This window comes from Parasteatoda tepidariorum, chromosome 7 (assembly GCF_982258835.1).
Source record: "Parasteatoda tepidariorum strain Cologne lab strain chromosome 7, Ptep-v5.0, whole genome shotgun sequence".
In the NCBI taxonomy this organism is placed as follows: Eukaryota; Metazoa; Arthropoda; class Arachnida; order Araneae; family Theridiidae; genus Parasteatoda; species Parasteatoda tepidariorum.
The window spans coordinates 71856349-71959804 of NC_141761.1; the positions used below are offsets into that span (position 1 = coordinate 71856349).

The 103456-nt window shown below is 27.6% G+C and overlaps 4 protein-coding genes and 1 long non-coding RNA gene across 8 annotated transcripts; 3 read left to right on the forward strand and 2 right to left on the reverse strand.

The window, feature by feature from the left end:
* Nucleotides 1-4199: 4199 nt before the first annotated feature.
* LOC139426009 (uncharacterized) lies at nucleotides 4200-30412 on the reverse strand. Its single transcript, XR_015435578.1, has 3 exons — nucleotides 19543-30412; nucleotides 18683-18830; nucleotides 4200-12844 (listed from the first exon to the last, which is right to left on the reverse strand). It is a non-coding gene; the product is annotated as an uncharacterized LOC139426009 (long non-coding RNA).
* Nucleotides 30413-31051: 639 nt separating this feature from the next.
* Nucleotides 31052-35991, reverse strand: Rok (Rho associated coiled-coil containing protein kinase). Its single transcript, XM_016059129.4, has one exon. It carries the CDS (start codon nucleotides 35626-35628, stop codon nucleotides 31513-31515), a length of 4116 nt encoding a protein of 1371 aa, XP_015914615.2. The 5' UTR covers nucleotides 35629-35991; the 3' UTR covers nucleotides 31052-31512.
* Nucleotides 35992-36042: 51 nt separating this feature from the next.
* Nucleotides 36043-63846, forward strand: LOC122272432 (zinc finger protein ZIPIC). Of its 3 annotated transcripts, none has more exons than XR_015435577.1 (5): nucleotides 36043-36478; nucleotides 41244-42813; nucleotides 44643-44939; nucleotides 48182-54667; nucleotides 56960-63846. XR_015435577.1 is itself a non-coding variant. In XM_087168054.1 (5 exons), exons 2-4 carry the CDS (start codon nucleotides 42795-42797, stop codon nucleotides 48385-48387), a joined length of 522 nt encoding a protein of 173 aa, XP_087024180.1. In that variant the 5' UTR covers nucleotides 36043-36478; nucleotides 41244-42794; the 3' UTR covers nucleotides 48388-48390; nucleotides 51432-63846. The 3 variants fall into 3 exon arrangements, 2 of the variants coding, with proteins under 2 accessions (XP_087024180.1, XP_042912087.2); XM_087168054.1 differs by having other exon boundaries at nucleotides 48182-48390; nucleotides 51432-63846; XM_043056153.3 differs by having other exon boundaries at nucleotides 48182-63846.
* Nucleotides 56968-61309, forward strand: LOC147807246 (zinc finger X-chromosomal protein-like). Its single transcript, XM_087168841.1, has 3 exons — nucleotides 56968-57130; nucleotides 59482-59655; nucleotides 61092-61309. The coding sequence occupies exons 1-3, from the start codon at nucleotides 56968-56970 to the stop codon at nucleotides 61307-61309; spliced, it is 555 nt and encodes a 184-aa protein (XP_087024967.1).
* Nucleotides 63847-76750: 12904 nt separating the features above from the next.
* Nucleotides 76751-99643, forward strand: LOC107444879 (uncharacterized). Of its 2 annotated transcripts, none has more exons than XR_015435579.1 (7): nucleotides 76751-77046; nucleotides 89901-89998; nucleotides 91457-91825; nucleotides 92903-93093; nucleotides 94951-95072; nucleotides 96942-97664; nucleotides 99171-99643. XR_015435579.1 is itself a non-coding variant. In XM_043055976.3 (7 exons), exons 1-7 carry the CDS (start codon nucleotides 77012-77014, stop codon nucleotides 99503-99505), a joined length of 1341 nt encoding a protein of 446 aa, XP_042911910.2. In that variant the 5' UTR covers nucleotides 76756-77011; the 3' UTR covers nucleotides 99506-99643. The 2 variants fall into 2 exon arrangements, 1 of the variants encoding a protein (XP_042911910.2); XM_043055976.3 differs by having other exon boundaries at nucleotides 76756-77046; nucleotides 96942-97132.
* Nucleotides 99644-103456: the final 3813 nt, after the last annotated feature.

The window sequence follows — 103456 nt, forward strand, 5'->3', positions numbered from 1 at the left end:
TGTGCTTTATTTAGTAGATTAAGCTTTACGATATTAGGTTGTAAAAAGCACGTATTTAGTAGTTCATCTCATCAAAATAAAGATTAACTGTATTCAGTATCATTTGGCGTAATGCTGTTACTGGAGGCAACTCACGAAATTTAAAATTCACCTCAATTAAGCTACTTTCACGTGTACTTATATGCAAGGGCCGTATAAATTCTATCATAAAAATTTACAGTGTTAGTGCAGCTGAAATCGGCATCAAATTTACTCACAAAATACTGTGTACCTATACATTAGGTACCTATTAAAACTGCAAGAATTAACAAGATGGCCGTAGTACCTACTCCCAAAATTAAGTAACATTGGCGTCAATATGACTTATAGTTTAGAAGTTATAGGCGTTTTATATACAAAGAATACAAGTTAATACTTGTACTATTTATACGTTACTGCTTGCTATATAAACATGTGAACTATTGTTTTCTAAGTATTTTTTTAGGCTGAATCTAATGAGACTGTGTCTGTCAATCGAACAAATAGTTTAAAAGTATCAAAAATTTATATGCATAAAAAACAACTTCAACACGCTCTAATCCAATTCTTGAAACCAGTGCGACGGCGACTGCTATCTGTTGCAACAACGGGAGAAAGGAAGAAGTGCGCATGCGTTAAACCTCTGCAACATGCGATTTGTTGTTATTGCAGTCGGTATGAAGAAACCTTTATACTGTACTGTAAATATAGGGGTAGCCGCATCTGGGAAATTTGGTCCCAATAGTTTGGTCAGGAGAGCACTCCAAATTTTGGACCCCAAAATGTTAATTTTACTTTTTGGGTATTTCTATATATCTCAAGAGTTTTTTAAGAGAATTAAAAAATTTTAACAGGCAATTATAAAATTTGTTTATCCAAAGATAATTCCATGCAAACTTTTAGTAAATATTTATTATTTTATTTAATAATCGTCAAAAAAATTGAATTGTAAGGTATAAAATTTTTTGCATCATTTTAAAAAGTATAATTTTACATGGTGAAATACAAAATTTGAGAAAAATTGGTCGAACAGTTTCTGAGAAATCGAATTTTAAATATCTGACTTTTTTGAAATTTAATTTCTCAAGAACTAATCAACCGATTTCTCTCAAATTTTGTATTTTGCCATTTAAAATTACATTCTTTAAATAATGTAAAAAAAATTATACCTTTTTACTTCAAAATTTTTCAAACATTATTACATAAAATAATAAAAAATAATAAATATTTACTAAAAGTTATTTTTTTGCATTGAATTCTCTTTGGACAAATGAATTCTATAATTGGGTTCAAAAGTTTTTCAATTTACTTAAAAAATTGATGAGATATCGCGAAATACGCGAAAAAGTAAAATTAACATTAAAAGGTCCAAACTTTGGAGCGCTCTGCTGACCAAACTATTGGTACCATATTTCCCAAATTGCGGCTACCTCCTACATTTTGGGGGTAAGAAATCCGAATCCGTCGAAAAAAAGATATGTTTACCTTTTTTTCGAAGGGAATTTAGCTTGTTTATACATACTCAAGAAAATACCTTTGGTTGTCATGCTGAATAATGATACAAAACAGGAATCAATAAGATAAATAGTTAAGTTATAAAGGATTATGTATAAAAAGTACAATTTCGTACTTGCACTTAAGTACGCCTTATACTTAGCACACCTTTCATAGTTACACAAACAAGTGAGGTATTGTTTCCTATGTATATTTTGCTTAATCTAATGGGACCAAACATGAAACAGAAAGATTTATATTTTAAAACTTGAAATAGGGTTTTGAATAAAAAATGATGATTTGCACTTATTAAGAAGAAAACTCTTTAAACTATAAATCGTACCTAATCTAATTTTTTCTCATCAAATTCAGACTAAAAAATTTCATCGGAAAATGTACCTTGCATATTCAAATAGCTTTTAGATAGTCAAATAAAAAGTGTACGTATGTAGTAATACATTTATACATAAAAACGCTTGCAACATGGTGTATAGTCTAACGCTGGTGTATAGTCTAATCGATTTAACCTAAAAGAACACATAGGAAACAATGCCTCACTTGTTTAGATAGCAATATCAGATGCGTAAATAGGTAAAGTAGAAATTTTTAATTTTTGTACATAAAACCATTACAACTTCAAAACGATTTGTCCGATCTTCTCGGAATTGGTTTCATTCAATAAAATGTGAAAAAATACCAAGGAAACAATGCCTCACTTGCTTGTCTAAAAGAAATTCCATTTTCCTCAAATCCCCCTCATCTCCCTCAAAAAACTGAGTGTAAGCGTCCAAAGGAGAGGAATTTTCAGATAACATTTATAATATCATAACAAAGCTCTTCGTCAAAAATACCTTGGATATTTATTTCTTAGAAGAAATAGCCCCTTTTTAGCTATAATTACCTAATAATTGTATTTACATTGAAATTTCGCTAAGGATATTTGCCTTTTTTTTTTCTTCAACATGTTAAGACCTAATGACAACAGGAGACACCTTATTGATCTTTCATCTTATTTTCCCTTCTCTATTTTCCATAGGAGACATGATTTATGACATTGTTTGATTTCATTACCTTGAACAAGTACCATCGTCATTGTTTAGCACATCATAGCTGTTTCTGATTCTTGAACCATTAAACTCTACATTGAATTCTTTTTTCTGCATTAAAATTTTGTAATAAATGTGTTATATGACATGATTTATTACACTTCTAAAAAATCTTTGAAGTCACTGAACTGTATACCTTCTATGGATACACAAAAAAATATAAATCATCTGAATAAATTTTCTTAGTCAATCGCAAGACAATGAAGAATAAATAGAAGTTATGCTGTTCCTATTCATCTCATGCAAAATTAACAACCTATAATGTTTTTTATAGATACTATCACTTTATTCTCAGAGAATATCTTTTCTTTTTTTTTTTTTTTTGTCCAAACCTCTTTTTTTTTTCAAAAATATTTTAAATCGATGGTTCTTTGAAATTTGGAAAAACTTCAATTGCAAAATACTTTAAGCAAAAAATTAAGTATTCGTCTATGATTTAAATAGCAGTTTTATCTCATAATTTCAGTATGAGTAAAAGAATTTCATGACAGCTTTTTCCCTCCAAATTTGCATCCAGGAACTTATACAGGGTGTTACGTAATCACTGCCTTTAATATATATTTTTGCAAATCTCGTCACAAATGAAAGGCAAAAAAATATATAAATTAAAACCCATATATATCTAAGCCATAAAAAAATTTAACAAATCAATATTGAGAAAGGTAGTATTAAAAACATTATAACAATTTGGTTATCAGATAAAAGGGATCTAAGATAACAAGATAGATAAAAAAAAATATCTATCTTTCCAGATAAAAGCATTCTGCAAATAATCTAAGATTCTACTTTCACTTCCTCTCAATTTCCTCCAGTATTCGATCAGTTTTTTTTTTTTTTTACTTCCTCAGTTGTGATTAATCTGATTCATCAAAAATCGACACCATCATGTGTATAAAAAATGTCTGCGTGTGTGTGTGTCTGTGCTTATGAAAAGTTTATAAAGAAAAAGAGTGTGTCTGTGATTATAAATAGTCTTTGTTAACTGCTAATTCTTCAGATAATAAAAATTACGAGCAAGGAAAAACCCTACAATTATATTACAAAATTACTGATAAAAAAAATTGGAAGATTCTGTACGTTCTGCTTGATTTCTTTTAAAAGTTTAAGAGTTAGTTACTAATTTTGTCAAAAGAAGAAGCTAACTGAAAAAAAAAAAAAAAAGACAGGTGATGCTTACTGAAAGAAAAAAAAATATTTTCAAAATTGCCACCATTTGCATTAACAACGTGGTGCAGTCTGAGTACAAAATTAACAGACGTTTATGCAAATGATTTATTTGGAATGTTCTTATATTCAGCAGTAAACCTTGTTTAATAGTTTTTCCAGTCAGCAGCGCCACTTGTTGACAAACTTATTCACTAATTCAGATATTCAACTAAGAGGGAAAAACTGATTTCCTAAGCAGAAAACATCAAACAGTACATTTCTATCTCCTTCGAATTATTTTTCAAAACATCGATCATTTTATTTATTTAGGATTCAAAAGAATTTTTTTTTTTAATTTTATTTCCAAGTTCCAAAAGAAAAATTGTAATAAAAACAAAAAGCAAAACTGAAGCAGAATAATAAATACTACACATAAAACTTCTCAATCAAATTTTATTTGATTTCTCTACTTCACATCCAGGACAATCACAGTACAGACAACATGTATTCTCAAATTACATACAACACAACTAGTCTAATACTAAAAATATAAGTGTATTATATGACAAACTGACACCTGCACATTTCATTTTCTACTTCCAATAAGATACTATTGAAAAATGGCACTTCTAAGAAATATACACGCACAGATATAAGCTAACTGAATGTATACAAGTCAGGTACATTGCTTACGGAAATGTTCTTTTGCATAGATGAGTCGATAAGTTGACTAGATTTAAGCAATCTATTCTAATACAAAATTTCTACAAAAATCTACACACTCGAATGTTATGTTCAATGAAATGATCTTAAATAAATATGACATTCTAAAATAATGAATGATAGTGATATGCTGATGTTATTTAGATAATAATAATCCTTACTTTGTGTGGTATTTAAATGCATTAAAAAACTACGAAAAGATAAGTAGATTGTCCAATCCCTCCTCCATTGTGATCTTTATGTTTTTTCCCCTGAGAAATCTCAAAAAAAAAAAAAAAAAAAAAAAAAAAAAATCAATTATGTTCGAAAAATAAATAATGAATATAAAAATTGGAAATATTTAAAATTTCATAGTTCTTCTTGGTCCTAGGTTCACATTTGCATTAAAAATTGCTGATAAAGTACCTTTCTCATTATTGCAGCATTTAAAAATAGTAATACAAAGGTATAACTAACACCGATAGGTTAAAAATAATTCTCAATGAAAATTAAATCTAGATATTGAGTAACATTTTTCAGGTACAGTAGGTGTGTATTACAGAAATAGTAATGCTATTTCAGCTTATTAAAATAGTATTTCAAAGATATGATTGATACCAATATGGGAAAACGATCCGTTATGAAAACTAAATCTAGATTAACATTTTTCTTCACTTTTTCAGGTACTGTGGGTAAAGTTATCATGCGGACTGCATTCCTGAATTTCATCATTTTAAAATAGTATTTGAAAGATACAATCAGTAGCATCAAAAACATTCATCAAAATTAAATCTACAGATATTATGTAACATTTTTACCCCAAATCTTCCAGGTATTGTGGGTCTTCCAGGTAAGGTTAAGTGCATTTTTCTAAAATGGAAGGATGATTTTTAACCTAAATGACTAGGCATTGCTAAATTATGTTCGATTTCCATAGATATAACTAGGTAGACAGAAATGGGATTGAAAATATTCTAAAAAGGAATTCTAGAATAATTTAGTATATTAAAGAGAGAGAAAATTAGTATTAAAATAACTATTTTTTTTTATGTAAATAATAAATAACGCTTCTGACTTTATCTAAGATTCAAATATATTTATTGTTTAGGTATTTAAAGAAAAAAAAAGAGGGCATAAAATCGATTACTAAAAACACAAAAGCTTCATCTCTATTACTATTATTTTTAATATCTAAGTTAATATTTTTAAAATGAATATTTGGCACAAGGAAAATTTTCATGTTAAAAATATAATGCGATTTTTAAAAACTATTTAAGAGTGAAGTTTTTATTATTCTTTACTTAAGATTATACTCCCCCCCCCCTTTTTTCCCCTCTCTTTTGAGCCTTGGTGGCTTAGGCGAGAGAGCGCTCGCCTCCCAATGAGATGAATCGGAGTCAAATGCCAACAATGCTGGTCGATTCGAATTCCGTACCCGGCTTGCACTGACCACAGTACCGACATAAAATATCTTCAATGGTAGACGGATCATGGGTTAGAGTCCCCTTGCCGTCAGGCTAACAGTGGGAGTTTTTGGTCGTTCTCCTCTCCATGTAAAGCAAATGCGGGATAGTTCCATCAAAAAGGCCTTCACGAAGGTAAATTTCTTCCAATACTTGGATCCAGGAATTAACTTGTCTTCTGGATGGGGTTCAAAATTACAAGGCTATGGAGTTAAACATTGGTAGTTGGAAAGCCTAAATTGGGTCGGCTGTTCCACGCCGGTTATAAAATAAAAAAGTGTCATCTAACCCATCATCCAACTATCTAACCCAAGACCCTTTTTAGTGTCATCTAACCCAAGTGTTAGCACACATCTCTGTGCGACACTATGTTATGTCTCAGACCTGAAAATTTAAATTTTCAGTTAGTAGCCAATGGCCGGTACTCTAATAACTTAGTCGCCACTTTTTCCTTAAATCTAATGAGTCTGTGATCGATATTAATAGGTCTTTTTCATTTAATAGCCCCTTTTTGCAAACTTTTTCTTTTTGGCTTGGTTAAATTATATTTTATTAAAAATTATATTAGAAATAATCTATGGCTATAAAAAGTTAATTCATCAATAAAAATAATATAAATATGTTAGAAAACATACTGATTTTAAAGAACTAAATTTAAAAATATTTTGAGGACAAAATACATTTAATGTAAGCATTACAAATTTGAAATATGTGAATTGTTGAATAACTCTCTTTCTACAGGAATCTTTCAATCACAAATTGATGGATCAAAATTTTGAATGGAAATTGGACAATTTAATGAAAATTCTGTTTTCTAATTTTTCTGCCTTAATATACTTTCATCATGAAATAATTCTCAAAAAAAAAGTGCGGGGAAAAAAGTGACTGGCTGCTTATATAGTTTAAGTCCCCACTATATTTGTTGACTCGCCACGTCACGATTGCTTATTTTCAAGTTCTGTACATATCAGTTGAATCTCTCTTTTTTGCCTAATCCCTCTACAATAGCTATGGAAACTGAACTTAATTTAGTCACGTTTGTCTAAGTTGAAAAGGCCAATTTGTTTCATTTATAAAGAAAACTATTTTATTTATTGAGTTATATTCATAAACTGATTTTGGCAATAATTGGTGAGATGATTTTAAATATCACTGCACACAAAAAATCTATCAAAAAATCACTTTTTTCTGTAGGTAGATCTACTTTTGAATGACTTGCATAATAAAGTATATTTTTAAGTTAGCTATGTTGAGCTACTAAAACGAGATAAGAGAAAAACTATTTTAACATTAAATTTTTTTTTCCATTTCATTTGTTACCAGCACACCAAATATAATCAATATCAGTTTTAATGAACAACTGAACAGTTCTAAAAAAAAAGATATCAATATTTGATAATCAGTAATAAAATAAGTTTATATTAGCTTAAGATTTCTAAAATTGCTAACCATTATATGTCTGATGCTTGTTTTATTATGTAAGGCAAATTCTACATATAAATACTTTTTATCAACTAGCCTTAAAAATATGCTTTGGTGATAAAAATAAAAAAAAATATCACTAAAATTTTTAAAAAAAATTTACAATATCACAAATTTTTTCACAAAATAATGATGCATAATAATTATATAATAACAATAAATGCAATTTAATGCAAGAGTGGGACGCACGAAACATATTTTTAAAAGTAATTAGCCACACAAATCGGTGGACTATTAACAAGCCACAATTATGAAAATCTTTTCTCAAAGAAAAGAGCACAATCTGCAATTTTTTTTTTCACTCTAAAAATAAGTGATAATAATAACAAACTAGAAAAATCTAATAAGAGCCAAAAATCAGTCATTATTTTTACTTACCTCACTATTTCATAAATTAATGAGATTTAGACTCTAGACTTTAAATATCCCCTAAGTAAAAAGATAGCACTTTTTTTAAAAAAATAATCTAATAATTCAAACCAGTCTATAATTTCACTTTACTGATACAAATTTCTTTGTTTGATATTAAAATTTTTCACATAAAAATATGGGAAGGGACAGTCAAACTACATGTTTAGACAAAGCAACTGTATTGCAAGTGTTGATCAGACTACCAATATTGAATTTGCTATGGTTTAGAATCCCCTTGCCACCGAGCTAACAATGGGAGGTTTTCCTCTAAATATAATGCAAATGCGAGCTAGTCTCATCAAAAGTCCTCTACGAAGGCTAGTTTGTTCCCAGTTCCTGATCCAGGAATTCCCTTGTCTTCTGGATAGGGTTAAGAATTACCAGACTATGGAATTAAACATTGATAGTCAAAAACTCAAAAATGGAGATCAGCTGCTCAACGACGGTTATAAAATAAAATAGCTTTAGTAATTTGACGGCTCCACCCAGCACAGAAGATTGCTATACTAATTTTAATAAATTAATAATGTCTATTCAAATATAGCTTTTTTGGCTCTACAGAAATAATGTAAAAAGTTCCACAGCCATAAGTAGTTATAACTTTAAAGCTGACTTCACATATTTATTTTAGTCTAGTAGTGTCTTGCCAGACACTTCATGACTTAAGATGTCATCACCATGTCTAGCTCTTTCGAGAATATTTGTACTGTTTATAGTTATTGAATGTATGAACTATGGTATTTTAAATGAATTTTTTTACAGGTTAAGGTTTTATTTTATATTCTTTTGGGTTGGCTTGGTATGCTTTTAAAAAATTTTAACTTTTTAACTGCTGTTGTAAAAAGAACTGTTCTTAGTCGACATAGTCATCACAAAGCTTTGAACTACCAGGTGTTTAGTAGTTCAAAAAATTTGTATTTAAAATGCTTTAAAAAATTTAACTAATTTAAAGTTAGTTAAATAATTTATATTATTGTACTTTAAAAGGCAGGCGTGGTATGTTAAGGCTCAATTAAAAGTATTAAATAAGTTAGCAATGATTATTAAAACAATAACCTTAATACTAATTTTTAAAAATCACACTTTTCCTATTAATGTTTCAAATTAGAGTACCTAAATATGGGATCTACATTTTTTTTTCTACGAAAAGAAGAAAAAATGAGAATAAGTTGATAAAGTATTGCTTAAACTGTAAGGGTTACATAAAAATAATAAAATATAGTAACTAAAATATAAAAAACAAGAATATATAAACTTTTCATAAATATCTTACAAACTAACAAAATGTATCGATTAAGTCAGAACATAGGCTAACAGACAGAGATAGACAACAAAAACAGACCAAAAAAATTGTTGTCTCCTATTTCATTTCTTTTATGAAATTCTCTGATAAAATAACTTAATTATGAAATTAAACAACTAATAATCATAATTTCTCAGAAATCAAAATAGTATTAGTACGAATTAATTGAACATTCAATTCTCCCAACAATAAATTCCTCCTAATACCATTACTATTGTCTTCTACTTGAAAATATGATATGACATACAGAAAAGAATAAATAAAATTGTACAAGTCATTACAAAGAGAAAACTTGGAGAATATAATTGCTATAAGTATAACTTTAAACAACAAATCATGATTCTTAACAAATCAAATTAGTATACTTTAAATTGAACATTTAATTCTTTCAACTATAAATTCCTCATCAAATAATACCATTATTATTGTCTTCTATGTGAAAATGTGATGTGATATACAGAGAAGAATCACATGATAAATAAAAGCGCACAAGTCAATACAAACAGAAACATAGAAAATATAATTGCTAAAAGTATAACTTTAAACATGGGCTTTTCAAAAAATGACTTTGTACTATTTGATCTAAACTCTCTCAAAATACAATAAACCAAATAAATCAATTCTTTAAATATCAGGAACTACAAAAAATGCATAAATATAAATAAAGTATTTATCACAAAAAAAAAACAATTTATAAAAAAACTAATTAAATGACTGAAAATAACAATAATCACAGTTGTAATAAATAGAAAATATCAATGCAACAAAAAAATACAAGCAGAATTCATTCAGAATTCAAGAGGAATATTCTTAAAGATTCTTAACTCTAAGTCAATCTTTTGCTTTATTCATGTTTTCGGAAGTTTTTCTTTTTTACATAACCATCATTAGTAAAAGCAATAAATTATCAATATCTGTTTTTCACTAAAATAAAAATATTTTAAATTATATTTAGATTTTGTTTTCTCATATTCCGAATCAATCTTGGATTCATTTCAAGTGTAAAGATTTTTACTGCTGTGTAAAGTATGCTTGCCGTTCAAGACATATTTTTCGTATCAAAAAATAATCTATTCTCATCAAAATAATTATCATTTAAATTTCAAATGAGTAAACACAAAATTTACAAACATTTATAGCATTATTACAATCCTTTCCGCAATTTAAAGATTTCATATAATTTATGCAAATATTTTATTCTTTCAATCCAGAATTTGGCACTTATTTTTTGCATAATTATAACAAAATATTCTATTGCATGCATAAAATTTACAGTTATTGCACATATTATTGCATTTTAATAAGCTTTATCATTAATTCTAAATTTATTTTTAAATGTTTAAAACCTATGAATATCATTCTATTTTACTTTGTTCACTAGCTTTTAAAGTTTTCCTTTTATTTTACTAAGTAATCAAAAGTGATAATTATATTGAAAGATTTATGGAGTTTAGTAATACTATTCACAAAAAAATATATTTGGCAATTATTTTGCGTAAAATCATTGATTAATTTTAGTATAGTTTCCTAAACAACATTGGCTAAATAATACAACTCTTTTCGAAAAAAAAACTCATTAAGTTAGAATTTCCTATAGCTATTAATTTAGAATTACTATATTAATAAACTTTCAGAGTTTAGCTATTCTGTTCACAATACATTTGGGATATATTTTAAACAAGAATTATTTTAAAAGTTTTTTAGCTTCCTAAATAGCTTAAATTAACAAAGAATACTTCGGAAAATTATTAAGAAAGAATTTTCGATAGTTTTGTTTAGAATTACATAAATAAACTTTTCAGAATAATTAATTAACAAGCTTTATAGAGTAAAAAATAGCAGCTCTAACTAAGATTTAAATTAAATGTTTAGTCGCATAACAAAAAGTATCAACGTTTAAATAAAATATTTAAAATTTTGTTAAGTGAGTACCTGAAAAGATGCATGTGTAAAAAAAAAAAAGGTTGGGAAGACTACAGATTAGCTTAGCAAAAATGAAAAACTAATTAATAATGAAATAATGAACTATTAATTATCATATCAACAATTGGGAAGACTTTCACACATGTACTTGCTCATCTGCCTACAATAGAGCACACCTTTGAAATGATGTTTGCTGTACAAATTTCTTATTAGTGAGGTAGAAACGTTATGAAAATGTACATCTTTAAACTTTTAAAAGTTATATTAATAAATAGCAAGTGAAATTTAAAAGTTTTTTCAATAAATTATTGACTAGGAATGCACTATCCTTTATGCAGAGTCCCACAAAAATTAGAGGGCCAACATGAACATTGTAAAAATGTAGGGTGTTTTTAAATATTATTTAAAAGCTATATGAATTACTTATACGTGTGTAACTGATTTTTTTATCCGAGTGAAAATGAAGAAAATTAAAATGATTTAATGAAATTAAATGTAAATACATCTTATAAAATACTGCTACAAGATTGCAAAATATATTATCACAACAAATTGATAGGTATAAAAACAAATAGCATCACTTTATTTAACTCAAACTATTTACTGTTATTATTAACTAGTGATATTTACTATTGTTAATAACTTTTGCGTCTATTAAAAAAATCTATAATTAAAACAATATTACCGCAATTAGAATTTTGAAACTATAGTTTCTTTTCTTCATGTTCTTTTGTTTTAAATTTTGAAAATTTGTAAGTGACTGGTAAGACATTCTTTCATTCCAAACACTGAACCCATTGTAATAAACAAAACTTACAAACGAAATTAAACAGTCATTCTGAAAAAGGCTAAACTAGATCAGTAACTTACTATTACAAAGCATGGCTGGAAAAAAATTTTTTACTTTTTCCTTTTTTATTAATATTTTTATTAATTTTTAAGCCAGTTCAGAGGACAAGTCAACAAGACTTCATGGCCCACTGTTGTCCTGAGGGCCATAGGTTGTGCATTCCTGCCATTTAGCATATTTTTCTTAACAACAATTTCAACATGCTTATTCAATAAACCAGATAATAAATGATTATCAGAAATTTTTCTTATTGAAATCATCAATCAATTACATAAAAAGTAACCCTTCAAAAAAAAAGACCAACAGTTTCAGAAAAATATAAATTCACAACCTTGATAATTTTTACCTATGTACAAACTATAGTAAAATATGGGCAATTTCGATATGAATTATTTCATAACAATGATGGATACCTTTACTTTGATGAACATTGCTAAATATTTGCATAGTTAGGTTAAATATATCCCTATAAATGAATTACATAGTCAGAAATAAATTACATTGCTAACTATTCATTTCATAAATTCATGCATTCAATGATTAAATTCACAACAACTTAACTCATGCTCTCTAAGGGCGGTTCGATCATCAAAAGTTTTATTGCAGAACTTACATGAGTGAGTTCTTAAATGCACATTGAGAGTATGCTTATGACGAAAACTTTTACCGCAGATTTTGCAGACGAAAGGCTTTTCCCCTGTGTGCACTCGCATGTGCACTATTGCTTCATTTTTTGTAACAAAACCTTTCTTACAAAAATCACAACTGAATTTATGATGGCGTAAATGACGAGCACAGTGTATATCGAATTGCTGTTTTCCCTGTGTTGAATAATTACACATTGAGCACTTATGCAGTTCTCCTTGCTCTTTGTTAACTCCAAATGATTTTGCAAAATTTCTAAATGTTAGCATCATAGAAGACTCAGGAAAAAATATCTTATCACCTAAAATTAAGAAATAAATATAACTCAGTTGCTTTAGTCCAGTAAAAAAAAAAAAAAACACTGTTATGTTAAGTTATTTGCTATGAAATGATCAGCAATATTTTGCCAAAAAGCTCTGAAGGAATAAAATGTGGTCAGCATGAGGTCTAACATTTAAATCAAGTGTTTTTAATCCTCTTCAAAAACAAAAATACTTATAAAGCCTAACTCTGATATATAAAGCCAAATAAATTAACAGTATATAAACTAAGTCAATTATATTAACTCATTTTAAGTTAACTGAAAAATAACAAGCAAGACATTTGACTACTGGAGCTGAATAAACTATTTATCAGAGCAAAACTTAAAAAAGAGACTCTTGCATGCTGAGTCAAGATATTGGGTTTAATAGGCAATAAAATATAAAGTATTAATAAAAATTCTAACCTAAAATGTGTTGAATTATCAAAATTCTATCTATTAATAAAAATTTGAAACTAAAATATGTTTTAAAAAAAAGGAATACTAAAATCATGGCATTTTTGAAGTGAAGGAGAGTGGTAAATCATTTCAAAACTAATTTTATTTTTTAAAAAATTGCATAAGAAGTTGTGATTATTGAACAATAAATTTTATGAAAAAAGGCAACAAAAAATACTATGTTACAATATTGCAGTTTCATAACATTTTCTAAATAATATTTTCAGTATATAATATAAGAAGGTGCCTACTTTGGTAAAATTGTTACCAGCTATTGAACTATGTATTTTAAATATGTAATAATAATACAAAGTAGAAATATATAAAGTATATATTACATTAAAAAAGACCTATTTACTTTCTTAAGTTTTACAAACTTACAGATATTGGCTATAAACTGATTAGTCTATGGAATTTTAAATATAGTTATTAATAATTACTATGTTAAGATGCAACACAATAATGCTAAAATACAATCTTTTAAATAGTTAAATTATAAATAAAGTATTAAAGATATTCATCAAATTAAGGTATGAGAAAAAGAAGTAAGTAAATTTGCAATTACTCATTTCACTGTTGCAAAAAAATTTGTAAGTAACAACAGCAAAAAAAAATAATAATTTGTTAGTTTCAACAGCAAAAAAAAAATAATAAAATCGTAATTTTCTTTAAATTAAAAAAAAAAAACGTTTACTAAAAAACATATTTTTAAAAAAAATATTTCATAATTAAGTATTTTTTTCATTTATTTTTCAGTATTTTAGCTTATATAATCAAAAAATACTTATTTAATCAATACTTCCAGAAAAAAATTTTTATAGACATAGAAGTTTAATTTCATTTTATCATAAGTTTGATAGTTTTTATTGTAATTAAAAACATAACACATATAAAAATACAACAAAATAAATATCAAATTTTAATATCATATAGCATTTATGTTTTATAGTTTTATATTATAACCAGTGCTTGGAGTTTAATAATCTCAAAATAGAGACTCAATTTTTCAAAAATACCCTAAAAAAGAAAAAAAAGTTTAGTCAAGGTAACTGTCACCAAGCTAAGACCTTCCCTTTACCATATTACAATATTTTAGAAACAAACAACTAAATGAATTTGAAAATTAAATCTATGTAGATATAAACTACAATTAGATTATAAGACAGCTCATTATAAAAAAAAAAGTCCCTTTTAAAAAAAGTCAACAGTAAAGCTACAGTTTTTAGAATGGGTTTTAAATTACTCAAATATCAATCAAGCTTAAATCAAATTTAATTTGCAGAGTTATATTGGTAAGTTACCAACAGGAAAGTAAAATATGAAAATGACCTTCTGGTCAGAAATATAGATACCCCTATAAAGAAATAAAAATAGAATATTTTATCAGATATAAAGTTTTTTAAGTAATATTTTATTCTTTACGAGATTTGCAGAGGATTTCAAACCAAATTCAATTGAACTTCCTTAAAGTATCCCTGTACTTCACAGGAGTATTTCATTTGATAATTTGAAAATTAAAAAAAAAAAAGTTTAGTCATTACGATTTTGTCTCTAAGTCAATCTCTAATTAACCCACTGACGATTCTGCACATAAAAGTCATAAATAACCTGCAGTCTTCTCTGCATAACAAAGCCTGTTTTTCCATGTACTTCAATAGAGAAATAATGCATAGGGGAAAAACATTCACCCTTTTTTGCCATTTCGCATAACCGCCAGTAGGTTAATGTCATTACAGTTAGTTTAAAAAGAAAAAAAATTGTTTTTTTTTTTTTTTTACATTTATAATGCAGTAAGTCCATTTAAATTTTTATAAAAACAAAGCATTTTTATGCATATTGCACACTTCAAAAATAAAATATTGAAGAAAATCATGAGATAAAATTTCTTTCCAGAATAAATAAATATTTAAAAATTAAAAAAATGATAATTAAGACTGAAATCAGCACAAATGGAAACTACATATTTCATTTGAAAATTGAAAACTAAAACAACGTGTATCTTAAAACTGTGGTATTATTGGGCATGTTATAACAAAGCTTAACCATGAACATATTAAAAAAAAATACTTAATGATTTACATAGGTAAATTTTATGATACACTGGTTAAACTTTATAATTAAGGCTTGATAAACATTAGATTTAAATCACCAAAGATTTCATAAACACAATTTATAAGAACGACAATAATTTCATTAAACTTATATGTGAATTTAGAACTACAATGTGCACTTCATATTTAAAAGTGCAAGTAAAATAAAGTGGTTCTTACAATGTCTGTGTACTATGCACTCTGAGTAAAATCACAGAATTTTAAAAATATATAACTATGCACAATAAAATGAAAATTATATTAAAATTTATGATGCCATTAAATTGAATAAAGATAATGTCATTAATAGTATTACTTTTTCTTGTTCATGCGTAAAGTTTTTAAACCCTCACCCAGTTGTTGTGGAAAATTTGAGGAACTCCTCAGAAATATAATCCCTGCAATAACACTGATTCAAAGTAATTATTGCTAAAATAATTAGGAATCTAATTACTTAAAATGTATTGTTTTACACCTAATACTTTGAATTAAGATAACTGCTGCCCATTTCCTTCACTTTATTTGTTAAACAATTTAAAAATTACTACTTTTCAATATCCTTAATTTTTCATTTCTAGTCTAAATACATAACTGCTCATTTTTCAGTATTAATGATAAACAACAGATTTATTCATGCAGAATTTATGCAGCTTAATAAATAAATAAAAGCTATATTTTTCTTTTAAAAAAGTGTTACCACAATTTCAAAGATGAAATTCTGACAAATCATGATTAAATAATATGAATACGACTTTGAAATTAGAAATTTTTTACAGATTTCAGACCAATACCAAAATAAATCAATTCAATTAAAAAAAGGTAATAAAATCATATATTTTGGCATGATTATCTAAAAAAAATTCACTTATCTCATAAAATGTGCTTTGATTATTGCAATTGAAAATTAATTTCATTTTACCATACTATACCATATTTTAGTAAAAAAATATAGTTAGAACAAATTAAGAACTATACCAAGAATTATAAACATTATGATGTACAATATAAATATATTTTACTAAACACAATTTGCAAAACAAATTGAGATAACTATCTATTTTACTTGAATCTTCATTTTTAAACACAGTTGTTTTGCTTCTAACTCTGTGATAATTTGCTTCAAAATGAAAATTAAGGTAAAGCATAAAAATTTTCACAAACTCCATATTATAGAAATAAATTGATGAAACTTAAACGACTAGAGACTGCCTTTCTCAATGTTTAGAATAATTTTCAAACTAGTATCTTATTGGCTCACACTTCAAAATAGAGTCATAACTTCAATCTCAATTAACTATGGTGTAGTCATAACTTTGATTTCAATTAACTATGATTTAGTCATAGTCTAGTTTCAGTTGAGTATAATTGATCATAGTTTTCTTAACAACTAGTGCTTTCTTTTAGCAATGAATTTTTTAAAAAAAGCAAACAAAAACAAGATTTAAAAATAACATTACAACTAAGGTAACCTTAATATAAAATAAATATGTAAATCATAAGTAGTTAACAGAAATTTTCCTAAAAAGTGAAACATGAGAAAAACTTAAAGTAGAAAGAGTCATAATTTATAAAATAATTTGAAGCAAATAAAAGAGACATTTTGCCCTTCTCAATTTTTAGAAAAATTTTAAAACTAGTCGTATTTTGGTTCACACTTTAAAACAGAGTCATAACACCAGTCTCGATTAACTATGATGTAGTAATAACTCCAGTTTCAATTAACTATGATTTAGTCATAACACCAATTTCAATTAAATATAGTTGATCATAGTTTTTTTTAACAACTAGTGCTTTATTTTAGCAATGATTTTTTTTAAATAAAAATGCTTTAAAAAAAAGAATCATTACAAGCAAAGTTACCTTAATATAAAATAAATATGCAAATCCCAGAAAATAGTGTACAGAAATTTTCACAAAAAGTGAAACACGAGGAACTTAAAATCTCAAGTAGAAAAAGTTATAAATTATAATAGAATTTAAAATAAATAACGCAGCTTAAAACTAAATTATTAATTAAAACAAAACTCAAAACATTATTTTGCAATTCTATATTTCCAATTTTTTAAACTATAATAAACATGAACTCATTAAATACACCAATGAGTAAGATATTTTAATAAAAATACATATGTTGAGTTGAAACAATGAATTAATAATATAAATCAGTAACACTGAACATCACTAAGTTTAAACCAAGTTAAAAATATTTTCTGAGACCAAAAACAATTTTAAAAATGCATAGAATATTTAAGCAAATGTGAGTTTCATTTAAAAGGAAGTTACAAATCGGTCACAAACATAGTTAAGTATTGACAATAAAATAACAATTCTATCAATTACTTTACCTTTTAACTTTCTTATAATGAAATTTTAAAATAAAAACAATTCATCAAAAAGTAACTGCAAGCATTGAAAACAAACATGACTACAATTATTCCAGCAATAATTTCATAAGAAACAATTCATCAAAAAGTAACTACAAGCACTGAAAACAAACATGACTACAATTATTCCAGCAATAATTTCATAAGAAATAGTTATAAGGTGGAAAGTTCAGCACACATAATCATCGGGACTTCAGCAAATCCAGAAAATCTTTTTTTCCAAAAAATAACTCTTTAAGGTAAACAAAGATTAAAATGTGTTATACAATAGAAAATAATAAATTAATAATAATCTATTTTCATGTAATAACGTTTTGTTACTGATTAAATGGCATTTATTTAACTGAAAAATGGTTAGTATAAAAAAATAAATGACACTGATGAAATTAAAAAATAAATAATAAGCAGATGATAATTTGAACTTTCATAAATAAGAATTTGTTTTTATCTTCTTTTATTTTTCAGTTGATGTGAAGAATTAGCAGATAAAAATAACATTAAAAAACGTGCTTTGAATTTTTAAAGTAAATTAATCTTATTTAATAAAAATAATACTCTTAAATATGAAACAGAATTGAGTAAATTGTTTGAGGCATTTTTAAAGATTTCAAAATGGTCCCAGTCTATACGGCACCATTTTCAGATAATATTCTAATGGATTAAAAGAAACTTCTAACCAACATATGTTAAATTAATATCAATACATTAAAGGCTCAGAAAATCTAGTACAGAGATAAAAATACTAAATTCTCATCATTTGCCTATTTTTCTAACTATAAAAAAGTATCTTTATTGTCAAAAAAAAAAAAAAAAAAAAAAAAAAAAAAAAAAACAATGTGACCAAATTAAAGATATGAAAAAAATGACAATGTTTGATGCTAAGAAATAATATAAAATACTTTTACCTTGCCATTAGACATTTTACCTTAAGTTCCAACAAAATAACGCTTTTATCTACCTTTGTGCTTAATAAAATACCATAACATTCCTTTTATGCTCCTAATTCAAAGTAGTAGTCATGAGATGCTAAATCTCTTCCAATCAATGCTTTACCTAAAAAATGCCCAAAAAAATTACTTAAAATAATAATAATAATAAATCAAAAATATTTTTAAAGTTTAACTTTGAATATTATAATGCTTTTAAAATTTAGTTTTATTTATTTTCTAATTTAGATAAATTAAAGATGCATTGTACATAATACTTAGAAAAAGATTTTTAATGGAAATCAAACATAAAATATTCAAAAATTACCAAAAAAATAAATACATTTCATAAAATTCAAATTCAGAACAGTCAAGAAAAATTCAGAATTTACTGATAAAAAATTTATACAAATTATTAAGATAATAAGTGCAAAAAGGTCACAATCTAATTTAAAATAATTATTGCAACCAAAATTATTCACAAATTTTTCGAATAACACCATTTTCCTATTAAATCACATAAAAGTTTTTTTTAAATCCACTTAATAAAAGTGGATTTAAAGAAGGATCAGATTTAGTTCTGATCAACTATGATAAAAACTATTATTTCAAATAAAGAGAAGAAAATCAAATTAAAATTATAACATTGTGATCTTACTAGTAAAAATATTAGTATAATTTAAATTATATAAATTAATATTTCTTATTGACTATAAAATGTAAAGTTATTTCACAGGTTAATAAATATGTTAGCTTTAAAACAAAACAATATACAGACATAAACTTGTAGATAAACTAATAACACACATTAAAAAATAGTTATTTAAATAAAAGCTTACATTACAGTTAAGAGTATGAGACCTGGGAAAGAATGATGATGAACATACTTATTCCTAAATCATTTCTTTTGAATGTTATAATTAAAGATGGCAGAAGATAGTGAGGATGATTTTTTTCACAGAATTCATTAATATTTCTTTCTGCCTTATGTTTCTCTAGAAGTTGAAAAAAGGATGATAAAAAATTAATTAAGCACATAATGCACTGTAAGTTTAATTCATATAAAAAATACCACAATCAAACTTTTAAATAAACATGACCCAATCATGGCCAAGCAACTAGCTACATTTTCAGGACTCTATCTATTAACAGCCAGGTAGGAATTCCGTGTAATTTCGAACCAGTTCAGCATCTGAGCTTGTACCACTCTTTCCCAACTTCTACACCACAACCAAAAAGAGAACTTTCAGTCAAGATAGATTTATCATACACCTTGCCGCTTATACACACCAGTTGCTTGGTTCGCTGTCAGGAACAAACCCACTACCCCTAACTCTCTAACTAGCTGTGTGAGTGACGTTAACTGACTGCACACCAGAGCACTAAGCATACAGACATAGCTATCTGAAACATACTTCTTTTAAAAGTGGCCATTTTCGTACTTAATGCAAAGCTGAGAGCTAATCACAAAACGTTTTGTTATGAGGTGGAGCTCTCTTATCAAAGCTTTATCCTACATGTCTTGCACAAGAACTTTTTCAGGTTTTGGTGTACCAAAGTCTCATTAGATTTAGCCCAAACCCTTGTTTCCAAGATAAATAAAAAAAAATACCTATTGAATTTAATTTAGATGAATATCATTGGAACAAGAAAGTCGGGGAAATATGTGTCACACATTCTTCAGTGTCTTTAACTCAGTGTGCTCAAGTAAATCCTGTTGACCAAGGATTTCCCCAAGGAAGAAACATTATAAAATAATTAAGAAACATTATAAAATAACGAAACACAAAAATAAACAAAATACAAACGCAAAATCTTCGCAATTAAAAAAATAATTGCAAATGTTTTCAGAATTTAATGGCTCAATCTTAGTGTATCATATGGCTGCAGCAAATCACCAATTAGGAACTGCATGACGAGGGATTTAAAAAACTTACTATTTTTTAATTATCTGAAAAATACAAAGACATTTGATGAGAAACATACAAATATATGAGAATATAAAAAAAATCCAAAAATTAAAAGAGTTGAGTTAGCTATATATAAAAAAAATTTTAAATACAAGATGTCTTCAAAATGATGCTTAATACATTTTTTTAACAAATTTATAAATATTATTCACACAAGCCCTTCCACTACACACCCATTTACAGTTGTTATACAATAATTATAGTTAAAAAAAGGTTCATTGGATTTTAATTTAAATTAGCATAGATTGAAAATAAATTCTTTGATAAGTTATGGACAAAAAAATTATTAATTTTGCAACCCCACCCAATGATTTCTCCTAGTTGCGCCACTGAGCTAAGCCGAAAATGAAGGTAATAAGGAGACTTTTGATGCGCAGGACATTCAAAATTATAAACATGCTCAATGTTGTTACAATTAAAAATTGCTTTAAAGTGGTAACAAAATTGAGAAATATATAAATGTCTTAAGCTATCGGTATTGATTTTTAAAAAAATTTCGATCTAAGAAAATATGTACAAATGATAAAACCCTTCAGAGTACTTTAGTAATGCTTAAATGGAAAACAAATTTAAATATTTTTAAGAAATCTTGAACAAACTTAGCTACAACTTTTTGATTTCTTTGAGGTCATGGCAACTCCGACGTGAAATTCACCCATACATGTAAGGGTTTAGGTTTCATTAATGCAAGTCACATGTTCTTTGTTTTCTAAAAGTTAAAAGCAAAAAGATACTGTAATGTGTTTATTTTGAGTAATAATAAATAACATCCAGTTCCTGACACTTAAATTTGACAAAAATGGTATAATTAAAATATTTAACATAATTTGAAAAAGTAAGTTAGCTTTGAAAATATTCTTTTCAAATTTTATTTAAGTTATATCTTATGTAACTAACTTAAATGTCATTTAAATCTATCCTATATTAATAAGCTTTAAATATTTTTTTAAGCAGCAAATTAAACTATGTGCACACACAAGTTTTCTGCAATATATGACAATAAGGTAAGTGTAAGCTCATTGTGGCAAACAAATTTTTATGTGTTAATATTAAAATTTAAAATAAAGTATATTTTTTATTTAAATCCTTAAAGTCAAATATTTTTAAGAGAACGTAAAATAAAAACTATGTGTTTCATTGATTAGTAAACATAAACAAAACATACATTTATTCTAAAAATCATGTTTGGAAATTACTATAATTATGTTAAAAAAGAATAGGTGCAGAAATGGACTTTTCCATTTCCGTATTTTTATTTGTTCTTCATTAACATTGTTTGTTTTTTTAGCTTTAGTCTACTATAATTATGATTAAAGAATCCAAATAACCTATGTTATTTGCTTACTGACAGGAATTCGGTAGGATTTGGTAAGCCTTGTTTCAATTATTAAAGGTATAATTAACACAGGGGTGATTGTGAGCCCAAGTAAAAATTCCAGAAAATTTCTTGAGTTTAAAAAAAAAAAAGAAAAAAAAAACAGTTTAAATTGAAAAATTAGAAAACAAATTTAAACAAAGTTTTTTTCCTTTTTCTAAATATTTCTTAGTTTACTTAAAATATATTTAAAATTTTACACATACCTATGATGACCTGGAGAAGTAAATAAAATTTACAAATATGTCTTTCTTTCTTGAGTTTATGATTATAGCAACTATTTACTGATAAAAAAATGAATATTAATCATGAATATAGGCTTATAAAGTATCTCTCTGGCTCTCCCTCACAAACAAATAAAATAAACTGTGCTTTTAAGTTCCACCTTTGAAAACTTGATTTCCGGAAACTTCTGTGATCAATGATTTTTTGAAACGTCTGGACCTTCGATCTCCGGAAACTTCTGGATCGCTGTTAGCGAAAATTCCGGAAATCCGGATTTTATCGGGAGCACAATCAGCCCTGTTAACATGTTCATGAGGATAGCAAATTCATTGGGTTAAAAAATTAGGCTTAGTCAAATGCTGTCTACATGAGTCATAGGTAAAAAGACTCTTCATACGTAAAAAATAGTAAAACAAAAGTGACATTTACTAAAATTTTGAAAAAGTATTAAAATTCCTTGACAAGAAGCTAAATAAATCAGGTCCACTCGCTAATATATATATATAAAACACACAAAAACAAATTCTATATAGGTTCTTAGGCCAAAATTCAAATAATCTATTTTTTATAGTTCAGTTGACTCTAAAAAACAAACTATATGTTTACTTGTAGGCATGCAAATTGTATAATTTTTTGTTTGTCTACCACATTTTCAAACAAACAAGTTGTTTTGTTTTTTTTAAACTAAAAAGATAAGTAATGATAATTAAATTGATAAATAATTAAATTGGAAAATATAAATAATAGGTTTGCTTAAAAAAAATTGAAACAAACAAATTCTTCCTCAATAATTAAAATAATTCTTCCTCAATAATTCAAATTAATTAAAACAAATTCTTTCTCAATACCAAAAGAAAAGAAAACTCCACATATTTAAAACTGAAATAAATGTGAAGTCCATGCTCTCATCAAAATCAAACAGAAGAAAAACGACACACATTTAATCTGAGAAGTTATAGAATAAACAATAATTGAAATGAATAAGAAATGTATTGTAATGGAAAGTAGTACATAGATAATGTCAAGAAGCGAAGAAAAATTTGAATGAATAATTGAAATGAGTAATAAACTCAAATTCTTTTGAAAAGAAGAATATTAAGAAAATATGCTCACACATAATGTGATAACTGATTATAACCCAAAACACAAATAAGGATGAAATATAACACAATTAAATTCAATATAGGTTGCTTGTCAGAAGCATCAAGCAAGCTTTGGTATCACTGAAATCTGAGAATGTTCTGGAAATTCAAAGAGGAAAAAATTAATTGACTTTACAAACAATTTATCCTTATAAATCATCATACAAAAAATCAACAACAGATTCAATGTTATCTTCATGCTGTTTTCCTCCCAAATTTCACTCAGTTAAATGAAAGAATTATCTAGTCTTAGAGAGGGGGTACAGTATTATTAAGATACATTCTTAAATGAGTGAAACATACTACTCTGTTTAAAGAAAAAGTGTCATAACAATTGTATTCGAAATTTAGAATATCTTGAAAACCATACGAAATACCTGTGGATTTTAATAAACAACAAAATATATTTTTTATCTAATCATTGCTATTAATATTGGGTTGGCAAGAAAGTAATTTGAGTTTTTTTTAGAGTAAAATAAAAGTGAATTTTTTCAATATAAAAGCTGAACTTTAATCAGCCAAATATCGTTCATACTTTTCTTTGATCTTTTGACTACTTTATGGTAACCTTATGATCATGTGCTTAAAAAACTTCCAGTCCTTATCAGCAAAAAAACTCAACCAAAAACAATATGAGATCATTGTTATCAATGAAATTTTTACCATATAAAAAGTTTTGTAAACTTTGAAATAAATGATAATCTGAAGATGTAAGGTGGAGGACAAATGAAAGATTGCAAAGAAACGTGTTCCTTTACGACAATTCGTGGCCTCACAAACTTTAGCATCACGTATGAAATTATTGGGGTTCGGTAAGGAAGTGATGTCACATACCCCATACAGCCCTGACCTTGCTACAATGGATTATTATTTATTTCAAAGTTTAAAAAACTTAATATGGGAAACATTTCAGTAATAAGTAACCTCAAATCGCACTTTGTTGAGTTTTTTTCTGATAAGAACCAGAAGTTCTATGATAGCTGGATCATGAGTGGCCAGAGAAAGACGGCAAAAAGTCATCAAACAGAATGGAAGATATTAGACTGATTTAAGTTCCTTTTTGGTATGGAAATAACTAGTTTTGTTTCACACTAAAAAAACTGTAATTACTTTTTTTTTCAACCCAATAGATTTTGAGCTTATAATTTTACAGTATATTAACATACAAAACTGTAGTACTCCTTAAAAGTTACATATTAAAACAATTAAACATAAAATTATCACAGAAGTATCAAAATTTTATTCAGAGTCTCCATTGCTTTGGAATTGGACTGAATACTGGTTAAATATAATTTCCTTTCTTTTTTATTATTATTATAATACAACCATACTTTGTGGAAAGGAAGATAAGTCTTTTTCAAAGGAATAAAAAAATTCAAGAGATCACAATCGAAAAATAATACACAAACAACTCCATTTAAAATTTTAAACCTAGTTATGAAAATAAAGAGAAAAAACATATGGTTCAGGTAGTTGAGAAAAACCAAATAACAGATATTTAACATTAATTATATATTTTTAGCTGGCTCTTAAAAAAATTTAAAAATAAACATAATTTTTTTTTTAACTGAGTACTACACATTTAGATATATGATTATTATCACATGCGAACTAAAAAATTCAATGTGCACTAAATAAACCAATGTTATGAAGATACTTCTAAAATCTAAAAAATTCAAAATAAAATTTATTTGATTTATTGAAAATAAGATATTTTGTTATTAATGTGGTTGTAACGAAAGAAAGATAAAAAAAATAATAAAAAAGCAAAACCAAACATAACTTAATGCATTTATTTTTCAAAATAAAGCAATAAAAAAACTATACATAATGGGACAGGATATAAACTTAAGAAATTAACAAACATAATTTAAAGCAAAATTAATGTACCTATAATAATGTACGAGAAATCATATACATAAAACAAAACATATTAACTTCTAGTTACAATTATCATTAACACACAAATCTTTTACAAAGATATCAATGATTTTCAAGAATAATTTTTCTCCATAATACAGGCTCTAACTATATACATATGTATATTTATATAGAATGATCTTATTTTTTAGATATTGATGCAAACACTTGGCAAGAATTGAAAGTGGGCAAGTTTTAAAACTAATCAATCAAATATTTTCAACTTTTAAGAAAAAAGTCCAATTGTGTATTATTACAAAACAAAGATAATATGTTAACATCAATTAACAAAAACATTTAAATAATAAGCATTGGATAAATATAAAAATTATATAACAGTCAAATTAATAAGAAATTAAATATTTTTAAATACAAAAATTCAGAAATTAACATCTTGTCATAATAAAGCATAAAGTATGAAATATCCTATAGTCACAATTATAAGAGTAGAAAATTTTATTATGTTCAATATTGAAACATTTACTTACAAACATAAAACAATTTTCAATTGAACTAAAAGAAAAAGCGAGAAAATATTTAATTCAATGTACACAGAACATACATGTAAAACTTAAATATGTAATGTTTACAAACATTTTAAGAGATATTAGATTTCAATAAATGTATAAGTTTTACACAGTTGATAGTTAAAATAATACTCTTTAACATTCTATTAAACAAACTTTACTTAGATAGTAAATGTTTTATTAAAAATGAAAAAAATCTACTTTTAATTTTATATCTTAGAAAATCAAAATAAGAGAATAAGTTTCAACAGAAAAAAGTCAAACAAATTTAATTTGGAACACCTGGAGATTACAAAATGTTACTTAGTTTTGGTTCCCCTAAGTAAAATATCGCCCATCAATGAAGAAAGGAATAAATAAAAATTTTAATTTTGAAAAAAATCCAATGAAATTAATACATTTGATTTTAATAATTGAAAGAAAAATCTCATACTGTAAGCTTTGGACTGATGTAAAAATAAATAAAACGACACTATATTATTAGGGATGAAACAAGTAAGTACAAAATTGATATTAGTAATGAATAAAAACTTGAATTTTATTTTAAAGAATTATTGAATTACAAAGAAAAAGGAGTCCAATAAGAATAAACTGAAGTGAAAGAAAAATTGAAGATCTCAGCAGTTAAAAAAAAGGGTGGACGCAAAAAATATATATAAATAAATGTGGAATTTGTGAATAGTTTTTTACTTACAGGTTCCTACAGAATACCATAATTAAAAAAAAGCATTTTTGTCTACATAAAAAAATTTGAAAACATCTATACACGCATTACAGCAAATTGTATATAAATTATTTGGTGCTAAATCTATCAGTGAGATTCAATTTAAAATTATATACACAAAAGGTTTAGAAAATATTAAGGTATGTAATGCAGATCATGTACTTCCCATAAATTAAAAACTGTAAGAAATTGGGCATCATTTTAAATTCAACTTATTAATATTGTAATTCACCTAAGTATATAAAATATTTTATTAGAAAATTGATAACTTGAAAATCAAATAAGTTTTCAAGAAACATTGAAGCTCATTATTCTGAAATCAAGATGAATTAAGTAACTTGAAACAGGAAAATAGTTAACTAACGTCTATAAATGAAATATAAAAAAAAGAATACAAAAATAGTCAGATCATACAGAATATATATTTAAAAAATTCTTTCTATTCCAATTACTTGCAAAGAAATTAAGAATTTGCTTACCTTTTAATAAAAAAGAAAATACTTATATAAAACATGGAGATCCTAAATTAAGTACAAAAAGGAAATATCTTGGAAATCGTAAAAACATGTGTGAATTTGATTCGCGAGTTTTTCAAGAGACTCATTTGATTGAAGGCCTGTTTGGCAATACAGACACATTTATCATTTAAAAAAAAAAGAATTTTAAATTTGTAATATATATATATATCTATTAAGGCTAGAATATAGCAAATAGAAACTAATTTGTGACAAATTAATTTTTTCAAGTCTAAGCAATTATACAGCTAATTAGCTATAAAAATAGCAAGCACTAAAAGTTGTGCTGCCAGCAGAGTTCTCTGATCTAGAATTAGTTTTTTTCATAAAAAAAATAAACTTTTGTCTAAAAATATGATAGTGATAATGATAACAATTTTAATGACAAATAATACTCATTAACTACAGTCGACACTCAATATATCAACCCTGGCATCTAATAAAAAATAAACATTATATCAATAAATTGTTCTTATCGTGCGTGTACAAAAATTATGCAAATATTTACTTATTTCAGAAATTTATTGAACACTTGGAAATAAAGTTTATGAAGAGCGGAAGAAATGAACACATACTAGACATCATTCTGATTTTTACACACCTATTCAAAATTAGCTATTGCTTATCAATAATTTAAGCATTGTACCTTTACCTTTTAGACATTAGAGAACAACAACCGAGAATAAGAATTTAGGGGGTTTCGTCACTTTTCTTCCATTCATAACGTGTTCAATATGTCTTATTTTTAATGTGAGGTAATGTCAAGAGAATAATGTTTTAAAAAATTTTTTTGCAATTTTTTCAAACAAATTACTAATTGTCAATCAAAGCAGGTATGCCTTACACAATGCTAAATGTCTTGGCATTGATTTTTTTAAAAATGACAAAAAAAGAAAATTAAACTAAATTTTAGTTGCTATATTGGAAAGGAGGGCAAGTCTAGACTTTCCAATGAGCAATAATATAGCATTGTGATGAATAATAAACAGGACATTGCTCTGATGGATAAATTAATAGGTGGTCATACTTAAGAGTGTAGACTGCAGTAAAAAAAAGAATTATGGAACATTAATTGTAAATGGCAATAAATATAAACATTTCAATATATATAGGCTTACTATCTTCCTGAGGAAATTAAAAAACTGGTTAATAGGTTATTCTAAAACTCACAACTTTCTTTTTCCAATGTAAAAAAAAAAAACAAATAAAAAAACACTTCTGTTAGACAATGTTTAAGAGGAATTAAAATAGGAAAGATAAAACAGTGAAAACTTAAAATATCTTTTTAGAAACTGAACCACCAGTTTTTTATTCATCATTAGATGCTGATAACCCTATATGAATGTAATCCAAAATTACATTTAAAAAGACTCAAAGCACATTGATAATCACACAGAAATGACACAGCAAAAAATATTACGATAAATTTAGAACACTCACAGGGGTCTGTCTAAGTTTTTTTATGAGGTAACTATTTTGTGAAAATTTAGAAGTAATTTGTGAAAATTAAAATATCAACACAACATGTACGGAATATCATTTTAATTAGTATTTTACTAAGTACTCAGCACACTTAGCATATTGAGATAACAGTATATTGAGTTAAAATAGCAGATTTTTAATATTAACATACTCAGACAAGTTTTGGCGTTGTAATCGGTTAATACTGAGTAGTTGTAAAAATTAAATATTTATAAATCTAAATAAAGATGAAGATTTTTAGCAATAAAAAAAAAAAAAGAAAAATATGTTCAAACATAAATTTACAGCATGCAATCATTTACTATTGCTAACTCATAAAAAAAGACAATTGTACCACAAAGTTTTAAAAGGCATGGAGGAAAATTTGCTTTTTTAAAAAAAGTATTTTGCGAAATTACCGTTTTTCTTCAAGTTGAATTTGTGAAAGTATTGTTTGATCGAACGGTGAATTTGTGAAGGAACCGCTAGACGGTAGTAAATTTGCCCTGGACAGATCCCTGACTAAACTACATGAAAATAGTTTAATAGATGCCTCAGCAGTCTTATTCAATTTTTCTGTAGAAATTTTTTAATTAGGTCACATTAACTTCAAAAATTAGGTTAAAAAGTTTAACAAAGTTAAAATAATCCTACAGTCAGGAAGGCAATGAATTACTTAAAGGCATGAAGAGCCACCCCCAGCTTATCTTAGAGTAATTAGTTAAAGTGCCTCAGTACAAACGTGTCTTGAGGAAAGTATCACCTCCCAATTTTTGCAGGGATTTAAACAAGAAGTTGGAGAAAAGTGACCATCTTAATGGAAAAACACTATTGAGATAACCCTTAGTCGATTTATGAGGCTATTTTACATACGAAGGTGAATCGTTTTCTTTTTTCATTGGCTATATAACATTATTCGATTCATTTAGCGATTCAACTTATACGCTTTAGCATGTGAAATATGTAGAAAATCATAGGGGGATGAATAAAAGTTAAAATGCATTCCTGAAACAAAATTAAAATAGAATTTTTTTAAAGAAAGAAATTTTCTGTATTAATCTGCATAGAATGAAAATTAAAATAATTTTTTGGAAATGATACAGAAATTTTTATTTTAATACTTTTATGAGTTTTTATTACTAATCATATTTTCTTCCTAATCATAAAATATTTGTTTTTTTTAAGAACATCTTTAAAGTTGAGATTTGGTATTATTTTAAATAACAAGGTCCCCCTTTTAGTACAAAAAGAATAGGGAAGTTTTGTGTCCTAAGAATCCTTAGGTTTTTAGTCTAGCGGAATCACTGCTCATCTAGTACTTATCTTAGAATGAATAATTCAACAGAATTTGAATACCTAAATATTTTTGACAAACAAAAGGAGAAAGATATGAAAATCCTTTTGAACAGATATTAAGCATGGGATCTGAACAGGGCATATAGGGAAATCAGAAAGATGGTAGGCTTAAAAATATGAAGAAATCAGAATTAGCAATTTTATGAAAGAAACAAAAGCTGAGCAATCAAAATTTGTAACTACTTTTACCAGAAGTTAGCATATAGATTTCCATTATATTGTTTTTCATAGTTCAATCTTTACACAAACATGCTTTATAATATGATTAAAAAAAGTATATGACATGCAATGTCTTACTAATAAGGCCTTTGCTTAATTTTCAATTTCAGCACTATTTGTCAAATCAAAATCAAAGCTATAAGAATTAATGCAAAAATCAGAATAACTATAATTGAAATATTTCACATAATATAATGAGAGAAAGAGTATAAAATAATAGGCACAAATATGACAACATAATAAAAAAGCAAACAATATAAATTTTTTAAAGATAACATTAAGACAAATGTCATTAAAAAAAAAAGAAATTAATGATCTTTTAAATGAGGGAATGAAAATGAAAGAGTTATCCAAATATTTTAGATTACGTAATTAATATTATGCTAAAATTGTAAACATATTTTATATGAGACTAAATATTAATAAACATTAAATAAAAATTTCTACTCCAAATATTCTTTAACTTCCTTTCTAAATTAATTTATACCTCATTACAAAAGACAGGTACAAAATGACTAAAATATTAATTTTATTAATAACTGAAACATAAATCTTATGTAAATGATAACCGATTAACTGATTACACACTTTTAACATTAATTTAGTTTAATATCTGTAAATATCTCATAATACGAGTTAGTTTCTTCAAAAAATTCAAATGATGGTAAATAAATTTTTAAAAAAAATTGCCTTACAAATCCTGATATAAATAGATTTTGAAAACATAATGACACTTAAGACCAATTTAAAATTAGCGAGTAAAATATATAATAAAAATACTTAAAATACAGGATACAGATTTAAGTACAAATAATAAAGAATTTCACTTAAATTTTAAAATAAATAATAAAATACTTAGTAGGGAAAAAAAATTTAAAAAAAATACTAATAAATAAATGTTCCAAAAACAGAGTAGCAAAACTCTAACTTTTATTGCACCTTTGATTTAATGTCCCTGGACATCTATTACAATTGAAAGAGAAAACAATACCTATAGATATATAATCTTTCTTTAAGAATCAAATATATTTAAGACATTCTAAAACTAAAGAAATCCAAAAAAATATTTAAAAAAAACAAGTGAAACATTTGTCAAAAACATTGTAATTGTTATAGATAAATTAATAAACATATGGTCCCTTTATAATTAATAATTACTTTATAGCATTATTCAAAATATTATTTAAAAGATCTTTTCTCATATAAATATTCTATTAAACATACAATAAATACATTGTTAGATTTTAGTTACCAACTGTCAGGAACTGATTAACAATCTTTTAGATTTTTACAAAAGTACTTCTTCAATGCATATTACACAGAACTGCATTTTAGATCCTAAAAAATATAAAGTATACTACAATCAATCACTTTTTTACATTGTACCAGTAAGAACATTAGATGGCAAGGTAGAATTAATGAGTGTAGCAGACTTTTGATGATGGTACCTAGTTGTTGATCGCATAGAAGCTCGAGGCGAGCCACCTCGAGCCTCTCTCTGTGCAGCATAGCCAGACTTTTCCAATTTTTTTCGTAAGCGTGAGACCCACATTTGCTGCTCTTCAACAGAATTTGCAAGAAGTAACAGTTCTCTGGCAGTGTTAGGATCATAATTTACTTTACAAGGAGCTATCAATTCCTCTTTTTTGTCCAGGTGATCCTTATGAACTTTTACTCGGCATCGCCGACATTCTAAAGCTGCAGGAGGTCTGAACATATGCCACATTGGTCGTGGGCAAACTTCACAAGTTGTAGGCATATGAAAATGAATTGAAACAAAGTCATGACCTTTATATTCTATAACACCTGACTGCATTAAATCTTTTGGCATCTGTAATTCTAAATGACTATTGTCAGGTTTCCTACTTTCTCCCTCCCCAGCATATAATATTTGGAAAATTCGTGGTATATCTTTGGCATCAGCTCTAATTACATCTCCTTGAGTGACTGACCTCACATGAAACAATGTACTTAAATTTAAAATAATAATAGGATCCGCATTTGCTTTATCAGCCTCACTGTTATAAAAGATTATCTTTCTTGAACTTACAACAACATATTGCTTTTTCCAACCGTGCCTTTTAATATTTTGCTTGTTGGGAATAGATAACCAGCCTTCCAGGCGAGTTTCAACAAAATCATCTAAATCAGTATCAGGTCCACTGTTTACACTATCAGTCTCACTATTTAGAAATACCAATTTTTGCTGCAACTGTTCAATTTCTGAATCTTTAGAATCTAACTCCATTTGAAGCTTCAATTTCGTTTGACTCTCATCATACAGGAAAGACTGCAATTCAGACATTTCTTTCTGTAATCGTGCAACTGTTTGATTATATTTTTCTTTCTCCACTTTTAATTCTTGCTGCAACTTACGACATTCTTTTTCTTTCTTTCTATAATCAGTAGCACTTGATTTGTTTTTCTTTCCCGTCCAGTCTTTACGATTCATTATTTCAGCTAATTTATTAACAGCCTGCAATTTCAAGACACGTTCCTGTTGTACTTGCTTGTTTAGTTGCTGAATTTGCTCTTCTGTATTAGAAGTCTGGTTCTTTAAGTTGTTCATATCTTCTTGCAATGACAACAACTGGAATCCTCGATCTTCCTTCTCACGAGTAAGAATTTCGATTGTTTTCTTGTATTCATTCTCCTTTTCTTTATAACTTGATAATAATGAATCTTTATTCGATAAATCTGACCAATGTCTGGACATCAATTCTTTTAATTCTATTTCCTTGATAGCTCTTTCTTTTTCCAAATCCGCAATTGTTTCTTCAGCAATTGAACGGGCAAGAGATTCAGAATCTGCACGTGCCATTGCTAGTTGCAGTTGGTGCGATAAATTATTTCTTTCATTTTCAAAATCCATTAATATTTGCTGTTTTTCTTCCAATTCTTGATTCAATTCTTTAACTTGAGTTTTATATAAAGTTGCAAAATAATTTTCAGTTTCAAATTGATCTTTTAGCTCTTTAGTTTGCAAATCATCTAAAGATTTCAAAGTTCTAAGTTTGTAAAGTTCATCTTCTATGCTACGTTTAACTTCTTTAAGTTCATTTGCTTCTTTGATTAGCTCCTTTTCTTTGGTTTTCAGCTTAGTGACTTCTGAAGATCTATTAGTTAACTCCATTTGTATGGTATTGCGTTTTTGATTTTCTTCTTCAATTTGTACAGATAAGCTTTTAACTTTATCTTTTTCTTTCACATATTCACTTTGAAGTTTTTGCAATTGTTGTTGTAACTGTCTAAAATCAAAAGACAATATCGATATTTCTCTTTCTTTTTCCTGGCTGACACTTTCAGACTTATGCCTCAAGATTTTCTCTTCATTTAATTTTGTTTGTAAAGCTTTCATAGCCTCCAAATTAGCTTCTTCAGTAGAAGATAATAAACGTTTTTTATCAGCTGTAAGGGCATTTATATCTTCTCGGTGAGCTGTAGCTTCTTGATCATACTTTTTCTGGAGATTTCTTAACTCTAGCTCCAACATCGCATTATTTTTCTCAAGCTCAACAAATTTACTGTTAATATCACGATTTTCTGACAGTAAAATTCTTTCCCTATCATGCATTCGTTCAAGCTCCATTTGGAGCACTTGCTTATGGTTTTCTAAATCTTGTGAATGGTCAGAAACCTTGTTCCATGTAGTTGTTGCCTGTTCAAGCTGTGACTGAAGCATAGCTAGTTTTTGAGATTGTGCTTTATTTGAGTTTTGGAGTGACATAACTTTTTCATTTAATTCTTGGACTGTTTGTTCTTTTGTGGCATTGCTAAGTTTTAATTCAGCATTGGATTTTTTCAACTTCATATTGTTATCAGCTTCCAATTTTAATTTATCATTCAATTCTCGCAAATCCTTTTCTAAATTAGAAGCTTTTTCATTCATTTGATGATTTGATGTAGAAAGTTGAGAGCGTAAATTTTTTTCATGCTCAATCCAGTTCCAATATTCTTCTGCTTTGGATTCTGCCTTCTTTCTATTTTCTACTTCATGATCAAGTTTGCGTTGAGCCTCTTTTAGATCGTGCTTAAGAACGGCTACATTTTTTTCCATTTTTCTATTTTCGTTTTGCAGTACAGCAACATCTTTTTGTTGCGAAGCAAAAGTTTCAATCTGATTTAATGAAAACAAATATTTTCTTTCTAACTCCATATTTAGATTTACTACCCTTTGTAGTTCTCCTTCAAGGTCTTCTACTTTCTTCATAGCATCAACACACATATCTACACGATCTACGTTTCCATTGACTTCATTACCATAAGACAATAACTGATAATCACCAGAATAACTAAATCCGATAAATGGAAGATGGTTGCCAGCAAAAGCTTTAGATGGAACGAAATTTTCTTCACCACCTTCATTTTCGATTTCATCAAAATTACTAGTATCCTCATCTGATGATAGTTCTGGAACTACTGGAGGAACACATTCCCTAATGTTATCAAAAGTCCAATTATCATTCCGAAAGAACGGATGCTGCTTGATTTCATCAACTCCATTCCGACCTAAACGCTGTGATCTATCAGTCAAAAAAGAACATATTAGATGTTTTGCTTCACGAGAAATTTCTGCATCATCTGGAAAAGACAGCGAATTTTTATGATCCATAATCTTTCCGTAAGTTCCTACAAGAGAATCTGCATAAAAAGGTGTGTCTCCCAGCAACATCTCATAAAGGAAAATTCCAACAGACCACCAATCACATTCTCTTCCATAACACCCCTCACCACCTTGAGATTTCAACACTTCTGGTGAAATATAATCAGGGGTACCAACAGCAGTATCTGATCGGACTAGTCCGTCTGGACCCATTCGCATGCAGGTTCCAAAATCAGCAAGCTTTAAATGACCATTTCTATCTAAAAGCATATTATCAGGTTTCACATCTCGATGAACAAACCCCATAGAATGAATTGCATCAACTGCCATCACAACTTCTGCACAATAAAACTTGGCCCAACTCTCTGAGCAATCGTAATTACTCATCAAATTCACCAGGTCTCCTCCAGGCATATAATCCATGACCATGTATAGAAATTTATCATCTTGAAATGCAAAATGGAGCTTCACTATAAAATCAGTATTCGCATGAGCTAAAATATATCTTTCTTCATAATAAAAGGCACTATCAGATCGCTTTATCATCTCAAATTTACTAAGACGCTTCATTGCAAATACATTTTTTGTAGATTTATGTCGAACTAATTGTACCTCTCCAAACGCTCCTCTGCCTATAGTTTTGATGACCGAAAAATCATCAGGTTTCATACGGGATGATAATATAGCATTTGCAGGTCCTTCATAGCGGTTGAGAAAATTTTCAATATTTTTCATTCGTCTCAAAGCTGGATGATCACAATCAAAATATAAAGCCTGAACAGTATCTAACAGGCCATCAACATTGATTTCGGACCTAACATCCCTGATGCAATTTTCAAGATGCAGCAAGCGCTGCCGTCTATCGGCATCTATGATTTTGTCCATCATCAGGATATTGAATCACTTATAAGATCTCACCTTTAAGTTTAGTGTATTCCATTTCCTACAAGCGAAGATATGGAACAAAATAATTATAATCGCTTGCATTTAAATGTCCAAAAATAATGCATAGTCAAGCAATAAGTCAGATATCAGCTTCATTAATGAAAACTCGACACCTTTATCAAAATAATAATAATAAATGTCAACTAAATAATCATACGTTAAAAAAATATAAAACGATATTTAAAAAGCATAAAACAAACATAAATAAAAAAATTATTACACAAAACAAAAAAAATTATAGAATCACCACCATATTTGTTTTGTATACTTTTTTGTCGATTTCTAATTTGCAGTTACAGCCAACAGCGACTAAATGCATGTTACCAGAATTGCCGAGAGAACTGATCATGGTGCTCGAACCCAAGTAAACGATTTAAAATCATGAAAGCAAATAAATTTAAAACTTTGGGAGAAAATTCTTGAATTTAAATTAATGCATCATCAAATATGCCTTACTTCCCTTAAAAATATGGCTTTCAAGGGAAAATGTCCTTTTTGGATTCAGCAAGAACTAAATTATAAAGAAATGGGCACCCATAAACGTTGGTAACAACAACAGCTTATCTTCGATTGATATTTTTAATTTGTATGATTTCTGTTTGCTAGGATAGTAGTAAAGTTAATTTTTTATTCATGAATTCTAATCGCAATTTAATTTTTTGTTATACTGTAAAAAATAAGCTAAGTATAATCAAAGCAGGAAATATTCTGTACTTAGAAACGTGAAGAGAAATTTCAAATTACACTTGTATAATAAAACCTCTTTCTCTATGTTTCCAAAGAAATTTAACAAGTATTCATTTAATATCTATACATTTTTTTAAAATTTAGTTGCGTAATTCTTTTTTTTAATCTACTTATTTTCTATGCATTTAATTAATGCATGAATCCATAAATACAACAGTTGCGATTTTTTAAATATATAATACTGTTTTAAAGTCAACATACCTTCAAGAACATAGTTTTAACACCATTTGCTTTGTATTAATTGAAAGGACTCTGGTTGGTTACACTGCAACAAAACAAGTTTTAAATACTTAGTTACCAAATATTTAACTTTCATGTTGAAGCAAATCCTGAATTTCATTAGGGATTCAGAAGTAACAAATTAAAAACCCCAAATGGGCTGGACCTTTTTAAATAAAAATAAAAACAGTTTTTTCAAATTCTGGGACAGCCTACCTTTGTGGGCAAAGTTCTTGGTTAGTTTTCTACCAATAAATAAAATATTACCATTGGCCATATTATAATTAATCATCCATTGTATATTCATTACTTTTTGTGGCATTAGTTATTTGTCTAAATTAATAATAATTCACTTATCAATAAAATCTTCAAATTTATTTAAGTATTTTATAAATACTTGCAACACATCCTGGTATTTAAAAAAAAAATGTAAGTCTAGTTATAATGATTCAAATCAATAGGGGGGGGGGGAAATACTGATGCTTTCTGTTTCAGATTCATCAATGTTTTTAAAGATTACAGAATTTGTTGTTTTCATGAAATATTATTAAATAAGATATAAATAATTTTTGGGAAGTTTACTTTTATTTAGTTACAATAATATTGTTATAACTCAAATTTCTGTCTTAATTTTTGATGGATTTTATAACAAAAGTAATTCACATGCAATGTATTTATAATCTAAAAAATGCTTATAGTTTGTTTGTTTTTTAAGAATATTTTCCACCTAATTACTAGAATTCAAATAAAGTTATGTATTTTCTTCCTAAAGCCTTGTTTAAAATTTTAATTGATGTAAACAAACTAGGAGTTGATGTTTCAAAAAATTTGTAATAAGAGGTAGACAAGGTTTTTTTTTATTAATTATGTTAAATAAAAGTACACTTATATGACTATTTTGATCACCTTTTTCACCTTATTGTGATGAATTAAATTTTTACTTATCTATTTATGCATAAATTGTTTGTAGCTCAAGGATAATGAATTGATATTGTAGAGTTTGATAAATAATTGTTTCAGTAGGAGGGCTGATTGTGCTCCGGAAAAAATCCGGATTTTTCGCTAACCGTGATCCGAGTTTCCGGAGATCGAAGGTTCAGATGTTTCAAAAAATCATTGATCACAAAATTTTCCGGAAATCAAATTTTCAAAGGTGGAACTTAAAAACACAGTTTATTTTATTTGTTTGTAAGGGAGCCTCTTTATAAGCTGCTTATATTCAAGATTAATATTCAGTAAATAGTTATTATAATCATAAATTCAAGAAAGACATATTTGTAAATTTCAATTACTTCTCCAGGTCATCATAGGTATGTGTAAAATTTTAAATATATTTTAAGCAAACTAAGAAATATTGAGAAAAAGGAAAAAACCTTGTTTAAATCTTTTTCTAATTTTTAGATTTAAACTTCATTTCTTTTTTTTTTTACTCAATAAATTTTCTGGAATTTTGACTTGGGTAGTCAAGCTGAAATATATTATTTCTCTAAAATGTCTTTTTCGTAGCTTGTAGCATATATTCGATGTGTGAAAGAATTCAGCAATATTGAAGATGCAAAGTTTTCAATTAGACTTGGCTTTTTCAATCCCACTATTTCTACATGAGCTCCACAAGTATAATATCTAATCAATACTTTTCTATGAGTTGTTTCTTTTGTTCAGTTTAAATATTTCAAATTAGAGAATTTTTCCCCAGATATTCTTTATGACATTAGGGAATTTCTGTTCAAAAAACTTTTTTTCTATTGTTATTATAAAGCCTATGCCATTTTATTTAAATCAAATTTATTTCATTTGTTAAATTGCTTTCTTGTAATTTAAACTATAGAATGCAAGTATTTTTTTATTTATTTTTTTTTTACTTTTATTATGAAGAGTTTTTGTTATGACTCTAAATGGGACACTGGTGAAATATGAAAAATTGAATGCAAACTTCATGAGCCTAAAAATGTTACACTGAGTGTCCCTGAAGTTAGTTTAAAGCTAACAGTTGTGCTTCTACTCAAAGTGATAAAAATTCAGCCATGTATTTTTTTTTCTATTATTATGATTAATATTTTTTAAGGAAAGGAAATGATACATAATATATATATATATATATATATATATATATATATATATATATATATATATATATATATATATATATATATATATATATATATATATATATATGTTTTCTTTTTTCACCCAGATATATAATAAAAAAAAAGAGAAGTAAAAAGAAATGATAATAAACTGTCCTAAAAAATATTACATAAAATTAGTTTTACAAATTAAAATGTGATATAGAAATATTTAGAGATTTATCAATTGTTTAATCGAAGTTTGTCAAAATAAAACTGGAAAGTATATATATTTATTTTCATTTTTTTTATTCTTCTAAGATTCTTTAAATTCTGCAACCTCATGTTATAAAATAATAAGAACTTTATTTTATCATAATTCAAGTTAAATGCCTCAAAATAGGAAGGCAACAAAATAGAAATTTAGTTGCATTGGCCAAATTTCATCTAAAATGATCTTGTGGAATTTTAAGGATTTTCCATTTACCCTAAATTTTGCTTCTTATGTAATTATACTGATTCTTTTTACTTAATTTTAAAAAAATACTAATTTGGCAGAATAAAATATCCAGAGGATTTTTTTTATTGCTATAAATGCAAAGATATAGTTAATTTTTATATAAATTTCCTTTTAAAAGATATGTGTTTTTACCCCTACTTAAATCTTAGAAAGAAGAAAGCAAGCAAAATAAAAACATAATTTTTCAAAAATTTTTTAAAAATACTTCTGATTTCAGTTTTGATATTTCATTTTCAAAATATGTACCACTTTGATTGTTTGATAATTTTTGTCTAATATTTTTCTATCTATTTTATTGTTTGTAGTTATTATTTTGCATTGTGTTTTTCCAAAAAATGTATGCCTCGCATTAATTATTTCTGTTGCATTTTAGGGATTTATATTCAAACGAAGAAAAACTATGACAAATGGCTATCGAAATATTCCGATCGTAAATTCCAATGTTTAGATTGTTCTTATGCAGCTCTATCAAATGCAGACTTAAAGAAACATCTCTTAATTCACACTGGGGAAAGACCTCATGTTTGCTCTATTTGTGGTCAACGGTTTTCTATTAAAGGGAATTTGAAAAGACATATTGTTACACATTGGAGAGATAATTTATATTAACTGTTTTCGTTTAATTGTTTTAGTATTATTTGTATTTTATGTATATATTTCAAATTGTATATAATATACACATTTATTTATTTTTTTTTAAGTTTGATACATGTTATTAAAAAATTTTTTGCAAAATTTCTTAAATAATTTGAAATAAATGAGTTTGTTGAAGCTTTTACTTAAAGCAATAAGAGAAGGTTCAAGATTTTGTTATGGATTTCTTATTGTAATCCGTTTATGGAAATTTTATATGATGAAACTTCTATCATCTTTTAAAAGATGCTACAAAATTCAAACTTGGCTTTAAAAATAAAAGCTTTTTTAAACATCATCAATTTTTAGTATTTTATATTCATTTAGTATATCTTTTTAATTATTTGCTTTTATTTTGACAAAATCTTATTATAAAACTGAGATGTTTTTATTATACTAAAGATGCTTATTTGCATTCTAAAATGAATATATTTTTTTACTGTAATTACTATAAAGCAAAAATTCTATTAACTTTTGTTTGATATGGTTAACTAAGGCCCCATCATGATCACTTTGTTGACAAACCCATGTGATCAGTACTCTTTTCTTTTTTTTTTAGCAATAAACATATAATTTTACATTGAAATTTGTCGTTTAAATAAATAAAAGAGCTAAAAAAAAATTTGTATTAGCATAGATATAGTTTTTTATTCAATTAGTATAAAATTCCAACTTATTAAATTTTTCTTGTTTATTCATTACAACTTCAACTACAAATTTGGTTTACTAAATAAAACAAATAAATGTTAATTCGCAAAAAGATAATTTAGCAATTGTGTGAAAGGTTGATTCCTAATATTATTTCAAATTGATATTTTATGTTCACTATTGTAATTGAATGCGTTGATAATGGACTGTTTTGTTTAAAATTTGTTATAAAACTAAATTGAACTGATTAGAACCATCAAAAGATATAAAAAGTTTATAAGCTTAATGTTAGAAACATACATTTGTGTTTGTTCTTGAAATAAAATATTAGTCAGGATAGTTTTCAGAACTGTCTGACTATATTTATTACAACAGTCTCTCTTTTTATTCGTCATATTTTCGTTTCATATATTTGCTCTTTGTTGTGATTTACCAGTTTTTTATTGGGGCACATTGGAGGATTGATAAACCTCACTTGGATAATTTTTAACTTAAAAACATAATCGCTATGTGAAAATTAAAAATTGAAGCTAATTGTATTTCTCATTTATCTCAAAATATTCTTAAATAAATGTTAGCATTTTTGCAACTATTAAGTTCTTCTCCAAATATAAAAAAAATATATATATATATATATTTCTCACTTTGATTTTTTTAATTGTCTTTTTTATTAATTAATTCAAACTGCCAATTAGAAATAATGTCGAAATTTGTATTTCTTATAGGGGTTTCTGATCCAGAATACATAGATGTAGATGATGTAACAGTCATAGCTATTGGTCATGAAAAATCTGCTTCTGTTAAAGATCTAGGAACAACAGTTATGTATACACAAGAGTATTTTTGTTCAGAAATGAATTGTACTTTCAGTACACCATTCTATAAAAAGTACCAAAAACATCTTTCTTTGCATACTGTGAATCGTCCGTTCTCGTGTGCTATTTGTAATCGTTGCTTCAAACGTAAAGATGGCTTAAAGCAGCATATGGTTCTTCATTCTGGAGAAAAGCCATATAGTTGTCGTTATTGTCCAATGAAATTTGCACACAGGTGTTCTCGCATGAAGCACCAAATGACGCATTATGATCAGTAAATTTAAAATTCAGACAATTAATTTTAAAAATCATTATTGAACTATTTCATTTAAAAAAAGAAATATTTATTTAATATGTAATGAAATTTATTGAACATGATTATTTTATTTAATCTTTTTATAGTATGAAACCTATAGGAGAAAGTTTAAAAGAATTAGTTTTTGCTGTTATTAACTATGCTAATATTCAGTACATTTTATTTATATTCTTATAAAGTAAAAGGTATTGTTTTATTGAAATATTTTAGTTTTTCTGAAAGAATTCATTATTTTTAAAATTATTACATTTATACACTTTTTACTCTATTTAATGGAAAACTGGACTTGAAAGTTTTTTAAAATAGTTAATTCTGCACTTCACGAATTTTACCTAAATCAACTCTCTTTCCTATCATAAATAAATAAGAAAATCATTACAAAAATACCCTTTTACTTATTAAAGAATTAAGTGATAACAGCATAGCTAATTAAAAATCTTCTAATTTACAACTATGATTTTTTTTGTAATAGACTTTTTCATTTTTCACTCTAAAGAAATTGGCTGGAAATAATGGATGAACACATTTAATTTACGTGATGACAAAAATGCACAACATGCAAACAGACTTGCTAATAAACACAAAAGATAACAAAACATAAATAGATCTTTTAGCTTATTCTTTCACACAGAGGTAATTCTTCAAATTCAAGAAACATATAACCCACTAATTCTTATGTTATCCATTACTCTCAACAAAAGTGTTATGTTTCAATAATTTTAACTAGATCAAAACTCACTACTTTAAACAAATACTGAGCTAATTACAAAAATGTTCTTTTAGATTTAACTGGATCTAGAAATTATGGCTGTTGTTCATATTTGTGTTTAAATTTATGTACATTATGTGCTTAAAGTGGTAGATAATATTAAGCTACTGCACATGAACCTCATTAGCCCTGGAGACTGAAGTAATTGTACTCTTCAATAATTAGAAAAAATCTCCCCTAATCTTTACAACAAATAAAAAACAAGAATTTTGTGAGTCATCATCAATTTAAATTAAGCTAAGTTAAAAACATGTAAAACTTGAACAAGAAATCATTTTGCTGATACTTAGTAAATGGAAGATTTTTTTCATGTCTTGAATTTTGAGAACTAATGTAACTGTGTATTTTAGTTTTGTCTCCCTCATCTTGAACACTTATGGCACTTAAGCTATTGGGTAATTTTGAAATGTATATCTTAATGTATGAATTTATCTTTTTGTGTTCTTCCCTTTTTTCAGCTGCCTATTATTTCAAATAACTGCTAATTTTCTTATTACTTTATTTTATATTATTTTAATTTCATAGTTTATAACTAAAATTTAAAAAAAAATTTGTGCTTATTCACATTTGCTATAAAAATCTGCTAGCATCAAAATGTAGTGATCTTAGATTTAGAAGCTCTTTTTAACAATGCTTACTTTATAATGTTTCCAATATTTATCAAAGTATTACTTCTGAAATTATTAAATTTACAAAAGAAAATCAATTAATGGGAAATTGAACAAAGATAAAATGCAAAATCTTCTATTTTTAAGAAAAAATTATAGGTCAAATTATGCAATATAGGTAAATATATTAAGAGTATTAAAAACGTAATTTAAAATCATCTATTCTTTTTGGTCACTAGTGTTTTTCTATGTTTTTAATACTGTAAAATTAATTATAAACATTTGCTATAATCATGGGTGCAAGTCTTCCGTCCCCAGGACGGATTTCCGTCTTTCGAAGATGTCCGCGGACGGAAGTAAGACGGAAACTAGACTGACTCGAAAACGGAAATCGGAATTATTTTTTTTCTGTCCTTAAAAATATTTTTTAGGTCTACGTTATTGGTCTACTTTCTTATGTTCTGTTGTTATTTTTTCAAGAGACAGATGAATAAATATTTTTTGTACAGTATTTAAACTTGATGTATTATGGTAAAGCTTTCTTAGATAGTTTGCATATATTGAGGGGGTATTGTGTATATTAAGTATTTCAGTCAAACAATTTTCAGTCTTGGCCTTTTTTCCAACTTGCACTCATGGCTATAATTAAACAATTTCCTATATATACAGAAGTTAAAATTATTCTTATGGATATAGCTATTTAATTTTAACCCTTTAATGATTAACATGGGTTTTGAAAGTAAGGAAAAAAAGCATATTTTCTTTTTTTTAACATAGAAAAAAATTTGTAATCAAACTTTAAGCATATGCTCAACATTTTTCAATGTTCCAAGGCCTAATTTGCACTAATCAATTTCATCTAAAAACAATATTAAAAATTTTAATAAGATTGGTGCATAAGTTTTTGAAATATTCCATCTAGTAGAAGGATCATTACACCAGCTTTTAAGGAATTGAGCGCATTGTCCTGAAAAATTGTTTTAAGAAACAATTTTTATACTAGTTTTTGGTTATCAAGCCCAATAAGATGAGTTTCCAAAGGCTCTCTATCTCTTGCTGTTTTATTTCAATTGTCTTTAAATATTTTTATTGTATTATTTCTTTTAGATAAAAAAGGAATGAATATTTTTAAAACGCATCACTAATTCACTACTACATGAAAGTTTTACGTATAATATACAAAAACTATCCCTGTCAAGGACAATAATTTCCTCACTGTATAATTTGAGGTAAAACTGATTTTCTTACCATGAACTAAGTTCAGAGTTGACATTTTTAAAAATTGTAAAAATATGCATTTAATGTGTTTTTAATATTTCGATTGCATGTTATAATATGCATGAATTTTGCTCTCTTTTTTATCTGTATTTTCCTCTTAAAATACTCCTTCTTTCAAAAATTCTTTCTTTAATTCAAATTTTTTTAACATAAAATTTTAGCTTTTTATAAATTATAATTTTAATATAGTTTATTTACACTACAACCTTCATAAGTTCTTTAGAAGAGGCTATTTTATTTCCTACTGAGTAATTTTTTTTAAAACAATCTCTACTGTTCATTCATTTTTACTATTTATTAGCTTTTCATTTGTAATGTTAAAATATTTTTCTCCACAGGCTCAGTAAACACAGAAAAAGAAATTGAAAACCGGAAGTACATTGACAATATAGCATTAGGGAATTTTAGTAAGATACAGTTTGAATGCTTGCTTTGTCCTTATTCATCTGGGCATTACATTGAAATAAGGAAACATATTGCAATCCACAATCAATTAATTTGCAGTTCTTGTGGAAAGTCTTTTAGCAATAAAGAAACTTTAAAAACTCACATGATTTATCACACTGGCGATCAATCATTTGAATGTGATTTATGCCCATTGAAGTTCTCACATTGGTATTCTCATTATATTCATCGTAAGAATCATAAAGATATATGATAATTTAAATTTTAAAAAAATTCATGTTTTATTATCTGAGTTTTTTTAATCTGGAATAAATTTTCCTAAATACCATACAAAATATATTTATTATGCACAAATTATTATTTCAAAAATTTGCTGAAACGAACTTTTTCTTTTACTCACATAATTTTATTTCTATGGCACTTTTTTCTTCTGATTTAGTATTAAAATATTTTGTTACTGAATACTTGATATTTGTATTCCTCAAACTCTTTGTTTCATTAAACTTTTGTCTGTATCCTGCTTGTCATTTCTTTCATTTTAATCTTTGTAATCAAACCGATTATGTTACTTGATAATATGTGTCGTACTGTGCTGTCTTTGATAGACCAATCATTCTAATTTATTAACATTTGTTTGAAATATTTAATGTTTTTAATTTTCATTCTTTAACCTCTTAACGATCGGTTAATTTTCAAGAAAACGGTCATAAAAGTGCCTATTTTTTTTCTTTTGTATTTGCATTACATATTTGCTCAGTGCTGCAACTAGTTTAAAATTAACTAACTATCTACAATTACCTTAAAAAATATTCAGGTACTGCCATCAGGTGTGTAAAATGAGAAATAAAATGTTTTCCGGGCAAAAGAAATGAATTAGTTTTATTCTTATTGGCGAGTTACTACTGAAACCTCCAGCCCGTCAATATCACAGGAGCGAGAAATAGCGGGCAAAAACTCACCCCGTCATTTATCAGGAGCAAGAAGGAAAGGGTTAAAAAAGTGTTTTACTTTAACTCAAAATTTTTGTGGTTTTTCTAAAAGTACAAAGCTAGTAAACTTTTAGTGTAATTGCTAAAAGCACAGTAGAACGGCGCTCGTTGGATTGGAGGAAAACATCGTGAATAACAAAATGTCACTAAGATTTTTCATTTGAGTTAAGAAGAATCAGATCTTCATATTTAATAACTGGTCAGTCGTTATACCGTTCTTCTGTGGTTCTGCAGAATTTTTTTTTTTTACCTGATTTCCCTCATAAAGTTTAATTAAAAATTGCAAATATTTTGTAGGTTGGACTTAGGGACTAACTATCCGCTAAATGTACAAAAATGATTGCTGTGTCTTATATATTTTACCCTGTTTGTTGTTTCTGCATTTTGATGACTTGACTTGAATCAAATGATCTGTTTATCTATCTAAAATTATTCATTAAAATTTCCTACATTGAAATTTTATAAAGGATCATGTGCTTAACTATTTTTGAAGAGAAAACAAATCTTGTCTGATTAAGAATAGTTGTTTCAAAATTTGAATTTATTCTTTTAAATTGTACATTTAAAATAATTTTAAGCGTATTAACAATTCATTAATTAGAAGAAGTTTAAAATAGTGAGGTCTTTCACAAAATGATCTGTTTATTTCAACTTAAATATTTAGCTGTAATTGAAATTAGAACTTTTTAAATGTGTATAATCTAAAAGAGTGAAGAAAGCTCTTAATAATGGGTACTTTATAGAGGCAAAATTAGAACAAATGTGGTGAAGTCAGTAAAAAATGGGAATTCTTAGCATTAAAAAATGTAGCTATTCTTTAAAAAAAATTCTAACTTTTTTTCAATATTTATTTCACAATTTTTGTGGCAAATCTTAAATGCATACAGTATTAAATATATTTTGAGAAATTTGATGCAAGAATCGGATTCATTTAATCTTTATTTTGTAAATCTTTTAATTTTTGTAAAATTTCAAACTTGTTTTGATCAAATGCCAATCTAGAACATTTTCTAAAATTAGTGTTGTTTGAAAATAAATTACTAAGTTAAGAAACTTATTGACCACCTAAATGAATTCTATTCAAGTGATTTTTTTCAGTGTTTATGTTAAGAACATTAACTAAATCATTTATTGTGAAATTAAAAAGTTTTAGCCCTTAACAATCTGGAAATATTTAAAGTTCTCACAAAATGTAATTATAATTAAATTAATTGTAAATATGACAGTAATAAATTATTCACTTTTGCTGTCATATGTCTGACATTGGAAGTAGTGAGTAAAAGTGCCATGGTGTTATATGGCCTTCTTGATCTGTTAAGGGTTACCTATAAATGTAACTCCAAAGTCCCTACTTTTAACTAGAAATGGCCCTCTTTTTCCACTTTTTTTATTGGAGAAATCTAATCCTTGGAAGAAAATCTTCAATATCTTCTGCTTCATTAAATGATAGTGGCTGAAGATTCACAGTCCTCATAAGGACTTGATTCAATAATTTCAGCTATAGAAATTGGCACTGATTCACAATTCATCGGATCGCTATCACATTGCCATAAAGTCTGTATCAAGCTCTGCATTTTGTTCTGAAATGATGACAATATTCCCTTGGGTTTGAATTGATGTAAAACTACCACTTTTGAAACCATTAATGATGCAGTCTTTTATGTGTTGACATTATGTGAATATTTTGACATTATGTGAATATTTTGAGCTAACAGTTTGTGAAAGATGACTCAGGATATTCATTTAGGAAAATATTATTAGAAGACACTCTAAATACTGGAAATTTTTTGCATTATATATTTAGAAAATAAAAAGAGACCAAGCTGAAAATTGTTAAAAGAGGCTTGTTGTAGTTAAGCTGCTCAATGGGCTATTGGCGATGGTCTGGGAAACATCCCTGAGGATGATCCGAAGACATGCCATCACAATTTTGACCCCCTGCAGAGGGGATGGCACCCCCCCCCCTTTGGTAGCCCGACGACCTCCACGCGAAGTCGAGCAAAGAAGAGTTAAGAGAGGCAATCGTATTTTACTAGTGATGTTAAATCAGAGTTATACTACATTAAATTTAAAAAATTACTTTGCTGTTCATTTCTTACATGTATTCTTATTTTTAAAATGTTTTGAATTAAAATTTATTTCAGACATTTTTAAAGAAAATTTAATTTTGCTTTTAAAGATATAAGGGTAAACTCTTTTATACCATATCTTAGTACCATTGGTTTATTTGTGAAAAAAATTATATGCTTATAAATTAAGTTTTATTTTGTTACAAAGTATTGTTAAATCAATAAGGTCACTCTATATACTTCTTTATGAGTAGCTAAAAAACTAAAGAAGAAAATTAACATGCTATGATTTAAATGAATGGAATTGATTATAACTTGTGATTTTTTTATCTTTCATTCTACTCCAATATAATATTAGTTCTATAATATATGGAACACTTCTTTTTTGTTCCTAAGCCTAGTTTATTTTTCTAGGAGTTAATAAAATTTCTCAACGTGCAAAGACCAAGTCATTTGATTGTCAACTATGTTCTTATAAGTCACCTTACAGATGGTACCTCAAAAGACACTTACTGACGCATACTGGAGAACGTCCACATGCTTGCCATATGTGTAATCAAAGATTTGCTCTGAAAGAAAATCTTAAAAAGCACTATTTGGTGCATTTTAAAATTATGTGAAAAGTATGATGTTTGTTATGTATTGAGTGAAAATATGTAAAATAAACAACCGAGTAAGCTGTAATATTTTTGAGAAAAATACTGAGTTTGTCGCGGCTATTACTTAAAGTTTCCTATATCATCTTGGTCAAGGTATAAAACTTTTTTTCATGATGGTTAGAGCATCTAACTGTAATTTTAAAGAACCTTGGTTTTTTTCCCTGTCTGTGACCTGTGAGCATCTCTCAACCTTTGTTTAAAAACTTTTATTGCTTTAAAAGTTTTAAACAATTGTGTTTAACCTTCAAAATTTGTCATAATAAGAAAAATATAATTACGTATTATCATTTATTTAAAGTTACGTATTATCATTTATACAAAGTATGTTAAATGTGATCGTGAGCAAAAATTTGTTCGGTTTTGAAGCAGTGTAACTATTTTTCTGCATTATATAAAGCAATGTAAGATTTTGAATATAAAGTAAGCACATGCATCTGAGCTCTTACTTTTAATTTGAACAAGTATGAACAATAAATAAATTCATTCCTTGTTTTCCGCTGGTGATGATACTTGTTTTTTTTATTTGTAATGGTGCTTAACAAGATCACTGTTTCACCAAATAAAATACATATGTGAGAAATTGACATCTATGAACACACGCTATCTTCTGAGATATTACTAAAACTGCAAAAAGCATCAGAAGCTTACGAAGTGCATCAGGTGCTTACAAAGATAGATGATAGTACTTATTTATCCCAGAAAAATATATGTTTTATTTTTGCTTTTAATGGGCAACATATAATTTTCTAAGTTAATCTTGTTAGTGAATAGTTAATCATGAGTAATCTAAGAATCTTGTGATGTGAAGCAATTGTTTCATTGATAATAATTTCCGTTTTTTTTTTTTTTTTTTAAGTTATCTAAAATTATTTTATTTATCCTTTCTTGTTTCGATTAAATTATAATGTGTTTAATCTAAATTTACTTCTTATTAAAATTACTTTCTTTTTAGACTTAGTAAGCTTCATTTAAATGTTATTTTACTATAAATACTAGGATCACTAATTATATCTATGCAACTTAATACAAAAGAAATCTGAAATGTCTTAAAGAGTTAAATTTTTTTTAAAAGTCTTAAAAGAAGGCAAAGTTTGTAAAATAGTCAAAGGAAAGTCATGGAATACTTATGCTAGAAAAGGTGAAAATCATCAGAATAAAAAAGCAATTAGAGTAAGTAAAGAATACCTGTCAAGAAGAATAACATAATAAAAGATGATTTTATAGAACCGTGAACAGAGGGCTATTGAGTCGATGAAGAAATTGAACTACTTTTAAGTAGAAAAAATAATTAATAAAGAATTGAAAGATTGCAGATAACAACATATGTTTCATTTTATTTTTAAATACACGAATTTCATGCAGCCTAATTTTAATCTTTTTATTTCTTTATTAATGGGTATTTTTCTCATTTCAAATTTTTAATAATGTAAACTTTTCATTCCCCCTTTAAGTTTAAATTAAAAGTATCTACCTTTTATAATTTTTTCCATGTTTATTATAAATGGATGTGTATATATTTAATAATGTATATCAAACTGATACATAAATCATTCATGTTTGTATATATGTTTACTTATCTTTGATATTCTATTTTTTATAGTATTAACCAAGTTTCCTATGAATGTCTCTTTTCCTAAGTTAAATGCATTTATTTTTAACTAACTAACTTATGAATATCCTTTTACTGCAAAAGAAGTTTAACTGTGTAAAAAGATATCATGACCCATAAATTTCTTCTAATTTTATAAGTGCCCTAGCTTAAGTTATATTATTTGATCGTCAAAATTCAACTTAAAGCATGCTATGTAAAATATTTTCAAAAGGAAAAATTTGGCAATATTGCATTTTAACAAGATCTCATGGATGAAATATTTGTATAAAAAGCTTGAATAGGTCACGATAAGTGATTTACAGCAATGGTCATTATAAAAATGATTTATACCTCAGTAAATTTAAACCAATCAGACTTTTAATAGTTTGGCCAGCAATTTCTTAAAACGGAAACATAAAAACTGCTAAGCCGCAACCAAAAAGAGAAGAACAAAAATATATTAGATGAAATTTAGTTTCTTATAAATATTACTAGAACAAATTTTCTTCTGGGCACATAAAAAATTTTATCTTTTTTTTTTTTTTTTTTTTTTTTATTCGTTCCATTTAAGAGACATCTTCAGAGGGATTCTACTTATCCAGTGTTGAGCAATAAAGAATTATATGAATGCAATTACATTTATAAAACGAATATAGAATTGTAATTTGATTGAAATAGAACTCGATAAACATGAAGGCAAGACAGGACTTTATCAGGGGACATCCTGTATGCATTCATGTTGGAGCTTTTTTGTGAATAACTGTTTAACAAAACAGACGAAGAAGGAATTATATGAATGCATTTTCCTTATTTGTTAAGTTATTAATCAATGTTATAAAATATTTTTCGTTTTGTAAAGTATTTTATTTGAAAAAGTTTTTAAAAAAAATTTTTTTGCTTAACAACCATTAAATTTGATATCAAGACTCATTTGAGCAAATTTCATTGAATGAAATGAAACAGAAATGTCCCATAATATTAATTAGTTATCTTAATAAGGAAATTGCATTCAAGTACTTTTTTGTATTCAACATGGAGGAAATAGAATCATTTTCCTTTCTGGTGGAGTCCTTTAAATGTTAAAATTTTAGTAATAAATATAATGAGCTCTTTTGAAGTGGACTTGGTCTTAGATTCTACGTAGAAGAGAAGGGATACTTTTCTGAAACTCTCTAACAAGCTTTTTTTTTCTGAATATTTTTCGTTTTTATCATGGTATTATATGAAGTGAGAAAATTATTTTTATTTAACATCTTACTCAAATTGAAATTGTTTTCTTAATCTTGTTTTAATTGGTTTTGTGACATGATAAATCACTTCAAGAAAATAGAATTTATTTAATATTAAGAGTTGAAAACATTTCTGCTTAGAATTACTTTACAATTTTAAATTAAAGAAATTGTATATTTTTCAGGTTTCCAATCATACTTTTCAAGGAAATGTCCAGCTAAGCCTCTTCTACACTCTTGCCACTTTTGTTCTTATTCAACTTTTATTAAAACTAACTTAAAAAAACACGAATATATACATACTGGGGAAAGACCATTTGGATGTCATTATTGCACTCGTCGATTTTCTCAAAAAGAAAATCTAAAGAAGCACCTTTGTGTTCATTCAAAGTTGCTTTAAAGTAACTTTTGATTTACAGGGCTGATTGTGCTCCGGATTTTTTGCTAACTGTGATCCGGAAGTTTCCGGAGATCGAAGGTCCAGACGTTTAAAAAAATCATTGATCACAGAAGTTTCCGGAAAACAAATTTTCAAAGGTGGAACTTAAAACACAGTTTATTTTATTTGTTTGTAAGGGAGAGCCAGAGAGATACTTTATAAGCTTATATTCATAATTAATATTCATTTTTTATCAGTAAATAATTGTTATAATCATAAACTCAAGAAAGAAAGACATATTTGTAAATTTTAATTACTTCTCCAGGTCATCATTGGTATGTGTAAATGCTATAGGTATGTGTAAAATTTTAAATATATTTTAAGTAAACTAAGAAATATTGAGAAAAAGGAAAGAAACCTTGTTTAAATTTTTTTCAATTTAAACTTCTATTTTTTTTTTTTTGTAACTCAAGAAATTTTACGGAATTTGGACTTGGGCTCACAATCACCCCCGGATATATGTATTTTTAAAATAATTGTCAAAATACTTTTATTATTAAAGTAAAACAGAAGTTATTTACAAAAATGTTGTTCAGTTGTTACATTTTTTTTGTAGGAACACAAAATGGATCAATCATTTTCAAAAATTTTCAATTTGTATAAGGCTTCATTTGCATTTTTAAATTACTTTTTAGAGATTAAACAAGAGCATGCTATTAAACCAGTAAAAGTGAGTAGGGATTAGTGAAATGTTCATTTAAGTACAGGTAACTAATTATTTTTAGTTTCTATCCATTTTAAGAATCCACTTAGTACTAGAATGCCTGAAAAGTTAATACTTAAAAGCACTTGTTTTTATTATTAGATGATAACATGCTTCTTTTTAAGGTTCTTTATAATTATAAAATGAAGAGAAAAGTTAATGAACTTTGTAATTCACTTCATTGTATTAGTTATCTATTTGAATTAATTTTACTCTGAATATTTTTACCCCTAGAAAATGTATCCGTGTAAGCGCAACCTTGTCCGATAAGTGAGGATAATCCAGGTTCTGCTATGAAAAAAACTGATGATTCAGTAGTTAATGCACTGAACGGTAGGGGCTCGAAGCCCCCCCCCCTCCCAATTGATAGGTACCAGTTTGAAATAAAGACTGTTGTTGCACATTGTCAATTGCGAAGCTACCATAATGCGGTTAGTCTCAAAATTGTGGAGATTTAACTACCATGACCTGGCTGTTGCGGAAGACATTGTAAGAGGGCTTTAATTTTACTATAATGAAAGATAAAATGTGTAAAAAAAACTTTTTAAAAAAAAGGTACCAGTTAATGGATTTAAGAAAACCCTATTTCATTATATTTTATCTTTTTCACATTGCAATATTTATGTCATGTGCCACTTAAACATATGTTGAACTTTAACATTATTTTTGAACTTGTTATTAAGTTGGCCTGAGCATCTTTATAGTTGATTAAATTTTTCTGTTTCATAAATTTTATTTAATTTTCTAATAATTCATATGTTTATGTTGCTAAATAAGACCTTTGTTATGTCTTTAAATGTATTTTATTAATTATTTAAATAAATTATTCTTTTTTATTTGTTGAAAGCTAGCTTCAATTTATCAATTTTATTGTGTAATTATTAACATATGTCTTTAAGTTCCTTTTTCCATAATGATTTGATTTGTGTTGTATTTTAATGTTTTGTGTTGAAAAAGCAATGTTTTTACTCTTTCATAATTGCACTTAAAATAGATTCACCTATTTTTTTTAAATGTTACTGATGCTGAATGCTTAGTTTATTTTTAATTTTAAATCTAGTTTCCATTTAAAACTTCATTTAACTTCTTTTTTAAGTTTTATAATAAAAAAAATTGCAAAGGAATTTGAATTTTTTTCTGAATTTCCAGCAAGGACAAATAATTTTAACTAATTCCATGTATGTGGACTAGATATGTTCTGTTTTATCATAAGTTTTATTTTGAAACTAAAGTACTTTATTTGTTCAACTATTACAACAAGTAAGCACCGGGTTCTATTTATAAATCTAGATGTTCTATGCAAAAGACTGTTGGGTACACATTGTTTTTGACCTTGAACCTAACATACATTACCTTATTTCTGTAAAAAATACTTCTGATTGATTGATAACTTTTGAGAATTATGATGACGTTATGATTCATGCTTAAATTCAGAAACCTAAGAGATTTCTGAATTTAAGCATGTATTTAATTTATTGATTGTTAAATATTTGAAACAATTTTTAAGGGGAAAATTAAATATTTTCAAAATATTAGGAATGCAAGCCTTATGATAAATCAGGAACCAGATAATAGTCTTCTAGTAAAATTTCCATCAGCTAATTTTAAAATCAGTAATTTCTCCCTACTGAAAACTCTCGATGATTTATTGTTAAAAATTGAGCTATCGGTATGAAGATCTAGGGTCCGATCCTGAGTAGTGGCTTGAAACTAACCTAGCTTAAGAGCTATAGGTTTCAGCTTGTGTGGGAAGTAAAAGCACAATGCTTTATTTTTGAAACTCAAATGTGCTCTTAAATTAAAATGTTTTCAAAGGAACCAAGCTAAATAATATTTTACGTGTTCAAGCTCGTAATTGATATTTAATATTGGTTTGTTTATTTTTTAAAAGATGCCGATTGAATGCTTTCTGTTTTATTAAATATGGATAGATCTTAATTTATAGTTTTTAAACAAAGTTTAAATCTTTTATAAAACTTGTCATTTTATGTAAAGATTAAAAGATTTTCATTTAAAAGTCAAAAATGCTATGTATTTTATAGGTATGCATTCTTCTTTGACAAGGAAATCAAATGGAACTCCTGTGCTTCACCTATGTCGGTTTTGTTCATATGCTTCTTCAAAAAAATATAACTTAAAAAAACATGAGTACATACATACTGGAGAAAAACCATATGCTTGCCTTATATGTTTTCGTCATTTTTCTCAGAAAGAAAATCTGAAAAAGCATTTACTTGTGCATTCAAAATCAACATAAAAATTTCCATTCATTGTTATAGGTAGCACTAACTTTGATTAAATCATTTCTTTATAATGTCTGTTTATAATTATTACTCAAGGAAAATCACGTCACATTTTATATTAATTATTTCTTTATATGTACTTGCACATCATTTTTTAAATGTGAAAAATAAGTACTTACTTTGAACAAGAGTTTTATAAAATGCTTTCTAACATCTCATATTCTTAATTTTTTTATTTATTAAGCATTATATATTTTTTTTTAAATCCCAAATATTTAATTTTGTAATAGAATGAAAAATATTGTTTACTTGATATAGTGACTTACATCAAATTTCTTTTTTATATAATTTAAATGTATGGTTATAAAAATCTACGTTTTTCAAACGTCACTTTGCTTCTTTGTCCATTCTTTTATTACTTAAATTTTGGATACCAATTTCCTCAGTTTTTTGAAAATGCCTCGGAAGACTTATATTATTGTCATGATTGTAAATTTATGAAATAGTTTGCAATATTGAATTCTTAGGGATTTTCCACTCTTATATATCAGTTTCAATTCTTTTTCATTTTAATTCTGCAAAACGGCTTTTTCTAATCTATGTACTTTTCTCTGAATACTTTTATCTAATAATTTTGAATTTTCTTAAGCATTCAAAAAAATTTATCTGCCTACTAATATGGAAAAAACAAAAATGTTTGGGATGCAAAAAAACTAAAAAAATTATTTTAATTAAATCATTCAAGTGTTCTAACAATTTTAAATTTTACTATTAATACCTAATTATTACATTTATAATAATTATTTGTACTAAATACAATAGGTTTGCAAGAAAGATACCTGAAGTGTAACTAGTATTCTAAACAAATTAGATAATATGTAAAAAAAGATTTTGTCTAATTTAAAACAGTTATAAAGTTTTTTAAAGATACAACTTCTATTACAAATATATTACCAACTACTAAATTTCAAAAAACATCTAGCGCAGTTAAATAAAAAGTTGCTTAAATTGAAGTATATTTTTTGTTCAAATAATTTCATAATGAGATATATTAATATAAGCTTTCAAATTTTACACAGTGTACAAATTATAATTGTGAAGTACTTTTCTTTATGAAAAGTGCTCTTTACTGTATATTTGTTTTAGAGTAAAAACTTTCTTTTTTTTTTAAGTAAATATTATATATAATTTAAAGTTTTATAAAGCATTAACTTCTACTTGAAATATGATACAAATTATTACCTTTCAGAAAGCACTCTTAAATAGAAGGTTGTTAAATGTTGTATATTTTTTATTCAGGCAATTTTAATATGAAATATATTTGAACTAACTTCCAAAATTTGCTTATTAATATAGTCATAAAGTATATTTACTGCAAAAAGTGCTTTTAAACTATATAATGTTTTCGAAACAAACAAAAAAAATTATAGTTTGATGTTAAAAACAAACATAAAAAATAAAGAGGGATGATTTCACATGCATTTTCGTAATTATGTTCTTGTCTTCCATTTAAGAACAACCTTTGCTTTGGAAGGAAAACTATGAAGAAACTTTGTTACAAGTATTTTTCTGTATATGTATGTACTTAATTTGCTATTTTACTTTGCAGATAAAACAAAACTAATTGTCGCTTTAAAATTAGATAATATTTTTGCATTGATTAAATATTTAAAAATGATTTTTTTTAAAAAAATATATTGTTGGTTTGTGTAATATTGGACAGTGTTTGTTGTGTATTGAGTAGTGAATTAATAAATATAATTTTTATTAGATTTTTTTATTTAATTGACTAAATGTAACTTTTTAAAAAAGTTGCATATAGAAATTTCAGTTTGTTTTAAACATTTTTGATTTGTACAGTGAAACCTTTATTAGTTGACCATCTATGACAAATATTAGATGGTCCACTTATTGAGGTAAGCAACTTATTAAGAGGATTTATAATTATTTTGCCTGATTGATACTTGATTATTAACATCAGCTTAAGTAAGTGACCATTTTAACAGGTTCCATTGTATATTTTTAATTAATGTTTCACTATATTTATTTTCTTAATAACTTTATTCTTTATAAATAATAGTGAAGTTCCTTTTTACACCTCTGAATTGAGTTGACAATTCACTGCTTTCTAAATTTTAATTCTTTTTATTTTTTAAATAAATGAAACAGCATGCAAAGTTTGACAACAAAAAAAACTTTAATTTTGTTCAATACTTTTTAAATATTATTTTTCTTTTAATTTATTTAATTTAAAAAGTACTTTTATGTAAAAAGTTGTTTCTACCTACTCCTACTGTTAATTAAAAGTATTTCTTTAACTACATACAGGTTATGTTATGTCCCCTAAAGAACAGCCTAGTTCAATGTCAAGTGCTGACTGTACTACTCTAAAGATGCATTCCTGCTCTGTGTGTACTTATTCATCTTACTTAAAATCTAATTTAAAAAGGCATCAACTCACTCATACTGGAGAACGTCCTCACCATTGTGAAATATGTGGCAAAGCCTTCTCTTTAAAAGAAAATCTTAAGAAACATTATATTATACATACTAAATGTTGATATGCACTTTATTTTATTAAGAATCTTAAATCATAATTTTGGTTTTTGTTGTAAATGCTTTTAGTCTGTAATTTGAACTATATGTATTCTCAATATGACAAAGTTAAATTTGGATAATTGATTTTTTATTTATTTAGCTTTATTTTCAGTAAATTTTACTTTGTTAAATGTGTTTATTTTCCTTTTTTTCTTACATTTTTTAACAATATCAATTAAATATTATAATTCTAGTGTTGAAGTAGTTTTATTTTTTAGCATCTCTTTTTATTATCATGAATCATATTAATGACACCACTCATGTTGATTTTTGCTCTTATTCTTGAGTTGATATAAATAACTGGAATTTCTGTGAATGAATACTTGTGAAATTACTTATGACTGTAAAAATTTATTTTGCAGATTTACATAAAAATTAAATTTAAAGAAATATGCCAAGTTTTAGAAATGATATCTTTTTTTATAATTAATTTTATAAGTTATAATTAACTTCTTTAAAATCTTTTTAATTCCATTATTACTTTACTTTTCTAAATAAAAAAGTATGTATCCTTGATAATTTCCCAGTTTTGATCTTTTTGTTTTATAAAAATTATTTTTTGCAAGCAAAACTGAAATTGTAGCTTTTGAAATCCTAATTTTATCGCCACTGAGAGTAAATCCACACTTGAGACCAAATTAATTTTTTTAAGAAGGAGAGAAGATGCTATAAATCATTTAAAAAGAATTTTAAAAAATTGTCTTTACAAGCTTAATTTTCATTAATTTGCTTAGATATTGCTTAAATTAATTGCTTAGATTTGCTTAGATTAATTGCTAATTAGAGCCTTACGGGGTACATGTTAGATAAATACAAGTATAAAAAATAATTTTATCAACCTTTTGCAAATGTATACTTTTCAACATTCATTTGGTTCAGTTCTATGTGTACAATTTTGGATGGCCTAGTTATCTCATGGCAAGTAGGTTGTAGGTACAGCTGTTTAGCACTAGCCCTTCAATTTCTAACTCCCTCCCAAAATGAGTGGATTGTTTCATATCTTTTGCATGCTGGGAAAAATACGGTTTCCTATAACAAATTCAGCAGGTAGCATTTATGTTCAATTTCAGACTTTACAATATGATAATAAAACCTATTTTTTAAATAATAGAATGTGTTTGAAAGTATTTTAAAGCTTTAAGTTTGTTACACCATTGTTATATTAATTTTTATGTAAAAGTAGGATTTTTTTTTTTTTAGTCTGGAGAAAGTTATGACTTTTCCACAATACAGAGTAGATAAAGAATAAGTGTGAAGAGTACCAAGCAATGGGCCTGAAAATTAAAAAAAAAAGTCAGTATTGGGATCAGTGCAGGCGTGTGAATAGTAAGATAGTTTACTTAAAATAATGTTCTCAAGATTATTGAGCAAGTTTAAACTGTGCAATATCCTTGTGCCTTTAAAAAAAAGTTTAGGGAATATGATGCAAAAGAATTGAAGCAATATACTCTTATAGGGGGATAGCTTGTTGTTTTGTGATCTTTTAAATAGCTCATCTGGCATTGTAGCCATCTAATGAAGATTAGTAAAATAAAGTCATAAATTGATTCTTTTTATTGCTTTTTGTCATTCATAATACTCTTTTGGCAATACTCTTTTTAATACTCTTTCATACCCAGTTTCTTCCTTTATGTATGTATATTATATTTTTTGTAACTTATTGTTTGCTTTTAATATTTTTATTTCAAGGTCTTGCAATTATGGGTAACCAAAGTTTAATAATGACTAATTTGTGCAATAATTTTATTAATTTGGAAATTTACATTTATCTGTTGAGCCATGACGATGCAATAGTTATGGAATTAGTGGTGTTGTGAAGGACCATAGTTCTGTTCATGTCAGCAGCTTGAAACCTACCCAGCTTCAAATTCATAGATATTAGTTTGTCAAGGAAGTAAAGACAGCCAATATACTTTTGCTAATCTCACTGCATCCCCTTAATGCTGTTGTACTCAAAATTGTAGAGCCTTAATTTCCATGACCAATTTGGTCGACAAACTAGCTCTTGCAAGAGATGCTTTCTTAGTCTCACGCTTATATATTTCGTAACTATACTCTTCATAATTTCCTCACAATTTCAATCATAGCTAAGCTAAAATAATTATTTATTTCTTGTAAGTGATAAAAACTTTTCAAAATAAGAAGTCATGGCTGTTTTTATGTTTCATTTGCTTGATTGAAAAAAAAAGAAATTCTTAATGGTTAATTATGTATTTTTCACTCAAATACTATTTGTACACTTTTTTTTTTAGGTTTTGTCCCTGATTCTTTCCTGATTGAAAAGTTTTGCCAGGAAATAAAAGCAAGCACATCAACTAGCATCCACAAATGTTATCTTTGTTCCTATACAACAGCAAATAAAGGCCACTTAAAAAGGCATCAACTTACCCATACTGGAGAAAAGCCTCATAGTTGTGAAATATGTGGCAAAACATTTGCTTTAAAAGAAAATCTCAAAAAACATTACTTAACACATATCAAATGTTAATATACAGTATGTCTTTTTAAAAACTTAATTCATCATTCTGATTTTCGTTATTAATAGCTTTGTGTCTGTACATTGATAGCAAAAATTTATATAATAATTATACATATTCTTTTAATATAATTTTCTCTTGTTTTTATACTCTCCTTTCTTCTTTTTGTACTTTTTTCTACTATCAATAAAAATTTAATTAAAAATTCATTAATCTGTTGAAATATTAGTATGTTTTTCGAAAATGCCACTATTGTTACAAATCATAATTATCAAAAATTCACTCGCTTTTACTTTTGCTCATAGTTTCATGTAACTTACTGGAAAGTGCTTGAATTTGCTCATACTGGTAAAATAACTAACGACTGTCAATATTTCCTTTGCATATTTGCACAAAAATCAAATTCAAAGTAATATTATGAGTTTATTTGAAATACCTTTTTGATAAATTATTAATCTTTTATTAGAAGTTCTGATTAGTTCCCTTTAAGTATCGTTAATTAATTTATTAGCTTCAATATTCTATTCTAATCAAATATTTTTTTCAAAAAATCCAGTAACAGCTTATAAAATCATTGTACTACAACTACCTGGAGTAAATAATAATCAACATTAGTAAATAAAATAATTTTTAAAGAATGATACTATTTTGAAGAAGTTTTATAATGATTCTAATTGGTACTTACACCAAAAATACCAGGAATATTTAGCTGAATAAATAGACGTTTTTACCAATTTTTTGCTTAAATTCTTTTTCCAGCACTGTATCAGATAAATAAGAAAAATATTCTTACATTTTAGTTACATTGTTAATTTTATTTTATAAAAATACTTGATAGTACATTTTTTTTTTGTCTTTCGAAAAAAAATGTTTAGATATACAAGCACTGGTCTAAAATAATGAGTAATATCGACAATGCAGGTTATTAGTCATTACACATAATAATGTATAAAATATGTTTTGCTCAAGTTGAACTCACATTTATAGTAGTATAATATAGTATATTTTTATTAAGGATTTTTTTTTTATTATTTTTTCTTTTATATTGTATATTATACGCTTATTTATTACCTGAATGTCTTTTTTTATGTAATTACAATAAATAATGCATTCCAATGTTTTGAAAACAATTCTAGCCATCTACTTTTTTATGGTTCTTTCTTTTGTGTTTTTAAAATTGTAAGAATTAAATTTTTTAAAAATAGTTTTAACAATCAGATTTTATTAATGAAATATGTTAGTAAGTTTTGAGCAAGACCTGGAATTATTGATTTCTTGTGATAAAAAAAAAGTTGAAGATGTACAAGTGTTTTATATTTATATTATTATATGCTCTTAATGGTCTGAAGACTTGTTTTAATCTCTTTATGTGCATTCTTCTTCAGGACTAAAAGCTGCAATGAATAATGCTCGAAAAAAGAAGTATGGCATTGTTATACATTCATGTTCCCTCTGCTCATATGTAACACCTTATAATTCATCTTTAAAGAGACACCAACTCATCCACACTGGAGAACGACCTCATTCTTGCGAAATATGTGGTCAAAAGTTTGCCCTAAAGGAAAATCTAAAGAAACACTATATTGTACATTTGAAGAGTTAATCCTGTATTACGAATCGAAATTAGTTGATATGTCTCAAATTCAATCTTTTTAAAAGCGTAAAAATTCATTACAACCTACCTATCTGAATATCTAACTAGATTACACTTACATGAGCAATTCTGTACTACTACATGTCTTTTAACGAATTTATTTTATTCCTGTTATTCTGTTATCACATATAAAATAATACAATTTGAGAATAAAAATGCATGTATTTCTACTTAGTGGATAAGTGTAATATTTTTTCTCTTAAAATATTTGACTATTATGAAATTAAGATTTTATTATAAAAGGTTTTATGTATCATTAAATTTTATTTTTAAAAATGTACTGCCCTTAATACATATTTTTAGAATATTTGTCAACAAAAAAAACTATCCACAAATTAATATTTAGGTAAAAAAATAAATAAACCAAAAGGCTATCAAAATCTGTAAAGCAGGATAAAAGTTAACAACTAGTTTGAGTGATTGAAAATATTGATTGGAGTTGAAAGGCAACCTAGAAACATCTCCAAATTTTATCTGGCAATCAAACAGGTTTTGATTTTTTTTTCAATCTCATCTTCCATTATTTGGATTCTTTACATGTTGGTAGTGTTTTTAATTTTTCCTCACTTTAAAATAAATTTGCTGCCTCTGTGCCAGATAAGCTTCATATCTAAATATAGTGGTCATTTAAGTGGTTTAATGCGATAACGTCTTAGATAAATATTTATCAAAAATATTATCAACTCTGTGAAGAATGGCCTTAACTTTTATCTATGAGAATTGTCTGACTTTCAAGAACTAGACAAAAAATTGCTTTTATCAAATTAATATGTCATTAGTTCAAAAATGTCTATTGCTGTTTTTTTATGAAAGTTAAATGTTTGGTTTTCAATATTTTGAATTATTTTAATTTCTTGTTTTAGCTTTAAAGCATAGAAATATTCATTGTTAACTCTTTTTTTATAAATCAATATATTTGATGTTCCAGACAGCTGAGAATTTATGTTTCAATGGAAAAAAAAAATTTATTTAAATATGTCATTAAGTAGACATGTTGTAATAATGTTGGCAACACAGTAAACAAAAAAGACAATTTTAGCTTTAAAAAAAATCATAAAATGAGTTATTAAAACAGTTTTTTTATCTAACTTCAGTTAATATCTGTGTCATTTTTAAGGGTATTAATAGTTTAGATTTAAATATCTATAATTATTGCATTTTCACTTAATAACATTAAAATAATGCTATTAACTTCAAACTGCTGATGTATAATAATATCCTCACAGTTTTATGGAAAAATGACTATATCTGACTATTATATAATTTCCCATTATGAAGTTTTTTTTTTCTTCAGCTTATGGAACACATTTATTAATTCATTACATTACAAAATTATAACTAGAAACAAGCTAACAAAAAAAATGAACGAGGCTCTTTTGGATATCTCTAGGTCCATGTCAGTGACTACAGAAATGAATTTATGTATTAAAATAAAATAAATCAAACATGATTGATAGTTTTACTTTTGTAAATTTAATTATTTAAGTCTTTATTACTGTTATTATCTCTTGTAACTGAATGTTTTCATAATACAGGCCAAGTGGCAAAACAAGGCAGAATCCTAACTGGTGGCTTCAATAACTACTACTACAAAGGGCTAAAATGGCAGGTCATTCTGAACCTACTATACTCTTTGTAATTAGAATATACATCTTAAGGTTATGCAACTTTCCACTCTCTACAATTTTATTTGCTCGATTACCACTCTTCAATCAGTTCTCTCACCTGTATGTTCCCTCTTCTTACTGAAACAGAACAAGATTGTTTCCGTGGTAACAATCAGAAGAAAAGTGTAGAGAGTAGGAAAATTGTGCAACCTTGAGACACCTATTTTATTTACAAGGAGTATTGACATATTCTTTGTTACATCATAGTTAACATTCTTTGTTATTTCAAATACTTTTTGTTTGCATTTTTTATTACTATAATTTGAAATATTGCAACAAAGATATTGATCTCTCTATTGCAATAAATGTAATTTATCTCTTATCTCTTTCCCCTAGATATCAATACTTTTCTTTCGCAAGGGACAGTGCTTACTCTTACTCCATCTAATTCTGATCGCCTTACAGGGAGACATTTTCCCAGGTACATTTTACAAACGAAAAGAAAAATCAACCCAACCAGGAGGTGTTATGTGTGTTCCAGACTAATTAGAAATGATGGTAAAAAGATGCGCCGGGAATCGAGATATGAGTGTCGTGACTGCAATGTGGGGTTGTGTATTGTACCATGTTTTGAAATATATCATACTGAAGGAAATCTATAATCTCCAAGAGCATTTGTTTGAATTTTTTACTCTTATTTTTATTTAAATATGAAACATTTCATTTGTAAACATGGACAGAGCAAAGATTTAGTTATGAAGTGTTTAGTTGTCGTATCTCAAGCATTAAAATTAGTATTTTATATGTGTTTTTAGTTGTTTCCTATTACCCTGAATTATTTATGATTTTGCAATTAATAAATCATTCAAACTAATTGAATCAGAGCTAATTGAATTTGTTAAAAATATTTAAGTGACCAATGGAAAGAATCAGAATACAGTGCCCAAAAAATTTTATTCCAGTAAACCGCTTGTTCTACGAATCAAATATCAACTTTTACATTAGAAATAAGATAGTATTTTCTCACTTTTTCACTGAATTATTTGTATAAATATACAATTAGATTCATTTAAGTAAATTTGTAAAGTTTAATTGAACCAGTCAATGTTAAAAGGGGTTATGTTACAAATCTGCCCTTTCGAGAAAAACCACACAAAAAAACTATCAGTTGTGGAAATATTGTTTTAATTTCTTCCAAAATGTTAAATTCTCTTCTTTAGACTGTCTAGAAAATTACTGGGTATTTGATATCAAGAAACGGGTATAGCTGTTGGAACTATACATTTTTGAAATTTAGCACATATGCCGATTTAACATTGACAACAACAGCAACAAAAAAAAAGAAAGGAAAAAGTAATTAAGTTAGAGTTATCCTTTTATGTTCAAAGCAATAATTTTATTCCCCAAACAAATATTTTGACACATTGTAAAAGTTGATGACAAATCATAAGGTCATTCCATGTCTTCATTGAGATTTTGTGAAATAGACTTAGCTTCTGTTTGAGTCTTTGATCATCTGCACAATATTGTATATCTACAAGTGTCTTCATTGAGATTTTGGGAAATAGAGTTAGCTTCTGTTTGAGTCTTTGATCATCTGCACAATATTGTATATCTACAAGTGTCTTCATTGAGATTTTGGGAAATAGAGTTAGCTTCTGTTTGAGTCTTTGATCATCTCTACAATATTGTATAGAAATCATTACCAACAACATAGTTCGAAGGGATTCTCAGGTCATCCATTTTTTTTGCTATTAATGGGTACACGTCCAATTGGATAAGCTTGAGAGTTAGGAGCTGAGGATCCTTTTTAGATGCCGCCGAAGAGAATGTGTGGGATACCGAATTGTTGAAGTACTGCCTAGAAACCATTTTTCCAGGTATGAAAAATGGTTGTTAGGGTCATGCCTGTATGAAAAATCACAGTAGCTGTCTGAAAAGTCATGTTTCCGTCAGTCTAATTGTTTCAGTGGCATTGATATGTTGGTTACTGCTAGAAAACTGTTGAGCTGCATCTATTTATTTTTCGTTGGCGTATTTTATACGCCAGCAAATACGAAAATATGTTACATACCCCTTTTGACATCGACCGCTTCAAGTTTGAATTATAAATCTTAATTTAATTGACTATTTTAATTTAATGTTTTAATATGGTTAGAGCCTATATTTTGTCACAGAATATTCTTGACTATAATTTTGATTGGTCAAAATTATATTAACTAGAGTTTAATCCACTTAAAACAAAAGTGATGGAGATTTTATTTTACAACCGTTGTTGAACAGCCGACCTAATTTGTTTGGGTTCACGACTGCTGGTGCTCAACTCTGTAGCCTTGTAATTTTTAATCCCATCCAGAAGACAGGTAACTCCTGGATCAAGTATTTTCTTAATTTGCCTTCGTGAAGGACTTTTTGAGTCATGAAGAATTATCAAAAATCGATAACTGATCAAAGAATTAACTTAAATATTGGAGGTGTGCCGATTGAAGAAGTATTGCAACTTATGTTATTTGAGCATGATTGATCACAAACTGCAATGCAAGAAGCGTATTTTTTGTTTCCAGTAAAAGTGAGAGAGTTCTTGGATTGCTAAGAATTTCAAATACCTTTTGGGGGTGAAATCTGATGTTCTTCGGTTAATTTATAAACGGAACCGTTCCTCTCATATCTTGTGTATAAATTGTAGACTTCTTAGAAAAACGCAACGGAGATTTCTGCTTCATGTCATTAAAGGTTACAAGACCAAGACTATTAGTTATAGAAGACAATTATTTAAGTACTCACCTTGGCGCCCTTGATCACATGCTTGCCTCACTCTTCATGTAGGAAACTTATCATGCTTTATACTTATGCTAGCTAGCGAAGTCTGTCTTGAATATAAAATCTGGAAATAAATTGGATGGAAAAGTTGGACTTGCTTATGTTATTTATGAAGACAGAATTGATAAACTTTCTTTCCAGCATCGATTATGAGACGAATGCTCTATTTTTCAAGCTGAACTTGGTGCATAAATCTTGCCTTGAAATGGATTAAAGACTCTTTTCAGCAAAATAAGAATCTTAGGTATCCTATCTGTGCAATTTCAGTTTCCTCACGTCATCTTTTGCGTAATACAGTTTCTGTTAAATGGCTTGTAGTGGAAATTCAGTTCATTGTGTACGCCCTCTCAGTGGTATTGCTGTGATTAATTTTTCTTAGTTCGGGGCCATAGCTGTGATCATTGCAATGAAAGAGAATGGCCAAAAACGCGACTTGCTTTGATATTAATCTTGCTTGTCTGTCTTGTCACACTAGAAATCTTGGGAAAGAATTCTTGGTTTCACCAAAAGCTGGTAGACTAAAAGAGTTTTTCCAACTAATTTTCAGTAGTTGAGGTGTAGGAAATTTTTCACTCAATTTAAATTAACTCAGATTCGTACAGAACAGGGAACTTTTAACAGCTACTTATTTAGGTTTAATTTCTGTGAATTTTATTTTATAATCGTAATTGATCAGCCGACGCAATTTTAAATTTACGACCACCAATGATAAGCTCCTTAATCTTGTAATTTTGAACCTAATCCAGAATACAAGGGAACTCCAGGATCAAGTATTAAGAAAAAGTTTTGCCTTCGTGGTGAACTTTTTGATGGAAATAAGACACGTGTGCATTTCATGGAGAACAAGGGCGGCGCCAGTAGGGGGTCAGGGGGGGCTGGAGCACCCCCGTCGGGCATGGCCAGCCCCCCCATCGGGAAAAATTTAAAGTCTCGTCAGGAAAATAGTCTGGTCACATTTTTTTTTCTAAAAAATGACAAAAATTCATTTACAAATGCCTAATAAAAATTTTTGTAGTTGACTTTTTATTTATTTATTTTTAAGAATTAGTAACAAAATTTAGTAAAATATATTGTAAATTCAATGTAATTGTAGTTTCACTGCACTACTCCTTTGCTCATACATTGTTAAACTAGAGTCCGGATGCGATTAGACATGGTTGAAATTGAAGACTTTTCGAAGACCCATAGAAATCCTTTCCCCTCAAACACATCTTGATTTTCTTGGAAACTTATCTTTCAAACTGCTATTCTTTTTTCTCGAGAACTGAGGAGGGGATAGATAATCACCCCTCTTTACTGGGAGAATAACTGACAAAAGCCTGAGGGACAGAGAGAGAGAGGCAGGTCCTCTTTACAAATTCTTTTTTATGTAACATGTTTATTAATGGTTTATGGGATCACATAATTGCTTTGTGAAATTTTCAAGCAAAATGAAAGTAAAAGAATAAAATAAAAAAAATTCAGTTTTAATTTTTTCATTTTTTTAATACTTTTAAATGAGGAAAATGATTTACTTATTCGGATTCAAGGTTTATATTTTAATCAACGCATTAAATAAGCAGTCGGAAAAAAAAGAAAAACAAACATTAACAAAATATTTGTAATTTATTTTAATTTTTTTAGCAGATTTAATTTTTTTTTTTTAATCATTTTCTTAGTAGTAAAAAGATTGTTGATTGATTCAGAGAAACAATTAAACTGTCCGTATTCAATATCTTAAAATATATATTAATCAACATAATAGATTCTCATTGACTTATTTTATGTACAGTGTATGAAATGGAAAAAGGGAACACCTTGATTAACTTTTGATTTAATCGTATATTCACGTATAAAGAGTCAATACCATATTTTTACGAAAAAGAGCACTAAAGCGCATTTTGTTCAGGATAAACATGCAAGTTTGTCAAAAGTTTAGTTTTAGGTTTTTAATTTTCAAAATGCGGAAACAGCCACAATCTGGAAGATGATAGTGTCCAAAGTTATGGCAAAAAGAGAGATGGAAAATTTGGGTCCTTTAATTTTAACTTCATACTTCGATTATTGCGCATTATCTCGAGAACTTCTTGAGTGTATTGAAAAATGTATACATTAAATTACAAAAAAAAAAGAAAAAAAAATTATGCACAAATTTTTAAGCAAAAATAATTTTAAATAATTATTTGTTATTTTTTACTAGTTTATTAAATAATAATAAAATATATTGAATTGCATGTTCTACATATTTTTACATCTATTTAATTTCAAAACACAAACTTTCAGAGCAATCGATCGATTAGTTTCTGAGTTCAAATTTTAAAAACGTCGGTTTGTTTAAATTTCATTTATCTTTAATTATTCAATCAATTTTATTCAAATTTTGTATTTTACAATTTAAAATTACCTTCCACAAAATAATATAAAAATTTGTATATCTTGCTATTTTATTTTATTCTATCCGTCGTTGAACAGCTGACCTAATTTTCGGGTTTACGACTACTAAAGTTTAACTCCGTAGCCCTGTAATTTTGAACCAGAGCCATTTTTAAGGATGGGCCCTGGCCCAGGGCCCCGAGTTCTGATGGGGCCCCCGAAAAGTGTAAAATCTCATTGCATTAATTGTTTTTTTTTTAAATTCTAACTCATTTATTATTTATAACTCAAGAGGGCCACCAGATCCCACTTTGTTCTTCTTTTTTTAAAGTTTTATTCAGAGATTTATTCAGATTATTTTTTCTTTTTTACATAGTTGGATGCTTTTCAAAATCTAATCGAGGTGCTTACAAACATAAAATAATTGTTATTCTTCACTTTTCTAACCAAAAGAGCAATAAAACGCTTTTTCTACTGATGAAAATATCCCCACTTTCGTAGCTACCACCCACAGAGTTGTTAAATAGCCTCCTCACTTTACACTGTGAGAATATGTTTTTAGCTTCTTGATATTGCCTAGGGGCTCTTTTCTCCTAACTTCGGAAATATCAGATATCCACAGAAACACCCTTTTGTTTGATTTCTGGTCATAAATTTCTAAGAAGAAAACATTTCTAGGGCTGTAGATAGGGGGAGGGTCTTGTTAGAATCTGTCTTGAGATTTCCATACTGTCCTTAAATTGGGACTCATTCAATTCGAATTTTTCTCTCTTACAAAATTTAGAAGATATTTTTTCTAATTTATTATAAAAGCTTTTCTTTCCTTTAATCATCCTAAATGTTTCAACTAGCATAATTGTTTACTTTATTTAATTATTGTAGTTGATTTAATTCTGTTATTTTTCAAATCAATCGTAAGAGAATGAAATAGGAATTTCTATATCAACTTTTTGTAGGATATTAAGAAGACATAAATCTTTCACATGGAGGTAAGCAAATGTTTCTATTAAATCAATTTTGGTAAATCAATCAAAACGTGAAAGATTTGAGCAGTTTTTTATATATACATTGAGATTTTTTTGTTTTGTTTATTTATTTAAATGGCGGGCCACTATTCAATTCCCTCTTTGACTGGCCTGTTTGCCAAAACTCTTGATTTGGTCTGTTCCGGATAAAATTGATACAACAAATGTAATTTAATTTTAATTTTACTTACTGCTAATAGACAGAAACAACATATGATTTTGTTTAATAAAGCATTGAAATCAAATGATCATCAGCTAAAAAAATGTTACAACATGAGAAAAAAATTGTCTAAAACTCCTGTATGATCAAATTTTCCATGTTTCCCCTAAATATGAAATATGTTTAATTTGTAATATTATAGTTCGTACACGAAATTAATTAATTTAGTTAGCTTACGATTTTATTGTTTATTGATCATTCTATTTTTAACTCCTTTTTGTTGTTATTATGTGTTTAAAGTTAATAAGGCTTCTCAATTTTTTCATTAAGGCTTTTAAATTTCCTAATCAAAGTCGAAGCAATTTCTTAAAGTTATAAATCGAAACTATATATAAAAATTTGACAGCTTTGTTTTTATTTTAACCGTGTGCATTTAATTTAATGAAATAAAAATAAATAAAGAAGTGGAAAAAATGTAAATAAATGACTGAATAAAAAAAAAAAACTTCGTTGTCATATCATCTTTTGAATAATTTGAGTATTAATAAGTTATATAAAAATAAGCAAATTTTTAGTTTAAAAGGTAAAAAAAAAATTTGATTTGTTTAAAAGGTAATTATGCTCCATCATTGGATCATGAGACTATTTAATATCTGTTCCTAAGGATCAGAATTCTTTTTCATTTTACTTTATTGTAAAAATGATATATACTTAATATTTTCATGTGATATGCTGCAGTTTTAAATACCTAAGAGATGATTGAAATTGTCAATTCAAAAATCAATTAATATTTAAACAATTAATACGTAAAAAAATAATTGTCGCAAGCAAATTAATATTAAGTAAGAACGAAACAAAAATGATATCAATATATGCTGAATCACTAGTGAGACAGGTGGGATGAACGACATCGAAACCAATTTGATTGAATAGTAAAACTAGAAGGTGTTTCTAAAATCCGGAAATCAATCAAGCTTTAATTTTTTTTTCTTTTTTTTGTCACGAAATTTATCAGGGGCTATTCGTTAGATTTCAATATGTGTTATGTTTTTTCATAGATTAAATATTAAACATTAACAAATATTTGTCTTTTAAAACCTTTCACTCTATAATAATTATAAATTCTATATTAATTCTATAATAATCTTATAATAATTATTCTATAATTGTAATTCTAAAACTAATTGATATAAAGCGTTAGTGTGTATATAATAAATGTCTTCCATCGGCGGAACCCCGACATTACGATTAAAGTTTATTAAGGTAATTACGATTATTATAACCTAAAAACAGACTATTTTTAAAATATTTAATTCGAGGAATGTAGATTTTTCCTCGTTTTACCATTTTCAATCTTAAATAAGGTTTTATATCCGACAGTTAAGTTTGCAGTCCTTGGGTTATATCTAATCTAGTTTTGAATAATTTTTGGTATATACATAAGCTGAAAATGAATAAGATAAGCCGAATTATGGTTTACTTCTAAATAAACTGATCAATTTGGAAAGCATTTTTCAAGAATGTTAAGTATCCAAATGACTTAATTTATTGAATTTAAAAAAAAAATTTAAAAAATATCCGCAAGGCAGGTTTGTATATTTGGGGCTGATGATTATGAAATCTAACACAAAACTGTGAGATCGGGGGCTCTATTCCAGCTGATGGCAGTTTTTAATTATTATTTCTTAATGCTGAAAAATGTTTTTCGTATTTTTTTAAGTATGCATGTTAATAACTAGTAATTTAACAATTATTTAAAGAACTGGAAGGCTCCGCTACCTGTTCATTTTGCTCACTAACCCTCGTGGTTGCTTCTGCATTCATTGCAGGTTTAGAGGAAAAACGGTTTATTTCCCTTTTTTTCTACAAAAATTACGATTGAATTACCATTTACATTTTGAAGGTGATTAAATTTAAGTAAATCAATAAAATTGGTACCAATCAATAAAATTGGAAAATTGGTACCTGCCGCAGAGTTATTACTCAATAAAGTTGGACTCAAGGGATAGAGCATTCTCCTCCGAATGAGGTGCACCGAGTTCGAATCCCAGTGATGGCTGAGTGATATGAATTCCACACCCGGCTTTTACCGACCACAGTGCTGACGTGAAATATCCTCAGTGGTAAGCGGATCATTTCTTAGAGTTCCCTTGGTATCAGACTAACTGTAGGAGGATTTCGTGGTTTTCCTCTCCATGTAACTCAAATGCGGGCAATCAAAACGTCTTCCACGAATGCAAAAATTTCTTCCACTACTTGATCCTGGAGTTCTCTTGTCTGCTGGATTAGGTTCAAAATTACAAGGCTACGGAATTAAACATTAGTAGTAGTAAGCTCGAATTTTTGGAATTTTTTCTAGTTGTGCATAAATTTTTTATTGTTTGAGTTGCATTGTTTGAGTAGAATATTTAATTGAGAACACTGTAGAATCTTATGATGGATGTGCATATATTGTTTATTTATTCAGATATCACTTTTATATTTTTTCTTTGTTAATATTTGAATCATGATAAATTTTTTATCAGAACAAATATGTGTATGTCATATTAATTACTTTTCGTATATTAAAAATTATTGCTTATTTTCAAAATTATCTTAGCCCCCCTGTCGGGGCATTGCTGACCCCCTGTCGGGCTAAGTCTAGCGCCACTCTTGATATCATACTATATTAAATTTAATAAATATATACTTTTAAATTTTATAAATATATAAACAAAGTATAATCTATTAACCCGAAGGAAAGAATAGTCATATTTTCGTTATCAGATAATTAATGTTACAGGAAACAAAAATACCTTAATAGATTCGATATCGTAACATATAATAAAATGCGATAATTTGATAGATTGTACCGTATCATAATAAATGTTAATCTATTAAATTTAATACATATGCTCTATTAAATCCAATAAATATCTGAATAGATTAAAATCTATTAACCTGGAGGAAGGAATGTGTCACTTTTCGTTAAATATCCATTTGTTGAAATTTACAACAGGTTGACAGGAAAACGAGAATAAAATAAACAATGCCTGTCCTAATGTGACCTCCAAAGTAAAAAGAAAAATCGTTTTCCAACCATTTTTTTTCTTTTTTAAGTCATAACCTTTTATTCAAACACCTGGCGGCAGATAGTAGATCTAGCCTTATAAATTTTTTTAGATATTAAAATTTTTTTTCACACATTTGCATGCATTTTAAGTAGATGATTTTTTTCTCTTTTATTTGAAATAAAAAACTAAAACGAATTACTATAAACGAAGATTCTTATTTGGAAAACATATTTCTTCATTAACAAATATGGTTATTTTATTTTCGTTTGAAAAGCGAGATGGGAAAATAATGAAATTCTTATAAATGCTTAATTCTTCCATAATTTATACAATGTATTGGTAAAAATATTTTATTTATTAAAAAATTATCTATTTCTTTTTCAATGGCATTTTACTTTAAATAATTTCATAAGGAATATGAAATAGATTAGATCTAACTATAATTGAAGATTGCTGGTAAAACAAATGGCCTGGCTCTTAGAACACCTTTAACTATTCTGCGGAACCTTAGCATTCCTCAGATCAGCGGTTCCCAAATGATAAGGATCAGGGGTTCCGAAAGTTATGATTTTCTTAACTAGCAATAGTTATATTTTTATTCAATCAATAAATTTGTAATTTATTTATTATTTCGGTTTAAATGAAATTATTTTGTTTTTAAAAAAAATATGCATATATATAGTATATATTAAATATTTCTCATCGAGCTTTTTAACGCAAAAAAAACTAAAATCATGAAACAAGAATAACGTTTCGATTCTCAATGTTTATAACAGTTCTTTATTGAAAACCTTAATATAGCTGATTTACATAATTTGCAGCATATGCATACATCAATATCAAATTCACAGTTCAGAATATTTTGGAAACATCAAATATTTTCAAAATAATTAATACTCTTTTTTTTTTTTTTTTTTTTTTTCTTTAGTAAATTCAAAGATGCTAATGAAGTTTTTTTCTATAATGCGGGGTTCCTCCAAAAAAAGCATGATAATTTAGGGTTCCTTATCCTAAAAATATTAGGTTCCGTGGATTTAGATCACAATAAATTTGCACCTTACTCAACACTCTTAAAAATAAATTATTATTTAATTCAGATGGGTTTTAATTACTTTTTAAAAATTTAATGCGTTAATTTAAATAAATTTTCCTGATTTTTATTAAAATAAAAAAAAATCGCATACTTTCTTTGCAGAACTCTGATAGATGAATTTATTTCAGTCACGTACAAAATTTTCGAATTCCAAAAGCTAAATTGTCTATTAATAAAAAGCCAGAGTTGGTATATAAAATTTAATTTCTTAGTTTTTCTATTTTGTGGGATTTTTAGCTTAATTTGCTAACTAACACTGTATCTGAGAGTGTCTATATGATGCTGATTATCACAATTTAATACGTAATAGAAGTTGAGCATGGGTTTCATTAGATATCGATTCTGTTAAAATTTAAAAGAGTACCAATTGTATTTCATTATACCTTTGTAATTCCACTGCTTTTAAAAAGCATAACTACACAGATTTTAAACTCGATATTTATTAACCTTCGGTTGTATATTCGATTGCAATAAATTTTAATGCATAAATTTAAAATTAAAAAAAAGTTTATCATTATTCTTATATTTATGTCGCTTCCAACCAGCGCTCCTTACATGCAGCAGAGCACGATTATAAACATTCCTTCCTTCTATTGTTCATAACTATGTCATTTCTAAAATCTCTGGAAAGCGACCTAATGACAACTCGATATTTGTTTTAAATAATCGGCCAATAATGGATGATTAAAATTTAGGAATTAGTGATACTATGTCTAATATATAATTATTATTGTTAAATTGATGTCTCCTATCAGTCTGCTTTACATTTAACGGAGGTGAAGATCATTATTTTTAAATTGATGTCTCTTATCAATCTTCTTCACATACAACAGAGGGGAAAATCATTATTTTTATACTGATGTCTCCAACTAGAGCTCTTTACACACAACAGAGGCGAAAGACACGATTATAAGCATTTTCCCCTTCTATTTTTCATAAATATGACAATTCTAAAATTTATGTATTGTATCAGATAAGTGACTTACAGATTACTCTGTATTTCCTTGTAAATTATCGACCAATAGTGAATGATTTATATTTAGCAATTAGTAATATGTCTAATATGTAATCATTATTCTTAAACTGGTGTCATTTCCTACTAGTCTTCTTCAAATTCAGCAGAGGGGGAAATCATTATTCTTAAATTGATATCGTCTCCAACCAGTCTTCTTTACATTCAACAGAGGTGAAGATCATGATCAAAAACAATCCCCTTTTCATTATTCACGAATATGACATTTCTAAAATTACTGTATGAAATAAATGACCTAGAAATATCTCTGTATTTGCTTATAAATAATCAACCTATAATGGATAATTAAAATTTAGAAATTAGTGATATATCTAATATGTAATCATTATTCTTAAATTGATGTTGTGTTCGACCAGTCTTCTTCACGTACTACAGAGGTGAAGATCATTATTTTTAAATTGATGTCATCTCCTACCAAGTCTTCTTTACATTCAACAGAGGTGAAGATCATAATCAAAAACAATCCCCTTTTCATTATTCACGAATATGACACTTCTAAAATTACTGTATGAAATAAATGACCTAGAAATATCTCTGTATTTGCTTATAAATAATCAACCAATAATGGATAATTAAAATTTAGAAATTAGTGATATATCTAATATAAAATCATTATTCTTAAATTGATGTTGTGTTCTACCAGTCTTCTTCACGTACCACAGAGGTGAAGGTCATTATTTTTAAATTGGTGTCATCTCCTACCAAGTCTTCTTTACATTCAACAGAGGTGAAGATCATGATCAAAAACAATCCCCTTTTCATTATTCACGAATATGACATTTCTAAAATTACTGTATGAAATAAATGGCCTAGAAATATCTTTGTATTTGCTTATAAATAATCAACCAATAATGGATAATTAAAATTTAGAAATTAGTGATATATCTAATCTGTAATCATTATTCTTAAATTGATGTTGTGTTCGACCAGTCTTCTTCACGTACCAAAGAGGTGAAGATCATTATTTTTAAATTGATGTCATCTCCTACCAAGTCTTCTTTACATTCAACAGAGGTGAAGATCATGATCAAAAACAATCCCCTTTTCATTATTCACGAATATGACATTTCTAAAATTACTGTATGAAATAAATGGCCTGGAAATATCTTTGTATTTGCTTATAAATAATCAACCAATAATGGATAATTAAAATTTAGAAATTAGTGATATATCTAATCTGTAATCATTATTCTTAAATTGATGTTGTGTTCGACCAGTCTTCTTCACGTACCAAAGAGGTGAAGATCATTATTTTTAAATTGATGTCATCTCCTACCAAGTCTTCTTTACATTCAACAGAGGTGAAGATCATGATCAAAAACAATCCCCTTTTCATTATTCACGAATATGACATTTCTAAAATTACTGTATGAAATAAATGGCCTAGAAATATCTTTGTATTTGCTTATAAATAATCAACCAATAATGGATAATTAAAATTTAGAAATTAGTGATATATCTAATCTGTAATCATTATTCTTAAATTGATGTTGTGTTCGACCAGTCTTCTTCACGTACCAAAGAGGTGAAGATCATTATTTTTAAATTGATGTCATCTCCTACCAAGTCTTCTTTACATTCAACAGAGGTGAAGATCATGATCAAAAACAATCCCCTTTTCATTATTCACGAATATGACATTTCTAAAATTACTGTATGAAATAAATGACCTATAGAAATATCTTTGTATTTGCTTATAAATAATCAACCAATAATGGATAATTAAAATTTAGAAATTAGTGATATATCTAATCTGTAATCATTATTCTTAAATTGATGTTGTGTTCGACCAGTCTTCTTCACGTACCAAAGAGGTGAAGATCATTATTTTTAAATTGATGTCATCTCCTACCAAGTCTTCTTTACATTCAAAGGTAATGATCATGATCATAAAAATCCCCCTTTCTATCATTGTCTGAATATGACATTTCTAGAATCCCTGTGTAAGCATAACCTGATGACCTAGAGAATAATTCTGTGTTTGCTTATAAATAAATAATCAACCAATAATGGATGATTAAAATTTAGCTACTAGTGAATCGTGTGATACGTAATATACTGATAATTGGCAGGAAGCATAAGTGATTCATTCGCACGCTAGCCAGTTTCTCCATTGAATTGAGAAAAAGGTAAAATACTGGAAAAATATGACCAGGTAAATAAACAGCGGGTGCCATGTTTCATGCAATACCAGAATCTCTGATGCTTGACCGGATAGTAGCAGCACATCCCCGGGAAATGACGCCTACAGCCATTTTGTTCGGGACAACTCTGACCTAATAGTTGCTCCGGAAATCGTTGGGTCCCTCATCTCTTTATTCCGCATTTTATTTATTTTTCTTTTCATGCAGTATTTTTTTTTTCTCTATCAAATTCTGTGGCTGTAAAAGTGAACAAAGGTTGATACGCTTGTAATATTGCAGTCCTCTGTCATTGCACTGAGAACAAGTTTGATTTCGCGAAAGGTCTCCGAGAGATATTTTGGCAACATGAGTGTGAAATTAGTTAATGTTCTGTAGGCATTTTGGTTTAGGTGCATTGAGGTAAGTTTGTGAATGTTATAATAGTTTTTTTTTTAAATTTAAATTCTTGTGCATGATAATAAGTTTTTAGTGTTATTTGAACGAGGTAGGTTATTTTCAACAAAAGTAAAAAGGGATGCAACAATTATTTTGCTTTAAAATTTATATAGAAGCAAAGCGTTTGTACCAATCTAAATGTACTAATGATTAAAAAAAAGATTTAAGAATAATCAGTATCAGAAATTACGTCGCTGTTATTTTTAAAGGAGTGATGACTAAGAGAAGAAAATATTCATTTAATTTAAACATAATCTACTATTACTTTCTTACTAGGCTACTTTTTTCCATTACCTCATAATATGAATTAGTAAATTATTGATCATAACATAATCATCTAGAAAACATATGTAAATTTATAAAAATGTGGTTGAACTCCAATTCAAAATAAAGAGAAGTCATAAAATTAAAAAATATATACTATGATTTAGTGTTGGTGTTTTAAAATTTCGTGATATAATTGTGTCAATTTTTTTGAACCAATGTGCCGAAAACATCACTTTAAAGCATCACATCAATTTCCCATGTATTCACCCTAATATATTCCCATTTATGAAAAAATATAGTCAGTTGTAGTTGGCCAAACTCTAGAGAAAGCAAGACGTGGTCATAGAAATATTTTGTTATTAGACTTTTTCTGAACGTAATAAAGATAATTTTATACATTCTGTTCATTGTTAATTTAAAAAATGTGCAATTTACAGCAAACGCATTCTTGATTTAAAACAATAAAATTGAAAAAGAAGATAAAACAAAAGTATTTCATACTTAACTTCCATACTCATATTTTCGTCAATTCAACTTTTCTTAATTATGTACAACTTCTATTGGTTTTCAATTAGTGTAAAGTAGTTAAAATAAAAGTTCATTACTTCTAAGAATGATGTCTCGAATTTCACTCCTTCATAATAATATGTGAACCTTAGTGTCTTAACTACTAAGCCATCACGGCTGTCAACTTTATAACTGCATACAAAATATTTCTAATGCGCCTCAATAGTATCAGTAATATTTTATTTTATTTTATCCGTCGTTGAACAGCCGACCGAATTTTGGGTTTACGACTACTTATGTTCAACTCCGTAGCCTTGTAATTTTGAGCCCAATCCAGAAGACAAGGGAACTCCTGGATCAAGTATTGGGATAAATTTTGACTTCGAGGAGGACTTTTTGATAGAACTAACCCGCCTTTGCGTTACATGGAGAGGAAGACCACAAGAACCTCCCACGGTTAATCTGAGGGTGAAGGGACTCCAACTCATGATGTGTCTACCACTGAGGATATTTCACGTCAGCACTGTGGTCGGTGCAAGCCGGATGCGGATTCGTATCTACTAGCTATCGCTGAATTCGAACCCGGTTCACCTCATTGGAAGGCGAACGTCCTCTGAGTCATCGCTGCTCAGTATCAGTAATATAATAAAATATGCAACAAAAAAAGCAATTAATATTCAAATGACTCGATACCATGGGAGAAACTTATATCGCAAATTCTTTTTCAACGCCATACGTAATTTAAAGTATAGAACAGCGGTTACCAATTTTTCACGGTTATGGAACCCTAAACAAAAAATTTAAATTTATTGTTAACTAAAGTATTTCATACTTAACTTCCATACTCATATTTTGTCCTTTCAAATTTTCTTTATTATCTGATTTCTATTGATTACAATTAGTAAACTGTAGTTAAACATTGAAATAAAAGTTCATTACTCTTAAGAATGGCACCTCGAACCTCACTCCCTCATAATAATATGTGAACCTTAGTATCTTGATGTGAACCTTAGTATCAGTACCACTGAGCTATCATGGCTATCAGCTTTATAACTGCATACAGAATATTTCTAATTCGCTAAATAGTGTCAGAGATATAATAAAATATGCACACAAAAAATTAACATTAAAAGGACGCTATATCAAGGGAGAAACTTTTCATCGCAAATTATCCTTCGATGAAATACTTAATTTAGAGTATAGAACAGCGATTCCCAATTTTTTACTGTTACGAAACCCTAAACATATAAATAAAATTTATTGGCAGCAGTAAAATTATTGACCAAGGAAGGACTACCAATTATTTTGATAATATTTAATGAGGGGAACGATATTTTTTTCATTAATCGTCTTATGAATAAAACTCTTAAAAAGAATAGTTTTTTTTTTAAAAAAATAGTTGAATTGTAGTGGTATCTAGTCTAAGTTCTGAATATGTTTTTGGTGCATACATTAGCTGAAGATGAATAAAATAAAATTAATTATGGTTTTCGAAAAAGAATCTTTATAGACGTTGAGAATAGTATCAGAGAAACAATTCGTAACTCATGAATTCGGTGATTTTATTTTGAATTGAAAAGTTTTTTTTCTCCAATGCCCACCTGTGTTAACATCCCTCAATTCAGGTATATACAGGGCGATTTTTGTTGGCTTCTCTTTCAGGGGCACCATATTAGGTGGGCCAACGTCGATCCCACAGTGAGGACAGATAGTATAGAGAAGGAAAGATCATCCATGCCTTGCCCGGGATTCGAAACCAGAACCTTTCTGATGCAAGGACAGTTTCCTGCCCCCTACACAGGCCGGTCGTCTGAATTGAAATTCAATTTTTCATAAATGTTAACACTTCTTTTTTTTTCTACTGGCATTTCACTTAAATAATTTCATAAAAATAACCAAACTATCAACGAAATTATATGGTTTAGTGTTTTGATATAAATATAATTACAAGTTACAAAAATTATTACTGATTTAAAAAATGTAAACTCTCCGAACCCCTGGGAACCCTTCCACGGCCCCCCAAGGTTCCGCAGAGCACCATTTGGGAACTGCTAGTGTAGAAAATGTGAGTTAAGGCAAACCATTAAGTTTAAAATACTGAAAAACTCCAATAATTTGTTTGATATTTTGAATACTTTTTCAGCAACTGAAACTTTATGGTCAACTCTAAGATTGCCAGAACTCACTTTTTCTATACTTTGAATTTTAAATGAGTTATGGAGATGGAATAGAATTTGTGATGAAAAGTTTCTTCAGAGGTATGGCGTCCTCTTCGATTCGCATTTTTCATATTGAAGCTTTTCTTGTATTTTAAAGGTTGATTTTGAATCTGTCAAGAAAAATATGTTTATTAGGATTAGTTTAGTTTTTGTATCTGATGTTGTGTGTGTAGCTTAAAATATTGTCTGCAGAACTTTAGTAGCATAGTTAGAAGTAAACTTTTGCACCATTAAGATCGCATCTTAGTAAGTAAAAATGCGTTCGCCAGATCAAATGTTTTTAGGGTGTTCTGTTTTTAATTTTGCACAACTACAACACTTTGTACATTTTAATGTAATATTTAACCAGAAAGCACTTTTTATTACTTGACTTTTGGTTTAAATGTTTTCTTACATATGAAAAATGAAAAGTTATTTAAAGAAGAATCAAGGATTCATAACAAGAATTATACTTTTTTTTTAATATAATAAAATAAATATTTCGAATCTAATCAGAAAAAAATTGTATGTTTTTGAAAATTTAAAGTTAAATATTAAATTAATTATAAGGATTGTCCCTAAATTCGCATAAGTTTCGAATTTTGTTCCATTTTTGCAATCAAATATTAACAACGAGAAAAGGAAAGGCAGCTGACGGTTCACAATTATTAAAATGTGGGCTGCATGAAAGTATAACGCATCTTATTGTTGAACAATAACAATTTCCTGGTTCTGTAATTTCCCGTTTCAACGATGATCAGAATCAGTCGTACGAATAATCATGTGATTTTGCGATATACCGTAGTAGAAACTCTTTTTTTTAAAAAAAAAAAAAAAAATATTAACTTAATGCATAATAGCCTACAACCCCTATGTCTTGAAGAAGTAAATCAAGCATTATTTTAACGAAATTCAACCTCATTTATGCTAAGCGGTGATTGAGAATTTCTATGAAAGAGCGTAAATGTAGTATCAAAACTGTGAGGGAAACATTTATCTAAATGCTATTCCATACGCAACTTCATACTATAATATGAATCTAAAAAATACGAAAATACTGAATAATTTTTGCAGTATGAATCAACAAAAAAAGAAAAATCAGGATTTTTAATTTTAAACCTGTTTTCTGCAAAAATTACTTCTTGCGTGCGAGAAACATAATTTAAAATAAAAAAGATCCTAAAAAAATTTCCTTAAAAAAAAAGCTAAGTTTAATGCTCTCTCTTTACGAGCCGCGATGGCTCAGGAGATAGGCAAGCCAATGAGGCGAACCGGGTTCGAATCCCAGTCGATACGAATTCGGCTTGCACCGACCACAGTGCTGGAGTGAAATATTCTCTGTGGTAGACGGATCATGGGTTAGAATCTCCTTGCCGTCAGGCTAACTGTGGGAGGGTCTCGTGGTCTTCCTCTCCATGTAACGCAAATGTGGGTTAGCACCACCAAAAAGTCATCCACGAAGGCAAATTTCTTTTAATACTCGATCCAGGAGTTCCCTTGTCTTATGGATTGGGTTCAAAATTACAAGACTACGGAGTTGAACATTAGTAGTCATAAACCCATAAAATTGGATCAGCTGTTCAACAACGGTTATAAAATAAAAAATACCCTCTCTTTACTATATGAACCATCGATTTTTGGTTCATATAGTAAAGAGAGGGTATAATGTAGGAACTCCTTAAGCTATATTCTTTTCGTGCAGTTTTTCAAATACAAATACAGTTTTTTATAAGATCACCGTAATTATCTTTGTTATGACGTAATTAATCTTACAAGGATTTTTTAGTCCAAGTGTTATAATTTCCATTACAAAAGACTAATTGAAACAATCTATGAGACATAATCGTGACTTTATTGACCACTTAGTTAATTTTATTAATAAAAGTTTAATTATTTACCTCCAAAAAGATCTGCTATTTTTACTTCGTGTACATTTACTTTATCTAGTCTGCCTCATATATTTTTACTTCACGTACATTATGTTTATGTACAGAGCGCAAGAAAAAGAAAGTACATTTCATAACTTTTGATCTGATCATCAATTTTTCATGAGCACTCCATCTCAACGGCTCGAGGGCCAATTCGTAAATATTCAAATTAATGCACTAATCAGGAACTAATCCTTTTCCCTTTTATTATAATATAAAGCAAGGTTAAATACTTATAAACAATATTTTCAACAAAGCAACTGAATCGTACCTTTCTTATAAAAGTGACACCAAAAAAATTAAATTTTGTAGGAAGAACAATATGAACACATGAACATTAAAATGGGTTAGCATCCATTTTTACTCGGTGAACAATTTCCGACCCTTTAGTAAGATGCAATTTACATAAAATGTTAATTTTACGTAATATTATTTTTATATATTTCTAACAACTTATAGGAAAAAAATATTTTTGACTTGTGGTGTGATAACAAGTTTGATTCCAAATGGATTTTAGCTTATTGCAATTGAAATTCTTTAAAACACGTTTTTTTTTCTTATTGCACGAACTTTGTCAGAAATATTTCAAATACTTTAGTTAATCACCGTTATAAGAATTTAAACCCTGAATATTTTAGTACTACACCCGTGGAAAAAATATAACTTCTATGCTCAAATTGTAATCAATCATGATTATGTCAATCAATAAACGCAAAAAATACTTTTAGTTCTTCAAAGAAAACATTTTTAAGCTTAATAAGTCGAAAAAATTATATAATTTATAGAGAATTAATTTTTTATATAAACATTTAAGAAAAAATTAATTCTTTATTAATTCAGATGGTTATACATTGAGTCTCGATGCTAACGACCATATAAAAACAACAGTCTTTACAAGGATCCCAGGAACAAATAATTTATTGGACTTAAAGGGAAAGATTAGAAAATACTGTCAAAATAAACATTTATTAATGGATGTAAAAGTAAGAGAACGTTCGAATTGTTCCTTAAATATCATTTTTTGTTCCACATTTAAACTAGTTCCTTCGAAATAAATTCAACTTAAAATTTTTCAGAGCTTCATTGCAATATCATTTTTTCTCCCCGTTATTTTTTGGATTTGAGATCCTTTCTCATTCTATGGGCAGCTGTCAAACGAAAGGGGGAATGCATGAATATTAATTTCAATCGAATTCACCCAACAACCAATAGGACCTAAGTAAATGACTCATCAAAATATTGAAACTTCGGATTATATCGACGCTTAGCTGCGACAATTTTGAAGAAAATATTATATTTTGGAAAAATTTTAGTGCCTAGAGGTTATCATGCATATTTCACTTCATTTTTTTTTACTATTTAGTGTTCCTGCTTTTCTTCTTATTTTTCCTAAAAATAGTTGAAGTAGATAGCTAATAACAATGACGAGATTTAGTTTTTGCTACCAGTTCAATGTATTTTTAACTGACCAAGAATTATGAAGTAATGAATATAATAAAATTCACATTTCTATTGAGAGAGATTAAGATTTATTTTTGCTAATAGTTCTACGTATTTTTAACTAGCGAAGAATTTTTAGAAAATGAATATAATGAAATGCATAGTTCTCTTGAGAGAGATTAAGATTTATTTTTGCTAATAGTTCTATGTATTTTTAATTAACCAAGAATTTTCAGAAAATTAATATAATGAAATTCATAGTTCTCTTGAGAGAGATTAAGATTTATTTTTGCTAATAGTTCTATGTATTTTTAACTAACCAAGAATTTTCAGAAAATTTATATAATAAAATGCATAGTTCTCTTGAGAGAGATTAAGATTTATTTTTGCTAATAGTTCTATGTATTTTTAACTAACCAAGAATTTTCAGAAAGGTAATATAATAAAATGCATAGTTCTCTTGAGAGAGATTAAGATTTATTTTTGCTAATAGTTCTATGTATTTTTAACTAACCAAGAATTTTCAGAAAATTAATATAATAAAATTCATAGTTCTCTTGAGAGAGATTACGATTTATTTTTGCTAATAGTTCTATGTATTTTTAACTAACCAAGAATTTTCAGAAAATTAATATAATAAAATGCACATTTCTTTTGAGAGAGATTAAGATTTATTTTTGCTAATAGTTCTATGTATTTTTAACTAACCAAGAATTTTTAGAAAATGAATATAAAAATGCATAGTTCTCTTGAGAGAGATTAAGACTTATTTTTGGTAATAGTTCCATATATTTTCAACTAACGAAGAATTTTTAAAAAATAAATGAAATGCATAGTTCTCTTGAGAGAGATTAAGATTTATTTTTGCTAATAGTTCCATGTATTTTTAACTAACCAAGAATTTTTAAAAAATGAATGAAATTCATAGTTCTCTTGAGAGAGATTACGATTTATTTTTGCTAATAGTTCTATGTATTTTTAACTAACCAAGAATTTTCAGAAAATTAATATAATAAAATGCACATTTCTTTTGAGAGAGATTAAGATTTATTTTTGCTAATAGTTCTATGTATTTTTAACTAACCAAGAATTTTTAGAAAATGAATATAAAAATGCATAGTTCTCTTGAGAGAGATTAAGACTTATTTTTGGTAATAGTTCCATATATTTTCAACTAACGAAGAATTTTTAAAAAATAAATGAAATGCATAGTTCTCATAAGAGAAATTAAGATTTATTTTTGCTAGAAATTCTATGTATTTTTAACTAACGAAGAATTTTTAAAAAATGAATGAAATGCATAGTTCTCTTGAGAGAGATTAAGATTTATTTTTGCTAATAGTTCCATGTATTTTTAACTAACGAAGAATTTTTAAAAAATGAATGAAATGCATAGTTCTCTTGAGAGAGATTAAGATTTATTTTTGCTAGAAATTCTATGTATTTTTAACTAACGAAGAATTTTTAAAAAATGAATGAAATGCATAGTTCTCTTGAGAGAGATTAAGATTTATTTTTGCTAATAGTTCCATGTATTTTTAACTAACGAAGAATTTTTAAAAAATGAATGAAATGCATAGTTCTCTTGAGAGAGATTAAGATTTATTTTTGCTAGAAATTCTATGTATTTTTAACTAACCAATTATAAGAAGAAGAAAAATTATGAATATAATAGAATTCATATTTCTTTAGAGAGAGATTGAGATGTCTTTGTCCTTGTAGTTCTGTGTATTTTTAACAAACCAAGAATTATAAAAAATGAAAATAATAATAAAATTCATATTGTTTATGGAAGAAATATTTTGTTGTAAATCAAAAAGTTTTTTCCCCTTACTAGTACTAAGTATAGATAGGTTTATCAGTTAGGATTTTTGATTTGCTGAAAATCCTATTTTTCCAACATATGAATTGATTCTCTTTCGTGTCGGTGGAGGGGAATCTTGAAATCAAAGTTCTAAGAGATATTTAAGAAATGTAGCTACACTTTCTGACTTGCTAGGACACTTAAATCTTTACAGCAGCTATGCTGTTGATGACAATGTAAGTTTCAATCGTTTACTGATCACTACAATAAGAGCGATATTATCGCATATTATTTAGCGACAGTAAACAACTAGATAAAATTTTTCAACAACTAGATAGAATGCTTAAGCTTAAAAAATATATTTTTTCTAAATGCTGCAAACAAAATTTATTTCATTATATTGCCAGTCTAAAATTCAACTTCTTCCTGATACAAACAAACTAACAGACACAAAACTAGAAAAAAGTGAATAATGAAATGAAAGTTGCATTTTTTAAATGGGCTAAAAAGAATAAAGTAATTCTCTTTTGTCACACCTAAAACACAAAACGCAGAGCGCATTACTTGCGAATATACGTAAAAATTTTAATTACCATCGAAAGTGATACACCCTACATTTTATTGTTTTGGATATGTTTCACCTCTTTAATCCACTGTTGAATGTATTTCGAAAAAAAAATATTATTTAATTTTAACATAGGAAATTTTTCTAATAAGGCGTTTTAAAACCCTGTTGGATATTTTCCTAGCTACATAACTTAGTTATATGCTATGTCTGAAAGAGCTACAAAACATTTCATAGCATAACAATTTTTAGCTTTTCAAAATACGCATTTAAAATAGCAAGCTTGGGTTCAAAACAAGTAGATACCATGCACATGCTGATAATTCAAAGATGAAAAATTAATCAACAATATACAAGAAATTTTTTGCAAATATATAAATTTGTGTACAGATTTAAATTTTGACACCATATTTTAATATACTTAACCCTTTAATAATTTGATGGACATGATATTTTGTTCAAGAAATACCTTAATAATTTGAACTACCATAAATGTATTCTAAATCGAAATATATTTCAACTCCAAAGTTATTTTAAAAAAAAGGATTGATAATGGAATTTGAATACTTCGAAATAAGCAGTTTTATGGATTTGGTCCCTCTGTCTCTGAAATATTAATCAATAATTTTAGTGTGATGGTATTGAAATACGAAAAAATATATAATCACCAAATATAAAATTAATTTATTTTACTGTTAGTTTATTTTGTACTTACATTTTAGTGGTATTAATGTATAAATTGGATCTATTAAAGTCTCTCTCCCTTTGAAAAAGTTAACCGCAAATACTTGGGAGAATCCTTTTCAGTGAGTGAGAAAACTATGTATAATAGACTATAAATGCTGTCTCCACGATCTAAAACTAATTTATTTTAACTTCAACTATTTTATATGCTTATAAACCGGCAAAATTAAAAAAAAAATACCTTAATAACTTTTGATCTAATGACTGGATCCCCACGTACTAAGGTGCAATCTTAATGATTCAAGAGACTTTATCTTAAATATGCTAATTAATTTAAATATACGATATTTTAAGTTACAAAATGAAAAACAAAAAATTACTTTTTCAGAACAAACATGCCATTTCTGACGGATTTCAATTTTTATTCCTTAAAATCTGTAAAAATATGATTAGTAGGCCTAATATGATTCCAGTGTCTTTGAAAATATTTAGCACAATTGCTAGAAAGAATCATTTTAGTGATGAGAAGAGTGTGAAAAACAAGCAAATTTTCTTACCACTGTGTAGTAGACGAATCAAAACTCCACTTAAAGTAAATTAATAAAAATTTATAGAATAAATTATATTAAATAAAAAAAATAAGAATCCCTTTCAGCATATCAAACGATATTAATTAAAACAAATATTTGCAAGCGGGGAACTCTTTTGTTTATGTGTGCTAAAATGTCTTTCTATCAAAAGCTCTGAATTCTCTCTTAGCTTAATATCAACCTCATCAATTTGAAAACCCTTCTGTAACAGGATATCTACAACTAATTCCTTCCTTTAGCTATTTGAAACAACTAATGAAGAGTTCCAAAAATGTCGTCTGCTTTTTCAAATTGCAATTTTTCTTTGTGCTGCACTTTGTTATTGCTTAAATTAGCGTTTTTTTATGACTCTAACACCACTATCTAAAATTAATTTATTTTCCCTTTATTTGTTAAGTGATTAATTTGATAGATTAGATTAATATGAACTCACTCTCTCAGAAAATGTTAACAAACAAACCATTTTAGTAATTCATGAGAAGATGATCAAAATGTAAATATTCTCACAACAGTGTTAATTTATTTTATTTTAGAATTATTTCATACGGTCATTATAGTGATAAATTTGATAAATAATACTAATATTATCACACAGTTAACTACAAATAATTGATACAACCATTTATAATAAGTGATAGACAAATATCGAATTGTAAATGCTCTGACTAAATTGTAAAATAAACTATTTTACTTTTACCATAGTTTAAGTAATTTAAATCACAAAATTCGAAGTTCATTCTCAATTTTGAAAATATAGCGGAAGCTATTGTATACCTGACCGGATACTGTCGAATGGATCATCGCAAGGATGGGATCATCAGTTCTGGTCTGTTAGTTGCTGTCTTTTCGAAAAATGGAATGCAAGGTCCATAGCCTTTCTCCGGAATAAAGTTGGACATCATCATAAAAAGAAGTGAATGTCCATTCCACAGTGAAAGCGAAATTGATCTCTATTGAAGGGCATTAAAAACAACTGACAAAGCTGTAAATTAAGATCGTTAAGCTTATTACAAATTTTAAAGAAGGGTTTTGAATAGTAATAATTTCATTTAAGCAAAACCACCTTGGTTGGAAAGTGGCTTTAAAATAGTTTTAAATAAACATAGGACAGATACGCAAAAATATATTGATGTTAAAAACATGTTTTGGGTTTTTTTTTATTGTGTCATTTTTATCAAAAAAAAGTTATTTCAGGTTCATGCAATCTAAAACAATAGCAAGAGAAAAATATAACTACAAATTGTTAACACTGGGTTAAAAAACAAAATATATTTTAAGCAGTTGAGACATTTATTCGAATAATTATTGATCTGGCATCATTCATTTATCCCTCACTTACGCATCATTTCCAAATTTTATACATTAATGAGGAAGTAAAAAATTTATTAAAATTTAAATATAGTGGTTATTTTTAAAATAAAAACATACTAATATATTCATATAAGAAAAGAGCTTATAATGATTCAGCTTTTTACGATACTATCAATACATATATAACTCCTACACATCGACGAAAAAAGTCATTATTTCCTTTTCACGTTGCCAATAAAGAACTGAAATATCAAGCGAGTGAGCAGTCTTAAATATAAATGAAGGAACTTTCTTGTTTATAAGTTTCTGAGTGAGATATCATTTCGCGCTTGGACAATGAAAAACTGATCTAACTGAACTATAAGTTGGGAGGAAAAAAAGTTTAACAGCGAATAGTTCATATTAGCAAATGAACTGTTTTATATTTATGTTTTAATTATACTTATCCGGCTCAGGTTTGATAATGATTTAGAGTCATATTTTAGTTTTAATGATGCTTCATAATTAACGTGGTTAGTGGTATCCGTTTTGTCAATAAACATTGACCCGATACGTGTTTTTTTGTTCTTTCATTTTCTTATGTTTTCCTTTGGTTTTTATTCATTTTCCGAGTTTTGTTAGCATGAATATATTATGAGTTTATGATCAAAGGTTTCACCGGGTATGCCTGCTGTGTACTTTTAAAACTTCATTTAGAAAGAGAAAAAAAGTATCAGCATATATACAAAGCTAGTCTGAAATACAGAAGTATCCAACGAGCGAATGAAGCATGGCTAAATAGGAGTTAAATGATTAAATATAAGTTTGATATTGTACATATTGTGCAGTAATTTTAACACTTTGTTATAAGCTTTCACTTTAATTGACTTGTAAAATTTAGGACGTGATATGCATTTATGTTTAAAAAGAGGCATTCATCTTTATAGCTTCAAACTAATTTAAATTGAATATAAAATAAATTATTTTTATTAATTGAATATAAAACAATTGTCTAAAAACATTTGAAGGCGTTTGTAATAATTGTTTCTCAACTATTATCTGTTTCCTCCGGGAATAAAACAGGCTTGATGTTTTTCATCCTAATTACCTCAATAGTAATTCGCAGATTTAATTGATTATTATATTATGCATTCCATGGATTTTCCACGGATTTTGATTGTGTTTTTGTTTTTTCTTTGCTTAAATATTAATATGCGGCAATTAATGTGCATATTATTCTAATTATTCTCAATTTTTTTTAATAATCACCTTTTAACTTCTTTTTGTTTTCTGTAGAAGTCAAGCCAGTTTATTGTTTTCAGTTTCCCTTACTTCCTTAGTGATCGTTAGATTTTGATAGACTTTTGTCTTTTCTTTGCTTAAATATTTATCTCCTGAAGCGTATACTTTTTTGAATTCATTTTTTTCCAAAGATTATAAAGATATATATTATAGGCGAGCATTACAGAACACCCTTTATATTCAAATTATGACTAAGTTGTATATTATTGCAAAAAATTTACACTATCATTTTATTTTTTCCAGGTCATCCATGGAAATTGCTGGGCTGTGCAAGCTCTTTATTTGTTTAATTTTAGTAACTTATTGTAATAGTCAGCGAAGCACAGACACGTTTTATAATGGTAAGTTTCTGCAGGCTTTTGTATTGATGAGCCTAAATACTTATTTCTTATGAAAACAGTAACTTTTATATTATTTTAGAGCTATGTCTGTTTTTTAAAAAAAATGGTTAGTATAATAATTTTTTTTATTTCCGAAACCCAACTTAAATAATGCAATAAGAAAAAATAATAGATTGACTTTTTAACAACTATTAAAGTAATCATTTTAATTTCATTAATTAATTTTCATTTCAAAAAATATATAAAAAGGACATTAGTATTCTTTTTATATATTTTTTCCAACGCTCTAATTATAAGCAAATATATTTTTTGGTATTTTTTAATTATGAAAAACTGTCTAGACACTGAAAAATCTGGTAGATTATCGAAATTACATATGTAATAAAATATAAAAAGAAAAGTAGTTTGTAATTGTTTTTCATTCATTTTCAAAAATTTATTAATGATTGATTTTGTAAGTTAATGAACTTTCAATGATGAATTAATGTTTCTCTAATAACTGCAAAGAAGTGTAAATTTGAAAAATTATTCTTCGGAAGATTTTACCTTTAACGCAGAAAAAAGACACCGGTGTTTTATGCTCTATTTCATAACCATAAATTATTAAAATGCTGATTATTTTTAACTTTTTTTTACTTAAACTAACACAAAATAATGAAAAAATGAAAAATATTTTTACTAAAAATTCTGCGACGAGGGGTTAAATGGCATTCACTCATTAAAGGAATTATTTTGTTAAGAAATTCCAAAGCAGACATTTCTAACAAAGTTAAAAACTTTATATCAATTAAAATAAATAAGAAATAAAGAGTAGATTTCAAAAATCTTGACCTGTTAAAAAAGAATTCCTAATTTAGAATCCAGAAAAAAATCTAACTCATACTATTATTTAAGCAGCGTTCACTCACGGAAAAAAATTCGTTAAGATAAGTACGAAAAAAGATATTTCTTACTGTTGTTGTAGTTAATTTACGTCGCACTAGAGCTGCACAATAGGCTATTGGCGACGGTCTGGGAAACATCCCTGAGGATGATCCGAAGACATGCCATCACAATTTTGATCCTATGCAGAGAGGATGGCACCCCCTCTTCTGTAGCCCATTGACCTGCTCGTGAAGTCGAGCACTTTACGGTAGAACAGTTTAACGAGGACCAATACCGCACATCCTCGGTCCCTACGCAGACTAATCCAGATATTTTTTATAAAGGAAGAAAACTTAATAAATGTTATGAATAAAATATAATTAGAAAAAAATCAAACTTTGGAATCCAGAAGAAATCTAACTTAGATTATATGTTTAACTTTAAGCAATGTCTACTCAAAGAAAAAAAAAGTTACTTTGTTTTGAAAATGTAAAAATAGTAACAAAATCACAAAGTGACAAATGTTAAAACAAAGTCAATTTTAATTTATTTAATATTTTTATCTTGTTAACAAACCTTGTGTTTTAATTTTAGGTGTAGAAGACCTAGAATCAGAAACACAGTTTAGGTCAGTGAAATTAAAATGGCGATATTTGTCTCAATCAGAACCAATTGGCTTCATTGTAACTCTCTGCGAAATTACACTATGGTCAAATTCTGAAAGAGAATGTTTCGAGCGCCATCTCTTGCTCGGTAAAAGAAATGCTCTGAATGGCTACGATTCGGTAACGTCAGATGGTAATGGCCAGTTTCAAGGAACCATCTATGGACTTCGAATGCTGGCTAACTATACTTTATCTGTTCAACCAATGGATAACCAAAACAAAGTTGTTCCATTAACAGCAAATGGAAGACGAGCCAAACTGCAACAAGCGGATAAAATATTAGTTAGGACACAAGGATGTAAGTTGTTATTGATCTATGTTTAGTAGTAATTGAGAGAAGATACTATGGTCAGATCTTCTTTTTTTTTAAACTATAACTTTAAAGAATATTTTAAAAATTGAGTGATATTCTTCTTTCTCTGGTTTAAGTTATACACTTAACATGTTTGTAACGATAATATTATTTAGTTATGTACGGCATGTTCCTATTGGTTAATCAAATAGCAATTAATAGGAACATGCTGTTATTGGAATGAGAATATGAAGTATCCAATGGGAATTGCGTAAACAATTGTTTGCCATTCACAACCACAAAATTTCAGTTATTGTTTGATTTAATCTACTCAAAGTGGTATAGTTCAGCCTCTGCAATAGACATCGTATTTGATCAATCTTGTATGAATCAACGTTTATATCGGTATTCAATTATTCTATTCTATTTTGCCATAGATATTGAGTGAAAGAAACGATTTTGAAACGCTTTTGTTTAACATTCATATCCATTTTTTTAAATGCATCTTTGCATCTATTTTATCAGAATTTTTTTTCTGAGAGGAGGTTTCAAGATGAAGTAAAATGACATTTTAATAAAAAATAAAAAAATATTTCTTTGTAAATTTCGAAGAACTTACATCTTCATCGAGTAGAGCGTATAGAGAATGCACTGCGGTTTACCGTAACATTAAGGCTATTTAAACTTAACAGCGCGTAAACGAAAATTTCCCAATAAATCACCGAATTGCTGTAAAGGTAGAAATATTGTTAGCATTGAAAACGCTAAATTTTGCATGACAAACTCTATGCAAAATCTCTCCATTATATTTTACCGATTCAGTGTTGCACCCTCTTTTAGAAAACGAACCAAAGGTATTTCCTCTTTCAAAGAAAATATTAATATTTTTCAGCATCATCTATACATCTTTATAAGCTATGACCAGACATACTCCGTTCTAAACGCTTTCGGTCTAGTTTACAGGTCGAGAAATCCGCGGACGTTGCGCATTTGCACTAGACTATGTAACTGAACGTACTCCGTTCGTGACACTGTATGCTGTATCAATTAATTTGTGGTTCATCTTTCATGGGTTTTTTTCAGTTTCCGCCTATGCAACCAACTGCCTGTCGAATTCTTCAGACATTGTTGTCCATACGGGGCCATACTTTGGTGGTAAAATTACGGTGGAAGGCTCCGCTGATGAGAGATGCTGTATCTATGGAAACAGGAGTAGTAACCAAGACATTTATACATTGAAAATAAACCATCAAATCTGTGGAAGTAAAACGATTGTGAGCATACTCATTTTCATCTTTTATCTTTAATAGCATCTTGATGTTTTAAAAGTATAGTACCCTTATAGGACAATTTGTTTCTAGTTATGTTACGTTAAAATATTTTTGAAATTTAAATTTATTTATAAAAAAATATAAATTTAGTTAGCGTGTTACCCAAAATTTATTTGATTTTAAGACCATTTTTTGGGGAGGAAGCTTGGTTGGTTGGTTCTAATGCCACTTGCCACACGGCAGAGTGTGCGATTCTTGTTTTTTCAGTGGCGCCATCATTGGCCAAGAATTCGACTTCTGCCACATCATACGTCACACCTGTTTATAAGGTGGACCCATTCATACATCCATTCATTCATCCACAGATCGTAATTTTGACCTGAATCAGAGAGCGATTGATCTCCAATCTAGTACCCCCAGAGGTATTGATTTGTTATAGGAACATGGAGGGCTTTACATGGAGGACTTTGCGACTCGACAAAATTTTAACGTGCATCAGTCACCAACTACACGGGGAGTCTTCGGCCGGCGGGGTTCGAACCCACGTACTCTCGGACATGGGTCCAACGCCCTACCGACCAGGCTCTCCCGGCTGGGGGGAAGGTGGGTGGTATTTACTACATTTTGCCTACTGTAAAAAATTTACCATAAACTTGCACTTCCGTGCTTATAAATAACAGAATTTATAAACAACTGAATTTATAAATTCTGTACTCAAAACTACAAATCAACTCGTTGAGAAAAGATCAAATGAGCGCACGCTTAACACACAAAAGAAAATAGCTATCCAGTATTGGCCTCTCTTCTCGACCCCACGTCCACCTTTACTCTTACTCACATTTATGTAAACAAAAGCCATCATTGATAATTTGTTTCTTAAGTTATCAGCAGATGGCCACACACATCATAGGCGAGGTAGCAGAATTTACGGGGTGGATCTGCAGCACTATCTTCAGGAATCAAATATTTCTCTGCGTCAAAAATGCAGTCAGATAGAGATTATAACTGTAAAAAAATCAGCTTAACCTAACATACATGTAGCAGGATCCTTAAAAATTATTCATGAAAACTTTATGTTTTTGAATTTGATTTGAATTTCATGCAATCACTTAACATTTAAACCTGTAAAAAAGTGACAGAAAAGAAACTTTACTTTTTGTTTTCTGCGGTGTTCTCCGTTCTGCTTTTGAATTTTTATTCGAAACAAGTTTGGAATGTTTTTAAAAACGGGTCTTAGCAATTCAATACCATTTTTTTCGTTGATTTTTGAAAGTAAAAGGAAACGTGGAGAAAAAATAATCTACAACACCCGATGCCATGCTGGAGGTAGCAAAATAGCTTTCTGCTACTAGGATCATAAGATCATAAGTAGCAAAATAGCTTTCCATCGACATTAAAGTTGGTGGGAAGTATACTTCCCACTTCCAATGACCTTATAAAGGTTAAGACGCTGCTTGAAAATGTATTTTTTACTCGATATTTTTTTAATTTATGAATTTCCCTTTCGGAAATTGTGAAAAAGAAGAGTAATACTTAAAAATATAAAATTAATAAATTATTAAGTTAACTTTCCACCCATTACAAGAGAAATAAAATGGAAAAATATTTAAATACACAATTAAATCTTTGTTCAAAAGTCTGAATAAATTCTCATAACATCCTACGTTCATTGTTAATTGTTAATGGTTTCTTGTAATTATTTAAAATCTCCACGTGACTATTGTTTGCAATAGCAGTAAATTTTGATCGAGAATGATTAGGTGTTACTGAAGAAAAAAAATTGGGGGATAATCTAATTTACATATTTTTCTTTAATTTTGTTATTGAAGATACTTACCTGCATTTCTTATACATTTTTAGAATGATTCCAGAATAGATACTGTTGTAGTGGTTCATGAGAGCAGTTCTGTGGTAACTCATAACTCCAGAAGATTCCTGGTTCAATGTTCTTTTCTACCTGAAACATTCACAATTAAAGCAGCGTAAGTATGCAACTTAAATAACCTATGTTTTGTGACTTGCCACCCTTGGTCAAGTCAAAGTTGTCTATCTATTTATCTCTCTCTCTCTCTCTCTCTCTCTCTCTCTCTCTCTCTCTCTCTCTCTCTCTCTCTCTCTCTTTCTCTGTATATATGTATATACGAGTATAAGTTCAAAATGAAGATAAAACAGAGGAAAATTACAGACTAATGAAAAAAGGGGGAAACAGAAAGTTAATAATAAAAATAAAAATAACAAAAACTTGAGGGGAAAAAATAGAATTCTTTTAAAAAAAATCCGGAAAATGAAAGATATAATCTTTTTATCAGCCCACGCGATTAATCCGCAAGAAAGAATGCTTTCTAATATTGTATTAATATAGCCAAAGCAAAATATATCAATACAATAGTGTGAGGAGCACTCAAAAAATGTTTACAAGAATTACAACAAATGAAATAGAACACAATAAGTAAAACTAACGCATAAAAACAGAAAATAAAATATAAAGAAAAAAAAAGAAGAAAAAAAAAATTATATATATATATATATATATATATGTATAGTAGCTTTCGGTATATGCCTAGCATAACCCAATAGAATTTGGTCCAAATAATATAAGCCTGAAACAAACTACCAAAAAATAGTTGAAAAAATGGGGGGAAAAATATTTATTAAAAATCGTCAATATAATATAGAATATATAGATAATATATATATAATATATATATATATATATATATATATATATATATATATATATATATATATATATATATATATATATATATATATATATATATATATATATATATATATATATATATATATATATATATATATATATATATATATATATATATATATATATATATATATATATATATATATATATATATATATATATATATATATATTGTTATAATAGTTTTTTTTTTATTACAATTCAACAAATACCTATTTAAAAATTAAAATCTTCCGGATATTTGAGAAGAATTCAACGAGTAACAAATACTGTCGACAGTTTGAGCCATCTTAAGGATAATTTCACTTTCTGCATATTTAAAAAAAAAGTTAACATTAAAGTTGCGCCGAAATATTTTTTCTTGATATGGTTTCCTCTTAAGAGGATGCTATACCACGAGAGAATTCCTTCATAGTAAATTCTCTTTCTTTATAAACAATTTAAAATTTAAAGTCTAGAAAAAGTGAGTTCAGGCAAACCTAGAGATATCCATGAAGTTACAATTGCAGGATAAAAAAATTTGCTAGCTATCAAAATGCAAACAAATTTAGGAACCATTATTGTAATAAAATAGTCATCATTTTTAAATTAGTTATGTGTGTGAAACATAATTTGATCTAAAAGTTTATCCCATGATATAGCGTCCTTTTAGAGTGCTTGCTTAAGATTTGAAAAGCTCTTAATATATATTTTTAGAATCTTTGTCAAAAATTAAATAAAAAAGTACGCACCTTAGGGTTCACAAATTAATAGTAAAGTAGAGAAAAAACGAAAAATCCCATTGAAATCTTAAGAAACACTACCGAGGAAATCAGTATTGAAACTATCGAAACCTGTTCGATCGCCAAGAAAAACTGGGAAGTGCTTATAGCAATAGACTTTCAATTGCTCTGTGTTTAATCCGCCAATAAAGTGAATTTTTTTGTTTTTAGTTCTGCCTTACTCAGTAGTGATTTGTTAAATTTCGATAGTGTTTCTGCTATTCTTTCCCTTTATCAATAAAATACGACACTAATATTTTCGTTTTTTACTACGTTCCTGATAAAAATTCTGAAAATATATATATTAAGGGTGATTTTAACAGAACACCCTATATAAAGTATTGTCTATTTCCCCCCTTTAATTTCAGATTCAATGTGCCTCAAGATAATGAGATTGAAAAAAAGAATATGAACTACAAACAAGTAGAAGACGTTCTAAGAAATTTGGAATCGAATGATGTTTACACTTACGATCATTATAAACAGAACAATGTTAAAGATTCTCGAATGTCATCTGAACAGGCTCAATCAGTTTTACAAGGAAGTCTACCTGGATATGGTATAAAAAAAATTTCTCTTGGTGCAATTTTATCTGCTTGCTGCATTGCTTCATTAAAATTTCTCTGTATATTTCTGATAAACAGTTGATTTCATTCCTTGTTTTATACTCAACTCAACGGAATAACTATTAACTCTTTCTCACGTAAACTGGAGAAAAAAAATGTTGCAACCTTAACAAAATTAAATATTGAACCATGTGTTGTTTTAAATTAAACTCTAGCATCGTGAAATTAAGTTTTAGGTAGTACTATAATATCGTTCCACTTAATCCCATGCTAAGTTTTCAGAAAATTCGAACAATATTACGGCACAAAATGCCTGAAAATTCTAGCTGTGTTGTTTTCGTGGATTCTACATATATTTTTTTTAGTAGACAGTAGATTTTTATAACTATAATAAGACAACGCTAATTTCCTTTGAATGACCTTTTGTTCTTGTGTTCTTCATGCTCGCTTGCAAATAAACAAACCATATTTTTTATTTGAATAATTGTCGTTTAGAAGTGTGTTACAGCATAAGAAGTAGAAAAAGTAAGTCTCTATTTTTATTCATTAATTTTGTTGATTAGTAATAGTTTTCATTAATTCAACAAAAAAAAAAGAATGAAAACAATATTCCAATAAAAAATTGAGTTAGTTTACATGTAAGAAAACGGGAAGAGAAGTAAATAATAATAAATATATGAATAATAATCGAAAAGAAATTCCAACCTTAGAAATAAAAATCATTATCTTGCTATATATGGTCGAATCATATTTTGAATGAGCAATAAGTAAAATAAAAGTTTTTTTTTTTATAATAATTAATTTATTTAAGAATGTATTATCTATGAAATCTTAAATTAACTTTTAATATTAGACTAACTATTGCTCACGTAATCATTATTATTGAAAAAATGTATTTTATGTAGGTTATCAAAGACCAATTTAAATCTTTTTACTTTAAAAATATACTAAATTCGTTATTTCTAAAGCTCGAAAGTCGTTTTTAATCTACACATTCTAGCTAATTTTCAGATTTATTGAAGTAATCCGCCAAAGTGAGGAATCAAGTTTCCGCAATTTACCTAGATTTTTACCAAGAAATATAGTTTCCGCAATTTACCTAGAATTTTACCTAGAAATCAAATTTCCGCTATTTACCTAGATTTTTACCTAGAAATTTTGTTTTCGCATTCTATCAGCTAAGTTGTTGATTGTTTGATTGTATTTATTGTCTTGATTCTTAAGGTATTGAAAAAATAATGAATGACATTGTATAATAACAAATTATTGTAATAGTGATTTTAACCATTTGAGTCTTTGAGTTATAGTTTAGTTATTGATAATTGATTCAATCAATTAATGCGTTGATTGTTCGATTGTGACTCCTTGATTTTTTATAAGCGAAAAATAAATAATATGTTAATTTATATTTACAGAAACGTTGCTATTGTTCAACCAAGGATCTTATTATGATTTTAACGAGTGTGTAGTAGACAATATGCAGATTATACAAGTATAGTTGGTAATTTGAGAAATGAAACAATTTTTAGGCACTTTAATTGATAGCCCTAGATAATATGTACACATTAGCTAGGATCTTATTTTCATTCTAACGAGTGTGTAGTAGGCAATATGCTGATTATACAAATATAGTTGGTAATTTGAGAAATGAAACAATTTTTAGGCACTATAATTGATCACCCTAGATAATATGTACACATTAGCTAGGATCTTATTTTCATTCTAACGAGTGTGTAGTAGGCAATATGCTGATTATACAAATATAGTTGGTAATTTGAGAAATGGAACAATTTTTAGGCACTTTAATTGATCACCCTATTTAATATGTACACATTAGCTAGATAATCAGTAGAATGATTGATTTTTACCCTTTAGCGCTGCCATTCCTTTTTTAAAAAAACACTTGGAAAAATATATTTTAAACTCGATACCACGAATTAATTGCACTCACAGATTCCATTCAGATTTCATTTTATTAATTGATACGTGCATTTCTACAATTACTTATTATAATTTTAATTATATTTTCAGAATCTCAGATGTTGAGTTTGCTGATTGTGATTATCGTTTTGATAATTGTCATTGTTGTAGTGATTGGCTTTAGTCTCTGGTGCTACATCCACACCCATCGCAGACGTTCGGATGGTGCAGATATCGAAACCATGTCCACTTCTGGTTCTTCTTTCATGGCCTATCATGTTGGTGACAACGATGCTCTTGTAAGACAAGCAAATTGTGGTGGAACACCTCTGCCGGTACCTTTCAATGACGCGATCTACAGTCAAACTTTTCCTAGAACTGTTAATCCGTTTTTAGGAAACCAAGTTGCTCTTGTGTCTTTAAAACCAGTTAAAGAACTCTACTAGATAAAAGAATCGAAGATTATTGAAATGTTTCAAGCAAGTCTGCTCGAACGTTTTATGGGATTGATCTTTAAATAAAAAAAATTTTCAAAAAATCTAAATTGGATTAGGAAATCATTAATAAATTATCTGTTTACAGTAGTGTGTTTTGCAACTTTTTTCTTTTCATTAATGAGTATACGATTTGAAAATTTTATAAAAACCAGTTAACATGTACATTTTTTGTGAAACACGTATTAAAAAATGCGGACGCTATACCATGGGAAAAGCTTTTCATGCCTAATTGTGTTTCGCTTCCATTGTCATTTAGAAGAAAAAAGGGAGTTCATGCAAGTAAACCCAGAGAAACCATTAAGATTCAAATTCTGATTTTTTTTTCAAAATATTAAAATGAAAATAAATTATGAAAGATTTACTTTTCGGTAGCTTAATCCAGAATAATCCTGCCATAATATGCTTTTATTATGAAAAAAAAAAAAAACTTTTTTTTAGCATTTGAGACTTTATTGCTTACTCTAGGTTTACCTGAATTGACTTTTTTCTTTGCTTTAAATTTTAAGTAACAATAAAAATGAAACAGAATTTGCCATGAAAAGTTTCTTCCTTGGTATAGCGACCTCTAAAGTTTACGTTGGACCAAACAGTTGGTGTCCTGTAAAACCGTATGTTATTGAAATGCTCCACTTAAACAGTGCACTTATTCCAATTTGTCGGACTTGATCTCACAATTTTATTTCTCTGTTCAATAACCTAAATTGGATTTGGAAGTCATTAAATAAATTCACTCTTTACAGTTCCAATGTTTTATTTCTCATAAAAGGGTACACGATTTGCAAATTTTCTAAAACCAATCAACTTAAAACATTTTTTATCAGATGCAGAATAGACATACTTTCTCAGGCAGTTTAAGTTAGAAGCATACACATGATGTTCCGTAAATCCTTATATTATTGAAATGTTCCAAGCAAGCAGTATACCTCCTTCCATTTTTCGGAACTGATCTCATACTAATTTTTTTTCTTCAAAAATATAAATTAAATTAGAAGTCATTAAATAATTTTGCAGAAATACATTTGCTTCTAAGGGAAATGAGGTTCAGAAATTTCAAAAGACAAGCTGAGTTTTAACATTTTTTGTCCAAATACAAGTGCGAGAACTTCTTCCTCAAAGTTTAAGTCGACGTAAATATCGCTTCTTACAATGAGATACCTGCAAGTGACGTAGTGTGGATATCTTGATCCTGATTGATTGTTGAAACGTGGCATTTGTTTTCGTTAGCAAACTATTCTCTTTAGTCTATTTCGAGTAATCCAAGCCCTTCAAGTATCAATTCTCTTGAGTGACACGTTCTATATTCTTTCACAAAGATTTAAATTCTTTCACTACATATTTCTTACTCAACACAAAGACAGGGCAGAAGTCATGCAGAACATGAACAAACTAATTATGAATTCGAAGTTGCCAGGTACGCAAAACAAAGAATAAATCACAGCTATAATAAAATACATGAAAAATAATACATTTAAGTTAAGTAAAAGACGTAGGCGAGAAAGAATTATATTTCAACAAATTTGATGTGAGATTCGCCGCTGTCTTTGATTAACTTTCTGTAACGCTGTAACATTAATTAACATTCTAACTTATATGGAGAAACTTAGCTCAACTTTAACATGCATTTTGCTAATAAGCGATCAGCCGGAGCTGATGTCATAGGTTACACGTGTGGGTATTCGTGATCTTCTTCCTTAAGTGCAAGTACCCAATTGTTAGAATCTTAAAAATGCCAATAATAATAATAAAAACTATATTTCTGTTTTATGGTTAAAAGAACATATTCTCTGGCAATCACGCGGTCAAGTCTCGACCAAGCAACCAGACTGAGAGCTCATCTTATATTTATCAGACTATTAACCTCTTTGTTTCCTTTAAAAAACGAAAAAAAAGCACATAAATCAGATAAAGAAAGCTTATAAAGCTTATTTATTGGGTACTTGCAACTCGAGAAGAATTCCGATGAAAACGCATAATTGTGCCTAATCACGTGGTTGTGTACGACGTGCTCAGTGTTCATGTTACAGCTATTAGGCTTGGTTTATTACCATGTTGAATCAATTTTCGGATCAGATTTAACTGGATACTTGCAAGCAACATAACAATTGTTGTCGAATTTGATTGGCTATTGAATCGAGGTATAAGCAATTGTTACAATTTAACCACGCGTGACGTCACTTACAGGTATCCAATTACAATAAATAATGTGTAGCAGATGATTACCTCTCACACCTATTACACGGTAGTATCAAAAAATAAAATTTATCAAAGTATTCTAAACCTAAGCTGAACTACGCCAGTAACTTAACTTTTCGTCATAGTGATAAAATTTTGAAGTAGTAAGATGCAATCTGAATGATTCAATGGACAAGCCTTAATTATCCAAACTAATTTATACAGTCCATATTTTAAGTTACGAAATTATAACGTATATACAAGATATATATATGATAAAAGATATTATAAGCCACAATCTGCAAAATATGGTTCCAATAGTTAACACCAAATAATTAGAAGTTTTTACATGAATCAATTTTCAAGTAATTGAAATTCAAGTAGTAATTGAGTTCGTGAATTATTACCTTTTTTGAATAAAAATATGAATCCATTCAAGAAAATAATTTCCATAATTATTGATAGTTATTTTATTAAATCCGTATTTTTGAATATTCATTCCTCATCATCGATTCCGGTGATTCTTTTAAATTTCAATACTGAAAAACGAATTTCACGGCTTAAGAATTTTCTGGAGCAAGCATTCGATTGGAATCTTGAGAATAAAAATATGCACTAATTTCACAAGATTTTATTTTCATATTCTAAAAATTTCAAAACAAAATTTGTATTTTTGATACATGAGAAAAAATAAAATTTGAAAATCGGGATGGACAAAAAGCATTTTTTCTTCCAATTTCGTCCCCAATCAATGCTTCCTCACTATATTCCAGTCAACTGTTTCATTATACTTTTTTCCTTTTTGCTCTTCTTGTCCACGCGTAGACAGAAACTGTTTTTCTCCAGCACTGTCCATTTTCACTGTGAAATAACTCTCAGAGAGAACCGATTTTCCACATTATAGATTTGTCAAAACTTGGTAAACATCAAAACGTGCAAGATGGGAATTCAGTCATAATTTTTCTGAAAAAAGGCCATAAATCATTCTTCCCTCTAACTGTCTAATCTTCATTTGCTTACATAGAATTGCTTATATAGTTACTAAAACACAATGTTTAATATTATGAAAAATTAACATACCTTATGTTTAAAAGAAATCCATCATTATTAAATAAAAAAAATTTAATAATCGCCAAAAAAAATATGATTGAAATTCTCGTGGGATAAGAAAAATGAAGTTTATGTACAAAAATTATTTGATTCACTTAAAAGATTTCAGGAATTTTTTTTTTTTCCTTTCGGGGCACTTTACATTATTTTTGTTATCAATATTTTTATATCTTTTCTTCTCTTAGAAATTGTCTCTTTTTTTTTTTCATTCTTAGGATATATATAATTGGAAATAACATGCATTAAAAAAAAAAAAATCGTTGGGACGGCTCCTAGTCTGTTCTGGGTTGTAGTGCCTGGAAGAAGAAGTCGAAGGAAATTTAATGCATTTGGAAATTTCATTTGCATTTGGCTAAGAATAATGCACTTTACTGACGAACTCAAAAAACTCAGAAGAGGTCATTTTTCATGTATTATCCATCGCACTAAGTGAATAGAAAGCTTCGATTTTCTTACTGTCCTGTCATCTTCATATAACCTTTACTTACACTTTAGATTGTTTTTGTTCCTCCATCGGCTACGATAGAGTTTCGAGTATTAGGCACCCTTTCTCTAAGTAAAAAATAAATTAATTAATTAAAATTTAATGAAAATAAACAAGTTCAGTTGTCAAATGTG

Bases quoted from the DNA above. Each gene is read 5' to 3' on its own strand.
- Rok (XM_016059129.4), bottom strand. From the start codon at position 35,628: ATGATGGACAAAATCATAGATGCCGATAGACGGCAGCGCTTGCTGCAT.
- LOC122272432 (XM_043056153.3), top strand. The intron at 44,940-48,181 runs GTAAGAATCATA...TTATTTTTCTAG, and splicing joins GTATTCTCATTATATTCATC to GAGTTAATAAAATTTCTCAA.
- LOC147807246 (XM_087168841.1), top strand. From the start codon at position 56,968: ATGTCCCCTAAAGAACAGCCTAGTTCAATGTCAAGTGCTGACTGTACT. The intron at 57,131-59,481 runs GCAAAGCCTTCT...TTTTTTTTTTAG, and splicing joins TCACCATTGTGAAATATGTG to GTTTTGTCCCTGATTCTTTC. The intron at 59,656-61,091 runs GCAAAACATTTG...ATTCTTCTTCAG, and splicing joins TCATAGTTGTGAAATATGTG to GACTAAAAGCTGCAATGAAT.
- LOC107444879 (XM_043055976.3), top strand. From the start codon at position 77,012: ATGTTCTGTAGGCATTTTGGTTTAGGTGCATTGAG. The intron at 89,999-91,456 runs GTAAGTTTCTGC...TTTTAATTTTAG, and splicing joins CACAGACACGTTTTATAATG to GTGTAGAAGACCTAGAATCA. The intron at 95,073-96,941 runs GTAAGTATGCAA...CTTTAATTTCAG, and splicing joins ACATTCACAATTAAAGCAGC to ATTCAATGTGCCTCAAGATA.